The 141566-nt window shown below is 52.0% G+C and overlaps 1 protein-coding gene and 1 long non-coding RNA gene across 4 annotated transcripts; both read left to right on the top strand.

Annotated features, from left to right (window-relative positions):
- The first annotated feature begins 26719 nt into the window (after window positions 1–26719).
- Window positions 26720–86743, top strand: TFCP2L1 (transcription factor CP2 like 1). Of its 3 annotated transcripts, XM_036420993.2 has the most exons (16): window positions 26720–26725; window positions 26917–26997; window positions 30596–30747; window positions 58624–58700; window positions 59215–59320; window positions 59849–59955; window positions 61208–61360; window positions 64069–64179; window positions 64534–64625; window positions 66326–66380; window positions 66487–66580; window positions 68275–68365; window positions 69336–69439; window positions 71676–71818; window positions 83953–84004; window positions 84717–86743. In XM_036420993.2, exons 2-16 carry the CDS (start codon window positions 26936–26938, stop codon window positions 84761–84763), a joined length of 1446 nt encoding a protein of 481 aa, XP_036276886.1. In that variant the 5' UTR covers window positions 26720–26725; window positions 26917–26935; the 3' UTR covers window positions 84764–86743. The 3 variants fall into 3 exon arrangements, with proteins under 3 accessions (XP_036276886.1, XP_036276889.1, XP_036276888.1); XM_036420996.1 differs by lacking the exons at window positions 83953–84004; window positions 84717–86743 and adding an exon at window positions 81959–81985; XM_036420995.1 differs by lacking the exons at window positions 83953–84004; window positions 84717–86743 and adding an exon at window positions 77122–77764.
- A 5867-nt stretch (window positions 86744–92610) lies between these two features.
- LOC123651648 lies at window positions 92611–112122 on the top strand. Its single transcript, XR_006740495.1, has 3 exons — window positions 92611–93150; window positions 96811–96815; window positions 112110–112122. It is a non-coding gene; the product is annotated as an uncharacterized LOC123651648 (long non-coding RNA).
- The last annotated feature ends 29444 nt before the right edge of the window (window positions 112123–141566 follow it).

Raw genomic sequence — 141566 nt, 5'->3', positions numbered from 1 at the left:
GCCAGGCACTCGGCCTCCCTCCTCTCTGGCTCCGTCCTCTCCGAGTGCCGCGTATCTCTGTACCTTAGGCTTTTACAGCTCCTCTGTGCTTCCTTCTGGTTTTCTCCTTGCTTCTCGCTGTAGAATTTCCAGTCAGTCAACTTTCCTGTAGTTCTGGGTAATGTCTGTTTTATATTTTAGTTGTATTTTATTGAAATTGTTGTGTGCGGCTGCGGCTAGGTGTTCACCTGGGCGCAGCCATCTTGGATCTCTCCCAAAAGCAATATTTAGAAATTTGTAGCATTGTATGTATATATTAGAGTAGAAGAAAGATCTAAAATAAAAAATATAAGTTTCCACCTTAGGAAAGTAGCAAAAGAATATAAAATTAAATCCAAAGAAAGGAGGAGAAAAGGAAGAATAAAAATTAGAGGAGAAACTAATGAAATTATAAACAGGAAATCAATAGAGAGAATCAATGAAACCAGAGCTAGTTCTTTGATAAGATCAATAAAACCAATAAGCATCTAGCCAGTTAAACCTCAGGGGAAAAGTGAGAGGACACAAATTACTAATATCAGAAATGAAAGAGGAGATGTGACTATAAATGCTATGGGTAGTAAGAGGATAATAAAGGAGCAGTATGAATAACTTTCTGCCCATAAATTTGATTATCTAGATGAAATGGGCCAATTCTTTGAAAGACACATGTTGCCAAACTCACGCAAGAAATAAAATATTTGAATAGAATCGTCTCTATTAAAGAAATTAAATGAATAATTAATAACCTTCCAAAATAGAAAGCACCAGGCCCAGATGAATTCACTGGTGGATTCTACCAAATATATAAGGAAGAAATTATATCAATTCTCTACAGTCTTTTTCAGAGGATAAAAGCAGAGGGAATTCTAACTCATTCTACAAGACCAGCATTACTCTAAATACCAAAACCAGACAAGGACATTACAAGAAAGAAAACTATAAACCAATATATCTCATAAACATAAATGCAAAAATCCCCAACAATATGTTAGTGAATTGAATCCAATAATGTATAAAAAGAATTATACACCATGAGGAAGTGGAATTTATTCCAAGCATGCAAGGCTGGTTCAATGTTAAAAAAAACAAACAAACAAAAAAATTAATGTAATCCATCACATCAACAGGCTAAAAATATCATATGGTCATATCAATAGGTACAGAAAAGCATTTAACAAAATCCAACACCCATTCATGATTAAAAACTCTCAGTAAATTAGGAATAGAGGAGCACTTCCTAAACTTGACAAAGAATTTCTGCAAAAAACCTGCAGCTAACCTCATATGTAACGTTCAGAAGCTGAAAGCTTTCCCTCTAAGGTCACAGACAAGGCAAGATACCCCTCTCATCATTCCTTTTCAACAACATACTGGAGTTTCTTGCTAATGCAATAAGACAAGAAAAGGGAAATAAGCATATATTGATACATCGTGGCCCTGAGAAATACTCAATACTGAGTGATAGAACAGTCTCTGTGTTCAGTTAGTGCTTTGCATTTAAAACTCATGTCATCCTTCAAAGCCTCAGTGAACCACCCAGTTTAATTATTGTCCCATTTTCTAGAAGAGCAAACTGAGGCACAGAAAGATGAAGTCACTTGTCCAACAACACATAACTAGTACATGACAGAGCCGGGACTGAAACCTAGGTCCTTTATCTCTAAAGCCTAAGGGCTTAATCCCTTAACTGTTTTGTCCTCCCTTTGCCTGATCAAACCCTGCTCATTCATCCTATGGACCTTATCCTGCATGTCCTTGACCCTTTAGGACTCTCTTTCCACCTCTCCACCACCCTGTGAACAAAGCCCTCACCTCTCATTTACCATTGTCAGTTTAGTCTCTTGGGCCCATGTTCCCCAGGAGAACACCTGGGTGTCTCCAGCACTTGGTCCAAGGCCCAGCACATAGTAGGTGCTCAGTGAACATGCTCTGTATCGGGAAAGCTGGATGGATGGAGATGGCACTCCACGAGGTTAAATAGTTCACCCATGGCTGCACAGCAAGGAAGGGGCTGCACTTGGTCTTAGTCTCAAGTCCTCAGAAAGCTGGTCCATGCTGGCCTCCGCGCCCTCTGCTTTTGGGACCCTCATGGACATGTTTTGCAGCAGCCCCTTGCTCCCCCATCCAGGCTGCCGCCTATTGGGAAAGAGGGAATAGACACAGTGTCCTGGCCTCTGATGACAGGCATGCACTAGTGATCTGTTCATGCTCATACTGGGCAGGAACCCGTCTCCCTGTCACGTGCTCCAAGCCTGGCCACGTGAGCTCACTTCGTGGATTTTTGTGTCGTGAATAGCTTGTTAAACAAAGGATGGATCATCGGCTGCTTCTGCAGCTGCTCCCCAGCCTGCACTGTCCTCACCAGCACACTCTGAGAGCCAGGTTGTAACTTCTGGAAAACTCTATTGAGCCCCCCTCCTGCTTCCTGGAGGTGAGATACCCTGTTCTCTAGGATATCACCCCCTCCCTTATGCTTTTTGAACCTGGGTACCCACCTCGCCCCTCCTCGCCCATTTTGGTGGTGTTTCTTCCACCTATTCCCTCAGGAGACCTTGAGTTCCTCCCTGGTAGTGACTGGGTTTCTTCATCTCAGTTTTTATACAACCTGGCAAGCCCATATTGCCAACATGCACTCACTGAAGGATGAACCTCAGTTTTGTTTGTTTGGCCATTGGCATGCCTCGCTGGAAAGCTGACTTAAAAATAGTTCAGGTGGCTTTTGATCTGGCCACCTGCACATAGTTTTACAGACGAAAGTTGGTGCACAGACAAGAATAAAGGCTTGGAGTGAGACCATGTGGAATTCAAAGCCTGGCTCAGCTGCCGTGTGATTTGGGGTTGGCCAACCCACCCCCACCCACCCAGTCTCAGTGTCTTTATGAACTCTGGGAGTTAATCTCAAGAAATAGAGATGTTGTAAGGGCTTAACAAAGAACAATGGAGGGCTCGGCACACGTTGGCCTTTCTCCTCACCTGGGAAAAGGATGGGACTTGTGGGCCCAGTCCTGGGGCACCTCTTGTCAAAAATAATAGATTTTATTAATATACATTTTAATAATTGAATTGTCATCATCTCATTGTCATCTCTGCTTGTCTACCTCCCCTGGTGCCGCCACGGGGTCCAGCCCAGCTGGCAGCTGACTTGAGGGCAGTCAGGAATGAGACCTGCAATCTGGGCCTGGGACTTAGTTTGCTTCACCCTCTTGTGGGCCTGGCAGAGGATAAAGGCATGGGGCGATGGCTGCTGGGTGAAGGAGGGGTGCTGTCGGAAAAGAGAGTGGGTTCCACAGAGGAGTCCTTGGGAAACAATCCCAGGGGCCGGAGCGGGACACACACACACACACACACTCACCAGGTCCTTCACAGAAGTTTCACCAGGCCTCTGCGGGTGGTCTTCAGTTTTCTGGATAAAGCCATCCCCTGACCATCAGAAACCTGGGAGCCAGAGATGAATGGAAATGTTTATATGATGTACAAACCCTCTACCGTTCTAAGGATTATCTTCCTCAGGTGGAACAGGGGACTCCATCTTGAGATCAAGTTCATATGGTATCTCATAGGTTTCGTTCTCAACCACTGCAAAACTATTTCTCAAGAGAACAGTTACTCGCAGAAGAGGGGACGACTTTATTCCAGACTCATTGATTACAGGAGGTGCCCTTGGACCCAAACTCTATCACCTGACTTCCATAAACCCCTGTTTTGACCAGTGCACTCATTAACACCTTTTTTAAAAAAAATTAATTCTTTATTATTGAAAGTATTACATATGTCCCCTGCCTCATTGACCCCTTTTAGCCCACCCCTGCCCCCTGCCCCAGGCCTTCACCACCCTATTGTCTGTGTCTGTGGGTTATGCACAAATACATACAAGTTCTTCGGTTGATCTCTTTCCAACCACCAACCCTCCTCTATCTTCCCTCTGAGATTCCACAGTCTGTTCCATACTTCTATGGCTCTGGACCTATTTTGTTCATCAGTTTACTTTGTTCATTAGATTCCACATACGAGTGAGATCATGTGATACTTGTCTTTCTCTGACGGCCTTCTTTTGCTTAGCATAACACTCTCTAGGTCCCTCCACACTGTCTCGAAAGGTAAGAGAGTCTTTTTCTTCCCCTTCCCCCTGCCTCCCTCCTTCTTACCACTGCAATGTATTCCATGGTGTAAATGTACACAAATTTTTTATCCACTTATCTACTGATGGGCACTTGGGATTTTTATGGTAAATTGTGATACTATGAACATAGGGGTGCATACATTCTTTCTGATTAGTGTCTTGGATTTCTTGGGATATTTCCTAGAAGTGGGATCAGTGGGCCAAATGGGAGTTCCATACTTAATTTTTTGAGGACACTCCATACTGATTTTCAGAGTGGCTGCATTCCCACAGCAATGTACTAGGGCTCCCTTTTCTCCACCTCCTCGCCAGCACTTGTCATTTGATTTGTTGATGATAGCCATTCTTAGAGGTGTGAGGTGATACCTCACTATTGTTTTAATTTGCATCTCTCTGATAATAAGTGACTTTGAGCATTTTTTCATATGTCTCTTGACCATCTGAATGTCCACTTTGGAGAAATGTCTATTTAGTTATTTTGCCCATTTCCCCCCATTTTTTAAAAATTGTTTGAAGGATTACAAATAGTAGTACATATGTCTCCTTTTTTTCCCCCTTGACCTCTCCCCAGCCTCCCCTACCCCCCCCCCCCCACATATGTCTTCACCTCCCCCCATCCTCCCCATGTCTTGTATCCATTGGTTATGTTGATATGCATGCATACAAGTTGATCTCTTACAGCTCCCCCACCCTCAACCTCCCTTGCCTTCCCACTATAGTTTGACAGTCTGTTCAATGGCTTTTTTTAACAATTTTTTTTCCTTTGCCCATTTTTATTGGATTATTTATATTCCTTTTGTTAAGTTGCATGAGTTTCTTATGTATTTTAAATATTAACCTTTTCTCAGATGTATCATTATTATCAAATACATTCTCCCATACAGTGGGCTCCCTTTTTATTTTGTTGATGATTTCTTTTGCTGTGCAGAGCTTTTTATTTTGATTTAGTCCCATTTGCTTAGTTTCTCCTTCTTTTTCTTTTCCTTTTCCCAAGGAGATGTACCTGTAAACATATCGCTAGAAGAGATCTAAGGTTTTGCTGCCTATGGTTTCTTCTAGGATTTTTATGCTTTCATGGCATAGATTTAAGTCTTATCCATTTTGAGTTTATTCTTATGTATGGTGTAAGTTGGTGGTCTAGTTTTATTTTTTTTTTTTTTTGTATGTATCTGTTCAATTTTCCCAACATTATTTACTGAAGAGACTGTCTTGACTCCATTGTATGCTTTTGCCTCCTTTGTCAAATATTAATTGAGTGTAATGGCTTGGGTCGATTTCTGGGGTCTCTGTTCTGTTCCATTGATTTATATGCCTGTTCTTATGTCAGTACCAGGCTGTTTTAATTACGGTAGCTTTGTAGTATAACTTGATATCTGGTATGTGATTCCTTCAACTTTGTTCTTTCTCGAGATTGCTACAGCTATTCCAGGTCATTTTGGTTCCGTATAAATTTGGGGGGTATTTGTTTAAGATCTGTGAAATGTGCTGCTGGTATTTTAATAGGTAGTGCACTGAATCTGTAGATTACTTTGGGTAGAATGGACATTTTAATGATGTTAATCCTACCAATCCATGAACATGGTATATACTTCCACTTGTTTATATCTTTCTCTATCTCTTTTTTCAACATCCTGTAGTTTTTGTTTTGTTTTTTGTTTGTTTGTTTTTTTTTGCAACTGGGAAAACATAAGTTTTGTTTTATACAATTTAGTTTAGTATACAAATTACATTTGGAGGTGGGGAAGGGGGCTGGCCACATGGATTTCTTAGTGTTTATGGCGTTTTTAAGAAATTCTCACCAGAGGATATGTTTATTGGTTTTAGAGAGAGGGGGAAGGAGAGAGAACATCGATTGCTTGCCCCCTGCATGGACCCCAACTGGGGATCGAACCCACAACCTAGATCTGTGCCCTGACCGGGAATCAAACCTGCAACCTTTGGTGTACAGGAGGATGCTCTAACCAACTGCGCCCACTGGCCAGCGCGTGCTCATGGCTCCTGACAGGCTTTCCTCCAGCACAGGGGAGACAACACAACGGATTCCGAGCAAAACTCCCTGCACCCAGTGTCATCACTCATCCCGTCCCGCCCGGCCTGCGTCACAGCAGGCCTGGTGAGTGGCGCCCAGACAGCCTGCTCCCTGGAGAGGGTTCACAGACAGCAGGGACGGCCAGGTGTGGCCTCACAGAGGCTGCGACATGCGAGGAATGCGCACGGGGCCTCGCTCCAGCCCCAGAGAGGCTCCAGGAGGGGGAGTGTGTGGCCACGAGAGATTCTGGTTCCAGATCTTTCTTCTTCACGAGTCTACTAAGCTAGCTTCTGTGGGTTCTGGTTTCTTCATGTGAGTGACAATCAGCCGGCAAGTGCTTTTTACCTCTGAATCAAGACCCTTAAGAAGGAAAAGGCATAAATCAAAGCCCAGATGAAGACAGGGCAGACCTGCAACTGCCCAGAGCAGACGATGGAACCACCTTTACTCTTTATCTCACGGCGCAGTGCTCACGGAGACTCAGGAAGCACCAGCCCTGGCCCTGACAGCAGACCTCAGCACCTTCATTTCCATGGCACACGCAGACTCTCCGGGACATGGCGCCCCCTGCTCGGCATGCTGTAATTGCTCCACAAATATTCTCGAAGGCGAAGAAGAGCCCGCTGGTGACCAGGATGAGCACGAGCGTCAGGTAGAAGACGCCCCGCTGCTGGGCATCCTGTAGTTTTTAAGTACAAGTCCTTTACCTCAGTGGTTAAATTTATTCCCAAGTATCTTGATTTTGTTGTTGTTGTTGTAATGGTAAATGGGATTGTTTGTTTAGTTTCTCTTTTCATAAATTCGTTATTGGTGTATAAAAATGCCATAGATTTCTGGGGGTTAATTTTGTAACCTGCTACATCGTCGAATTCATTTCTTAAATCTAGTAGTTTTTTGGTGTAATCTTAGGTTTTCATCAAGTCATTTGCGAATAATGACAATTTTACTTCCTCCTTTCCAATTTGGATGCCATTTATTTCTTCTTCTTGTCTGTTCACTGTGGCTAGGACTTCCAGTACTACCATGTTTCCCCGAAAATAAAACACCATCTGAAAATAAGACCTATTTACATGTTTCCTTCTGAGTGAAATATAAGGCATCCCCCCGAAAATAAGGCCCCCCTAGGCTCTGTCTCAGAATGAAAATTAATTTACAGTAAACTGGTCACTAGGGCCGCCCTGACTGGGGTCTAACAACCAGTGACGTTACTCGGAGTCCTGACGTCACCGCTGTGTGGAGGCGGAGGGGAGGTCTGAGTGAGCTCTGAGCGCGGGGTGGGAGAGAGGAGGAGACTTTCGCAGATGCCTGTAGAAGAACAGGAGGATTAGAGCAGATGGGACACGGCGAAGGTGGTGAGTGCTGGTCTGTCTCTGGTGACACTACCTGATGCTTGTGGCAGCCCTCATGATGAATGAAGGTTCTCAGTCAGTGGCAGACCCTGCTCCAGCCCAGATCCAGGCCCAAGCAAGCCCAGTGACAGTCCCCAGGCAGGCCCCAGGGGGTAAATGTCTGATAAAGGGGTAGAGGGGATGTCTGGTGAAGGTGTTCAGTGGCACAGGGGTGGGAGGAGGGGGATCACTTAAAATGACACAGGAGGATCAGAGGGGGCAATCAAAATGTCACAGGAGGATCAAAAGGGGTTACTAAAATGGTAATCCCCCTGATTCTCCTGTGCCATTTTGATTCCCCCCTCTGACCCGCCCCTGTGTCATTTTAAGTGATCCCCTCCCCCCACCTTGATACCCTAATTCCTTTTTTTTACCCTTAGAAATGAGCGCAAAAAGAAAAAGCTACTCCGTGGAGTACAAGAAAGGAATCGTGGAAGACTCTTGGGGCCAAATCTTACTGCTTTCTGCAAAGAGAAGATGTTGAATATCCGATTGGTCCGAAGGACAAGGGAAATGCTAAAAAGTGCAAGTGTGGATCAGGTTGGCAACCATTATTTTCCGAGCTGGAAGACCTGATCTGTGAATGGGTTGTCGACAGGAGAGCAAAGGCTTTGGTTGTGAATAGGGCTCAGATTCAAGAATTTGCCCTTGCAATGGCACCACAGTTTGACATAGCCCCCGAAGACTTCAAAGCATCACAACACTGGCTGGATAATTTCCTTCAGCAAAGTAAACTGTCTTTAAGAAGATCTACAACATTGTTTAGGTTGGAAAATACTCAAGTTATTAAGCGAGCACTTGCATTCAAGTCCTTTATTGATAATGTTGACTTCTCTAAATACAATTTTTCCAACATGATTGCTATGGATGAAACTGCAGTGTTTATGGGCCAATCATCTCAAACAACAATTGAACAACGGGGTGCCTCCTTAGTGTACATTCCCTCCACTGCTTACGAAAGTGCACGTGTTTCCTGTATTTTGGCAATTCGTCTGGATGGCATTAAAATCCCACCTTTAATCATTTCTAAGGGCAAGAAGGAAAAGATTGAACATGTTTTGGGCGTTTTTATTCTTGAAAGTGAAAAAGCCTGGGCCACACAAGCGGTTATAAGGAAGTGGGTCGATTTAATGCCCCCGCTTGCTATGCGAGAGAGCCAAAGAGGTCTGCTAGTCTGGGATGCAGCCAGCACTCACCGCGCTAAAGACATGAAGACATTTCTTCACGAAAGAAAAATAGATCAGATAATGATTCCCGCAGGAATGACGGCCTATCTCCAGACTCTTGATATTGCAATAAACAAGCCATTCAAAGACAATCTGCGCATGGAAATTAATGACTACATTGAAAATAGAATGGAGAGAAATCAGGGTGGAAACTTTGTGAAACCTAAACTGCAAGAAGTTGTGACTTGGGTGAAGAATTCATGGGAGAAAATCACTCACAGTTGCATTGCAAATGCACTGCGAGCAGGCTACCTTGACAAGAAGTACTCATTTAAAGACAGTGCTATTGCTAAACATGAGAGATTTGGTCCACTGATTCTGAAAGAAATGGAGTCACAAGAAATTCACCAGGAAATTCAGGAATTGATTGTTATGATGATGTTCCAGAAGATGATGACATGATTGTCATTGAATAAATGAGTAAATTCTTGATACTGTAGGATTCACAGTTTGTCTGGTTTGTGTTGACAACTACCGTACTACCGCACCGTATACAGGTAATAAATTTCCTTTATTTTCATTTAACAATAAATGTGTACCGTATTCTTCTTCATGGAAAAATAAGACATCCCTTGAAAATAAGACCTAGCGCATCTTTGGGAGCAAAAATTAATATAAAACACTGTCTTATTTTTGAGGAAACAGGGTATGTTAAACAAGAGTGGTAAAAGCAGACATCCATGTCTTGCTCCTGTTCTTAGGGGAAATGGTTTTAGCTTTTGCCATTGAATGTGATGTTGGCTTGAGGGTTGTCATCTATGGCCTTTGTGCTGAGATATAATTCCTCTATTCCCACTTTGCTGAGAGTTTTTGTCAAAAATAGATGTTTATTTTGTCAAATGCTTTTTCTTAATCTGTTGATATGATCATGTGTTTTTTTTGTCTTTCAATTTGTTTACGTGATGTATCACATTTATTGATTTATAAATATTGTACCAGTCTTGCATCCCTGGAATAAGTTCTACTTGTCATGGTGTATGATTTTCGTAATACAGTGCTGGATCTGATTTGCTAACATTTCGTAGAGGATTTTAGGATCTATGTTCATCAGGGATATTGGCCTATAATTCTCTTTCTTTGTATTGTCTCTGTCTGGTTTCACACTGGCCTCATAAAAAGAGCTTGGAAGTGTTTCTTCCTCTTGGATTTTTTGGAATACAGGTGTTATTGAGCAGTACAGGTGTTAGTTTTTCTTTGAATGTTTGGTAAACACTTCCTGTGAAACCATCTGGACCAGGGCTTTTGTTTGCTGGGATTTTTTTTATTTTTTTATTTTTTTATTTATTTTTATTTTTTTTTAATATATTTTATTGATTTTACACAGAGAGGAATTGAGAGGGATAGAGAGTTAGAAACGTCGATGAGAGAGAAACACCGACCAGCTGCCTCCTGCACACCCCCCACTGGGGATGTGCCCGCAACCAACGTACATGCCCTTGACCGGAATCGAACCCGGGACCTTTCAGTCCGCAGGCCGACGCTCTATCCACTGAGCCAAACCGATCCCGGCAGGATTTTTTTTATTTTTATTACTACTTCTATTTCATCAGTTGTTATTGATCTATTCAGGTTTTATGATTTTTCCTGATTCAGTTCTGGGAGGATGTATTTTTCTAGGAGTTTGTCCATTTCGTCCAGGTTGTCCAGCTTGTTAGCATATAGTGTTTAATAATATGCTATTTAGCCTCTGTGTTTGAATGTTTTTGAGTGTTTTTTAAAAAAAATATGTTTTATTGATTTTTCACAGAGAGGAAGAGAGAAGGATAGAGAGTTAGAAACATCGATGAGAGAGAATCATCCATCAGCTGACTCTTGCACACCACCCACTGGGGACGTGCCTGCAACCAAGGTACATGCTCTTGTCGGGAATCAAACTTGGGACTTTTCAGTCCTCAGGCTGACGCTCAATCCACTGAGCCAAACCAGTTTCGGCATGTTTTTGAGTGTTTTTATTGCAGTTGATTTCTAATTTCCTTCCATTATGGTTTGAGAAGATGCTTGATATAATTTCAACCTTCTTGAACTTGTAGAAACTTGTTTTGTGTCCTAACATGTGGTCTATCTTTGAGATGTGCACTTGAGAAGAATGCATATTCTGCAGCTTTGGGGTGAAATGTTCTATAAATCAATTAAATCCACCTGATCTAGTGTGTCCTTTAGAGTCACTGTTTCCTTGTTAATTTTTTTCTGGAAGACCTATCCAGTGAAATCATTGGGGTGTTAAAGTTCCCTACTATGACTGTATTGTTGATCTCTCCTTTAAAGTCCTCTAGAAGTTTTTTTTTTTTTTTTTTTAAATATATATAATTGATTTTTTACAGAGAGGTAGAGAGAGGGATTGAGAGTTAGGAACATCGATGAGAGAGAAACATTGATCAGCTGCCTCCTGCACATCCCCTACTGGGGATGTGCCAGTAACCAAGGCAAATGCCCCTGACTGGAATCGAACCTGGGACCCTTCAGTCCGCAGGCAGATGCTCTATCCACTGAGCTGAACCGGCTTCAGTTAGAAGTTTTTAAAAAATATATATTTAGGTGCTCCTGTATTGGGTGCATATCTATTTACAGGGTTATATCCTCTTGTTGGATTTATCTCACTAGTATTACATAGTGACCTTTGTTGTCTCTTATGTTGGCCTTCATTTTGAAGTCTATTTTGTTGGATATAAGTATTGCTAACCCAACTTTTCTCTCATTTCTATTTGCCTGGAAGATTTTTTCCATCCCTCACTCTCATCTTGTATGAGTCTTTTGCTCTGAGGTAAGTCACTTGTAAACAGAATATAATTGGGTCATATTTTTTTATCCATTCAGTTATACTGTCTTTTGATTGGAGCACTTAATCCATGAACATTTAAGGTTATTATTGATAGGTGCTTACTTACTGCCATTTTAATTCTGTATGCCTAGGTTTCTGTCTATATATATTTCTCCTCATTAGAGCAGTCAATTTAGCATTTCCTGCAGTGCTGGTTTGGTGGTAATAAACTCCTTTATCTATTTATCTATCTATCTATCTATTTATTTATTTATTTATTTATTTATTGTCTGGGAAGCTCTTTATTTCACCATCTATTCTGAGTAATAGTCTTGCAGGACATAGTAATCTTGGTGTCAGTGATATCCTTGCTTTTCATTACCTTGAGTACTTCATGCCATTCCCTTCTAGCCTATAGCATTTCTGTAGCCTTATGGGAGCTCCTTTGTAGGTAAAAGTTTGCTTTTCTCTTACTGCCTTTAAGATTCTCTCTTTGTCTTTAATTTTAGACATTTTATTTTTATTTATTTATTTATTTTTAAATATATTTTATTGATTTTTTACAAAGAGGAAGAGAGAGGGATGAGAGTTAGAAACATCGATGAGAGAGAATCATGGGTCAGCTGCCTCTGGCACAGCCCCTACTGGGGATGTGCCCACAACCAAGGTACATGTCCTTGACCGGAATCAAACCTGGGACCTTTCAGTCTGCAGTCTGACATTCTATCCATTGAGCCAAACCGATTTTGGAATAATTTTAGACATTTTAATTATGATGTGTTTGGGCATGGACCTGTTTGGGTTCTTCTTGCTTGGGACTCTCTGTGCCTCCTGAACTTGTGTGACTTTTTCCTTCACCAGGTTAGGAAAGTTTTCTGCCATTATTTCTTCAAACATATTCTCAATCTCTTGCTTCTTCTCTTCCCCTTCTGGCACTCCATTATGTGAATATTATAATGTTTCATGTTGTCCCACAGCTCCTTAAGCTTTCCTCCTATTTTTTAATTGTTTTTTCTTTTTGGTTCTCTGAGTGAGTGATTTTTCTACCCAGTCCTAATCCTATCCTCAGCTTCCCCTACTCTGCTGTGTATTACTTGTAATGTGTTCTTTATTAGTGCTATGTCATTCTTTATTTGTGACTGATAGTTTTTGCATAGTTACTATATATTTTTTTCATGTTGTTAGCATCTTTACTATCATTATTCTGAACTCTATATCAGATCATTTTTTTAAATCCCCATTTCACTTATCTCTTCTTCTGGAGAATTCTCTTGTTCTTTCATTAGGTGTGTTTCTTTCTCTCTCCCCATTTGGACTCCCTGTTGGGGTTTTTGTCCATGTATTAGGTATATCTGCTTTGACTTCCAATTTCAGTGCAGGACAATGTCAGATGCTGTTTCTGACTGGCTGTGAGTACCCTGTTCAGGCCATGAGCAATCCACAACCTGTAGCTCCCTCTGCAGGGGCTGGATGCTTTGGAAAGGACCAAGATGTATACCAGGGTCTGCTTTTCCTAGCCCCAGCCCGGACGAGCTCTGGCAAAACCTCAAAGCCTCCAAAGATCCCCTTCTGCCTGAAGCCTGATTGTTATCAGCCTTGATTAGCCTCAGGCTTTTAACCACAGGGTGGGGCAAGAGTTCTTCGACAGGTTGTGGCAACTGCCTTTCCCCAAGGCCAAAAACAACTGGATATCAAATTCCTGTAAGGAGAAAGATGTCCTCTGCCTCGGGAGGGATGACTCAGTACGGGATTGGGGCGGCTGCCCTTTGAGCTCCAACCCCAGAGCCCCCAACCTTGGACTGTCCTCACACAGCTCCAGTCTACTCTTTGTTTCCTCTGCCAGAGCCCAAGATGAGTGGCTGCATACATAATTTTGTGCACTGGCCCTTTAAGAGGGTGCCTGCTTTTCCAGCAGTCTCTGTCGGTCAGAGAGAAGCCCTGCTGCTTTTCACTGTCAGGAATTATGTGGGCACCGTTCGCAGTTCTGGTGCTCTGAGCTGGGGGGCCCAGCTTGTGGTTTAAACCACAGCGTTCTTAGTGGGAACTCCCCCCCACCTCCCCACAGCGGAGATCTCTCTCCAGACCTTCAGCTGCTGTTGGAGCCTGTCCAGCCCTTTGGTGCCTCTGTTTTTCCTACCAGTCTGTATGCAGTCTCTACTTTCCATCCTTGGTTATCACACTCTCTCTCCAGCTAGTCTTCAGTTGATTTTCAGGGTGGTTTTTCTATATTTTAGTTGTATTTCCAGTTTGGTCCTGGGAGAGTGTCAGTGTAGCTTCCACTTATTCCACCACTTTTTTTTTTTTTTAATCTCTTAGCAACATTTTTTATTTCTGGGAATTGTTACATGCTCAGAGACTATATTCTATGCACAATGACTCTGGTAAATGACCATGAGTACCATTAGGGAAGGCAGAGGGGTAATATGTGTGTGTGTGGGGGGGGGGGAGCAGATGCGGGGGCGGAGGGAGCCCCTAAGTCCATTCTTGAGTGTTCCAGTCCTTTCTGCCTCAGGGGACTCCCTCAGGTGTGGTAACTGTCGGTGAGGATGCTGTACTGTGCTCTCTCAGGTCACACCTCCATTCTCAGTACCTAGCACGTCTCTCCTCAGTTCTGTAGATTGTAGCAGCTCAGTGGGCTGCCCCACAGGTTTAGACCCAGTGACCTCTCCTCAGAGCTGTTGCCCAGTGGCTGCCCTGCACCTGAAAGACATGCTATGTGGTCCCTGCCCCATAGGCCTCTCATCCCACTGGAAACTTAGACCCTTTGTGAAAGGGCAGGGCGGGGCGAGGACGAGCTCCCAACTCCGCCCCGTAGGGCGGAGTTATCCCTAGCCCTCAAAACTCCTGGACGGGGAGAAATTCGCTCTCTTCCGCCATGCTGCCAGCATGAGTGGGAGGAGCCCATTGCTAGCATGGTACAGGCTCTTTTGTTTATTGCATCGGACTCGGCTCCCTGGTGGTCCTTGGGGATCACGAAGTCTGGGCATAACACTTTGCATCACTCCCTTCACCACAGGCTTCTCAGGGACTCGCACAGGCTCACGGATGACTTTCGCACCATCCGGGTGAAAAGGATGTGCTCTGGCCCTCTTAGGGAACCGAGTTGGGGGTGAGTACAGGGTCATATAGCTGACTCCCTCCCACACTCTGTCCCTAAGCACTTTGATTTCTTTTTGTAACTTTTGCTGAGGAATCTCGACATCCTGACTATGTTAACCTAGCCCACTTCTACAAACTCACACTCAACCAGCCCGCTGCTACATTGCATCCAGCCGGCCCACAAAAATTTCCTGAGCACCTCTGCATGCCAGGCACTCTTCTGTGTGCTAGGAATTCAGCAGGGAACAGAATGAAGAAACGTTCTCCCTTCTGAGAGAGTTGGGGAGAGAGCTTAGGAATTAGTAAACAAGTAGGATGCATACATATCAAATAGCAGTAAGGGCTCTGGAGAAAATGAATGAGGGAAGGGGCATAGGAGATGCTGGTTGGGGGTGGGGGTGGGGTTGGTGACCGTGAACTAGGTGGTCAGGGAAGGCCTGTAGGCAGTTGGCATTTCATCAGAGACCGTGAGGAGCGATGGGTGAAGAATGTGGACACTGAGGAAGAGCATCCTGGCAGGGGCAGGAGCGCAGCTGGAGCACTTGAGGAACAGTGGGAAGAGGAGTCCCAGGCGGAGCGAGCTGGGGGAGGATGGAGACCGCACAGGGCAGCATGGGGACAGAGCCTGTAGGGCCGTGTACGTCATGTCAAGGACTCCGTCTCTCATTCTGAGATGAAAGTTGTGGCAGAGCCTGCTGGCTGCTTGCCATTTGCTTTTCCTCTTGGACACCCAGGGCTGGACTACATTTTCACGTGTTCCTTGCTATGCTGTGTGGCCGTGTGAGGGGATTGTTGTCAGTTAAAGTGGTGAAAGTGACTTTGCCAATGAACATCTCCCATGTCCTCCATGTTCCCTCATTTCCCACCTGCTGGCTGACTGTTGACTCCCGGGGGTCTCTGTGAGCACGTGTGAGGGTGGTGAGGCCCCATCTCCATGCTGTGTGTGTGAGGAGTAAACTTCTGCTGTGTGAGGCCACTGAAAGCTCCGGCTGTTTGTTAAACCGTCCGGCCAACCTTCACCACCACAGAGGTCATTGCAGGCTTTGAGTGGAGGAATGGAATGAGCTGACCCATGTTTCCAAAGGCTTCTGGGATGGTGAGGCAGACATGCAGGGAGGCCAGTGTGAACAGGAGCCCAGAGGGAGGCTGTGCTCAGATGTGTAGAAATTGTAACCCTGTGTTTCTGGTGGTGATTCTGGTAAAATGGTGTAGCTCGTATGCAGAATAGTATGGCAGTTCCTTAAAAACGTAAAAAACAGAATTACCATGACACAGCAGTCCTACTTATGGGTTTATTCCAAAAGCAAGATCTTGAAGAGATTTGTACACCTATGTTTATAGCAGCACTATCTATAATAGCCAAGAGGTAGAAGCAATCCAAAGTTCATTGGTGGTGAATGGATGAGCAAAACATGGCATATACACAAATATTATTATTCAGCCTTTAACAGAAGGAAATTCTGGCACAGGCTACACTTTGAGGGCATTATGCTGAATGAAATAAAAAAGACAAATACTATATGATTTCACTTACATGTGATACCTAGAGTAGTCAAACTCAGACAAAAAGGAGAATGGTGGTTGCCACGGGATGAGAAGGAGGAGGAAATGGGGAGTTGTTTAATGGGTTAGAGAGTTTCATTTTTCAGTTAAATACATATCCTATTTAATAAAGAGGGAATATGCTAATTGACCATCACACCCTCACAAAGATGGTGGCACCCACAGTCACAAGATGGTGGTGTCCAGTCCCCTCAGCTCTGCACACCTGCCTCCGGAGTCCCCCAGTCCTCTTGGCCCCCCAGCTGCCCAGGGCCAGCCCAAGGTGCAGGCAAGCCTCGGATGGTGGCTGCCCAGCCTCCCAGGGCCACCTGAGACTCAGGTAACCAAGGTCAGCTGAGGCTTGCACTGCCAGCAGTGGCAGCAGCAGAGGTGTGATGGGGGCATTGCCTTCCCCTAATTGCTGGATCACCTCCTGCCCCTGAGGGCTACCGGACTATGAGAGGGGGCAGGCCTGGCTGAGGGAATTTTCATGCACTGGGCCTCTAGTCTATCAATAATTACTTTAAAGCAAATGGATAAAATACTCCCATCAAAAGATATACAGCAACTGAATGAATAACAAAAACAAGACCCTTACATATGCTGTCTACAAGAGATTCACTTCAGATCAAAAGACACACAGCTTGAGAGTAAAGGGATGGAAAAAGATATTTCATGAAAATGAAAACAAAACAAAAATCTGGAGTAGCAATACTTATACCAAACAAAATAGACTTTAAAACAAAGGCTACAACAAAAGACAAAGATGGACCCAGCAGCTCCACTTCTGGTTATTTATCTGAAGAAACTCAAAATACTATATTGAAAAGACATCCATCCATATGTTCATTGCAGCATTATTTACAACGGCCAAGATACAGAAGCAACTCAAGTGTCCATCAATAAATAAAGAAGTGGTGCATATATGACTTGGCCTTAAAAAATAATGAGATCTTACCATCTAAAACAACATAAATGTACCTAGAGGGTATTATGCTAAGTGAATAAGTCAGGCAGAGGAAGACAAATGCCCAATGACTTCTCTTATACATGGAACCTTAAAAAAACTTCACAAAATAAACAAGCAGAACAGAAGCCAGAGGTCAGGGTTTTCAGGGATGGCTGAAACAGATGAAGTGATTAAGTACAAATTGGTAGTTACAGAATAGTCATGGAAATGTAAAGTACAACACAAAAAATAGTCATTAATATCGTAATAACTATATATAGTGTCAGATGGGTAGTAGGTTTACTGGGATGATCACTTTATAAGTTATATAAATATCTAATTTTGGGGTTATAAACTTGAAATTAATATAATACGTATGTCAACTCTAATTTAAAAATTAAAATTTTAATAAAAAAGAGGAAATTAATAGTTATTGAATTATAAATATGAGTTTTCCCAAAGACAGACATTATTCACTCACCAACTTTATTGAGGAATAATTGACAAATATACTTGTACATATTTATAGGGCAGAATGTGATGATATGGTATGTATTCCATACATATTGTGGAATGGTTAACAAGATCAAGATAATTAATATACTCATTACCTTACCTAGTTAAGGACATTAATTACTATTCAATGACAAATCTTGTTAATACAAAATAAACCCAAATCACTGGTCAGGTAATTCCAAAATTTACCTGAAAATAAAGCAAAGCAATAAACTGAGGGTCTAGTCTGTCTAATATTTCCTGCAGTAACATTATCTACAGAAGCATTTTCCCATTGTTTTTAAAATATATTTTTATTTATTTCAGAGAGTAAGGGAGAGGGAGAGAGAGAAATATCAATGATGAGAGAGAATCATTGATTGGCTTCCCCCTGAATACCCCCTACTGGGGATTGAGTTTGCAACCCTTGAGTTTGCATGTGCCCTTGACCGGAATTGAACTGGGGGCCCTTCAGTTCATAGGCTGAAGCTCTATCCACTGAGCCAAACTGGCCAGGTCTACTTTGCCATTTTGTACTCAGCAATTCCTTCTGCATCTGACTGGAGCTCAAGCATAATGAGACTTAAGGGACTCCAAATGAAAGAGTGTTCTCCATTGCCTGTGGGGTTATCAGTGGACAGCAGGAGACCTACGGTTCCATACCGGTTGCCTTAACATATTCCAAATATGCATTTCAGGATGTGATTTTGTTTTGATGCTGCTTCTCTTGAATATGTAAATATTACAATTAACAGTAATAAATAAAACTCTAACTTTGAGAAGTTGATCCACATTATCTCATCTGAGAGATAGATATTTGTGGTACATAGTGAGGTCAGCTCACCTTGAGGAATTTCCTGATAAGTTTCACTTACTTACATCTCATTGGCCAGAACATAGTCATGTATTATTCTTTCCTTTGAGGGAGCCTGAGAAATGTAGTTCTTTTGAGCTGGGCACAAACTCCTAAGCCTCAACTACATCAGGGTTTTTGTTTGTTTGTGTGTGTGTGTGTGTGTGTGTGTGTGTGTGTGTTTTAACAAAGAAGGAAAGAAATGATAGCTTAGATAAGTAATTCTAGCTAGTTGGAGCAGAAAGGAATTTATCTCCCGCAGAATTGTTAGAAGGGCTGAAGAAGCAAGTCTAGGAAATACTTCCAGAAACGGCACTGCTTAATTGGTCGGCTTAACCTCAGAAACATTTTTTCTGAAGCCATACACGTCAACAAAACAAATGACTTCTGCTCAGTCTGTTTCTTCATTTTACTTCCAAATTAGAGCATTCAGTGAGTGTATCTTATTGGTGGAAATGAGGCCACAGGTTGGCAAGGGAGACTGGGAAATGTAGTTTTAAAAGCTCAGCCTTAAGAAGATGAAAATTGCACAGCCAGAATGGCTCAGTTGGTTGACCTCCATGTACCAGGAGGTCACCAGTTCAATTCCTGGTCAGGACAAATGCCTAGGTTGTGGGCTCAATCTGCAGTAGGTGGTGTGCAGGAAGCAGCTGATCAATTGATGTTTCTGTCTTTCGCCTTTTCCCTTCCTCTCTGAAATAAATAAGAATATTTTTTTTTAAAAGAAGAGAATTACAGTTGTGATGAGCCAGCATATTTCATGATTCCAAGACATGCAATTTTTTTTCACTCCATGTCTCTAAAACCAGAATGCTTTTGACAGCTGGTGATGGCAGTTGGCCTTGTGGCAGTTTGTGATGGGGTTGTCACTGTCGGCATGAAGTTCCCATATAAGGTCAAGAAAGTGTCTTCACTGAAAGGGGGCAGATGAAATATTAGTGACTTAGGATAAAATTCTAGAGCCAACCATGGGGCACTCTGATTATATATGCATCAAGAGAATGTTCCTGATACCCCAAAATACAGCACAGGGTACAGAACCTGCAATGCAGACAACTCTGCGTTCAAAAGAGATCCAGAAGAGACGTACATGAAACATAAAGCATTTCTAGAAATAATTTAACTGATCTATGTTTGCTTATATTTTCCTTTCTAAGTATTCAGAAGAGATATCAATGCCTAAATAAATATAAAACAGATATTTCAATATGATCAAAATGAAATTCTACATGATAAGAAAACACTGTGTTGCTGAAACTGGTTTGGCTCAGTGGACAGAGCATCAGCCTGCAGACTGAAAGTTCCCAGGTTCGATTCCGATCAGGGGCATGTACCTTGGTTGCAGGCACATCCCCAGTAGGGGGTGTGCAAGAGGCAGCTGATCAATGTTTCTCTCTCATCAATATTTCCAACTCTCTATCCCTCTCTCTTCCTCTTTGTAAAAAATCAATAAATTTTTTCATAAAAAGAAAACACTGTGTTATAGTTTCAGTGGCAATGTTATTTCTTATTGGTTTATAAAATAATGGTGCATCTGGGCCATTGGTCAATAAAATAATGGTGTATTTGGGTGTAAGGCCACTTGGGTGTTGGCTTAGAGAGGAGTGGGCTGCACCTGAAATTACCCCCAAGCATCTACATTAAACTAAACTGTAGACACTTCAGGAGCCTGGGAAATCTAATATCAAGGTGCCAGCAGGGTGCATTTAAAAAGAATGACTGCTGGAGGCATCTGAACAGAAAATGGCTATAACAATGGTAGCAGCCAAGGCTCAGGTTGAAAATGGAAGCTCAGGCAGCGTGAGCATCTGTACAATAGCTCATATGACATGGGTGGGGTTGAGCCTCATAGTCTGAGAGGATATTATACCCATAAACTGGAAGACAACAATCAAGACCCAATTATAATAGAAGACCCCAAATAAAACACAAAAGGGAGACTCCTAGAGCATCCAGCCCAGGACTTCAAGGAGACAGCATCAATGGATCCCACAGGACATTCACTACAAAAGGCAATCTACCAAAGACTGGGAGTCATAGCAATTACCGTATATCTAATACAGAGAAACAAACACACAGAGATAACTAAAATGTGGAGAGAAAGAAACAACCCTCAAAAGAAAGAAAAAAGTAATCCCCAGAAAAAGAACTAAATGATATGGAGGTAAGCAATTGATCAGACAAAGAGTTCAGAGTAATGGTTATAAGGATGCTGAAGAAACTTGGTGAGAATTACGAAGAACTTAATAGGAACTATAAGGAACTTAGTGGGAACTACATCAGCATGGAAAGGGATATAGAAATCATAAATAAGAACCAGTAGGAAATGAACACTACTACAATACATCTGACATCAAGAATATACTTGAAGGAATTAAAAGCAGATTTGATGAAGCGGAGGATTGGCAGACAGTGATTTGGAAGAAAATGTGGAAAAAACACTCAATTAGAGCAACACAAAGAAAAAACACTTAAAAAGCATGAGGACAGTTTAAGGAAACTTTGGGACAACATAAAATGAAACATCATCCACATAACAGGGGTACCAGAGGGAGAAGAAAGTGAGCATGGGATAGAGAACTGGTTTGAAGAAATGACAGAAAACTTCCATAACCAAGTCAAACAGGTTCAGAAAGCACAGAGAATTCCAATCAAGATGCACAATAAGAAACCCACTCCAAGACACACCATAATAAAAATGGCAAAGATTAAAGACAAAGAGATTTTTAAAGGCAGCAAGAGAGACAGTCAATTACCCACAAGGGAGCTCCCATAAAGCTGTCAGCTGATCTTTCAACAGAAACACAACAGGCCAGAAACAAATGGCATGAACTATTCAAGTAATGGAAATCAAGGGTTTAAAACTAACACTACTCTATCCAACAAGGCTCTCTTTCAAAATCGAAGGTAAAAAAAGAGCTACCCCTGCTCCCCTAAAAAAAGACCAAAAAATAAAAATAAAAATGCTCAAGCGATAAAGGAGTTTATTACCACCAAATCAATATTGCAAGAAATGCTAAATGTTGTAAGAATGGAAAGGGGATGGAGGATAGAGCCATAAATAAGAAAAGTGGCAATAAAGAAGTGCCTATCAATAATAACCTTAAAGCTAAATGGATTAAATGCTCCAGTCAAAAGACATAGGGTGGCTGAATGAATAAGCAAACATGACCCATATATATGCTGTCTACAATGCTTTTTCTGCATCTGGTTATAATCATGTGATTTTTGTCCTTCATTTTATTTATATGATGTATCATATTTATTGATTTGCAAATATTGTACCAGCCATGCATCCCTAGAACAAGTCTCACTTGGTCATGTGATCTTTGTAATGTATTTTTGGACTTGGTGTGCTGATATTTTGTTGTGGATGTGTAATTGTTGTTGTTAATCCTCACCCGAGGACATTTTTCCATTGATTTTTTAGAGAGAGGGGAAGTGAGAGGGGAAGGCCGAGAGAAACACCGGTAAGAGAGGAACACACATTAATTGTTTGCCTGCTGCAGGTTCCATGACCAGGGCCAGCATTAGGGAGGAGCCTGAAACCAAGGAACGTGAACTTAACTGGAATCAAGCCCAGGACCCTTTGATCCGCAGGCCCGTGCTCTATCCACTGAGCCTATCCCTGGCTAGGGCTGTAGAGGATTTTAACATGTACTTTCATCAGGGATATTGGCCTATAGTTTTCTTTCTTTGTAGTATTTTTATTCAGTTTTGGAGTTAGGAGAATAGTGGCCTTGTAAAAGAAGCTTAAAAGTCTTCCCTCCTCTTAAACTTTTTTGAATAGTTTGAGGAGGATAGGTGTTAGTTCTTTTTTGAATGTTTGGTAAAAATCACCTGTGAATCCATTCAGAGTTTATTACTGCTTTGATTTCATTAGTTAATATCCACCTATTCAGGTTTTCTGATTCTTCCTGATTGAGTTTTGGAAGATCATATGTTTCTAGGAATTTGTCCATTTCATCCAGGTTGCCCAATTGGTTGGCATTATATACATGTTTATACTAGTATTGTATTACAATCCTTTGTATTTCTGTGGTGTCAATTGTTATTTCTTCTCTTCCATTTCTGATTTTATTTGGGTCCTCCTTGTTTCTTGATGAGTCTGGCTAATGATTCATCTATCTTGCTTATCTTTTCAAAGAATCAGCTCTTGATTTCATTGATATTTTATATATATATATATTTTCAGTCTCTGTGTCATTTATTTCCACTGGCAAAGTAGCAAGATACAAAATTAACATCCAAAAAATAATGGCATTTTTATACACCAATAATGAACTCTCAGAAAGAGGAACTAAAAAAAAAAATTCCATTTACCATTGTAACAAAAGAAATAGGATACCTAGTTATGAACTGAACCAAGGTAAAAGACCTGTTCTTGGGAAAGTGTGGGGCATTGAAAAAGAGAAATAGAGGAAGATACAAACAAGTGGATGCATATACTGTGTTCATTGATTGGAAGAATTAGCATCATTAAAATGTCCATACTACCTAAAGCAATCTACAGATTCAATGCAATCTGGTACAATAATTAATTAAAATTTCATCAGCATATTTCACAGACCTGGAACAAATATTCCAAAAATTTATTTGGAACCAAGAAAGGCCCATAATAGCAGCAGCAGTAATCTTGAGAAAGAACAAAGTGGAGGGATCACAATATCAGATATAAAACTATACTACAAAGACATTGTAATCAAAACAGACTGGTTCTGGCACAAGAACAGGCATATAGATCAATGGAACAGAACAGAGACCCCAGAAATTGACCCACACCATTATGGTAAATTAATATTTGACAAAGGAGGCAAGAGTATCCAATGAAGAAAAGATAGTCTCTTCAATAAATGGCATTGGAAAAATTGGACAGGTACATGAAAAAAAAAATGAAACTAGACCACCAACTCACACCATACACAAGAATAAACTCAAAATGGAAAAAAGACTTAAATGTACTACTAAGTCATGAAACCATAAAAATCCTCACATTGCAGGATTTTCACGGACACATCTCCTAGGGTAAGAGGAACAAAGGAAAAAGAAACAGATGGAGTACATCAAGTAAAAAGATTTAGCACAGCAAAAAAACCATCAACAAAATGAAAAGGGAGCCCACTGTATGGGAGAACATATTCGCCAATGATACTGCTGATAAGAGGTTAATTTTCAAAATACTATACAAAGAACTCATACAACTCAAAGCCAGGAAGACAAACAATCCAATTTAAAAATGGGCAGAGCACCTGAATAGACACTTTCCCAAAGAGGACATACAGATGGCCGAGCAACAAATGAGAAAAATGCTCACCATTACTAATCTTCAGAGAAATGCAAATTAAAACGACAATGAGATATCACCTCTCACCGGTCTATCATCAATGGCTACCATCAATAAATCCACAAACAAGTGCTGGGGAGGATGTGGAGAAAAAGGAACCCTCCTGCACTGCTGGTGGGAATCAGACTGGCGCAGCCACTGTGGAGAACAGAATGGAGTTTCCTCAAAAAATTAAACATGGAACTGCCATTTGACCCAATGATCCTACTTCTAGGAATATATCCTAAGAAACCCAAAGCACCAATCAGAAAGAATGTGTGCATCCCTATGTTCATAGCAGCACAGTTTACAATAGCTAAGATCTGGAAACAGCAGATGAGTGAATAAAAAAGCCTTGATACATTTATACCATGGGATACTTTGCAGCTATAAAGAAGGAGGGTCTCTTACCCTTTGAAACAGCATGCTGGGACCTGGAGAATATTAAGCCATTCGAAATAAGCCAGTCAAAGAAACACAAAGGTCACATGATCTCATTCATATGTGGAATCTAACGAACAAGATAAACTGATGAACAAAACAGAGCCAGAGACATGAATACATGGAACAGACTGACTGATCTTGGAGGAAAGGGAGAAGGCAGGGGGGTGGCGGGAAGAGATTAATCAAAGAGCATCTGCATAAGCATGGACACAGGCCATACCATGGGAAAGGCCTGGGTGGGCAGAAGCTGGGCAGAGTGTGGCAAAGGGGTGAAACGGGAGGCATCTGGAATACTGTCAATAATAAAAGTAAATTTAAAAAATAATGATGCATCTTACAGTTAATGGCAAGTTAGTTTTGACCAGTGGTTCTCAACCTTTCTAATGCTGCAACCCTTTAATACAGTTCCTCATGTTGTGGTGACCCCCAACCATAAAGTTATTTTTGTTGCTACTTCCTAACTGTAATTTTGCTACTGTTATGAATTGTAATGCAAATATCTGTGTTTTCTGCTGGTCTTAAGCTCTACAGAAGCGGTTGGCCCAGGCCAGGCCGCGGCTGGGGGTGGAGAACTGTGCCCAGGGGACTGAGCTCAGGGGTCCTGAGTCAGATGGCTCAGCAGTGCGGGCTGGCCCTGCCTCCGCCCAGAATGCTGCATGCGCTGCTTTGGAAACCACCCTCCGTCACTCCATCACTGGGTCTGGGTCAGCGCAACAGGAGGCTCTTCCCAGGAGGAAAGTCCTGCCTGAGTCCCGCAGGGGGATCCAGGGGCAGGGGCGGGGGTGGGGGCGGGTGGGGGGCGGGAGGGGAACATTTCTCTAGGGCCGGTGGACAGGCAGGGACCGTCTCCCCCTCCCGCCCTCTTCCTTCCCTCTGTGCCTCGCACATTTCAGCAGCTGGCATACCCTGTTGAACCTCAGCTTCCCCACCTGCAAATGGGCATTCAAGCCCCACCTCCCATGGCTATTGAGGGTGCCAGCCGGAGCAGGTATTCCAAAAATAACAGCTGGGACGCAAGTTTCTTCCCTCAGGGAATCCAGGTGAGGAAAATAGATGGCTTTCCAGGATTAGACATTGTTGGGGCCCTGCACCCTCTTTCCTCTTAGCCCCCACCAAGCAGCCCTCCTCGTGGTGGGCCCTGGGTGCGGACCCTGGGAACGGGGCGCAGCCTGTCCCGGGAAGGGCCATGGCATCTGGTAGATGTGAGCTGCTGCTGCCCTCAGAGGCCTGGGGCCTCCTCACCTGCCTTTTCCGAAGGGGCGGCATCTTCTCCAGGCAAAGCCCGTGTGCTCGGTGCTGGAGCCGGGCAGAGACTTAGCAATCACTCTGCTAATGAAACATTTCAGGTCCCTGAACGTGGGAATCAAACTGTGACCTCCTGGTTCATTGGACACTCAACCTCTGAGCCACGCAGGCCAGCCGGACAGGGTCAGACTCTTAGCCTTGATCGTGGCTCCCAGAGCAGAGGCAGTCCCCGCAGTGCTGGTGGCTGAGGGCTGGCTGCTCACAGTCCTTCCTTGAAGGGGAACGAGTGGCACTTCTCATTGTCCTCATAGGGCAGAAGAGCAGGGGGTGTGAGAGCTACTCAGGGTATGTGTCATGCAGCTGTGACTGGAGGGAGGGGAGCTGAGAGAACAGAGAGGGGAGTTGGGGGTTCTGGCCCAGGTCTCCATGTGACTTCATTTCCTTTGACTAACACTCAGGCACAGAACTTGGTGCTATGGCTGTCCACACTCCTTCCAGACTGATCTTTACCAAAGGCAAATCAGATATGCTTAAGAGACCCAGAATACAACCCCAGCTCCGGGCAGGGTCTGCTGTGCCCCCAGGGTCTGTCCTGCCGGCCTCTCCCACCTCAGGCCCTAAGCTCTGGCTCTGGTCACCCAGCCCAGCCATGCTAAGGGTCTGCTCTGGGGCCTTGGGGTCGCTGTTGCCTCTTCCTGGAACCACTTTCCCTCCAGATGCTCACAGAGATGATGCGTCCTCAGCTCAAGGCCACCTCCTCCAGGTGACATTCACACACCGGGCCATCCCTTTTCTCACATCCATCCCACAAACACCCAGAAGCACTTACTGCCACGTCCCAACGCACCTTCCTGGCAGCGGAGCTAGCAGGGCGAGCGGGAGTCAGCCCTTGCCTCTGGAGCTTACATCTAGGATAAGGTGACCAGACGTCCCGCGGCGTTTTAAAAAAAGTCCCGATTTTTGGAAAGAAGCTCTTTTAAAACGCCGTGGGACGCGGGACAAATTGAAATCGGAACTGTCCCGCCAAAAGCGGGACGTCTGCTCACCTCATTCTAGGAGGAGATCCGCACACAACTAAAAGGAAAAACCCACGAGTGCAGAGTGTGAAGCGTGAATACCCAGGGCGCGTGGGGCGGGGAGGGGCTGGATCTCGGTGCTGACCTGGTGCTCGGCGCGGCCGCTTCGCCGCGGTGCCCTCGGGGCCGGCGCTGCGCGGAGGAGGCGCGGGAGGCGGTGGGGCTGGGGGAGGCGGTCCAGCGCCGTCTGTCCGCACGCACCGCCCCCTCCAGCCGCCCCGGGCCCGGCACCTTCGCTCGGGAAGGGCGGGCGGGGCGGGCGGGGCGGGCGGGCGGGGAGGTGAGCGCAGCCCCGCCCCCGGCCGCCCATAAAGGCGCGGGCGGCGGCGCCGGAGCGGTCCGGCGGAGCGGGCGGCGCGCTGCAGCCATGCTGTTCTGGCACACGCAGCCCGAGCACTACAACCAGCACGGCGCCGGCGGCTACCTGCGGTGAGGCCGGCGGCGCGGGGGCCGGGGGCGGGCGGGGCGCCGGGACCCGGATCCCCGCGCTCCGCCCTCGCGGACTGAGGACACAGCGCCGAGGCCCCGTGGGGACGGACGGACGGACGGACGGACGCCGGCGGGTCCGGGCGCGCGGTGTCGGGGGCCCGGCTGGCGGAGCCTGGTGCTCTGGTGCCCGGAGTGGGGGGCGCCTCCCCGAACGACCCCGGGCGGGGCGCGGGCCTGCTGGCCTCAGCCCACTCCGGTGCCCCTGCCCGGCTCCTTCCCCCGGCGTCGGAGGGCTGCCCCCGGGAAGCCCAGCCCTGCTCTTTGCCCCGCTCCCCGGCCCCGCTCCGGCCTCCGGGCTCCCCAGGTCCGTGGCCCGGCCGGGGGGTGGGTGTGAGGCGCGCCCCGCACCTCAGCCTCGCGGCGCCGGGGGCTCGGGCGGCCGGGGCCCTCGCTCCGGGGGGTCCTGCGCACCTGCCCCGGAGGCCGCACCCTCCCGCCCTGAGGGAGATCCTCCTCGGCTGGTGCTCTCCGAGGGGAAGCAGCCCTCCAAGGGTGTGCGGGTCCTCCCCGTCCCCGGGAGGCAGGGCCCCGGTGTGCGGGTCCTCCCCGTCCCCGGGAGGCAGGGCCCCGGTGTGCGGAGCCCTCAGTCCCCGGGAGGCAGGGCCCGTCAGCGCCCACCCGGGAGGCTGCTGGCCGCCGGCAGCCCGTGGCCGTCTTCACTCAGCCCGCCCAGCCCGCTCTGGCCGGTCTCTGTGCCACCCCGGCCGCGGTTTGTGAAATGTGCCCGGTTTAAACGCAGACGGCATTCGGTGCGGTGCAGAGGACGTGGGCAGCGAGGCCCAGGGGTCTCAGCCACTGAGCCCCCAAGTGAGAGCCACCGGGAGGGTCTTTTTCTTCTTCTCCTCCAAGAAGTTTCCCTCCAGATTTAGTTGTGAATCTGGTTTCTGACAGACATCTGTCCAGTAGTCCTCCTTGTAGACACCCCCTTCTAGAAGGCGAAGGAACTACAGGGGCTGTGTCTGCGGGGTTTTACCCCTGGGAGAGCAGGCGGCAGGAGCCTGGGTCCCGCAGACCCTGTGGTGTCAGAGCGAAGGGCTCCGGGGACTTGTGTGCCCGCGGATGTTACTCCCCGTCCACTTACAAAATGTTACATTTTTTAAATTACTGCACGTAGCAGCTTCAGGCATAGTTTTGCCTAAGTTAGTTTGTGGCCGTTAAGCGTGTGCCATACCTTAAAAATGATTCTGAAGGTGACCTTGAATGGAGAGTAAGTGTATGTAAATCTTCCCGGATACCTAAAATGTCATCCCATTCAGAAAAATTCCCTTTGCGTGGGAGGTGCCTCTGCCATTGAGATGGAAATTTGTCTTTGGAGTCCCTGAGGTACCTTTTAGGATTTTGGTATGGGGGAGGGGGAAGAGATTGGGGTGAAAGGAGCTATAAAGCCACATTGGTTTCTGGGATCATTTTGGGTCCATAAAGAAGCATTTGGTCCATGCCCCTTTTTAAAGTTTGGTGTTTTTTTTGTAATTCTGAGGATTTTTTTTTTTTTTTTTTGAGAGAATGGAAGGTAGAGAGGGAGGGAGAGAGAGAGAAACATGGATGTGGGAGAGACACTGATTGGTTGCCTCCTGCCCCTACGGTGGCCTGGGATTGACCTGCAACCCAGGTAGTGTCCTTGACGGGGAATTGAACCCGTGACCCTTCAGTGCACAAGCTGACACTCTAATCACTGAGCACATTGGCCATATCCATGCCACTTTTAATTTATTTTTTTTTTTGTTAATCCTCACCGGAGGATATTTTTCCATTGATTTTTTAAGAGAGAGTGGAAGGGAGGGGAAGAGTAAGAGAAATATCGATGTGAGAGAGATACATCCATAGGTTGCCTCCCACACATGGCCCGACCCCGGCCATGGATCAAGCCTGCAACCGAGGTTACACCTAACCCCCTGTGAGCAGGACTGTCAATCAGAATCCTTGATCGGAATCGAACCTGGGACCCTTCAGTCAGGCGGCTGACACTTTGCACTGAGCCAAATGGGCCAGGGCCCTGCCCTTTTTGAAAAATTTCCCTTGGAAGCTGGAGTTTTCACCTCGTAGAAGTTGACCTCAACGAAGGCCAAGGTGAGGAGTGGTGACTATTCCCTCGTTCCCCCCAGCTCTCCAGTGAGGGTCTTGCCTTTTTCCTGGGCTTTTCTGTCTGGCTGCCTCCTCACTGCGGAGCCACAGCGGTTTGACTTTAGGCAGTGGCCTTGACGCCTCCTTTGCCTCCTCTGTTTGGTGTTCTCGTGACTTTTACTCCTGGGCAAATCAGGATGCTGGGCTGGAAACGAGTTGCTGTTGAGTGATGGCTCTTACCCCCGCACCCTCCCCCCACCCCCCCTTTGTGTGTGTTTAGAGGTAGCAGCCCATGGATTATTAATTTAGATGGTTTCGGCGAACATGAAATCATGCGATCCCAGGGGAGCCAGCCTGCGGCTCTTCCTCCGTTCCTAGACACCGCGGGCCGCGGGAAAAGGAGGGGTGCGGGCCGCCCTGCAGGTGCTCCCAGCCCGGCTTTCCTTCTGAGAATTGTTGGACATTGCTGGGTGTGTGCTGGGCTTGTGTTTTAGAGACATGCGTTTATGGTGCCGTGTGAGGAACACACTGTACCGGTGACTGCTGTTTATACAGCGCAGCGGCCGGGAATCTGATTCATAGCCCGGCTCACGGGGGGTTATCAAGATAAGGGCGCTGGCACTTTCCTGGCACCTGTTTTCGTGCTGCTCCTAATGTGGAGCCTTAAACAAGCCTGCCCACAGGTCATTCGTGTCCTCAAGGATTTCTCTTCCACTTGCAAGGGCATTTAGAAATACATCTGGAAACAAGTTCTCCAGGCGTGGGCTGATGGGAAGCGGATTTTGGGGGGGATATGGTGAGGATTTTGGTTCAGAAGTGGAGGAAAAGAATCGCTGAGCATCTTACCATTTCTTGTTTGCATAAGAAAACCGAATTGAAATCAAGGTCCTTTCTTCTTGTTTTGCATTTAGGAGATATTAGCATGACCCTTCACGTAGGCGTTATGGGCCCACTGTCCTTTTTATTTTTGAAGGGTGGGGGGACGTCTCAGCAGTTTCTGTATTTTCAGAGCCCCACGGACAGCATTGTATTATTCTGAGAAGTGGCCAATAAATAGAATAGTTTATTTAAGCAATTAAAATATTTGTTCAGAGTTGTATTCTAAAAGCAAGACTTTATAATGTCTTTCTTGTCTTTCTTATGGGTGGAGGCCAAAAGGCATCTAAGGTTCAGGCTGGTGCTGGGAGTCCCATCGTCACAGAGCAGACTTCTGTCATTTGCAGCGTCAGATGACGTTGCATTGTCCCCTCATTAATGAGGGGACATCTCCTGCGGGTCACGGAGAGAGAGGAGAGGCACCGCAGGGCGGGCTGCTCTCTCAGGAAGGGCTGGCGGTTGGGGCACGGGAAGCTGACCGGCTCCCGGCCGTGTGCTTGGCCGGGCCGCCCCGGAGGACGCGGTCTGGTCCGCTTCTCCCCGCGTGGCCGTCCCTGCCCGCGGCCCCGCTCCTCACCGCCCCCTCCGCTGTGTGTTGCAGGGATGTGCTCGCTCTGCCCATCTTCAAGCAGGAGGAGCCCCAGCTGTCCCCCGAGAACGAGGCGCGCCTGCCGCCCCTGCAGTACGTGCTGTGTGCCGCCACGTCCCCGGCCGTGAAGCTGCACGAAGAGACGCTGACCTACCTCAACCAAGGTGGAGGCGGGCTCGGGCGGGCAGGCGGGGCGGGCCGCCGGCCCGAGGAGGGCGGGGACCAGACAGATTTGGGTTTCTTCATCTGGTCGCAGCGGGAGAGGTGGGGGTCAGGAAGGAGGCTGTGGTATCTGATTGATCCCATTTCCTGCTGTGAGACTCGGTGGAGCCTCTGTGCTTTTATCTGGAAAATGGACACATCAGCTCTGTTGGTCCTCCGGCCAGATAGGGAAACATTCCCAGGGCCGGCCAGCCGGTTGGTGTAATTATTGTTTACTGTGACCTGCTGAGCCTTTTCCTGGACAGAGGCTAAGCCTGGGGGCTGTCTCCATGGTGGTCCGAGCAGCGGCAGGAGACAGACGCCGCGTGGGGCTGATTCCCGGCCGGACAGAGACCTCCGTGGCCACAGGAACGGACGCCTCATGTCCTGAGGGGAACGGCGTGGGCCCTGAGGGAATGGCGTGGGCCCTGAGGGGAACGGCGTGGGCCCTGAGGGAACGGTGTGGCTCTGAAGGGAACGGCGTGGGCCCTGAGGGAACGGCGTGGGCCCTGAGGGGAACGGCGTGGGCCCTGAGGGAATGGCGTGGGCCCTGAGGGAATGGCGTGGGCCCTGAGGGGAACAGGCTCTGAAGGGAACGGCGTGGGCCCTGAGGGGACGGCGTGGGCCCTGAGGGAACGGCGTGGGCCCTGAGGGAACGGCGTGGGCCCTGAGGGGAACGGCGTGGGCCCTGAGGGGAACAGCGTGGGCCCTGAGGGGAACGGCGTGGGCCCTGAGGGGAACAGCGTGGGCCCTGAGGGAATGGCGTGGGCCCTGAGGGAACGGCGTGGCGTGGGCCCTGAGGGGAACGGCGAGGGCCCTGGGGGAACGGCGTGGGCCCTGAGGGGAACGGCGTGGGCCCTGAGGGAACGGCGTGGGCTCTGAGGGGAACGGCGTGGGCCCTGGGGGAACGGCGTGGGCCCTGAGGGAACGGCGTGGGCCCTGAGGGAACGGTGTGGGCTCTGAGGGGAACGAGGGGAACAGCGTGGGCTCTGAGGGGAACGGTGTGGCCCTGAGGGGAACGGTGTGGCCCTGAGGGAACGGCGTGGGCCCTGAGGGAACGGTGTGGCCCTGAGGGAACGGCGTGGGCCCTGAGGGGAACAGGCCCTGAGGGAATGGCGTGGGCCCTGAGGGAACGGCGTGGGCCCTGAGGGAACGGCGTGGCCCTGAGGGAACGGCGTGGGCTCTGAGGGGACAGGCCCTGAGGGGAACGGCGTGGGCCCTGAGGGGAATGGCGTGGGCCCTGAGGGGAACGGTGTGGGCCCTGAGGGAACGGCGTGGGCTCTGAGGGAGCGGCGTGGGCTCTGAGGGGAACGAGGGGAACGGCGTGGGCTCTGAGGGGAATGGTGTGGCCCTGAGGGGAACAGGCCCTGAGGGAATGGCGTGGGCCCTGAGGGAGCGGCGTGGGCTCTGAGGGGAACGAGGGGAACGGCGTGGGCTCTGAGGGGACAGGCCCTGAGGGGAACGGCGTGGGCCCTGAGGGAACGGCGTGGGCCCTGAGGGGAACTGCGTGGCCCTGAGGGAACGGCGTGGGCCCTGAGGGAAATGGTGTGGGCTCGGCAGTTCTCTGTGACTGGAGCTGCCTTTCCTGTTCTCTGAGCTGCCTGTTTCTGCGTGTAAAGCGGGAGGTGTAAGTCTGTGGCGGGTAAAGAGTCAAGTGTGTGGAGGGCGGAGGTGACAGTGGCTTCTCTGTAATGTAAGGCTCCCTTTCCAGGACCCGGATCGGGGTTCTGAGGGTGACATTTGTGTGGTTTCTCTGTGGTTATGTGTGTGTGTTTACTGCATCTTTCCTGGTCACCTAAGTGGGTAATTGCCCCTCAGTTTTACAGGGGGAGAGCAGAGGGGCAGGGGGCACAGTTTCTGGGGTGGCCGGTTGGGGGAGCGTAGGGAAGGGGACACAGTTTCTGGGGTGGCCGGTTGGGGGGAGCGTAGGGGTGGCCGGTTGGGGAGCGTAGGGAAGGGGACACAGTTTCTGGGGTGGCCGGTTGGGGGGAGCGTAGGAAAGGGGACACAGTTTCTGGGGGTGGCCGGTTGGGGGAGCGTAGGGAAGGGGACACAGTGGTTTCTGGGGTGGCCGGTTGGGGGAGCGTAGGGAAGGGAACACAGTTTCTGGGGTGGCTGGTTGGGGGGAGCTGTAGGGGTGGCCAGTGCGGGGGAGCTGTAGGGGTGGCTGATTGGGGGGAGCTGTAGGGCAGGGGCACAGGGACTGGTGTGCTAGCGTGCCTCAGCAGCCGGCTCTCTCTGTGGAACTTGGACTCCTCCTTGGGAAGCCGGCGGGGTGGAAGTCCAACCTCATCCGCGGCTCCCTGACGCTGAACTGGCCGGGACGAGGCAGGATAGCAGGTGTCTCGGCGGAGGCCGTGCTTATTCCTGTGGCCGCAGCGGAGCCCAGGCGGTCCGCACGGGCGCTGGCTCAGGCCTGAGGCTTGTGCTCCTCTGTGCGGTGGCCATTGACGGGGTGGCGAGGCCTCAGAGCTCCTCTGCACCTGCTGGTTTGGGAGGACTCCGCCATGGTCCTCTCTCTCTCACAGAGTCACAGCTCTGTGCCTTCAGCAGCGGCTGCATGTCTGCCGGGATGTAGCCAGAGAAAAGGAGGTGTTACAGAGCACTGCGCAGAGTCACTGCACTGCGCTCCGAGGCGGTTCCCATTCGCAGCCCCCTCCTGTGGTGTGAGGAGGGAGTGGGCAGTACTCGGCCCCTGCCTCCCCACCTCCCCCACTCCTCCCGCCTTCAATCAGTCAACTTTGGACAGTCAGCATACCAGGGTTTTTAAGAGTTTACCCTTTGCTCAGCACGGATAAGGAAAAGGAGAGGGAAAAGAGTTGTCCCATGGTCTTACCATTCTGTGTTAATTTGAAACTAGTGTGTTTACTTTGGCTGTTTTAAGGAACATTTTCCTGATTAAAATAATACATGTTCATTAATTTTTTTTGGATGATTTAGAAAAGTAGAAGGAGGAAAACTGAAAGAAAAATAAAATCAAAATCTCTACTCATACTCAAGAACCACTGCTAACCTTGTTTCTACTTATTCATACAAGCATCTTTGACAGTGATGATCCTGCTGCAGACATGGGTCTCTGTTTTCTTATTTACTCCATTTGTTTCCTGTTTTAAAATCCTTATCCGAGGGTGTGCTTTCATGGATTTGAGAGAGAGACATCACCTGTTGCCTCCCATATGTGCGCAGACCAGGCATCGAACCCTCAACCTGGGTCTGTGTGCCCTGACCTGCAGCCTTTTGGTGCACGGGTGACGCTCCAGCCAGCCAAGTCGCCCTGCGGGGCTGTTCGTGGGATTTCTCATGTCGTCAGACATGCTTTGAGAACTTAAGTTTTGTGCTGGCTGCACAGCACCGTACTTTACGTTGGTTGTTATCCAGTTTCACAATAGGACACAGTTTCCAGTTGTCTTTGTGTGAACTGTTGATTATTTATTTACTTCTAGACACACTTCAGAAGTGGAACTAGGGTTATGGAGTCAGAGGGTCTGAGGAAGGCTGTGACACAGTTACTGTGGTGCCTGCTCAGGAGCCGGTACGCATCTCCACCGGGGCATGGCACTGTCTCCAGGACTGGGCATCGGCATTTCCCGTCTGATTAGTGAGCATAACACTTAACGTCACACTTTGGACATGTGATCTTTTTTATTTCTCCATCTGTTTTGTTCTGTCCTTTGCACTTTTTCCTATCAGGTTGTTTTATCTTAGGGATTGTAAGAAACACCATATATGAAGTCCATCAACCTTATAGCTGCTGTACATTGCAACATTTTCCCTGTTGGTTGCTGGCTGTTGAATTATTTTCTTGTATGATAACTATGTTTATGGTGTGGGTATATGTCATGGTTTCTTAATTTTCTGTGTAGAAATTTATTTTAAAGGGTTATTGTCAACTGTTTGTCTTTTTATTTATTTTATTTATTATTATTATTTTAATATATTTTATTGATTTTGTACAGAGAGGAAGGGAGAGAGATAGAGAGCTAGAAACATCGATGAGAGAGAGTCATCGACCAGCTGCCTCTTGCACACACCCTACTGGGGATATGCCCGCAACCAACGTACATGTCCTTGACCGGAATCAAACCTGGGACCTTTCAGTCCCCAAGCCGACGCTCTATCCATTAAGCCAAACCGGTCTCGGCTGTTTGTCTTTTTAAATGGTTTTTATTTTTATGCTTAGAATGCCCCCAGTTTAGTAGTTTTATAAATTTTATTTAATGGTCTTTAAATTTTAACCTTGCAATTTTTTTTGAAACTTAATAATTTTTCATTTGATGATACTTTGAATTATCCTAATACTAGTGGTCCATTGCAGGGAGATTCCTGCAATCTGCTTTGGTCGCTGCCCTGCCTGCTTTCCTCCTTTCTCTGCCGCCCCGCTTGCTTCTCTGCAGGTTCACTCCCTTTTCAGGCTTGGCTTCTTTCTACGCTGTCTTGATATACAAACTAACCGTCATCTTGGTTAAGTTAATTTGCATATTTGCCCTGATTGCCTAGTGGGCGTGGCTTGTGTAGCGGAGTGATGGTTAATTTGCATATTACTCTATTATTAGGTTACATATAAAAAGCCAGGGGCTGTCACGACCTAAATGTCCAGATGGATGGCTGAATAGCCGGCAGGGGGGTTAGTGAGGGATGACCAAATGACTGAACAGCAGGCTGTATGGAGTGACCAGGCTTGCAGGAGGGCAGCTGGGGGCAACCAGGCTGGTAGGGGACAGTAAGGGGCAACCAGACCGGTGGGAGGGCAGTATAGGGTGACCAGGCCGGCATGGGGGAAAGTTAGGGGCAATAAGGGAGGCAGGCAGGAGCCAGTGGTCCCAGATTGTGAGAGGGATGTTCAAATGCCGGTTTAGGCCTGATCCCTAAACTGGCATTTGGACTTCCCCCAAGGGGTCCCGGATTGGAGAGGGTGCAGGCTGGGCTGAGGGGGTCCTGCCCCCCTGTGCATGAATTTCATGCACTGGGCCTCTAATCTATAATAATAAAAGTAGCCGAAACCAGTTTGGCTCAGTGGATAGAGCGTCAGCCTGCGGACTGAAAGGTCTCGGGTTCGATTCCGGTCAAGGGCATGTACCTTGGTTGTGGGCATATTCCAGGGGGTGTGCAAGAGGCAGCTGGTCGATGATTTTCTCTCATTGATGTTTCTAACTCTCTATCCCTCTCTCTTCTGTTAAAAAAAATTAATAAAACATATTTTAAAAGAATAATAAAAGTATAATATGCTAATTAGACTGGATGTCCTTCCAGACGACCTTCTGGACGAAGCTGGGCCCACAAGGGAACTCCAGGTCCCGGGTGCGGTGGCTGGAGGGAAACCCAGGTCCCGGGTGTCAGAGGGAAGCCGGGGCCAGCAGCTGGGGGAAGGAAAGCCTACTCTAGCATGAATTTAGTCTATAATAATAAAAGCGTAATATGCTAATTAGACCACACATCCTTCTAGATGACATTCTGAACAAACCCAGGGCTCTGAGGGAAGCCCAGGTCCCGGGTGCCAGAGGGAAGCCAGTGTTGGCAGCTGGGGGAAGGAAGGACCACTCTTGAATTATCCTATATAATAAAAGGCTAATATGCAAATAGACCAAAATGGCAAAACTACCAGTCGCTATGATGCGTGATGACCACTAGGAAGCAGATGATCAATGCAGGACCTTCCCCCGAGTGGGCGATTATGGAGTGATGGCGCGGGTCCCGGACCAATTGCATCACACCCATGAGTGCATATCATAGCATGGTCTTCTGGAAGGTTCTGTTGTTCGGTTCGGTCCTTCGGTCGATTTGCATATTATGCTTTTATTATTATAGATTATAAGAGATTCTCTTTTTAAAAATATATTTTATTGATTTTTTATAGAGAGGAAGGGAGAGAGATAGAGAGCTAGAAACGTCGATGAGAGAGAAACATCAACCAGGTGCCTCTTACACACCCCCTACTGGGGATGTGCCCTTGACCGAAATCGAACTTGGGACCTTTCAGTCCGCAGGCTGACGCTCTAGCCACTGAGCCAAACCGGTTTTGGCTATAAGAGATTCTTGTACTAACATTTTCTGCCATTATCACAGCCTCTTAAACATCATTTACTATATCTGTAAGTTGTTTTACTATTTCCGTGTATTATTTCTGACAGAATATTGTCATGACTGTTGGGTGAAAACATACAGTGTGGTTATTTTAGTGCCTATCTCCCGTAATAGAATGAAGCTCTGTGAGGGCTTTTTAACATTACATCCCCAGCATTAAGCTTGAATGTAGGTGCTCTATGCATATTCACAAAATTAGAAATTAGACATGATTTATTCCATTTTATTTCTCTCTCCTTTTGTTGCTGTTCTCATTATGTTGTACTGGACATCTTTTCAACATGCCTTATTCAAAGTAGCCTATACATCTGTATCATGCAACACAGGCATTGCTTCCATTAAATGACAGTTTTAACACAACTTCTCCCGTTACTTGGGAAGTTTGCTATGAGGATTGATGTTTCCTGCATTGGCTCTGCGATGCTGCCCTCTCTCCAGGAGGCCAGCCCATGCCGTCTTTCTTGTAATGTGTGATGTTCTCTGGAAACATGGAAAGGGTGCTGTATCTGTAAATCAAAATGTCATTTCAACGATAGTCCACCAGTGCCCTACCTCGCGAGGCTTGGGCAAGGGGTATTGGATTTCACATTGCCAAGCCCAGCGGCTAATTTTGGAGATGGTGAAAATGGTTTGAAAAACAAATGTGCCCTCCTCCTCTGAAATGGAATCCTGAGGGAAGGGGTGGACAGCTGTTGAATGTGGGTCTAAACACTTAAGAGATCAGCTTCTGCCAGGGACCAAAGGTCACATAGACAGATCTTTCCCAAAGGCTGGCTGGAACCTGAGGGGAGGGATGAAGGGGGTGGTGAGGGCGGGGTCACGGAAAACAAAGGAAAGAGAACCCCAGGCAATCTGTGTAGTACCTTCTGGCATTGAGATATACAACTTTGCAAAGTGGCTTGTTGTGGAGAAAGCTTGTGTATTTTCTACACTTGAATCCTAACACAATCATGAATTTTTGTGGGATTCTTTTTTAAAATATATATATTTTATTGATTTTTTTACAGCGAGGAAGGCAGAGGGATAGAGAGCTAGAAACATCGATGAGAGAGGACCATCGACTAGCTGCCTCCTGCACAGCCCCTACTGGGATATGCCCGCAACCAATGTACACGCCCTTGACCGGAATCGAACTTGGGACCTCTCTGTCCGCAGGTCGACGCTCTGTCCACTGAGCCAAACCGGTTTCGGCATTTTGTAGGATTCTTACTTTCATTTCTTCACGGAAGAAGGCTCCTGTTCATTGGAATGAGTGGTGGTTCAGTGAAAAGAGAGAAAGCCATGTGCAAGGCAGGAACAGGTTGGAGTGGTGGTGGTGCAGCTAAGCGCACTGTCTGTCCAGAGAATCCGAAGTAGTTCAGGACAACTAGGGTTTGGAACACGAGGAAGATTGTGAATGAAATGGACGGGGAGGTAGACCAGATGGCCAAGATCTCCAACTGCGTTGCTGAGGCTGGGCCTTTGGGCAGCCACTTTGGCAAGTTAGTCTCTCAGTTTCCCCACTTCCTCATCTGTAAACCAGAGAGAAAATCCCTGCAAAGAAGGTGCTACTCTGTGTGTAAAATGAGTAAATACTGGACCCTGGGAAGGTGTAGGGCGCATAGTAAGCGTTCACATTAAAGTGGACACGTGGTCACCCCAGTCCTGTTTTGGAAGTTAACCAGGTCATCCAATTGGGACTTGGAAAGGGTTGGTCCTAGAACTCTCGGACAGATTATAAACAAGAAGGCCGCCGAGCTTTCCCTTTTGCACCTCATTCACTTCGACCAGACAACAGCCGGAGGAGATATCCTCTGCAGTGGGTTAAAACACCATCTTTAAAACTGTGATACAGAGCAGTGACTCCTAACCCATGTGAGCTTTTGTGTCAAGGATTCCTTACGTCAGCACCTCGGCTTTATGTGGGGACCACACACCTCTGAGGGGACATAGCACTTTAGAATTTACAAGACACTTTTAATTTTTCACTTCAGTTATCCTCCCAAATGTGTAACGCGTTCCCGTTTACAGACGGCAGGCTGTGAGAGGTGCAGTCAGGGTCCCCTTCCTCCGGGTCCCCTTCCGCTCACACCAGCAAGCCTGGGGGAGGCTGAGCGTGATGTGGCAGTTCTGGAAGGAGGCACCCTCTTCCGGCTACTGTTTTAGGGCTCCTGATGGGCCGGGCCCTGGGCTGGGCACTTCCCTGGGGGGTGCGGCTCTAAGGCTGAGGGAAGGAACTTGGCGGGAGAGGACTGGGTAGGAGTAGAGGGTAGAAAGAGCCTCCTTGAAGAAAAACATAATCAGTTGCCCCTACCCCAGCCCACCCTCAGTCTCTCCACCACAGTGACTGGAGGAGTTGCCAGGCCATCTTCCCCTCTTAGAACCCAGACAGAATGGCAGCCTTTTTAAAATTTTTATTTTATTTATTTATTTTTTTACCAGCTTCTGCTCTGGGGAAATCACTTAATCTCTAGAAGTTTTCATTTATCTGGAATTAGGATGATTTCATTTTGTGTGTTGCCTTGAGAATTAAGTGAATGATGGATGTCTGGCAAATAATAAGCACATAGTTATATATTCTCTCCTCCCCAATTACACCAGGGACTTTGGATTTAAGGAGTGAGGCAAGGGATGAGTTACTTTATCCTTTCTCCACAGCTAAAGTTTTCTCTCCAGATTAATTTTTACCCTGAAGTTTGGGATATAAACTGAGTAAACGAAGTGATCCTTAAACATGTTACCTTTTTAAAAATGCTTTCTCTCTTATTGTTTTCCCCCCCAAAGTATAAAAGTAGCACATTCTTACTGTAAAACAGAACAGCCTAATGCCGGGGTGATATCCAGCATCTAGCAGCGTTCAGGAATCTGGAGAAGGCTCTGCGTGTAAATTAATAAAAAGACTAGAAATATAATATAAATTTGTAATCCATAGGGGAGCCAGAGGAAGCTTAGCTATAGTAGCTAAATTCTTCCCATCTCTGGACCCAGGGCTCTTTTTATTCCCACATTTTCCCCTATAGCAAAGTTTGGTATACAGTGGGCATTGTCAGGTTGGGGAGCTGCCTACAGCTGTTTGGCCAGCAGGAGGCAATAACATGTAGATTAAAATGCCCTCAGCTGTCTGGTAACAGGCAATACTGTCTGCAGATCCTCAGGTTTGGGGAAATGCTTTCGGCCACTCCAGCAGGCAATAACATGTATTCAGCCCTGCTGAATATAGAAGCCCATCAACCTTTTAAGGACTTCTTGCATTTATTATGACATGCTGGAATTAGCCTCCAGCAAAAGCCAAATAGTACATAAATTTGTACCCCAGAAAATTTCTTGTAATCTCACTTCCAACTGCCAGTTTAGGGGTCTAAACCTGTAGTCAGACATCTCTCTCACAATCCGGGATCACTGGCTCCTAACTGCTCACCTGCCTGCCTGCCTGATTGTCCCTAACTCCCCACCCTCCCCACCCTAGCCAGCCTGATCACCCCTAACTGCTTCTGCCTGCTGGCCTGATCACCCCTAACTGTCCCTCCCCTATCCCCCTTCTGGTTGCCCTACACAGCCTGCTGTTCACTTGTTTGGTTGTCCCTCACTCACCCCCCTGCCAGCCCAGTCGCTCCACACAGCCTGTTCAGTTGTCCCTTCAGTTTTTTCAGATGTGACGGTCGCTTAGCCTTTTATATATATAGGTTATTATTATAGATACTGTTTAGCAACTTGCTTTTTTTTTTTTGTCCAACAAAATACCCTCCATCTTTCCACATGGAGGAAACAAACAAGCCAAAGCTGGTCCTTGCTGGTCATGTCAGGAGCTGTGGCCTGCCGGCTGCATCGCTGGTCCTCCTGAGGAGCGGCAGCTTGTTCCACTCTTATAACCAGGCCTGACACTCCGGTGGGCTTCTCTGTGCCCACATCTTTGCGCTTAAGCAGGAGTGAAACATCTAGAGTTAGAATTGCCAGTACAACATTTTGGTAGATGCTGCCATATTGCCCTGTAAAAATATTGTACTGATTTGTGCTTTTATAAATAATACCGTATTTTTCGGACCATAAGACGCACTTTTTTCCCCCCAGAAGTGGGGGGAAAAAGTCCCTGCATCTTATGGTCCAAATATAGCCTACACATATACTTAAAAAAAAAAGTTTTTTTACTTGCCCGGCTCTGTGTGGTCTCTGTGTGCTTGCCCGGCTCTAAAATGGTTCTAAATGCTGCTGTTTACTTTACAGGGTAGATTACATGTGTTTATGACCGTGATGTTGGGTTTTAATGCACATAAAATATTTTAGGACACTATTTGTTTCAGAATCTTTTTTTCTTCATTTCCCTTCTCTAAAAACTGGTGCGTCTTATGGTCCGGAGCGTCTTATGGTCCGAAAAATACGGTAACTATCTGAATAATTGTTTATTTCCTTTTCCCTTATTATCTGTTCCCCATCTCTACCATGCCTGGAGTATAAACTTTTTTTTTAAATCTCCCCCCCCTCCAGGATATGCTTTTTAATTGATTTTTAGAAAGAAAGGGATGGTGGGTGGGAGGAGAAACCTTAATTGGTTGCCTCCTGTACATACCTTGACTCACTATCAAACCTGCAACCTTTTTGGTGTACAGGACATTGTTCTAACCAATGAGAAACCCAGTCAGGGCTGGAATATAACTTCTTGAAGGCAGATACCTTGAGTATCTTGTTCACTGCTAGTCCTAGCACATATGTAACTTTTTTGAATGAGTGAAGAATGTCTGTTTTTCTATACTTTTGCCAACACTCTTTAACCTTTGCTCATTAGTGGGGAAAATATAAAGTATTCCTTTAAAAAAAATATATATTATTGATCTTTTACAGAGAGGAAGGTAGAGGAATAGAAAGTTAGAACCATCGATCAGCTGCCTCCTGCACACTCCCTACTGGGGATGTGCCTGCAACTAAGATACATACCCTTGGCCGGAATCGAACTTGGGACCCTTGAGTCCAAAGGCTGACGCTCTATCCACTGCGCCAAACCAATTAGGGCTAAAGTATTCCTTTTTTGAGTTTATTTCTTCAATTTTGTTTAATATATTTCATGTTTTATTTAGTTATTTCTATTCCTTTTACCTTCCCTGTGATATACCTGTTTTTCAGATGGGATTTTCAACCTTTTCTTAGTTATTTATAAGAGCTCTTCACATGTTTGTGCTAATGTGTTAGAAATGTTTCTGTATTTTCTTGTTTGCTTGCTATTTTACATAATAAGCATTTTTATAAGTTTTCATGTGATCAGGTTTATTGGATTTTTATCTTAAAATTTTTTGTGTTACAGGTCCCATTTAGGAAAGCCTTCTTCACTTTAAGATTTTAATAATATTCACCTGTTTGTTAAAGATTTTTCCTCTTAATTCTTTAATACTACGACATTCATTTTGGTGTGTAAGGAATGAGGTAGGAACCCAACTACATTGCTTTACACATGGTCCCATAACACCTCACTGATGGGAGAGCCTTCAGGTAGCATGATCCTGTGCAGCCGCAGAAGCTCGAGGCCGTCCTTTCCGGCCAGCCTGGGCTGTGAAGCGTTAAGAAGTCTCTCTCCCTGTTGGTGACACTGACTTGGGAGATAGTATTAATCTTTCTTAGAGACCGGGTAGGGGTCAGAGGCAGGAATTGTGGATTTGGATACACCCAGCTCCATGCCGGCGCGCTGTGCTCTCCCCAGTTCCTGGACCCGCAGCCTGTGTGTTTGTGGAATGGACACAGCACCGCCTGAGGCCTTGTCTGGAGAATTACGTGAGACGCTGTGTTGTTTGGTTTGTTTGTGCCATGCAAGGATGTTTTATTTTGGCGACATAAAATCTAGAATTGTTTACTCAGTAAAGAACTTTCTAAACCACATCACGGAGGTTTGCTAAAAGGAAAGCACAGTAAGGGACTGATGCTGTTCCTGGGGCCAGGCCCTCCTCATTAATCTGTGAGATAATAAACTGATAAAGATGCTGACAGTGCAGCCGGCTGCAGCGCCATGGATTGGGTTTCCTGGTTCTTCTGTTGTGTTTTAAAACCAATCAGTGTTTACTGACATGAATCTGAGGTGACTTGTACACACTGCTTATTACATCCAGCTCAGAGAATGTAGAAATGAGTCTCAGTGTTTCAAAGGTCTCTTCCTGGTCATGTCAGATTTCAATTATGTTATTTTAATAGTAGACCAATTGATTCAGCTAACACACAATACTTACAATTCCAGATGGTACAGGGAACTGGGGATGATATGGTCTTAAGAATTATGTTTAAACCCCCTTTGTTCTGGAAATAGTTTGTTAAGAATCATAATTATTAAAACTTGTTGATCTGATGCCATGTGGCCATCGTCCATGTCCTCTTCTCTAACGAAGAGAGGGGCTCTGGTCACTGCAGCGCAGGGTCCGTCAGGGTCCTCACCGCGCGCCTTATCCCGCCCTCCTCTCCCCGTGGGTGGAGTGTTCGAGGCTCCTCTCCGCTCCTGTCCGTGGGCAGGCAGCTGTGGCTTTCCCGAAGCTGACGGTCGTCAAACCGCCCACCGTTCCCATCAGATGTCATTCGGCGTTCTCTGAAATGTCGTTCAGATGGGGACCAAGAGGCTTTTGATGCCTCCAGTGTCCAGATCTGTCCTTCCAGACGAGCCATCACTGCTCCGTGAAATGACATTTTAAAATATATATATATTTTATTGGTTTTCTACAGAGAGGAAAGGAGAGGGATAGAGAGCCAGAAACATTGACCAGCTGCTTCCTGCACATCCCCCCACCGGGGATGTGCCCGCAACCAATGCACATGCCCCTGACCGGAATCGAACCTGAGACCTTTCAGTCCGCAGGCCGATGCTCTATCCACTGTGCCAAACCGGTTTCAGCTGCAATGACATTGTAGAGGAGGCCCTGCTGGCATCCTCATGAGTGCTGCCCACACGGAGTGTGTAACGACGAGGCGTGGCCCCCGCTGTGGGGGCTCGGCCCTGATGGCTTCTGTAGCATCCCGTCTGCTCCCCGACGTGGTAGACTGCAGTCTGGGCGGACAGGCTTTTAAGCTCGCTCACCGTTCTGCAGAGTACCTGGGCTTCTTACTGTTAAAATCATCAAAGCAGCGCCCGCCCTCCAAAAGGTCGGGGAACTCAGGCAGACGCGAGCCTGTGCTGCAATTAGACAGCCTCGTAGGGGCGCTGCACGGGCCGGTCTGTGGCTGCCATGTTGCCCCCCTGCTTCCAGGTGGCACGTGGCGCTGCCTCTTGTGGGGTGCAGCTGGCAGCCTGGAGCCTTGGGAGTGCCCTGCCCCTAAACCAGCAAGTTCTGGCGCCCAGCACAGGCCGTCAGTGGGCTGGAGGACCGGTGCCAGGCTTACGGTCACTGCACAGACAGAAAGGTTATCCTTTGTAGGGTTTGCCTTAGAAAGACAGTATTTAATGCAGGTGTATCAGTGGGCCTTAACAAAGGTTATTTCTCTTCGGCAGTTAAATCTGGCTATTTTCTTGGGGTGCTGGGAGGGGAGGGGAGCAGCAAGAAGGTGAGGGTAGGAAGAGCCACTTGACCCTGTGTAAGTGGATCTGCGTCCGGTTTCCGGGGCTGGTGAATTAGGGCAGAAATACTGCTTAGAAGCCCGTATGCGGATCAGCTGCTCTGAGGGAGGAAGTGGCTACTTTAACACATTTTGCTACGTGTCCAAGTAGCTATTCTGCACACGTATATACTGTGGTGTTACAACCCCTTCATTTCCTAAGAGAAGGGGTCAGACGGCCTGCTGAGGCAGGGCCAGGGTGAGCCCGGGGTGCACAGCTTTGGAGTCTAGCATAAGGTGACCAGTCCCTGCTTTTGGTGGGACAGTCCTGATTTTTAACAATTTGTCCCACGTCCCCCAGTGTTTTAACACAGTCCTGATTTTTGGAAAGATTCTGTGTGATCACCTTACTGTAGCGGCCAGAGGGAGAAGGACAATGCTTCTGCATCTGTGAGCTGCACGTGCCATATAAACGTGTCCCGCACTGGCGGTCTGGGCTGACCCCTGCGCTCAGCACCACCGGCGGCCTGCATCAGCGCTCCTCCTCTCCTCCTCCTCCTCCTTGCCCCGGAGCACGCCCGGAGGGAGAGCCTCGTTTTACGTGTTTGTTCTTCAGGCGATGGACATCTGGGCGTCTGCTCCCCGGCCGTCATGAAGATGTTGCTGTGGGCAGTATGCACTGGTTTCTGTGTGGCCCGGCCTTTCGTTTCTCTGTGTGTATCCGTAGGAGAGCAGTCTCTGGGTCACATGGTCACTCCGTCTCATGTTTTGGGGAGCTGCCGGACAGTTTCTGAAGTGGCGGCAGCACTTTGCACCCCAGTGGTGTGTGGGGTTCCCGGTGGCCCACATCCAGCACTGGGTATCGTCTGTCTTTTGAGGAGGAAGGACGAGTGAAGGCTACCTCTTCGGCTGGCCACGCCGGCCACTGCTGGCAGCACACGGAGCGGGACCCCCAGGCGGGGGACAGCGGGCCTCAGGAGCAAACCGAAGCCTGAGGCCCAGCGGCCGGGAGGACTCTCAGACCCGCTTCTCTGTTCCTGTGGGGGATCACCTTCTGCTCTCTCTTCCCACCAGCTCCCCCGCCTCAGTGGCTCAACACCTGGAGGCCTGGCAGTCTCTTCCCCCCTCCCACTCCACACCCTGGGGAGCAGCTGTTGGCCTGGCTGGGTGGCTGCTCGCCTGGACCCGGCGTGGCCCGAAGCGGGCCCTGTGTAAGCACGGCTGCGCCCACTCTCCCCTTTGTCCTCCCTGGAAGCAGGGTTGTGGTGGAGCCGTTTTTGGGGGTGGCCATAGGCGCCCACGCTCCTGGGAGGCCTGGGGGTGGGGCGGGGGGAGACGGGGAGGAGGCTGTGGTTGTCTCAGGCTAGACTGAGACCTGCCTCCCTGACAGGGCCGGCCCGGGCCAGATGGCTGCCGCTGGGGTAGAGCAACCAGGCTGTCAGGCTCCCACCTCTAAGAGCTGGCCCATCAGGGGCACGTGAGGGCCTCACCCCCAGCACGGACGTGGGTCCAGGGCCGGAGGGAGGTGCCTGAGCGCGCCCAGCCCTGAGCTCACGCAGGGATTTGGTTTCGCATCACGGTCCCTTGTCCCCGAACTCAGGCTTTCCATCCTCCACCTGCGCAGGCGGCACCTGGTCTCATTCCCTCGCCAGCACTCCGTGCTGCCGGCCTTTTCTCATGTGCACACAGAATCCGCACTTCATTTTCCTTGCGTTCACGTAATTCTTCCTGACAGGCGTGAAGCTGAGCATCTTCTCCGGTGTTTACATGCCTTTCTTGTATCCATTGCCTTGTTCTTCTGTGGCCCTGTTGCCTGTTGACCTGTGAGAACCATTGCATTGTGTGGAGATGTAATTCAGAACGGGCCGGTCAGCGGTTTCATAGGCTTTCTTCGTACAGCAGTGTAGCTGGGTACAAGCACAACCTGAAAAACGAGTGAATTTCCTGTGAACCAGCAACAACCACATATAAAATAAAACAGGAAAAGGAGGTACCATTCAAGTACCAACACAAATCAGTGTTTGGAATGCTGACCAATCAGCGGTCCGAGGCCCCTGATCTGGAATCCTGGCAGGGCCCCTGAGCTCTGACCTCGCCATCTGCTGGCCCCCCCGGCTGCTCTCCACAGTCCTGGGTGTGGCTTGGGAACTTGGGCCTTTGGGGGAAGAAAAAGGGAACAATTTTTGAGAGAAAAGTGTCAAATAGTACCATGGCCCTGGCAGGATGTGCTTGGCGGTCAGAGAGTGGCCTGCACACCGCACACAGGGTCGCTGGTTCGATGCCAGTCAAGGGCACACACCTGGTTCAGACCCCAGCCCCTGTCGGGCACGTGTGGGAGAAAACCAGTCGAAGTGTTTCCCTCACATTGATGTTTCTCTCTCTCCCTCCCACTCTCTCCTAAAAACATAGCACTACAGGCAGTCCTCGGGGTACATCGGACTCCATGTTTTGTGGTTACCTCACCATCTCCTATTTATTTATAAAAAAATAGTTCCGTCATTTTGACGTATGTACATAAGTACTTTATGTTTTTATTATTTATTTAGCTTAACTAAAGGTCAGGGATTATCTTTTACATTTTTTTCTTTTTACTGTTTCCCTTCATTACTGCTGTGTCTGTGCTCCATGTGAGTGACGTGGGTGCTTATGGAGGTGGGTTCCGACTTACGGTGAAAATTGCCTATGGTGCACCGTAGGAACGGATCTCCAACAGAACCTGAGGACCTGTATACCTCTTACCCAGCTTCCCGTCATGCTGACCTGTCACTGTGCAGCCATCGAAGCCAGCAGGCACTGCGGCAGCTGTGAAGTTCGCTGCGGTCTCCATTGGACGGTTACCGTCCCCTCTGCTGCCCGGCTCCCATGCAGGACCCCGTGGCCCTGCATGGCCATGATCCGTGGTCTCGGTCTGACAGTCCCTTGGCCCTGCTTGTCTCCTGTGACTTCACTTTCAGCCGCACCTGGCTGGGTGTGCACGGGCCCCGTTTGGGTCTCCCTGGTGTTCCAGTGACGAGAGGGAGGCTGGCACTCCTGGCCAGGGCGCCTCGGCAGTGCCGCCGCCTGTGGTACAGCGTGCCAGGGGCTGATGCTCAGCTGTCTGCCGCTGGTGGCTGTGACCTTGATGATTTCGGAGTGTCTGCGGGTTTCTCTGCTGAACAGTCACCGTTTTCCCTTTGTAGTTAATGAACATCTTGAGGGAGACACCGGAAGACAGACTGGTGTCTCCATTAGCCTTAAACTTGCACCCACTGTTTGTGCCATCCACTGGGGCGTCTGCTTCCCTCTGCTTCCTCCATTTGGCAGTTGGAACGCTACTGCAAGGAAGAGCTTTCTCTTCACCATCAGTTTACGTATGTATGCTATCATGTAGACCCGGGGGCGTTTATTTTACTCTGTGGGCCAAATCCAACACTGTCCTCTCGTCGGCCGCTCACCCCGCGGCCGCTGTGGCCGTGGGGCTCCCTGAGCCGGCTGCTGCGTCTTCCGCCTGCCTCACCTGTCTTCTTCCCGAGCGTTTCTCCATCTGACTTACGAGAGGCGTAACACACAAGGGGCATGTGTATCCCCTGCCCCAGATGTTCCTCTGACGTGTCTTCCGTGTGTGACCAACTCCTCTACTTCTGTGCGTCCAAACACAGGCTGGCCATCTGCCAGGTATTGATTGGCGATCACTGAGTGCCAGGCAGAGGCTGGGCCTGCCACCTCTGTGAGAGGGGGTAAGCGTCTCACCCACGGGCCCCGGCAGGAAGCCCTCAGGACTGGGGTGTGGCTGAGCTTTTCTCCCTGAAGCGCGCCTGTGTGGGATGCTCTGTCCACACACTTGCGTGGCACTGCACATATGCAGGTGAGACCCTCTGAAGTGACCCTCTCGTCACTGGAACACCAGACAAACGCCACGTGCTGGCCAGCGCGTAGCACTATGCTCCCTGCCATCAGAACAGGGCTGCTGGCGCCCAGCCCTGCTTTCTCCGCGGTAGTGATGGCCTCCATCATGCTTTATGTGGCGTTAATTACCCACAGCGGTAACTGCTGGAGAGTAAACAGCCTGTAAGCCTTGGCTGGCCAGGGCAATTGCCTCCTGTTCTTGGGAACATTGTGATCTGGGCAGGAGGCCCTGCCCTGGGTTCCGCTTGCTGGGCAGAGCCACTCCGCGGGAGAGCCCGGTGGGCACGGCCAGGGGAGGCAGGTCGGGGGGTGCAAGGGGGGACACGGGTGGGCCTGCTGGCTGTGCCTGCGTCATAGCAGCGGTGTGGGCTGCCCCCACTCAGGCCGGAGGAACTTACCTAGTCACGTAGCCCAGAAGACCTCCCCCTCGTCACCCCCTTCCTCTGCCCCCAAGCCCCTTCCGGTTGAGGGCTGAGTCATCCCGGCCTGGGGGCATGTCCTAGTTTGGCTTCCTCCTGGCTGTGACCTTGGGTGGCCTTGGGCGCAGGGCTGGAGTGCAGCGGCCTGGGCATGGGCAGGCAGGGCTCAGTGCAGGGGGAGCGTGTAAGGCTTGTTGTTTGAAAGTGGCAGCGTGACTGGCACTTACTGAGGGCTTGTCACAGGCCAGGCCGAGCACATTGCTTCATCCAATCCTCACAGCTGCCGGCGAGGAACATTGTGTGGGTCCGAGCCTGAGCTGCAGAGAAGTTCCTGAACTTGCTGGGATGTAGAGGGTCTGGCTCAACTCTGTCTGACCTGACGTCACATCCTCTTGCCCTGGCCCAGGCCCCAGGCTGTGCTGTCTTCACTGCCACCTTGGGCACAGCGCTCCTGCCTGGGCCTCGGTTTCCTCCCCTCTGAAATGGGCTCAGTCAGACTCTACTTGCGGGTTCTCAGGGTGTCTCCCAGAGAGAGGCTGGGTTGAGGACCTCTCTCTCTGTCTGACTTCAGGTGCATGTGTTTGGTGTTTTATTTATGAAATGCATACTGTTTTCCCCAAGTGCCCACCTATATGATGGGCTCCAGGTACCCGCCTGGCACTGGAATGAAAATGCCAGCCATTGTCCCTGTGGACACCGGTTACATGCTTGGAGTGGGATGAGCACCCGCCCTCCCCCCTTTTTTAAATTCATATGTAATATATTCCTAGTTTTTAAAAAGTTGATGCTGAAAATGTACATAATTTAAAAGGGAAGTATTTTTTAAAAATTATTTTATTTTATTTTATTGATTTTTTACAGAGAGAAAGGGAGAGGGAGAGAGAGTTAAAAATGTCGATGAGAGAGAAACATTGACCAGCTGCCTCTTGCACACCCCCTACTGGGGATGTGCCCGCAACCAATGTACATGCCCTTGATCGGAATCTAACCTGGGACCTTTCAGTCTGCAGACCGATGCTCTACTACTGAACCAAACCGGTTTCAGCGGAAATATTCTTCTTTATCCACCATCAGACTCACAAATATAAGGGCATGTGTATAACATCCTAGCTAATAAAAGAGTAATATGCAACTTGACTGTCACTCCAACACAAGATGGCTGTCCCCATGTGGTTAAAGATCCTGCTCCCATGTGGACACAAGATATCGATAGATGGCCAGCAGGGGAGGGCAGTTGGAGGGACCAGGCCTGCAAGGGAGGGCAGTTAGAGGGACCAGGCCTGCAGGGGAGGGCAGTTGGGGGGACCAGGCCTGCAGGGAGGGCAGTTAGGGACAATCAGCCTGGCAGGGGAGCAGTTAGGCATCAATCACACTGGTAGGGGAGTGGTTAGGGAGTGATCAGGCTGCAGGCAGAAGCAGTTAGGGACAATCAGGAAGGCAGGCTGGCAGGCAGAAGCAGTTAGGAGCAATCAGGAAGGCAGGCAGGCAAGCAGTTGGGAGCCAGCAGTCCTGGATTGTGCGAGGGATATCCAACAGCCTGTTTAGGCCAGGATCGGGCCTAAACGGGCATTTGGACATCCTTTGAGGGGTCCCAGATTAAAGAGGGTGCAGGCTGGGCTGAGGGACACATACCCCGTTCATGAATTTCATGCACCAGGCCTCCAGTTTAAAATAAAAGTACAATCATACTGAGTACATAATATTCAGCACTTTTTTGATGGCATAGTTTGGTCTCAGGCTGTTTGTGTTCGCAGTGTTGAGAATATTGTCAAAATGCCCAGTGGGCTGTGACGCACTGTCTCCCACTCCAGCAGGTGTGAGGGCCACGCCCATCTTTTGTCCTGGAGGGCGGGCGTGAGGCTGGTGTGGCACTGTCTGCATTTGGCACGCCTGTGACCGTTAGGAGGTGGAGCATCTTTTCACACTCTGCTTGTTTGGTTGAGTTCCAGCTCTGCTGCTTGCTTTAGGAAATTTATGTCAAATCCTGCCGCCATGAGTTATAGGTCTGTCACATGCCAGTACTGTGAGGAGCTGGTGTGTGTGTGCCAATTGGTTCAGGTAAACTGGTAAGTCGACCCCGAGAGCTTCCAGCCTGGCTGGGGAGCTACAGCATAGCCGTCATGCAAGATAGCCGAGGGGGAAAGTTGCAAAGTGCACAAAGACGTTGAGAGGAAGCTGGAACATCCTATAAAAATGCAAATAAAGTTTTATTGGAACACAGCCAGGCCCATTCACTCACATACTGTCTGTGGCTGCTTCCTGGTTTCTATGGTGGAGTTCAGTAGTTGTGACAGAGCTATGGCCCACAAGGTTGAAAATAGTTACTGTCCGGCCGGCTTTTACAGGGAGACTTTGCTGATGCCGGGCCAGATGTTATGCGTTGTGGTTTCGTGAAAGAAGGAGGAAGCAAAGGTGTGCTGAGCCCTACCTGGGCCAGGCACAGTGTGGCGTGCAGTACGTGTGAGGTTCCTTTCATTTTCCTTGGAAACCTTTTCTCTTCCATCCCTTAGACTCATTCTCCTGCCCGTTTCTGTGTGTGGTGGAGGTAAGGAAGGGGAGGAGTGGATGCTGAGCTCCGGCCTGGGGCTGGGGGAGAGGGGACTCCCCAGCCCTTGCAAATCTTCAGGGCCCTTTGATCTGGATCCAAGCCATTCTTCCGGGGAGGAGCCCCCTCTGCCCGCGGGCTGAGGATGGAGTGCTGAGCTGGGTGGGGCAGGGCTCCGTGCATTGCTGGTGGGGGTGGGGAGGGGTGGAAGATCGTGTGGCCGGCACTCCTCTACCTTCTGGTGCTCCAGGCCTGCCCCCTCTGGGCTGGCTGGTGGCTATGGAGGACAGTTTGCATCACCTGGTGCCAACCCCTTCTCCTTCCCTGCTTTAAAGGACCTTGAAAGCTTTGAGGCTGTGAAAAGGCCCTCATAGCTGCTCGCCCTGCACCGTCCATCAGTGCCCTCACTCAGGGCGCATGCAGGTCCAGCCAGAGAGGCCGTGTGCCAGCATGCAGGGCTGGACGCACCTTCAGTCCTCCCACCACCTCTGTGTTTAAGTACCGACACTGCCCACTTTTTGGGGGCGTGGAAGCTAATGCTCACAAATGGGGTGGGCATTAGCTTCCAGTAGCCAATAGCAAGTGGTGGGTCCACATGTGAGCCCAGGCTCCACCTCTGGGTGCTGACCAGGTTCCCAAGGTAATTTTAGGGTTCGTAGAAGAACATCGATTGTTGCATATCTATATAATTTTTACAATTCTGTTTGTGGTATATTTTTTAATGTATCATTTTCATGTTTTTATGTTTCTTTTTTTGATATATACTTTTTATTGATTCAGAGAGGAAGGGAGAGGGAGAGAGATAGAAATACCAATGATGAGAGAGAATCATGGAATGGCTGCCTCCGGCATGTCCCCTACTGGGGATTGAGGCGGAAACCCGGGCATGTGCCCTGATGAGGAATCAAATCCCGGGACCCTCCAGTCCACAGATCCACTGAGCCAAGCTGGTTAGGGCTGTAGTACATGATTTTGATGTTGTATTTGTAGGGATGATATACACTTAAAAAATTAAGTTTGGAAAGTGAGTTGATAGATAAAATAGGCCCTTTATGTTGCAGACTGTTTCTAATTTCATTGTCAGAATTGTGAGGTGGTGTGTGACTGAGTGGGGCAGCCAGTCACCCTGCACCCTGTGGGGGCATTGGGTTTCACCTAGCATGTCCCTGGCACAGAGGGTAGCGGCGGGTGTACAAGGGCCGCTGAACAGAAAGCAGTGCAGAGCAAGGACCTGCCCAGCATCCTTCCCCACTCCATGGTTGGGTGTGATGGAAATATTTTAATTTTAGATCGATTGAATGCTACAGAGAATAAGAGAACAAATAATCATGCTCAACACAGTTTTTCCAACCTTGCCAAATTTGCTTCTGATTTTTACTTTTTTCTCATTTGCTGCCTTCCCTCTTCCCCAGAAGCAAAACCAATTTGTGAAGGTGGTGTTGGTTTGAAATTGAGTGCACATTCGTAAATTTTTACTCTTTGCACAGTCAGCCCTAAAAATAAATAGTATTGTTTTGCATGTCTTCAAACTTTATACAAGTTATTTATATGTATATCATCCTGTAGCTTTTTTGCTTAATATTATGTTTCTGAGATTTTTCCATGTTGTTTACTGAAAGTGCCATTTGTGCCAAAACCGGTTTGGCTCAGTGGTAGAGCGTTGGTCTGCGGACTGAAAGGTCCAGGGTTCGATTCCGGTCAGGGGCATGTACCTTGGTTGCGGGCATATCCCCAGTAGGGAGTGTGCAAGAGGCAGCTGGTCGATATTTCTCTCTCATCGACGTTTCTAGCTCTCTATCTCTCTCCCTTCCTCTCTGTAAAAAAATCAATAAAATATATTTAAAAAGAAAAGAAAAGAAAGAAAGTGCCATTTGCTATTCCATTCCAAGTTAAATAATAGAATTAACATCTCTCTTTTCTTATTGTGCATCTGTAGGTTATTGACAGTTTCCCCTGTGATGAGCATTTTTGCCCGCACAGCAAGTTCTGCGTTAGGATATGCCTGTAGAACTGGAATGAATTTATTATATGGTGTGAGGTAGGGATTTTTCCATATGGATAACCAGTCATCCTGCACCTCCGAAAAGCTGTCTTTTTTCACTGTCATAGGTCAAGTTTCCAAGTATCTGAAAATGCATTTGTGAATTCTTCCCCTGCTCCATTGATCTGTTTATCTCCATGGGGAAAAAAAAATGACATGGCTTTGGTACTGTAACCTTCAGAATCATATAAAAGGTTTAGGAACCTGTGTTTCTCAGAGATGAGTTTTTCAGAAGGAAAAGAATATCAAACCTTATGCCACAGTGTAGTTACATATCCGCATACACTTCTTGGTTCAGAGAACTAAGACCACGGAGCATAAGGATTTGAGCCTTAAGGGAAGAGGGAAAGGTTTAGGTGTATGAACAAGGGTCATGCAATAAAGTGAATATCAGAAAATTCAGGAGGAATGAAATAGATAGACTCTGTGAATATTTGAAGCAAGAAGACACTGTGAGGAGTAGTTTGGCTAGGGTTTAGTCCTTGGAGCCAGAGAGACCCAGGTTTGATCTTCAGCAAGGTACTCTGGATCATAATTTCTTCATCTATAAAATGGGGTCGCCCTGCCTGGGTAGCTCAGTTGGTTGGAGTTTGTCCTGGTACATCAAAAGGTTGGGGGTTCAATTTCCGGTCAGGGCACATACCTAGGTTGTGCGTTAGATTCCCCCCTCCCCCTGGTCGGGGCATCTATGGGAGGCAACCCATTGATGCTTCTCACATCAATGTTTCTCTCTCTCCCTCCCTCCCTTCCTCCCTCCCTCCCTCCCTCCCTCCCTCCCTCCCTCCCTCCCTCCCTCCCTCTCCATAATCATTAAAATAAAACAAACATATCCTTGGGTGAGGATTAAAAAGAAGGTATCAACAATGGATTTTCCTGATGGATTGTTGAAAGGACTAAAGGAAATAATGCACATAAGTGGCCTAGCAGTGACCCAGGCGTAGCTGAACACAAGTACTAATTAGTAGTTATTTGTTACCTTATTTCCTTGATTCTAAGACCACCTTCATCTTTCTTTCCCCACATTTTGCAATTCTGAAATTAGAACAGGCTTTCCTGTGATTTCCTGCAGTGATTTCCTTTTGCTCTCAGATCACTGTTTAGATCACTGTTTAGATCAGTGATCTAAGAGCAGAAAACGCAGTGTTTTATGGCAGGAAGGTGGAGTCAGTGTGCTCTAAGGTCATCCTGGGACTCATCCTAAAGGAAGAAGGAAGGAGGGAAACAGCATCTTAACTTGGGGTGGTGAGGGTAGGGGTGCTTTTAATGTCACAGATGCTGCGGGCGGTAGAGCGGGATAGATGGTGATGGAAGGAGACTTGAGCTGGGTGGTGTATTATAGAATTGTACACCTGAAACCTATATGATTTTATTATTATTATTTTATTTTATTTTATTTTTTTAATGTATTTTATTGATTTTTTACAGAGAGGAAGGGAGAGAGATAGAGAGCTAGAAACATCAATGAGAGAAACATCGACCAGCTGCCTCTTGCACACCCCCTACCAGGGATGTGCCTGCAACCAAGGTACATGCCCTTGACCGAAATCGAACCTGGGACCTTTCAGTCTGAAGACCGACACTCTACCACTGAGCCAAACCGGCTTTGGCTGAAACCTATATGATTTTAATAACCATTGCCAGACCAATAAATTCAATAAGAAAAGAAGATGCTGTAGACATTTGCTGAGAAGTAACTTCCAGAAAGGAGAAGTTGACAATCATGTAGAACTACCCATGTCCTCGGACCAGCAAATGACACCCCTTGTAGGATGTGGCAAAGAGTGCAGTAGATTCTGGAAACATTTATTTTCTGCTCCTGCCTCTGTCACTGACTGGCTGTGGGAGCTTGTCCAAGTATAACCTCTCTTAGCCTCTGCTTGCTTTTACCACTGGGCTCTTCCCACACACTCCATCCTGTATTCTGAGGGTCAGGTGACTTAATACCTAGCAGACTTTACCACTGGATCAGCACCCAGTGGGCGGAAGCTGCCCTTACTGTGTCCCTAGACACACCTCTCCCCTCGCACCTCCTTGCTACAGTGCTGAGGTCTCATTCATTCTTCCCTTCAACTATCCCCCTCCTGCCCACTCTTCAATGTCTGCCTCTAACGTTATCTCCTCCTCAAACCTTCCCACCACCCCTCCCCATTCTGGGTGAGTGTTGCCTGCCTCTTAGAGGATTTTTCTAATTTTGCCTTGTAGTAGTGCTTTTCCTGTGCAGTTCAATGTATCCCAGCAAATTGCTAACCTTTTGAGGGCAGGAGTGTGTCTTGCTTTTGCAAACCCTGCAGTTCAACACAGTAGTATAGCAAAGAATAAGAAGTCATGGTCAAGCTTTTGCTGAGTACTGACTATTCGTCACACAGGACAGTCAGTGGTGAGCTAAACAGCCTGTGCCTTCACTTCCTGGCCCCACCCATGCCCCAGGGAGACCCCGCCAAGCAGAGGAATGCCTGTGCACTTGAAGTTGACTGATATTTCCCCTTGCACACCAGCTGGAGGATGGCCAAGAGTTTGGGGTTCGCAAACAGCTGTCTTCTGGATGGTGCTCTGCTGAGGGGAGCGGGGCTCTGTGGGGCAGGCTGGGGAGGGAAGCTGAGCGCTGCCCTGTTAGGGGCCCGAGTCAGGAGGTGCCATGTGCTGGGAGGGGCTCGAGAGTGCAAGCAAGAGGAAGGGATGAGTAGGGATGATCTGGGGGAAGCACACAGGTCAGGGCTCTGCTGATGGAGGAGGAGGAGGTGTGGCCTGGGCCTGGGTCAGGGCTCTGCTGGTGGAGGGGGAGGCTCTGACCGGGCCTAAAGCCCCACCTTAGAACTGCTCTGTATGGAACAGCAGGTGCCTCCTGCTGGGCATGAGCTAAGGGGGCTGCAGTGTGGTCAGTATTCACTGAGCCGTGGGCCCCTGTCCGCCCAGGTAATGAGCACTTGGCACTGGGCCTCATGCCAGCGTTGCACTCCTGGGCACAGGACACTGGGAACCAGGTGCCGTGTGACAGGCTCCGTGTTATGTTGCCTCAGAGGAGTGTTGGCTCAGGAGCCTGGGAATGTGTGTTAAAAATCCCACTTTTTCAGGAAGTTAGAAGTTAGAAGTGTTGGTTACATCTGCAAGACCTTCCTGTGAGTTGCGACTTCTGAACTGGCATGTGGGCAGGACAAGAGTTTGGGGTTCGAGGGCTTCCCTCTGGCATGATGCCCTGTGCGGGCCGTCGCATGTTCCTCTAGTGTCTGCCGGGCCCGTAAGACAGGCTGGGAAAGCTGGTGGAGGGGCCCACTTCTCAAGAAGAAGGTTTGCCGATGGCTGTTTCTGAGCTGCGGGAGCTGGGGCCACTGTGTCCACCACCAGCTCTGTGTCCGAGGCGTCGCACCGGGTTCAGCACGTAGTTGTAGTCAGCAAATGTTTGGAACGAGTGACTTAATTTTGTATTTTTGTCCATTCTGTTCATTGTCTCTGTGTGAGTGGGTATGTTAGTTTCCTGTGGCCCCTTCAACAAGGCCCTGCAAGCATGTTAGCTCAGAGCGATGGAGGGTGAGTCTCCGGCAGGTCTGGAGGCTGGACGCTGGGAATCGGCCGGGCCCAGCTCCCTGGGGCCTCAGGGCCCGGTCTGTTCTCTGCCTCCTGTCCTGTGGGGCTCCGGGAGGTGTGGCTCCTCCTCCCTCCCTCTCTGTGTGTTAGGACACCTGTCCCTGTGCTCTGGACACAGGACACAACAGGCCGAGTGCCTCATCTCATGCTTCTTAGCTTGCTTGCATCTGCAGGGACTCTGTTTCCAGATTAGGTAACCCTCAGGTCCTGGGGATGAGGGTGCAGACTTATTGGGGGGGCACCATTCAGTCCACTATCAGGGGTCTTAGTGTCTTTCTAATCAGTTCTCGTTTAGCTATTTTAAAGACTGTTAGCGGCTGGGATTGTGTGTCCTAGCTTTTGTTTGATATATATATATATATATATATATATATATATATATATATATATATATATATATTTTTTTTTTTTTTTTTTTTACTACAGCTAGATTTCACTCCCCTCCTGATTTTAGGTTCAGAGAGTCCCCCACTGACGGTCCGATAAGTAGTCATTCACGTCACAATAAAACCTTAGGAAATTAACATTTAAATCCTGTGGTAACTTGTTTTGATATCTGCTGTGAGGTGAGGGTCTGCACTTAGAAAAAATAGCCAGTCTTAACAGGCACACACACACACACACACAGAGAAGAGAGAGGAAACCTGCAAACCCGGGCGGTCTGAGCCAGGGCTGGGCTTCGTTAACTTGGTGCCACAGCCGGTTCCTGGTGCCACCACAGGCACACTGCGGGTACCAGGGCCTTTCTGTTCTATTTTGGCAATTTCTTGTAGATGATCATTATTTTAAAAAAACCTTTTTTAAACAGTGAATCAGATTTACCAATACCAACTATTAAATAATCTATTCTGTTATTTGCAAAGCTTTATTAAGCTGTGGTAGATGCGAGGGTGTGTAGCGTTGTGGTTAAACTTACTTAACGTGGGCAAAGTGACCTCGTTTGGTGTGTGGCCTTCCCACCTGAGAATGCTGGGGCTTTGTTTAGGCTGCACTCAATCTGCGAACAACGCGTGTGCGGTGGGTCATAGACACTTGCACGTTTTCGCTGTTACTGTAGATCACATGTGTTAAACACAAGGCCCGCGGGCCAAATCCGTCCCGCCAGGCCTTGCAATGTGGCCCGCACCGCGCTGTCATCACTGCACTCCGCTGCGTTTCCATCACAATGACAGTTTATGACTGTTCAGTAAACCATTCGGCCCGCGATTTAGGCTGGATTTTAGATTTTGGCCCCTTCTCTGATTGAGTTCGACACCCCTACTGTAGATGAACCTTCCTTCCTTTTTCACTCTCAGCAGCTTGTGCTGGCTCGGTGGCACCGAGCAGAATGCCCGCACCCTTTTCCATCTGTGAGATTCTTTAACTCGGAGGAGCTCTCACTGCACCTGGACAATGATTAACAGGCGTTCTCTTCGGTGTTACACCTGCTCTCCCGAGGGGCGGGCGGCTGTTTACTCCCACATGGATTTCCGCAGCTGATCTCTGTCACAGTGTGTGTGGGGGGCATTCTTTGTAAAGAAATACACAGTTACATTCCATCGCTGTGATGCCCACTGCATCGGGTTGGATTCTGTTTCTGTGAGAATTGTAGAGGTGCTGCCTCTCCAGGGCCATGTGGTGTGTTACCCGGGGTGCCCTTGGCCCAGCCAGGTGGCAGACAGACGGGCTGTCCGTCCAGGGGGCACCGGAGCTGACGCTGGGCTTTCCCGGCCATGAGCCGGGGTGGCGCTGAGTCGGTCGGGAGGCCACTAGCTGTGAGCCCACATTGAGAACACTCAGAAACGGGGAGTGTCCTCTGCACTTCCTCCAGGTCAGTCTTACGAAATCCGGCTGCTGGAGAATCGGAAGCTGGGAGACTTCCAGGATCTGAACACAAAGTACGTCAAGGTAAGTCTGTGGGGTGCTCTCCCTCCCTGAGGGTGGGTGGGGTCACAGCGCTGGGCGTGCTGTGGTGGTCAGGGGTGGCATGGGGTTGGGAAAAGCCCCAGAGGGAGAGTGGCTCCTGTCTCCCCCCACTGACCCCCACCCCGGCGCTCTCCCAGGGACTAGGACGGGCCACAGCCGAGAGCCGGAGTGGCGCGGGCTGAGGACAGGCTCTGGGCTCCGGGCTGGCCACTCACTGAGCTTTTCTGAGCTTCTGTGTGCTCATGTGCACAGAAGGACTGACAAGTAGCTGTGTGTGTAAAGCATTCTGTAGTCACGGACACAGGGCAGGCAGCAGACTTCTCGCTGCCGCTCGTGTTGCTGGGGTTCTGTGGGGGGAGTTGGGGCGCCCCGGGCGGAAGGCTCCAGGAGGAGCAGCCTGGAGGGTGGGGTTCCCTGGCTCAGAAGGCGGCAGGTGGGCTCCTCTGGGTCCCTCTTGGCGCTCACACTCAGCTCCTCCCCCCTGCTTTCCCGCCAGAGCATCATCCGTGTGGTTTTCCATGACCGCCGGCTGCAGTACACGGAGCACCAGCAGCTGGAGGGCTGGCGGTGGAGCCGGCCCGGGGACCGGATCCTGGACCTCGGTGAGCACGTTGGGGTTCTTCCTGGATGCCACCTGGGTGGGCGGGGCCTCTTAGGGCACTGTCCTGTGTGACACCCTGTGGGAGCTGGCAGAGCCACCAGGCCTGCTGCCAGGGAGCCCCAGGGCAGCTTTGAGGAGGATCCCGCACTAAAGGGTTTTGGTGAGTGATACAGGGCAGGCTGGCGTCACAGGTGGCCGTGGAGATGGAATATTGGGGGTCAGGCAGTGGTCTGTATCCTTCATCCACAGCCTTTGGGCCAGACGGGTTTTGGAATTCAGACGCTGGGATGCATCGGAAATGCCTCCAGCAGGCAGTCGAGCACAGTCCTTTCAGCAGCAAAATAACACGACTGTTCACGCAAATTGGCATTAAGACTAACAGCTTCATGGCAATCCAAGCCAGGCCTTCTGCCAGAGGAGCTTTGCACGGCCTGATCGTTTGGCATCTCCGTGTGGTCAGAGTGGGGCTTGCGATGGTCCCGCCTTCAGCGTCGGGCGAGGCTGACAGTTGCACTTTGTGTGTGCGCAGATGTCCCACTGTCTGTTGGTATCTTGGACCCCAGGGCCAGCCCGACCCAGCTGAACACAGTCGAGTTTTTGTGGGACCCTTCGAAGAGAGCCTCCGCGTTCATTCAGGTACGCGGGGGGAGAGGGGCGGTGCCCGCTGGGGGGTACAGGAGGGGGGCTGCCCGCTGGGGGTACAGGAGGGGGGCTGCCCGCTGGGGGTACAGGAGGGGGGCTGTCCACTGGGGGGTACAGGAGGGGGCTGCCCGCTGGGGGTACAGGAGGGGGGCTGCCTGCTGGGGGTACATGAGGGGGGCTGTCCACCGGGTGGTACGAAGGAGGGGGGCTGCCTGCTGGGGGACACATGAGGGGGGCTGTCCACCGGGTGGTACGAAGGAGGGGGGCTGCCCTGTGGGGGCGTCCATGTTGAGTTTCTTACACCAGCCCCTGCAGGCCTGCTGGGCCCTGCCCTCTGCTGGGGCCGGGGCTGCAGGGATGCAGTGTAGAGTGCCCATAACCAGAGCTTGTTGGCCTCGGGGCTGGGAAAAGGATGGGAAAGTTTTAGAATCCTGTGTGCAGTTTGCTTATGAATATGTAAGCTTTTTATAAAATACAGTCTTTCCTAGCATCAATATTTTGAGGTAAAAAACAGTCCTTTAATAGTTTCTGTTATCAAGTTAATTTCTTAACGGTCAAGCCCTGTGCATGGGTCCAACCTCATGGTCAGCACAGCAGCAGGCGGAGCTGGCTAAGAGCGTGGCCGCATGCGTGCTGAGCTGCCCATGTGGCTCTCCCTCCCGGCCGGGCCCTTTGTGAGCCTATTTTCATCAGAGAATGAATATAAAGCCATCACCACAGTGCCCAGTTCCTAACAATGGCTCAGTAGAAGTTAATGATCCTTTTCCCATAATTATAATATTCTTGTACTTTAAAGTTATTACCTTATTATTGTTATCATAATATGCATTGTGCTAATTGAAACAAACAGCATTATAACAATAAATACATACCAGGTGCCCTCTGTGTAGTAAGTCCTTGCAGAAGTACAGAGAAGGTTCTGGCCTTCTGGTCACCTTTGGGCCTGGATGCCAGGCCATATAGGCTAAGCTGTGGCCCCCCTACTCCCCTGCTGCCTGTAACATTTGCCAAGGGAGGTGAGGGGTGAGAGTGAGGGGAGAGGGGGTTCCTGGGGTCGGCAGGCCTGGAGCAATGGCCAGGACTTAGCTGGTCAGGGGACAAAGGTGGGAGGCGTATCCTTGTGGACAGGGCGGTGGAGAGACCACCTGCCCGGTGGCATGGACAGCGCTGGGGGGAGGGGAGGCTGAGGGTGTCACCCGGCCAGGCAGGATGGGCCCTCCCCAGCAGCCCTGCGTTCCCCTCCCAGGTGCACTGCATCAGCACGGAGTTCACCCCGAGGAAGCACGGGGGCGAGAAGGGGGTGCCGTTCCGGGTGCAGATCGACACGTTCAAGCAGAACGAGAATGGGGAGTACGCCGAGCACCTGCACTCCGCCAGCTGCCAGATCAAGGTGTTCAAGGTAGGGACGGCCTCGCCACACCCTCTGTGTCCGTGCCCGCAGGACGCCTGCTGCCTCCGACGCTGACAGCGACGCCAGATGTTCGCGCAGTGTCACGGGAGGCCCAGCGGGAGCCCCCACTGGGCTCCTGCCTCTGCCCGCGCCCTGGGACGGGCCCCGCGCCGGGCCCGCCTCTCAGCTTCCAGCATCGCATGTGTCTGCGCTCATTGCCACTTCACGGGAATGAGTGCATTTGCACATTTAAAAATGTGTGTTTCCTTCCGAGGAAACACTTGGACTTGCCCTCAAGTGTTGAGGGCAAGACTTGCCTCTCTCTGTAGCGCCTCCCGCAGAGCCCGTGCACGGTGGGCGCGTGGCAGTGACCTGGAGAGCGTCTGCGCCCATCTCAGCGCCGGTCCCAGGACCAGGGGGCGAGCAGGGCAGGGCTGGTGGGTCTGCTCGTGCGTGGCCACTGCTGGGCCTGCTGCCTGCGGCTGTGGGCAGTGCTGCCGCTGGGGAGGGAGGCAGAGGGCAGGAGTTGGGTGTGTTTCCTGCCAGAGTGGCAGCAGCCTTCGTACACTGCTTAGAGTCCTGAAGCCTCCGAACCGTCTCCAAAGGAAGCGGAGCTTCTCCACCTGTTTGTCTTGCCTTGCTGTAACCAATTACCTCATACTTAGTGGTTGAAAGGTCACAATGTATTGTCCTCCTGAGCTGCAGCTCCGAGTCTGACCTGGGCCTCCCTGGCCTGGTCTGGGCTGGGCTGTCAGCAGGCGCGTGCCTCCCAGGCGCTGGGGGAATCCTCGTGGCCTTTTGCAGTCTCTCGGGCCTCTGCATTGCTGGGCTCAGGGCCCCTCCCTCCGTCTTCAGAGCCAGTGGGAGGGGCCTCTCTGACCTGCTCCCCTCCCAGGGCCCTGTGGTCACACTGGGGGATGCAGGATCATCTGTTTTAGCCTCACACGGTGACTAGTCTTGATTCCATGTAAGCTTGCCCCCTTCGACATCCTCACAGGCCCTGGGCGTGGGGCTGGCTCTTTACCCTCCATGGTACAGTGGGTGCTATTGCTCTGGTCTTACTGTGTGCTCCAGGATCTCGGGATGTGGGCCACCATGGACGTCTCCACCGGGCGCCGCTGGTGGTCTTTCCCTGTGCCCCAGCCACATTCCTCCCAGACACCGCGTCCCCGCAGAGCGGGCCCCTCCTCCTGCAGGGTGTCCAGTGAAGCCGCTGCTTGTACTGTGTGCCTGGCTCGGACCATGCTGGGTAGTAAGAGAAGAACCGGGGGGTGTGCACCATGGAGCACCCGGTCCTGCCATGGCCCCCACCAGCTCCCATTTCTGCACCTTGAGGCGGAAGCTCAGCAGTGAGGGCCCTCCCTCCCACCGGGCCCCTTGACTGCACACCAGGTGTTTGGGGAACTGGGCCAGCCCTGCTGCTGCCGTGTCTGAGCGACCCAAGAAAGGCTTGGCACCTCCTGCCCGCGGGGACACAGCACCCATGTCCATGCCTCTCACAGAGGCAGTTCTAACAGGTGTTTGCACATGCCAGGCAGAGTCCAGCCAACCTGTCCGTCACCCTCCACCCTGGTCGCCCCAGTCCCGGGAAGCAGGGCTTCTGGAGGCTGCCCTGGGGCTCTGTGCGGGCATCAAGGCCTTCGCAAGGGAAGACGGGGCCCCTCCGACCAGCAGCGCCCTGTGGTGTCACCGGGCTGAGTGTGTCCCACACGCAGGCACAGCCTGGCTCTGTGTCTCCCGGGCATCTTCCCAGGAGCAGGGCCTGGAGGCGGAGCAGGTGATGGGGGCTTGGCGGCAACACACCTGCTCTCCCACTGAGCCCTGGACCTGTCCTTCTGCTCCCACATGACCCCCTGCAAACCCGCCTCTGTGCAGCGTAGGCATTGCTCTGAGCACTCTTTCCTAAAATCCCAAAGCTTTGCCTGAGGGGGGAGCCCGGACGATGAAAATCCTTGAAGACGCCATTGAACTGGAGAGTGAATTTTGCTCACTGATTGCCCACTGTGTGTGGCCTGCTGTGTGCACGGTGCTGCTCAATCCTGGGGCTGCACTCACCAACCCCACGACATGAGAGCCCTGTGGTTCCTTCAGCGGCCTGCTGGGGCCGCTAGTCGGTGCATCCCTGGCTCTCACATCTGAATTGTGACCTGGTCAGCACTTGGTTCCTCTCCTTTACGTGAGGGGAGTGATCGTACCTGTGAGGTCGGGACACCTCAAATCCCTCAAGCTCATAGGACCCAGACAGGCTGTCAGGGAAGAGACCGCATGTGGCAGGAGACTGGTGTTGGGGGCCCGGAGGCCTTCATGACGTGTCTGGGAGCTCACAGCCTGTAAGCATGGGCCAAACCCCGACTGGCAACCCCCAGCTCTCTTCCTCCCCCCCACGGCTAAACCAGGGAGTGCATCGGGATTGCCATGGCTCTCGGGGTACCTCTCTGTAAGCAGTGGCCGCTGGTGAAGATCTTTCCCGGCATTGCCCCCTCTCCGCCCCCAGAAGCCCCGTGCAGGACCTGGCAGCTGAGTTCCCTGTGGGGGGAGGGCTCCAGGCAGGGGCATTTGCGCTTGGTGTCTGGGAAGTGAGCGATGCCGTCTGGTCCGTCCACAGATCCTGCCTGGGCTCTTGCAGGCTTCGTGGCCGCCGCCCAGCCCTGGGTTCTCCACCCATCGCCATCCCTGCCGGCTTTGGGCTGATCGGACCCTGTGCTCTGCCTTTGTAGCCGAAGGGTGCGGACCGGAAACAAAAGACGGATCGGGAGAAGATGGAGAAGAGGACCGCCCAGGAGAAGGAGAAGTACCAGCCGTCCTATGAGACCACCATCCTCACCGAGGTGGGCGGCAGGCTGCTGCCAGCAGGGCTGGCGCTGCGGGCTGGTCTGGGGGGAGGGAGGTTCACTGCTTTGAGAGCCCCGATGGTGGGGGTGTGCGCTGGTTTGGAGCTGTGCCCCGTGGCAGGAAGGCGTGGTAGAAACAGTTGTCTGTATTCCAGCCTTGGTGTGGGAGGAGCGGCCTGGCCCGGCGCACGTGGCCACAGGGTGAACGCAGTGGGTTGGAGGGCCTGTGGATCCGTCCGTTTACTTCAGTGGATGCCGGCTCGGTGCATCCCGAGGCGCCGGGCCCGCCCCCGGCAGGTCTGGCTCCTCCTGGGCCTGCCATAGTCACCGCTGCCTGTGCTCTCCCCGCAGTGCTCTCCGTGGCCCGACGTGGCCTACCAGGTGAACAGCGCCCCGTCCCCAAGCTACAACGGCTCTCCAAACAGCTTCGGCCTCGGCGAAGGGTATGTGTAACTCCCCGACTCCCCCCGACCCTGGCGGGATGACGGGCGTGGTCCTTTCCTGCCGTCCTCTTCACGTCGCCTGTCCTGTGGCCTGGCCTCCGTGTGGGTGTCGGGTGGCTGGTGGGTGTTGCGTTCACCACGTGGTTAGCACTTGCCCAGCTCTTGGTGCTCGGACAGTTTCTCTGAACGCTGCCTGGTGGGCGGCAGCCCAGCACCTCCCTGAGTCTGAGGAATAAGGGCCCCTCCTCCAGTGCAGGCCGGGGCGGGCCGCTGGGTGCTGGCGCAGTGTCGGGAGGTGGCCCGTGGCTGCAAGGCCTCCTGGGTCTGCAGCCTGTGCACATTCACTGGTGCTGGCAGCTCGGGGGCCTCTTCCTGGTTTGGGGGCTTATCCCTCGGTAGAGGCCTCCCTGCTGGTCATCCAGCCCCGCTGACTCCCAGCCCGTCCCAGGCCACGCGGCACCAGGCCCACAACCGCCTGTGGTGCCTCTGCGTGTCCTGCTTGTGGAGGTGGGAGGGGGCCAGGAAAACGCTGGCGGGTTTATCTGTGAGTGTGCAGGCTCCTTGAAGCCTGTGTTGGCACACAGAGAGCTTGGCTGCCAGGAACATAGCCATGCACTGATTGGCTGGTGGGGAGCCCTCCTGAGAGGCGGTGACGGAAGGCGGAAGGCGGAAGGTGTGTGTATTCAGGCGGCCTAGCTCAGATCTATTCCATCAGGGGCACGTCCTCTGCCCCCCTCAGGCTGGGCTCTTCCGTGGAGGAGGAAGAGCTGCCCGCAGGCCAGTGGAATGTATGCCCAGTGCCTGGTGCTCCTCGGCCCCGAGGGGCGCTGTGCAGGGACAGCTCAGGACCACCTGCGGGGCGGCGCTTTGTGCTTGTGGGGAAAGATGTGATGTGAAAGTGTCCGCTGTGGCATCTTGTGTGTCGTTCAGTGACATGAAGTGAATTCGGTCGTGCCGTCACCGCTGTCCAGGGGGAAGGGTCATTGAAACACGTCTTTCTCTCAGTGTGTGCCCCAGGAGCTCGGTCTGTGCTCTTGAGTGAGCCCCCGAGGAAGGTCAGGGGTCAGGCCTCCCCGGGGGAAAAGCCACGAGAATGTGCTCTTCGTGGACAATGCCCAACTGGGGTGCGTGTCCGCTGCCCATGGTCCCCGAGCCTTCCTCTGCCCTCTCCCATCGCCACAGAACACAGTGTGCTGCCCCTTGTCTGGCGCTCTGCCTGGCACCGAGTCACCGGACGCCGCCTGGGCCTCCACCCCCGCTCCGCCTGGGCTTGGGGCTGGGAACTCCGAGTGGGAGGGAATTCTGACCAGACGAGCCCAGAGCCTGGGTGGAGTGGCCTGGGCAGAGCGGCCATTGCTGGCCGGGAGAGTGTGGCTCCTCTGCCCACACCAAAGAGTTGATTAAGGATTTGGAGGAGTTGGACAGGCTCCTGCCCTCATTCCTCTGACTCGTGATTCTCAAGCCTCTGTGCCCTGGCCAGTGTGGCTCAGTGATTGAGCCTCAACCCCGGGAGGTCACCTGTTCAATTCCTGGTCAGGGCACATGCCGGTTGTGGGCTTAGTCTCCAGCAGGGGACGTGCAGGAGGCAGCTGATCAAAAATATGAAAAATAAATAAAAACAGCCTCGGAGCTGAGGGGGGAGGAGAGCAGGCAGGGGAGAACCCCAGGCCTTGTGCTCACACCTGTCGCTTCCTTTGCAGCAACAGCTCACCGACCCACTCCCACCCGCTGGAGACCCTGCCCGTGGGCAGTGACGTAAGTGTGTGCGGCCCTGCCCGGCCTGTCCCTGCAGCCCCGTGGTGTCCTGGCCCCTTGGCCCGTCCCTGGGCCGCCATGTCAGCTCCCCTCCCCTCCCCCGCAGCACCTGCTCCCGTCCGCCTCCATCCAGGACGCCCAGCAGTGGCTGCACCGCCACAGGTTCTCGCAGTTCTGCCGGCTCTTCGCCAGCTTCTCAGGTGAGCGGCTCTGGACACGTGGGGACCTTGAAACAGGGACCTTGGATAGGCGTAGCAAGGGCAGTTACCATCCTGGACGTGCCCTCAGGTGGGGGCTGTGGTTTGTCCTGGGGACCCGGAGCGGTGGGCCACGCACTCACACGTGCTGACCTGGGCCAAGTACCCCACGTCGTCGGGGTCCTGCCCTGAGGGCAGGTAACCTGGCACCTCATGGGCATCCCTTCACCAGCCGGCGGCTCCTGTCCGCCTGGGTTGGCCCTGAGCCACGCAGGCCGGTGCACATGCGATAAGCCTCCCGGCAGCTCTCCCACCGAATGCTGCTTGTCACTGTGCCCAGGCCACGCCTGGAAGGTGGGCAAAGCCCCAGTGAGAAGGGAAAGCTGTTATAGCTCCTTAAAGGGTGTTGGAAGCCTCACTGATGATTCATCAGGCGGAAGCCGGAGCTAGGAGCTATGGGTGTGAGGATAAACGAGTGTGAGCCTCTACCAAGCAGAGTGAGTCCAGAGGGACAGGGACAGGGTCCAGAGGGACAGGGTCAGGAGCAGGGTCAGTCCAGAGGGACAGGGACAGGGTCAGGATGGGGAGGGGGGTGTGTGAGGAGGACCTGACAGGGACCCTGCCCACAGTGAGTCAGTGTGGATACATAAACCAGGCATTTCAGAGTGGTGTGACCATCTGGGATGGAAGGCTCAGAGGAGGGACCTGGCCTGGCCTGGTCTGCATGGGGTCCAGGGAGGGCTGCTGTGGTCTTGAGTAGAGTGGTCAGCATAGGCCTTGCTGAGAAGGTGTCTTGAGTAAAGGCTGAAACGCGGCAAGAGGGCGAGCCACGTGGGTCCTGGGGAGGGGGTGGGCGACCTTTCCAGGCAGAGGAAAGTGCCAAGACTGCCAGGAGACATCTGCCAGGTGTGGCCCTGTAGCGGGATCCAGGGAGTGAGGCTGAGTGGATGGGGGAGAGGAGGGAGAGAGGTGCTGAGGGCCCTGTTGGGACACTGGAAGGATTTCAAGTTTCTTCAAAAATATATGTTTTTATTGGTTTTAGAGAGTGAATAAGGGAGGGAGAGAGAGAGAAAAAAACATCAATTGGACTGACCCAACCAGGTCAGTCCAGAGGGACAGGGTCAGGAGCAGGGTCAGTCCAAGGGATAGGAACAGTGGAAAGGGAGCTATTGTGCCTACAGAATTGTACCCAAAACATCATATTAACTGTAAGAAGTCAGGATAGCAGTTCCCGGGGCCGGGGTAGTGCTGGCGAGAGGGCTGTGGGGTACTAGGCGCGCTCTGGCCCGTGTGTGTGCTGGCCGCATGGTGCATGCGGAATGGCTGCAGCCACGAACACATATTCTGCCTGCAGACGAGTGTACGTGGAATCCATATCCCATCCCCTTAGAGGTACACATGCATTGTATGCCGAGAATACAGAGGACTGAGGGGGAAGGAGGGCTCGCAGGCACAGCTTCTGTAAACGCCTGTCCTACATGACATACGATGTCATGTAGCTTCTGACATCTTTGGGGCTGTGACCTGATGCTGTTTGGCTCTTTGCTGCTTCTCTCTCATGGAACGTCTGGTGCCGTGAGGATGCGGCTGGCTCCCTGTCCCCTGTCCCCTGCCCTCTGCCCCGGGGCAGGGTCTGCGGGATTTGGGGGCGGAGCCTTTCTGTGTCCCGTAACGGGCAGCCCCACTTGCCTGCCTAGGCGCTGACTTGCTGAAGATGTCTCGAGATGACCTGGTGCAGATCTGTGGCCCTGCAGATGGGATCCGGCTCTTCAACGCCATCAAAGGCAGGTGGGTGTCATGTCCAGCTGGAGGCAGGTGGTGCCGACAGGGCCTTGGGGCAAGTGTAGGAGGAGATGCGGTGGAGGGTGAGGGGCATGGGCTGCCCATGCAGGGAGCAGGAGTGAAGGCTGACCTGGCTGCAGGTCCCCTCATCCTGGTCTGCCGGGAGGCGTGGCCTAAGTCCTCAGGTGCCTGCGAGGTGGGGGTTCAGGCTGCTTCCTCCTGGGAAGACCATGGCTGGGCAGGCTGCCTCCTCCTGGGGGGACCGTGGCTGGGCAGGCTGCCTCCTCCTGGGGGGACCGTGGCTGGGCAGGCTGCCTCCTCCTGGGGGGACCGTGGCTGGGCAGGCTGCTCAGCCTGGGAGTGGTTTTCGGGAGGACGAGCAAGGCTGTGTCCGGGAGGGCTGCCTGCCGTGACAGCAGCGTTCTGGCACATGGTTCGGGGCAGCAGCCCTGGCCGTGCGTGGAGCGCTTGATCTGAGGCAGCGCGGCGGACAGACGGAGTTTTAAGCTGCAACTAAGGAATTTAAATGCCAGGTAGTAGAGTGAGAGCCTGGGTTTGAACCCAGGTCTGCCCCTTGGGAGTTTTGCAACTGGGTGAAGGCCCTCGCCCCCTGTGAGCCTGTTTCCTCGTCAATAGGATGGGAATGGCGGTCCTTGCTCCCTGGTAGGCGGTGTGAGCATGGAACACGATATGCCGTAACGTTCTAGAATGGTCCTGGTGCAGTCAGCCGAGGACGTGTTTGCTCACGTGACCCTGCGAAATGCCTCCTCCGGGAAGCTCATGTTCTGGGCAGAGCCCCTCCGCAGGTCGGCCTGGCTGGGATTCGGCCCCACCCCCACCACGGAAGGCACCCCACAAGCTTCCTCCTTTCTCCCCGACTCCTTCCCGCAGCTGTGTCATCCTCTGTTCTGGAACAATCTGCAACAACAGAGCTTGGTCTTCCACACCTGCTATTCATTTCCTTTCTTCCTGCCAGGAACGTGAGGCCGAAGATGACCATCTATGTCTGCCAGGAGGTGGAGCAGAGCCGGGCACCCCTGCAGCAGAAGCGGGACGGAGGCGGGGACAGCGGGCTGTGTGGTGAGTTGTGAGTCCGTGACCCGCCCCCCCCCCCCGCCCCCAGGCCGGTTCCAGGGGATGCAGGCAGGGACACGGTCTGTGTGTGAGCTGTGAGCCCTCCTCAGGGCTGGTGCCAGGGTGGCAACAGAACGGAAGAAACACCAGGGCTTTTCACCAAGAATGTGTCCCTGACCCCCTCACTTCGGTGTCTGCAGGATAAGTTTCGCTGAACCTCATCCTGGGATTGAAGTGCTTAAGGTGGACGGCATCCCCAGATCCCCCTGGCCCGGCTCCTTACTGCACACCCGGGACACGGGCCCAGCGGGTGGGTGTGTCCCCCAAGGCCAGAGGTCCTTGTGGTAGGACTGGGAGCTGGGCCTCTGGCTCCTGGATGGGTGACACATGGCTCGGTGGCTGGGGTCCCAGGAGCATGTCACCGTGTGATCCCGGCCGGAGGGCGTGGTTGCTGCCTGAGGGCTTAGGAGCGGGCTGAGGGGCACAGGACTGCTTGGGTGGGAGTTTGAGGCAGTGTGAGAGAGGACACAGCTTTGAGGTCAGCTCTCCTTGAGTACCAGTCCTGGCCATGCCGTGTCCTTGGGCAGGTACCCTGTGCGTCAGCTTCCACGTGTGTAAAAGGAACAGCGCCCTGGCCCTGTGGCGTGTGAGGTCCAGGGAGTTGAGCACAGAGTTCCCTGATGGCAGCTGAGTGCAAGCCGCCCTGGAGAAGGTGCCTTGTCTGCAGGAGCCCTGCTTGCTCTGCAGCACCAGCGGGGACAGTGCTGCAGGCCCGGCCGAGAGCGCTGCGGGCCCCGCGGGGGGGGGAGAGGGGGGGGGAGGAGAGCGTGCTGCAGCCCCAGAGGGACTCTACTGCAGGCCCTGACTGAAGGGCTGCCCACATGGTGGCTTACCCGCTTCTCAGGAGGAGCGGTTGCTAACGTTTCACTGTGGGGACAGAGGCACAGGGGACTGGCCCAAGGTGACAGCATTGTAAGTGGCAGAGCCAGATCAAACACTTGGACCCTGGCGCTGGCTTCTGAGCCCTCAGTGAGGCCTCCATACTCTGGTGAAGGCCCCGGTGCCCCCTGCTCTCGGCCTGGTCGACCTGCAAAGCACAGAGCCAGTGCCACGTGCCACACAGGGGAGGGGGCGGCCAGGTTGGCACATGGGAGGGGGTGGCCAGGGCCGCACACAGGAGGGTTCTGCCTGGTCCGCACAGGGTGTTCCACACACGGTGTGTGATTTAACTGGGGGTGGCCTTGCACTGCAGGTGCTGGCAGGACCCGCAAGGCTCCTGGAGGAGTGGGGACTGTTCCATTGTGCAGGGACCACATTGCCCGACGAAACCTCATAGTGGGGCAGCCTGTTTGAGTTGTGGATGGTGAATCTGTCATGTGGCTGGAACCTTGTGGCCTCTACACCCACTTCAAAAGTCACACTGTGTGTATGTACATGTGTGCATGCATTTATACATATGTATGTGTGCACTTTCACATGCATGTTGTATGCGCATGTACATATGTGTGCCTGTGCATGTTTTTAAAGTTAGGCCTCTGATCAGATGTGTTGGATGTGAGGGTTCCTTAGTCGAGGGAGGAGTTGGGAGCTGCTGGTTGAATCCGGCTGTTGTATCGATAGTTTGAGGAACTCGAGGCCTGAAGAATTAACTCACCAGGTCTCCATGGGGCCTGGCTGGCTTGGGTTTGGTGCCGCCCCAGCCTCAGGCCACTGACTTTCTGACTGGCTGGTGGCGCTCCAAGTGCCCCTTCTCCCGCTGGGGCCACAGTGCCCACATGCACTGCTACTGACTGTGGAGAAGGGTGAGGACAAGACCCTCTCTGCTGCCCGGTAGCAGTTGTCTAAATCTCTCGGCCACCCAATAGCATCAGCGACCCCTTAGCGCAAAGGAAGGAAGGGCCCAGGGCCCCCTCCCGGTCCCGCAGTGAGCACCCTGGAAGCTGGTTTAGCTGCAGATGCTGCAGCCCTCCTTCCTCCAGCCTCCACCCCATGGATGTCAGCGGGCCTGGGGTGGATCCAGGGCTTCCGCCCTTACTTGAGTCCCCCAAGAGACTGAAAACCGCAGCCGGCACACGTGAGAGGGGCCAACGGCATGCCCACTGCAACCCAGCCCCATTGACCCCCATGAGCACCCCCAGGAGCAAGTGACTGCTTTCCCGGGTGGGGCAGGGCGGGTGGGGTATACGAGCTTGGTAAAAAGCAGGCGCTTGCTCTATGGAAGCATCTGTTCCTGCCTCCTCAGTGTACCACGCCATCTTCTTGGAAGAGCTGACCACCTTGGAGTTGATTGAGAAGATCGCCAACCTGTACAGCATCTCCCCACAGCACATCCACCGAGTCTACCGGCAGGGGCCCACGGGCATCCACGTGGTAGTCAGCAACGAGGTGAGCTTGCTGCCTGCCCTGCCTGGTGAGCTGCATCCTGTGTGGTCTGGGGGTGACTTTAGCCCAAAGACTGCCAACGGGTTTCACCAGCATGCCACAGCTGCGGTGGCCGCCGGGATGCTGGGAGGGAGAGAGCTCTGAAGCCATGACTGGGTCTGAATAGCTTTCGAGAATCCACTCCATTACCTCACCTTGGCCAGGTCTGCAGGAACTGGAGCACAGACGGCAGCCCTGCTTTCAGAGTCCTTGCAGGGAAGTCGGGAGGCGTTGGGAGAAGGGTGCTCAGCCAGGGCAGGCGGCAGGGCCAGTGAGAAGTGACAGGGTGGGGGCTGGTGATGGGAAGGATGTGGATCAGTATGGAGGACCCTCTGCTGAATAGGGAAGGTGCCACAGCCTTCCTGGGCCGGTCACAAGCAGCCCCTGGCAGGGGCACAGGGCTGATTCCACAGGCTGAGGAGGGCTGCTCACCGCGCTTGCTAACACATCGGCGGTCTGCGATTAAGCCTCTTCTGACCTGACCTTCCCTCTTAATACTAATGGTAAGGGGAGCCAGCACTATCGAGTGCTGACTGTCCCCACTGCTGTCCCAAGTGCACTTGCAATGACTCATTTCATTATTTTTTATTTAAAAAAATCTTTATTGCTGAGAGTATTACAGATGTCCCCCTTTTCTCCCCTCATTGTCCCCCTCCACCCGGTTCCCACCCCACCCCACCCCAGGCCTTTACTACCCTGTTGTCTATGTCTATAGGTAATCCATATATGCTTATATGTTCTTTAGTTAATCTCTCCCCTCCATCTCTCCTCTGAGATTTGTTGGTCTATTCCATGTTTCTATTTTATTCATTAGCTTCTTTGTTCATTTATTTTCATTTTTAGATTCAATTGTTGATAGATATATATTTATTGCCACTTTAATTTTCATATATTTTAAAAGAATTTTTTTTTAAATTGGTATCAGAGAGGAAGGGAGAGGGAGAGAGAGAGAAACATCAATGATGAGAGAGAATCATTCATTGGTTGCCTTCTGCAACCAGTGGGGATCAAACCTGCAACCTGGGTATGTGCCCTGACTGGGAATTGAACCATGACCTCCTGGTTCAGAGGTCAACACTTAATCACTGAGCCATCCCTGTTTGTTTATATATTTTATCTTTCTTCTCCTCCTTTTCCTTCTTATTCTTCAAGAAGGAAACCAGTATTCATTTCATGTAATACTGGTTTGGTGGTGATGAACTCATTTAGCTTTTTCTTGTCTGTGAAGCTCTTTATCTGACCTTCAATTCTAAATTGAGCTTTGCTAGGCAGAGTAATCTTGGTTGTAGGTCCTTGTTTTTCATCACTTTGAATATTTCTTGCTACTCTCTTCTGGCCTGCAGTTTCTGTTGAGAAATCAGCTGACAGTCATGTGGGCATTCCTGTGTAGATAACTGACTGCTTTCTCTTGCTGCTTTTAAGATTGTCTCTTTTTCTTTAACTTTTGGCATTTTAATTATTATATGTCTTGGTGTGGGCTTTTTTGGGTTCCTCTTGTTTGGGACTCACTGTGCTTTCTGAACTTGTAAGTCTATTTCTTTCACCAGGTAGGGGAAGTTTTTCTGTTATTATTTCTTCAGAAGATTTTCAATATCTTGCTCTCTCTCTTCTCTTTCTGGCACCCCATAATGTTAAAGTTGTCCCAGAGGCTCCTTACACCATTTTCATATTTTTGGATTCTTTCTTTATTTTTTGCTCTTCTAATTGGGTGTTTTTTGCTTTTTCATATTCCAATTTGTTGATTTGATTCTCCACATTCTCTGTTCTACTGTTGACTCCTGTAAATTATTCTTTATTTCAGTTAGTGTATGCTTAATTTCTGACTGGTCCTTTTTCATGTCTTTGAAGTTCTCACCTACATTCTTTGAAATTCTTAGGAAGTGCCTTGAAGCTCTCATTAAGATGCTTGAGTATCCTTACAACCATATCTAGTAGTTTGTTTGCTTCCACTTCATTTAGTTCTGTTTCTGGAGATTTTTTCTGTGTTTTTTTTTTTTCATTTGTGACATGTTTCTTTGTCTCCACATTTTGGCTGCTTTCCTGTGTTTGTTCTTTGTATTTTGGTAGAGCTGCTGTGTCTCCTGGAGTTGGTAGAATGACCTTGTGGAGTAGGTGTCCTGTAGGCCCCAGGTGCTCAGCCTCCCCAGTTACTTGGGCACTGTAGGTGTGCCCCTGTGTGGGCTGTGTACACTGTCTTGTTGTAGTTGAGCCTTGATTGCTGTTGGTGTCACTGAGAAGAATTGACCCCCAGGCCAATTGGCTGTGAGGACCAGTGGCAACTACGGTGGAAGAGCTACAGTGCAGGAGATACCCCTGTGGATTAGGACTTGCTTCAGTGAATCTTTGGTGCTCTCAGAATCTTCCTCTTGAATATGTCACTCATGGATGTGTAGAGCTAAAATCTGGCATGGTCTGAAGCTGTCCACCTGGTGCATGGCTCTGGAGCCTCCTGGGAGGTGCAAAGTGGGCCACTGCCTGTGCCCTTCCTGGGGCCACTGGACAGGAGCTACAGATTGATCTGCAGATGGCTGCTACTTGTGTTGGGCTTGGAAGTGCCCAGGGGAGGCCAAGCTGTGAAGCAAGGCAGGCTGCTGCTAGTGCCAGGCCTGGGGCCCCTTATCAAGAGGTATGGGGTGCACTGACAACAGCTGTTACTTGTTTGAGAGATTTTAGGAAAGTCTAAATAAAGCCTGAGCTAGGACAGGCTGTTTATATGAAAAACCTGCTGCAAGCAGTTTGGGTCGGGCTGCAAATTGGGTGAGGGAATCACCAGGGTGAAGCAAACAATGTGAGCCATGTTGATTGAAACTCAGATATGCTGCCTGCCAGTCAGCTCTGTAACTGGGGGGTGGGAAGAGTGAGGGGAGGGATGCAGGGGGAGTGGGGAACGGGGAGGTCTCAGCATAGGAACAATGACCCCTGTGAGCATTCCTGGCTAAAAGAAAGCTGCCTGATATTAGACAATCCAGTTCCTTCCTCCCTGGGAATGAGTCTGAATAAGTCTGTGTGTTGGGCCTTTAAGAGGAACTGCGTGGGTCTCCAGCAGGCTCTATGAATAACTCATAGTCTACCTATGATGAATTATCCCATCTCACAGGAAACTGAGACACAGAGAGGCAAGTGCCCAGGTTGCACAGCTGGTGAGGGCTGGAGCCAGGGGCAGGGTTGGGGGGATACCTGGTAGTCGAGCTGTAGAGCCTGAGCACTGAGCCAGTAGGCTATCCAACCTCTCTTGAATTGACCCTTTAAAAAAAATAGGCTGATGGGAGCGGGCCTGGAACCGTGATCCCCCTGCTCAGCCCCTGCAGACCCTGAGCCAGCTGTGGGAACTGTGAAAGCCTATGTAGAGGATTTTAGGGGAAATGGCACAGGAGTAGTTGCTGGGGACATAGAGAAAATGTGGCGTTTGGAATTGGACTGGTGTCCCTGACCTGGAACTGGCTCCTAGTAGCTGAGCAACCTTGGGCAAATTTATTTAACCTCTTTGAACTTCAGTTTCCACATCTGTAAAACGGGGATAATTATACCTATTAAGCAGGTAAGGATAAAATGAGAAAACTGTGTTAGGTACCAGGAGATGCTAAATAAGCAGTGGATGTTGTTGCTGACAGTGCTAGGCACTTGTTATTTTGGGGAGCAAGTGATGGACAGATCTTTATCATAAATTTGATGATGTATAAAATGTAAGGCTTTTAATGGTCTGTATATTTATTGCAAAAATTATAATTATCTACACTAATAAAAGAGAAACATGCAAATTAAATACCACTCTGCTATGCCCACAAGCTGCGACCACAAGCCAATCAGGAGCGAGTATGCAAATTAACCCAACCAAGATGGCTGCTGGCCACAGAGCTGAAGCAAGCAGGAGGCTTGGGTTGCCTCCACAATGGAGGAAGCCAAGTTTCCCACACACCCTGGCTGGCCCTGATCTCCATTCAAGGCTACAAAGTTTCAATTATAGAAGATAAATAAATCCTAACAAAATGGCCGCTGCCACAGAGCTGGAGCAAGCAGGAGGCTTGGGTTTCCCCCAGCAATGGAGGAAGTCAAGCTTCCCACCCACCCGGGCCTCCATTCAAGGCTACAAAGTTTCAATTATAGAAGATAAATAAATCCTAGATGCTTGCTTCCAGCCTGCCCTGGCCTTCGCTCAAGGAGGCGCTGAAAGAAAAAATAAAAGAAAGGGTTGGGACCTTGGGTCTCCGAGGGTTGGCCAGGCCAGGATGGGACTGCAGGGGCAGTTAGGGATAAGCAGACCAACAGGGGGGCCAGCTGGAGGTGAGCAGGCCGTCCGTGGGGGTCAGTTGGCAGTGAGCAGACAGTGGGGGGGGGGGGGCAGTTTAGGATGAGCAGGCCAGCAGGGGGCCAGTTGGGGGTGAGAAGGCTGGCAGCAGGCATTTGGAGGCAAGCAGGCCGGCAAGCAGAGTGGTTAGGAGCAATCGTCAGGCAGGCTGGAGCCAGCAGTCACGGATTGTGAGAGGGATATCTGACTACCGGGTTAGGCCCGATCCCTGTAAACCGGCAGTAGGACTTCCTTTGAGGGGTCCCAGATTGTAGAGGGTGCAGGCCGGGCTGAGGAACACCCCCCCCCCCACCATGCACAAATTTCAGGCACCGGGCCACTAGTTAGTAATAATCTTATACTTCAGAGCCTGTGAGGTGAGGTGAGGTGGTGTTCGTTCCTTTTTATTTAAAAAGCAAGTCACATACGAAACTGGTTTGGCTCAATGGATAGAGCGTTGGTTTGCAAACTGAAAGGTCCCAGGTTCGATTCCGGTCAAGGGCATGTACATTGGTTGCGGGCACATCCTCAGTAGGGGGTGTGCAGGAGGCAGCTGGTTGATGTTTCTCGCTCATCAATGTTTTTAGCTCTCTATCCCTCTCCCTTCCTCTATTAAAAAAAAAAAAATCAATATATTTTAAATAAATAAATAAATAAATAAAATAAGATAAAATAAAATAAAAAGCAAGTCACAGAGTAAGCCACCAGGCAGCATGGAGCAGCGGAAGGCAGGTGTGAAAGGCCCTGGCTTCCCCACCTTCTTCCTGGAGGAGTGTGCTGTAAGTGTGATGAGGTGCTGCCAGGCAGTCCTATGCTAGTGGAGTGTGTATCTGAGTGTGTATGTGCCAGTTTCTCAAAAGTGCAGCCCACATGCAGCTGTACATCCCTCAGCACTTTGCTACTTGCATCACGAGGTCAGAATTCCTTCCATGTCATTATGTCCAAATCTAATGCAGTTATTTTTTTTTGCCCCATTTCACAGATAAAGAAAATGAAGCCCAGAGTCTCTGGCCTGAGAACTTAACTTTGGACTAGCCAGGAAGGTCACACTGCCCTGAGCAGTGGGTTGTTGTGGTGGCATGGAAAACTTGTTACTTTGCAATTCAGAACGAATTTCTTCTGTGAAGACAAAAGCCAAGAATGTATGGAACCCTGGCAATGCCACTGGTCCCTGAAGGAAGGTCCTTCCCCAGCTTGCCCTGTACCCCCAAGAGTAGGCAGTGAAGCAGAGAACAGAACTCAAATGCCACCTCAGCTAAGTAGGGCATTCTTATTCCCTGCAGTCTCCTTGCCTCTTAACCCCAAGTCAATTGGAAACCTCTGGCTCTTAATTGTCCGGAGCAGTGCAGGAGCCTGGCCAGCCGCTGCGCGGCCCCTGGGGTGCAAGGGCAGTTAATTAAGTGAGGGAGTTACTGATTAAGCCCGTGTGGGCTCTGCCTCGGGCTTTGCATGCCCAAGTGGGCGGCCGCCAAGGGACCTCGCGGGAGCAGGCCAGCAGTACAGAATAAATGTGCTTCACACGTCATTAGGCCCTGCAGGGTGGGGCTGGGGTCTACGGGTGGGTGGGTTTGCAGGATTCGGGGCAGTAATCCAGACAGGCAATAAAATGTGGTTGCATTTTTTAAGTTGGAAAGGCTTCTGCTGTCGTATTAGCTAGGGTGTGAGTGTGGTGTGTATGTGCATGTATGTGTGTGTATTTTTAGAATTCTTTCCATTTACATAGTGGAATACAGCACACGTATGCCAGGAGTGTATGAAGCTTATGTGCAGTTTCAAGAATAATCGAAGTGCCCAGTACCTGCTCTGAGGTTAATAACACAACAGAGTGTTATGTTAGGAGCCTCTTGGTGAGCTCATTTTAGAATCCTCTCCACCTCCGCCTGCCAGTCTGAATTTTATATTCATCATTCTCTTGTTCCTCCTCAATGTACTGTTGAACTTTGCCTATTTATTGATTGATTGATTTTTATTTTTTAAATATGTTTTATTGATTTTTCACAAAGAGGAAGGGAGAGGGATAAAGAGCTAGAAACATCGATGAGAGAGATACATCAACCAGCTGCCTCCTGCACACACTCCACTGGGGATGTGCCCACAACCAATGTACATGCCCTTGACCAGAATTGAACCTGGGACCTTTCAGTCTGCAGGCCAATGTTCTATCCACTGAGCCAAACTGGTTTCGGCTGAATTTTGCCTATTTAAACATTTCATGTAAGTGGAATAGTAGCGTGTGGCATCTGTGACTTCCTTTTTCCCACTTGATGTCGTTGAGGTGTGCAGCTGGTGGCCGCTGGCACTGCGGGCAGCGTGGGGCCGATTGGGGCGTGGGTGCCACGTTGAATGTCCTCGGTGCCTGTGTGTGCGCACAGTTCTCCAGGGCATCTGTCTAGAAGACAGACGTGCCAGGGTTATGTTCACAGGCCCATGGACAGTTCTGCAAAGCACGTGCACACCGCCACACCCAGCAGTTGTGATGCCAGCTTCTGTCACCCTACATCCTGGTTATATTTTTATCATCAAAACAGCCCTATTTTACAGATAGGACATGAGACTGGGAGAAACTTGTCCAAAATTACAAGGTAGCTTATCAAAATGGGAACTCCTGAGAGGTGGCTGGTGAGGAGTCTTCAGTACCTGCCCATTGTAAGATGCAGGGGGTGGCACTCTGTTCAGACAGGGGTGGGCAAAGGTAGGCTTACAGCTGTTCGTATTGTCCATGTAAGAAACGTCCAAACCTGTAAGATTTTTTAATGAGTTTATTTGAGCCAAACTGACCATTGATGGGAAGCAAAAATCTCAACAGTTTGAGAAAAGGGCAGTTTTGCACATGATTTTATTATATTTTTTATGGTGTTGTCTCCCTCCCTGCCCCCCTATCTTTTAAAAAAATACACTTTATTTTTTTAGAGCAGTTTTAGGTTTATCGAAAAATTATGCAGAAAGTACAGAGAGTTCCCATTTCCACTTCCCCCCAACACATGCACAACTTCTGTCATTAGTGTGGCACATTTGTTATAATTGATGAGGCAATATTGGTATAATCGTTAACTGAAGTCCCTAGTTTACATTAGATTTCACTCTTGCTGCTGTACAGTTCTGTAGATTTTGACAAATGCATGATGTCATGTGTCCACCATTATCCTCATGTATAATCACTTCATTGCTCCCAAAAGTGCCCTGTGTTCTACCTCTTTATCCCTCTTCCCCTCTCCTCATCCCTTGAAACTCTGTCAATTATTGATAATTTTACTGTCTAGATAGTTTTGCCTTTTTCAGAACGTCATATGGTTGTTTAGCATCATATAATAAGCAGCCTTTTCAGACTGGCTTCTGACACTTAACAGTGGGCATTTAAGGTTCCTTTGTGTCTTTTCATGGCTTGATAGTTTATTTCTTCTTATTGTAGAATCGGAGGCCTGGTGCATGAAATCTGTGACCTCACGGGGGTCCCTCATCCTGGCCTGTGCCCTCTCGCAGTTCGGAAGCCCTCGGGGTGTGAGAGGCTCCTGCCACCCACACTGCACTCTTCTGGCTGAGTGCCACTCCCCCTGTGGGCACACACTGACCACCAGGGGGCAGCGCCTGCTTTGAGCATCTGCCCCCTTGGTGGTCAGTGTGCATCATAGTAACTGGTTATTCCACTGTTGGGTCGATTTGCATATTAGCCTTTTGTTATATAGGCTATAACTGTGGCTATACCACAGTTTGTTTATACATGTACTTATCAGGACATCTTGTGTGCTTCCTGTTTTTGTTTTGAAGTCTTTATTGTTGAGAGTATATATTTTTCCCCTCAGTGCCTCCCTCCACCCAGTTTTTACCCTGCCCCAGGCCTTCACCACCCTATTGTCTGTGCCATAGGTAATGCATATATGCATTGAACATTTTTGGTTACTCTCTTCACATCCCTTTGTCCCCTTCCTTCTGAAATTTGTCAGTCTCTTCCATGTTTTCATGCCTCTGGCTCTATTTTATTCACGAGTTTATTTTGTTCATTAAGTTTCTTGTTTATTTATTTTGATTTAGATTCAGTTGTTGATATGTATTTATTGCCACTTTATTGTTCATATTTTTTATCTCTTCTCCTTCTTCCTTCTTCTTTCTTCTTTTCTCTTTCTTCTTTTTTCTGTCTTCCTCTTCTAAAGAATACCCATTAACATTTCATGTAATACTGATTTGGTGTTGATGAACATCGTTAGCTTTTTCTTGTCTGTGAAACTCTTTATCTGACCTTCAATTCTGAATGATAGCTTTTCTGGGTAGAGTAATCTTGGTTGTAGGTCCTTGCTGTTCATCACTTTGAATATTTCTTGCCACTCCCTTCTGGCCTGCATAGTTTCTGTTGAGAAATCAGCTGACAGTTGTATGGGCACTCCCTTGTAGGTAACTAATTGCTTTTCTCTTGCTGCTTTTAAGATTCTCTATTTTTAACCTTGGCATTTTAATTATGATGTGTCTTGGTGTTGGCCTCTTTGGGTTCCTCTTGTTTGGTACTCACTGTGCTTCCTGAACTTGTAAGTCTATTTCCTTTACCAGGTAGGGGAAGTTTTCTGTCATTATTTCTTCAAATACGTTTTCAGTATCTTGCTTTATCTCTTCTTCTGGCACTCCCATTATGCTAATGGTGTTATGCTTGACATTGTCCCAGAAGCTCCTTATACTAGTTTCATATTTTTTGATTCTTTATTCTTTTTGCTTTTACAATTGGGTGTTTTCTCCTTCCTCATATTCCATATCGTTGATTTGATTTTCAGAATTCTCTACTACTGCATCCCTGGAAATTATTCTTTATTTCAATTAGTCTATGCTGAATTTCTTCCTGGTCCTTTTTCATGTCTTTGAAATTCTCAGTAAGTCCCTCGATACTCTCATTAAGATCCTTGAACAACCTTATAATCATTGTTGTGAACTCTGTATCCAATGGTTTGCTCACTTCCATTTCTTTCATTTGTGACATGTTTCTTTGTTCCCCATTTTGGCTGCTTCTCTGTGTTTGCTTCTATGTATTGGGAAGAGCTGCTATGTCTCCTGGAATTGGTAGAGTGACCTTGTGAAGTAGGTGTTCTGTAGACTCAACCTCCTCAGTCATCTCAGGTGGGCACTCTAGGTGTGCCCTTGTGTGGGCTGTGTACACTGTCTTGTTGTAGTTGATCTTTGATTGCTGTTGGTGTCACTGAGAGTACTTGACCCTCCTTTTCCCCCCAGCCAATTGGCTGTAAGAACCAGTGGCAGCTACAGTGGGAGAGCTGCTGTGCAAGAGACACCCCTATGAGCGAGACTTGCTTCACTGGGGCTTTGGTTCACATTGAGTCTTCTCCTTGAGTGTGTCACTTGTGGATGTGTAGAGTTGTGATCTGGTATGGTCTGAAGCTGTCCACTTGGTGCACTGGCTCTGGGGCCTTCCAGCCACTGGGACAGGAGCTGCAGAGAGATCTGCAGATGGTTGCTACTTGTGTTGGGCTTCAAAGTGACCAAGTGCACCTATCTGTGAAGCATGTTCTCTTATTGATGTCAGCTGCTTCTTGTTTAAGAGATTTTAGGAAAGTCTGAAACCTGAACCTGGACAGGCCATTCATGTGGAAAAGACTATGTAAACAGCTTCAGTGGGGCTGCAAATTGGATGGGTCTTAGGGAATCATCAGGATGGAGCAAACAGTGTGAGCCAAGCTGATGGCTGTCAGTCAGCTCTGGGATAGGGGAGGTCCCAGCACAGGTACCCCCGTGAGTGTCCCTATCTGGGAGAAAGTCACCCCCAGGTTCTTGCCCCGATGCTAGACAATCCAGTTCCTTTCCTAATGTCTCACATTCCTTTCAAGCCGCCACTCTAGTGTTGGAGCCCAGAGGGATGGATTTTTGGGAAGCCCATATGCTGGCCCTTTAAGAGGAACTCCTTGGCACTACAACCACCTTCATGTCACTTAGCCACAATCTCTGCTGATTTTTACAGCCTGAAGTTATGGGAACTGCTCTTCCCAGCACTGGAACTCTGGGCGGAGGGCTGGTGTGTGGCGGGAACCCCTTGCTCCTCACAGGAGGCCTCCACAGCTATGTTATCTCTTCCAATTAAAAAAAAAAACAACGTTACATGTGGGTGTTGAACCAGACCTTTCTGTGCCTCTGTGCCTCCACCCCTCCTCTCAGTCTCAATGTACTTTCCTCTTTACTTCTCTAGTTGTAGGACTGCTGGTCAGCTAGCTTTCAGGCTGTTCTGAATGATGGCTTTCTGTATTTTTAAAAATATATATATTTTATTGATTTTTTACAGAGAGGAAGGGAGAGAGATAGAGAGCTAGAAACGTCAACGAGAGAGAAACATTGACCAGCTGCCTCTTGCACAACCCCCACCGGGGATGTGCCCACAACCAAAGTACATGCCCCTGACAGGAATCGAACCTGGGACCCTTCAGTCCGCAGACCGACACTCTACCCCTGAGCCAAACCAGTTTCGGCGGCTTTCTGTATTTTAATTGTGATTTTGATGTGGTTGTGGGAGGTGGCGAGTGCTGGCCTTTACCTACACTGCCATCATGGTCCTCCTCTGCACCTCATTTTAAACATGACAGTCAAAGGAGAAGGTGTAAGGGGTTCACATGAAGTTCATTGGTGATTGATTAGGGAGGCAGGAGAAGGCAAAGCAGAGAAATCTCTGGGATTGGGTGAAAAGTGAAAAGAATAGACACTTCTTTTACATTGGTGGGTATAGGGTAGTTAACAGCCAAACCTAACACAATAACAATGACCGTGAGGGGATCTATGGTCTGCTCTGGGGAGGCTGTGCTCTGAGGTCCCGGAGAAAAGGAAATCACTCTGACATTCCAAAGGCACGTTATCAGGTATGTTATCCCAGATGCAAAACCAGACAGCAGACGGCTCAGTGAAGGTGAGACTGACCTTTGTCGGGGAGAAATGCCCGCCGAGGGCTTGCCACCCGCCAGGACCTCCTGCCGTTGGGAGTGTTCATTTCAGACCATGCTCTGCGGTGACTTCAGGTCTGAGTGTGTGAGGCCGCCAGCAGGCCTCCCTCAGCCTGTCAGGCTAGCAGGTGGCTCCTTTTTCATTCACATTATGGAAAAAGACATGCAGGTTATGATTATTACAGTAGCTTTATTAACTATTAGAAGCTGGTGCATGATTGGGGCCGGGGAGGTATGCAGGGTGGGGGGCAGGCTCCAGGACGTGTCCAGCCTGCCTTACTCAGTCCCGATCAGCCGGACCTCAACATCAAGCTAACCTACCGGTCAGAGTACCGGTGTCAGTGCATGTCATAGCGAGCAGTTGAGCATCCTTAGCATGTCATTAGCATATTCCGCTTTGACTGGATGGCCAGATGACTGGACTCTTAGCATATTAGGCTTTTATTATATAGGACTAGAGGGCCGATGCATGAAAATTAGTGCAAGAGTAGGCCTTCCTTCCCCCTTCTGGCCCTGCTTCATCGGGAAAGATTGTCTACAAGATGTTTGGTCTCATTAGCATATTACTCTTTATTATTATAGATGTGTTTCACGTACTCAAAACTGTAAACCTACTGCTTGTTTCCCACTCCTGTAACTTGAACTCACAATCAGAACCTGCTAATTACCCAGGATTTTAAAGCATGCTATTTTTTTAATTTTTTATTTTTATCTTTTGTTACTATATATGTACAGGCTCATGTATTGTATCTGTGATGGGGACTGGAAGACCCAGTAACTGGGAAAAGCAAAACAAAAGCGAACAGAAACGTAGTCCAGGCTCTGGGCTCCTACCCCTGGGGCTTTCTTACGTGAGCCCATGGTTGAAGGGACATGGTCTCGCTCTTGCCTTTCAGATGGTGCAGAATTTCCAGGATGAATCCTGTTTTGTCCTCAGCACCTTAAAAGGTAAAGCCCCTGCCAGCTGTTTTGCTGAGTTGAAGTATGATGGCTGCACCCCCAGGGTAACATGCTGAGAGAGGGGGTGCCTGCACACACTCCCCTCCAGGGGATGTTCCTGGAACGTCCTGGGGGAGGAGAAGCACGGACTCCCCGTGAAGCCTGGCCTGGTGGGTGCGGGTCAGTGAGGCTGGCCCAGAGTCACTTCTGAAAGGGAAGTCCTGGCCAGGCGGTGTCTTCTCCACAGACTCAGTGTCAGGTGCACAGAAGATGCGTTTGAGTTTTTGTGAACCACAGGCTCTAGGAAAAGTGAGCATGGGGTACAGCAGCTGGGCCTGGTGGGTTGGGGCCCTGGGCGGGCGGGTGTGTGTGGGGGGTATGAAGGGCCCTCCTGAGGAAGGAGCATGGAACTCATGGGCCAGGAGAAGGAAGGCAGTGAGAGTGTGGGGTCGGTCAGAATGATGCTGCACTGACGGGCCTGGGCCATTCACCTGAGGAGCTGTGTGAGCAGAGCATCCTGGGATGTGGGTGTTTTGGTCCTTGGGCCCAGAGCTGAGGTAGGAAGGCCCGATGCAGACAGAAGGGAAGGCATGTGTGGGCATATCTGCTTTGGTCTCGCCAACATTCAATAGGGCTTCCATGGTGCCCTATTCTGTGCCTCCCCCATGCCCCGGCGCCATGCCTTTCTCCCTGAAGAATGCCCGGTGTTTCCCTCTTGCAGCGGAAAGCAGTGATGGCTACCACATCATCCTGAAGTGTGGCCTCTGAGCAGCACAACGGCAGCTGCCTCCACCGCCCAGCCCCGTGGACCCCCTTGGATGTAGGAATTGCACCATCGGAAGCTGCTGCTCCCTGACCAGCTGTGGCTAGAAGGGACCTTGCCGGTCTATGGAAGCCGCACACCGGCAGCCAGCAGACCTCTGCAAGCAGATCCCCCGGCTCCTCTCTCCCTGCTCCTGGCCGCCAGCTTCTGAGTGGTTCCTTGGTCCTCCCCACACCCGCCTCTCTAAAGAGGCCGACAGCGGTGAGGGGGCATCTGGTCGGAATGCCTCGCTCTCCTAGTTGGAGGCCAGTTCCTGGGCTGTCTTGGTGCCAGTGTGTTTGTTCCTTCGACCTCCCCCTGCCTCCAGACAAAGCTCTGCCCAACCTTCGCCTTCCTCTCTGGTAACTGGCTCCGGGGCCAGGACTGCCTTGATGGGGGCGGTTTGCCACCATCATCTGTCTTCGTGCTGATTTCCGTTCTCGATGACCCTGGTGAGCAGCTGTCTGTCCTGTTCCCGGGTGGGTTGATGGGAGTGGGGTTTATTCCATGCCTCCTTCTTTCACTTCACCTTGTTTCTGAGGATCTGCTACTTCAAAGCCCAGCGGTGGGCTCTCCTCTGCGTAGCTGTGGTGGACACCACGTACGCGTGTGGGACCTGCCACGCAGACCTAGGCCTGGGAGGTGGGGAGTGGGCAGAAAGGCTGTTTTAGGCTCACTCTCATCCCTTTTATACTCATAAAAGGGATGAGAACAAAATAACTCCTCTTGAGTTCCTTTGGTGTAGTTTTATTCCTGTAGTCATGGGTAAGGAGGGAGGACTAGGAAGTCATCCCATTGTGTGATCCAATGACCTTGACTGTCACGATGCCTAGCCCTCTTGGTGCCTCACCAAATCCCATTTAGAGAAGACTCAGCTACCTGCTGCCAAGCCTGCCAAGTTCCCTAAGGATCCGATGTTGTCCGTGAGGCCCGCCAGGAAGTGTGGATCTGTTTTCATTTGCAGGGGATGTGGTTGGAGCGTTTCCCCCGAGTTTCTGTGCTTGGATCACCTTTCTTAGTGGTATAGGAGGGAATTCAATATCAGTACCTGGTACATAAGGAATTCCTCTTTGTCTTGCCTCTGTTTCCTGGGAAACAGGAATTAATACTGGCCCAAGGCTTCCACTCTCTGCTCATTTAGGTTCATCTGCCAAAGCATGGTGAGCCTGTTCCAACTGAGCAGGGATTTGCCGCTTCTGAAGTAGAGCTTTTGGGATGTAGTGTTAGGGTCCGAGCGGGTCAGAACTCGGGGAGCCTGGTTACAGATGGGGAAACTGAAGCCCAGATAACATCCGTTTGATATCACAGTGACAGGGTGATGACATTCGTTTATCAGACAAACCAGGGCGCTTCGTAGAGTGAGTGGGATGTCATAATGATTATGTTGGGATATCAGGGTGGTACTCCCACAGCGTAAAGACAGATTCCTGGTTCCTATTCCTTTTTTGGGGGGAAGAAGGAGCCAATAACAGCTTTACTGAGATATAGTTCACTTACCATCCAGTTTACCCACTTCGAGTGTACAACTAAATGGTTTTTGGTAAGTTCACAGAATGACCATCAATTGTAGAACATTTTCATCCCCCACCCTGTACCCTTTAGCAATCACTTTCCCACTTTTCTCCTGCCTCCCTGGTCCTGGGCAACCCCGAGTCTACTTTTGACATAGCTTCCCTGTTTGGGGCGTTTTATACATGGATGGAATCAGACAATATGTGGTCTTTTGTGACTAGCGTCTTCAACTTAGCATAATGCTCTCTAGGGTCATCCCTATTGAACGTGTATCAGTACGTCAGTCCTTTTTATAGCTGAGTCATAGTTCATTCAATGGATAGACTACCTTTTGTTTGTCCATTTATCACTTGATGGACGTTTGAGTTGTTTCTACTTTTGGGCTATTATGAAAAATGCTGCTATAAACATTCTTCTATTACAACTTTTATGTACATACACGTCTTTATTTTTCTTGGGAGTACACATCGGAGTTGAGTTGCTGGGTGATGAGTCACTATGTTTAGCTTTCTGAGTAACTGCTGGACTGCTCTCCAGAGCAGCTCAGCGCTTTCCCATCGGCAGCGGGCGAGGGTTCTGCTTTCTCCACACTTGCTGTCGTCTGACTTTTTGATGAGAGCATCCTAGTGGGTGTGAACTGATCTCATTGTGGTTTTGATTTCACTTCCCTGATGGCTAATGATGTTGAGCGTTTTTTTTTTTTTTGTTTTTGTTTTTTTTTTCATGTACTTATTGGCTATTTGTATATCTTCTTTGGAGAATTGTTTATCCTTAGCTCATTTTTAATTGACTTGTTTGTCTTTTTGTTATTGAGTTATATGAGTTCTTTCCATATTCTAGGTACAGGTCCTTTATCAGATATATCATTTGGAAAAATTCTCTCCCATCCTGTGGGTTGTCTTCACTTTCTTGTTCTTTCAGTTTGATGAAATGCAATACTACCCATTTTTTCTTTTAAAAAAAATTGATTTGAGAGAGAGAGAGAAACATTGATTTGTTGTTCCACTTATTTATGCGTTTATTGGTTGTTTCTTGTATGTGCCCTGATCGGGGTCTGAACCTGCAGCCTTGGCATATCAGGACAACGCTCTAACAGCTGAACTACCCGGCCAGGGCCTGCCCATTTGTTATTTTATTGTTTGTGTTATTTTATTGTCAAATTTAAGAAACCATTGCCTAGTCCAAGGTCAAGAAGATTTATGTTTATATTTTCTTCTAAGAAGTCTTATAGTTTAGCTTTCACATGATCTTTGATTCATTTTGAGCTAGTTTTTGTGCAGGTATACCTAGTTTTAGTGCACTTCACAGATGTTACATTTTTTACAAATTGAAGGCAAGACCCTCCACCAGCAAATCTCTTAGGACTTGCTTTATTGTGATGCCAGCATTATTGCAGTACCTCCGAGGAATGCCTACGGACGGTGTGGGGTAGGAGTCTAACTTTGTTCTTTTGCATGTGGCTGTCCATTTGTCCCAGCACCAGATGTAGAAAAGACTTCTAGAATTCCCGGGAATTCATTGCCATGTCAACCTTGCTAAAGGCCTGATAGCACCTGATTTTTTTTTTTTTTTTTTTTTTAAGGATATGAGGTTGTCATTGGAAAGCTCACCGTTTCTCTTTTACAACTGGCTTTTGTTCTCTTTCTGCTGTCTCCTCTTTACCTGTCTCAACAACACTGGGCCATGTCACTCTGATGTTCTGCAATCTTTCTTGGAGCACGTTGTTCTCACATTACACACTGTTCCCCGGGGAAGGTCAATGCCTGTCTTTCTTGTTGTTGAGGAAACTGAGTCACATAGAAGTGGAATAACTTGCCTAAGTTACACGGAACCAGACTAAACCTTTGGTCTTCTGACGTCCAGCCATTCAAGGTGGCGCCAGCCACTGCCTAAGTGGTGTTCTGACCCAGGCCACGCGATGGCAGGCTAAATTTTAACCCTAAAGGATGGCAGGCTACTGTTTTTATCTCTGAATTCCAAAGGAGGCTTAATAAAGATCTGTTACCTTAAGTTTGCTGTTAGTAGAATCTTTCATTATCGGAAATGCCCACTGCTGTCTGTTCTCCTAATGGTTATAGTTAAATCTTGTGGCTTACAAACAAGTGGAAAATAAGAAATACCAAAAAGAAAACACATGGTGATTTGGCATCAGACGTTTTAGTCGCCTAATTCAGCAGCTTGTCCCTTCCATCAGTCAGATGAGCTAAAGCTGTCGGTTCTATTGTTTTTATTTTATTAAGTAAAATGCTTGGGCGCTCTGTCCTGTGAGCTCCGAGTCCAGCCTGGGCCCCCGGGCGGAGCCTCCAGGGCCCCACGTGTCCCAGGCAGAGGCTCCTGCTCGGCAGGGGCAGGTTTTAATTTAATTTAATTTAATTTAATTATTTTATTGTTTAAAGTATTACAAATAGTATATGTATGTCTCCTTTTCCCCCCATTGATCTTCCCCCAGCCTCCCTACCCCCACCCCGGCACATGCCCTCAGACCCTCCCCCACAGCGTCTTGCTTTGCTTATTTGCATGCGTACAAGTCCTTCGTAAAGGTGACCCTCCAGGGAGATAAGATTCGTGCGCTCCGGCCACTAACTTGAACCTGGACCCCAGACCGTGCTCTTGATTCTTGGGCCGTGGTTTCTTAGGGCCGAGCAAGTCCCTGTTTGTGAGGCTGTTTCCCAGGCTGCACCTTAAAGGCGCAGAGGCGTTGGGAGGGGAGCGCAGGGTTTGCTGAGGGGAGGGGCTTTGTGCCCTTGGGAAAGGCAGGAGGTGGGGAACCTGAAGTCCAGGCTTGGGCTCCTACACAGAGGGCCGACATTGCCCTGCTGACTCGCCAGGCGGTCCCTGGGGAAGAGCTGTCACTCTAGGATTGGGGCTTCACTGGGGGAGATTGGAGCTGGCTGAGTGTGTGTCACAGTGTCCAGTCAGGTGGCTTCAGGGCCGGCCTGTCACCTAAGGTCAGAAAATCATTAACGAGCTGGTGGGAAACATGCTGCTGTCAGTGGAGCAGAGGGCGGAAGAACGAGTCTCCGAGGAGGTGACGAGAGGGGAAGGGTGAGGTGGAGAGAGGTGGAAAGGACAGGGGACCACCTCAGGGATCCTAGGCCCCAAGACAGCCCCCCTCACCTTCTATGAGTCTCTTTGCCTCTCTGGGTCTCTCTGTGCACCCCTTAAAACGAGGGCTCAGTCACGTGGTGACGGGAGGCGCAGTGGGCCTTTCCCGATTTCCCTCCCTCAGAGTCGCACCGTGAGCAGGTGGTGGGAGGGCAATGGTTTCTTAAATTTGGAGGCATAGGTCCCTGTTGTGCCTCTGAGAATCAGGGTGGCTTACAGGTGGGCTGAACCCTCCAGCACATAAAGCAGCCCGAGCAGGACCGGATTGGCTGCTCAGCAGCTCCAGTCCAGGGTTCTGCAGGCAGCGCATCGCTCTCCCTGCTCTGAGTGGGGCGTGAGTGACCCTCGGCTTGGCTGCTGGTGGCTGCCATCCCCTTTATGTCCAGGTGGCATTCCTGGTTTGGCTGAAGCTGGGTAAGGTAAAGTTGCCTGACCTGGGGAGTCCACACCCCAGTCCAGCTTTCCTGGGGAGGGGGCAGTGCCGTGAAAGGGCCCAACAGCAAGGCCCTGTGTCCACACGGCTGCCCATGTCCGTGTTCTCCCGGTTTCCTGCTCTGGGTGTGGAGAGTCAGGTCCTGGCAGCTGCTGCTTTACATCCTTTCTGACCACCTCCAGCCCCGTCCCTTACCCGGTGCCCAGAGGGCAGGGGGCCTCTGAGACGACCCTGGCCTGGAGATGTGGGTGTTGCCGCGATGCCCTCGGGGGCGGGGGCAGTGAAGTGCTGGTGAGGTCCCCCCCGGGGTGCCCAGGCCCCTGGGTGAGGCGGGCGCCAGGAGGAGGAAGGCAGTAGCTCTGAGTGTGGCTCTCCTGCCAGTGACTCGGGGCTGGGCCTGCCCCCACCTATGCCATGTGGAGGCCTCGAGGGGTGCCCCCAGGAGCAGCTCCGAGGTGCATTGGCTGCTCAGTGAGGGTGCCGACGGCGTGAGCAGGAGGGGTCACTGCCTGACCATCCTGCCGTTCTGCAGTCAAACGGGGCCGTGGGAGCCCCTCCTCCGAAGGGGCCGTGGGAGCCCCCAAAGGGGCCGTGGGAGCCCCTCCTCCGAAGGGGCCGTGGGAGCCCCCAAAGGGGCCGTGGGAGCCCCTCTCCGAAGGGGCTGTGGGAGCCCCCAAAGGGGCCGTGGGAGCCCCTCTCCGAAGGGGCTGTGGGAGCTGTCCTCACCCTTCGTCCTCGGAGCCCAGGGGCTGGGCTGCAGGGAGCCTCCTGGGACCAAGAAGCCTTTTGTGGTGGAAAAGCTTTCAAACCTTCATCCAGGAGGAAACAGCCTCACTCACCACAGCACAGCACTGACCCGGAGCCCCCCTTCAGGAGGTCGGTCCCGGGCGCCCACTCTTCAGGAGCTGGCCTGCTGCGCCCCAACCCAAGGAGTGAGCTACTGGAGGATCCGGAGCTCTCTTCAAGCCCAATTAAGTGAAATATTATCTTGCACCCGTTCAAAAATTCCATTCTTCTCATTGGTAGACTTCTATTACACAAAGTATTCCATTATTAAATTTGAATTCCATTTAAAAAATGTGGAATTCACTTTCTTTTATGCTGACCTAATATTTTTTTGTTTTACGTAATTTTTTAAAAATATATATTTTATTGATTTTTTACAGAGAGGAAGGGAGAGGGATAGAGAGTTAGAAACGTCGATGATTCTCTCTCACACCTCTTGCACACTTCCTGCTGGGGATGTGCCCGCAACCAAGGTACATGCCCTTGACCGGAATTGAACCCGGGACCCTTCAGTCTGCAGGCAGACACTCTATCCACTGAGCCAAACCGTAATTTTTTACGTAATTTTTTAATAGTTCTTTATTGTTGAAAGTATTACGTATGTCCCCTTATTCCCCCATTGGCCCCCTCAGCCCACCTGCCCCCTCTGCCCGGGCCTTCACCACCCTATTGTCTGTCTATGGGCTATGCATATATTATGCTGACATAATATTGATATGTTTCTTGGCCCTTAAAGCTGAAAATATTAACCGTCTAATCCTTTACAGAAAAAATTTGCTAACCACTGAGCTAGACTTTCATTACTGTCTATCCCCACTGGATTATTTTAAAGAAAATCCAGAAATTAGGACTTTCCTTAAACAACAAAAAGCACTTTGTTTTAATCTCTGAAGCGAGAGAAGCATTCAGCTGAGTGGCCTCGGGACTCCCTGCGTGGGGTGCACTGCTGTGGCCGCGAGGCCTCGCCCGCGTGGGTCCCAGCCCTTTCCCCCCTCTGCCTGCAGGCTGGCCGGTCCTGCAGGCCTGGCCTGTCTTTGCATCCCAGTCCAAGTGCCAGCGGGGGTGGGAGGCCTGGATGGGAAGGGTTCTGTGCTGGTGTTAGCCATTCGCCAGGCACGCTGGGTGGTGCCTCCTGACTGAGGGCTCTGGAACCTCCCTGTTCACGGAGCAGCAGCCGCCCTTCACTTCCAGCTGGCATCTTGGGGACCATGGACCTCTGGCTTCCCCGGAACCATGATGCCTCCTCACACGTCCCGCTGTTCCTCCCACAAAGGGAACCACTGGTGGCGGCGGCCTCCTGGTGACAGAGAGGGGCTGCTTCCCATCTGCCCTCACCCTCCTGAAGGGGCTCCTGGACCGGTTCCCGCTCTGCCCTTGGGGAAGCTGGAGGAGCCAAATGCCAGCCTCACCGGCGACTCCCACGAGCTGCTGTCCCACTCTCGGCTGGGCGATGCCCTGGGCGCTCCTCCCCTCTTGGCAGCTGGCACCCACAGCAGGAGCAGCGGCGGAGCTGACGGCTCTGTGGCTGGGTTCTGTGCTGGTGCTTTCGCCATCCTTTCGCTTGGTCCTCCCCGCAGAGCTGGAGGCCCAGGGGAGGTTTTCCAGGGTAGGAGATCAAGAGAGAAAGAGAGGAGCCCAGGCTCCTGCAGCTGCTGGTGGCCGCCAGGAGGAGCAGCTGGAGTCAGATCCTGCACCCAGAGGGTGTGCCTGGGCCTGGGGCTCCTGGTGGGGAGACCCCTGGTGAGGGACGCAGGGCTTGTTCAGGCGGAGGAGAAGGGGTTGTTTTGCGCCCTCCCCTGGCTGGATAAACACGTTTACAGAAAAAGTTTGCTAACCACTGAGCTAGACTTTCATTACTGTCTATCCCCACTGGATTATTTTAAAGAAAATCCAGAAATTAGGACTTTTCTTAAACAATAAAAAGTACTTTGTTTTAATCTCTGAAGCGAGAGAAGCATTCAGCCGAGTGGCCTCGGCTGTGTTCTCTGATGTCCTGTATTTAAAGTGATGTCTTTCTTAAGATGCAACCGCCCACTTTTTCCAGGGGGGTGACTTTCCTAAAGGTGGTGGGAGTCTCTTGGGGTGGAGGCCCTGGGAGGGCCGGGCGGGAGTGGTGGTCGTGGAGAGAGGTGGCATCAAGACAAGTTGTCACATGGCCGTGTTGCTTTTGTGCCTGGAATACAGCCCGTGTCGCCTGTCACTGTCCCATCGTGCGGTGAGAAGCCCGAATGTGGGGTCTGTGCTCGGTCAGAGCACTAATAAAATCATTTGTAAGAAACTGGCTCAAATCTCCTGACCTCAGGTTTTTTATTTAAATTTAAAAAAAGTTAAATACATACAGTGTGCTGTTTACCATCGTGGCCATTTGTAGGCATGTCAAGTTCATGCACATTGTCCACCACCACCATCCATCCTCAGAACTCACCTTCCCACCGGAGCCCTGTCCCCATGCAGCCCTAACGCTCCCTCGCGCAGCCCCAGCCGCCACCCACTGTCCTGTGAGTGTGGCATCACAGCGTTTGTCCTTCCGTGACGCCTCTCACTTAGCGTAACGTCTTCAGGGTCACCCGTGCTGATGCACATGTCAGACTGTCCTCGCTTTTCCAAGGCTGACCGATACTCCATTATCTCTACACTACATTCCATCAATTCGCTCACCAACACTTGGGTTGCTTCTTCTCTTGGCTTCTGTGAATGATGCTGCTGTGAGCGTGGTCCACAAATCTCTGTGGGGTCTCTGCCTTCTCTTGGGTGTACAACCCAGAGCGGGGAGGGGTTGCTGGGTCAGATGCTGTTCCCACAGCGGCTGCCCCGTTCACATTCCCACCAGTGCACAAGTGTTCGGTTTCTCCGCCTCCTTGCCAAGACTCGGTCTGGCTGGCTGTCTCTCCGATGGTGGCCATTCTTAGGGGAGTCCTCCGGTCTTGGAAGCTTGGTCCTGGGTTGAACCCGTGGTGGGCACATGGGCAGTGCCGCACCCCTGGCCTTGTCCTCCTGTAAGGCAGAGGCTGCAGTCTCACCAGCCGCCCGCGGCCTCCCTAACCCCGGTGTGTTCTCCTGGGGACGGTGGGCCTCGGCTCTGCTCAGGAACCTCCTCCCAGACCATACTTTCCCCAAGTGTCTGTCCCCAGGGCTCCCGCCATGTTTTCCCGTCCTCACGAGCCTGAGGGATCCCCTTCCACAGTACTCTGGAGAAGTCCCCTCCGCTCACCGTGGGCCCATGAGAGGAGCAGAGGGAGTGCACAGGGCGAGGCACCAGGGCTTAGGTTGGAATCCTGGCCCCAATGGGTTTAGAGCGAACTAACCTCCCACCGCAGTCTTCTCTCCTGTGAGGTGGAGTGCCATCTGCCTTGCTACTGTGAGGCTGCCAAGGCAGTGTGCGTGTGCAGCGGGAGCTTGGCTGGGCTCTGAGGGCAGAGTGTGTGTGCAGCGGAAGCTTGGCTGGGCTCTGAGGGCAGTGTGTGTGCAGCGGGAGCTTGGCTGGGCTCTGAGGGCAGAGTGTGTGTGCAGCGGGAGCTTGGCTGGGCTCTGAGGGCAGAGTGTGTGTGTGTGTGCAGGGGTGAGGTTGGCTGGGCTCTGAAGGGAGCGTGTGTGTGTAGGGGTGAGCTTAGCTGGGCTCTGAGGGCACTGTGTGTGCAGCAGCAACGAGCTTGGCAACAACTTTGCCTCATGTGTCCTTTAGGATTGGGCCTAAATAGGCAGTCGGACATCCCTCGAGAGATGCAGGTCCTGTCCTGCCAAGCTGACTTATTGGCCCAGCAGCAAGTGGTGCCTGCCCTGCAGTTTGACCACACTGACACAGCGTCTCAGACCATGGCAGGCAGGAGGTTTGCATTTGCCCTCTAGGGCAGTGGGAAACAGCATTGGAGGTCCTTAAGCTAAAAAGGGACAAGACGGCACTGGGTCCAAAAGGGAGCTGGTTGAGGCCCCAGAGCCGTGCTGCCTCTGCCGCCTTCCCCAGGGGCTGGGCTGCTGGCTGCCCACCCCCTGTGCGGCCTCTGCCCAGAGGGACCTCTCGGCCCAAAGGTGCACCCAGAGCACAGGGCCTGGTGGGCAGGCCCCCAGCAGGGCCCGAGCAGTCTCAGTCCCCGGAGGGCTGCCCGGTGAGCCCCGGAGGCAGGCACGGCCACTGCGCAAGGTAAGCCGGCAGGATGCTCCCGGCAGGAAGTCCACACGATGCCCCATCAGGCAGTGGGGTGGGTGGCCTCACACTGCACCCGGACCTCCTCAAGGGCTTGTTCAAGAGTTTCTGACTCAGTAGGTCTGAGCTGGGGACTGAGCATTTATATTTCTAGAAAGTTCCAGCAGGTGCTGATGCCGCGGGTGTAGGGCCGCACTTGGAGAACCCGGGGCTAGAGGGTGCCTGTGCCTTGTCCACACTCCGGCTCCCATTCGGCGCCTGGCCCAGGCGCTTCCCTCCTGTGCCTCACCCACCGCTCGCCATGCCTGTGCCAGGATGCTGTGCCTCACGGGTAGCGGGGCCCTGCGGGCAGCAAGCCAGGGCCGAGCCGTCGGCGCCCGGGGTGTGGGTCACACGAGGGGTAGCCTGGTAGCCCTGCCAAGAGCCACCGTCCGGCCTCGGCGCCCCGAGGAGCGGGCCACAGCTGTGGGAACTCCCTTTTCCTCCTCTAGGGGGAGCTGTTTACGGCCCCTGGGGAGACGAGGGGCTTCCTGGGAGCAGGCGTGGGGGCCACCGCTGTCCCCCTCACTGCCAGCCCGGCAGCCACACTGGGCACTCCTCCCAAGTGGGGGCGGAGCTGTCTGGCCTCATCCTGCAGGCTGGGAGGGTGTCAGACAAGATGGCCCCTGGGAGCTAACTCACAAGGACCCAACCTCTGCAGCCCATGGATCAGCTGAGGGCCCGCAGTCAGGAGGGAGGAGAGGAGTGTGGGCTGGCCTCCCTCTGAGTGCAGCCACTAGAGACCTGGTTCCGTGTCCTTCCCTGGCGGAGCGGAGTGACCCCCCAAGGCCTGCCCCCCCCCCCCCCGCCCTTGCTTTGGGAAACAGATGCTGGGGCTCCCGTGCCCAGGCACAGACGGGCACAGGCACCGAGACTCCGTTTCAAGAGGGTTCTTGGGTCTGCCAGGGGCAGCACCAGGCCCAGACAGCCCCCGCCCAAGCCCCAGGTGAACACAATGTCCCAGGAAGGCTGTGCCCTCCCTCAGCAAACCCCCCCCCCCCCCCCAAGGCTGGGAGGAGCTTCAGAGCTCTGCTGGGTTGACCATTAACCTGCCTTGATCAGCCATCAATATTTAAACTCAATTACAAGGGGAAGGAGTTCTCTGGAGAGAGGTCATTGGGCAGGAGGAGCCATTGGAATGCCTGGTCCTCTGAAAGGCGGAGATGGAGGGGGAGTAGGGGCTGGCCCAACATGTCAGAGTGAGAGGAGAACAGAGACCAGCCAACTTCCTCCCTCCCTCCCTTCCTCCCTGCCTCCTTCCTTCTGTGGACCCAGCTCTTTCTTGCCTCCAGCAAATCACAGAGCCTGTCAGCCCTGTGCGTAAGCTGAACTGTCTGTCTGTCTGTCTGTCTGCCTCTCGAACTGGGCAGAGCTGGAGAATGGAGGCTGGTCCGTCTGATCACTGACACTCTGAGTGCAGCCCATGGCCCCAGAAGCTCCCAGGAGTGTTTGTTGAGTGAATAAGCGACAGCAACATGGTGGTTAGCAGATGAGGGGCTGGGAGCCGAAGGTCCTCAGGAAAGAACCCATTCGGGCGGCACCCAGCTGGTGTGCCTTAATGGGTGAGTTATTAGCTTCCAGCACCAAGAAGGGCTGCAGGGGGCGGGTGAATCGGAGTTCCCACCGGAGTGGGGATTGGGAGAAACGACTTAGCATGGGGGAGGGCCTGGGACGGCTCCCTGTGCCCGGCCTGTCAGGTACCCACAATGTGCCTTCCTAAGAGGCCCAGAATATTCTACCATGAAATATTCCACCAAGAGGAGTGTTTTGTTTTGAACTCTTATCTGCCTGAAAGCAGAGCCTCCCAGAACTCAGTCATTAAGGCTCAGCCCTGTGGTTTCACAACCAGGGGGATGGACTCCGGTCACCAGTCATCAAGAAGGGACATCAGGACAAGAAGTCGCGAACAAACATCTCTGTCTGCTCCCCGAGGGGCTGCTGGTCTCCCCTAAGCGTCCTGTTTTGCAGGCCGCTTCCCCCTCCTCCCCCGTTAAGAGGGCGCGTACTGTGAAGCCCCCAGTCCGGACCCCCTCCCCCGGAGCCGCACTGCTCTTGAGCTGCCTCGCACAGGTGACTAAAGCTGTCTTTCCTCCTGCGGGGCTGCTGGCAGGTTAGCTCTCTGGCCCTGGCAGTGAGCACAGTTAGAGGAAGACGTTTCCTCCCCGCGTTCACAGTCTCACCCGGGGCGTGAGGCGCAGTGGAAGCCGGCGTTGGGCTCCTCATTGCCCATCGGAGGCCGAGGCGGAGGCTCAGGGGCTGGGCGGCCTGTTCCAGGCACAGCTGGCCGTGGGGCAGAGCTGGGCATCTGCCCGGGGTCTGCCAGCTCCCACGACTGCCATGGACTCCAAGGACCGTGCCCTGGTGCTCTGAGCGGGGGAGGGGAGAAGGGGCGACAGCAGGGCAAATCTATCAGCAACGGATTTCCTGTAACCCACCTATGTCTCCCCCTTTGGTTGTAATGTACAAAAATAGGTAAAAAACAAACAAACAAACAAACTGCCATTCTCTGGAGCATTATCCCAATCTGTTGACATTCTGCTTCCTGGCAATTGTCAACAATTTGGCTCAAATAAACTCACAAAAATTCTTTACAGGTTTGAATGTTTTTATGTTAATACTTTCACAGAGGATCAAGAAAATGTTATATTGTAAATCAGAAGATGCCTTAATCAATAAGCCAAATTTACTTAGAGTCCTTTTCATTTCACTAGCGCTAACAGGCCCAGGGGAACTCTTGCTTCTCAAAATCTGGGGTTCAATTTGGTGGAAGTCTTTCCTATTTATATGTTTTTCAGCTCTGCTTTCCAAATTTGGAACAAGACTTCTGAGAACGTTCTGTGTGCTGGGATAGGGCCATGAGGCCATATCTCAAGGCCTGGCCTGGCGCCAGCACTGAGAACTCTGTCTGGGGCATAGTTTATGGCCTCTCTGGAATGGGAGGAGTCTTATTTTCCCCTATTATTTAAGCAAGCAAACATTTACAGAAGCCAGAATAGCAGGTTTGAAATTTTAAACAGCAGTTTTTACCCACGATGGAGGTTACTATTCTTCAAAAAGTCATAGATAATGGAAAGAAGGAAACATTTTCACAGAGAATCGAGGACTATTGCAAGATAAGGGGAGAGAAAGAAGGGGCACTACTTTGGCCTTTGAAACTGATACTTTGTAACAAAATAACCAATGAGGAAAGCACGGGGGTCCTAGATTAATGAAAGGACCAATTAGAAGGGGTCAGGTTCAAACAGCTGCAGCATATGTAACCGGACACAGAGGGACACGAGGCAGGATTTTCTCTTTTTCCCGTTAGAGAAAGTGAGCGAGCAGGCTTTCCCCTTCTGGGGGCCCCTCCCCAGGGGGTCCCCTTTGGGAACACCTCTGCCCAGATGGAGTTTGTATATGCTTTCAATAAACTTCTACATTTTTATTAAAGAAAAGTTAATCCACAAATTTCTTCTTCATCTTTGTCAGATAAGAGCCCACGAGAAGAAATCTGTACCCTGAACCCACGTTTCAGTTGGGAAATGCAGTAGGCGCAGCATTTGCTGCCACCATAACATTTACTAAATAAAATTTAAAAACCCACCAGGTGAATGGAAAAAGAAGTGGCCAGCCTACATGCTGCCAGCCTGGGCCGGGCTCTGTCTGGGGTCTGCAGACACCAGTGCTCCGGGCAGCCCTGCCTAAGCCCCGTCATAACCCTGTTTTAGGACGCTGGAGGCAGAGGCCAGGGGGGTGCATCAACTTGCCCACGACAGGATTTGAGCCTAGATGTTCTGCTCAGGACTGTGCACTAAATCACTACTCAAACCTCTCTTAATAGAGACACAGGTAAAAAGAAAAAGGGGCGGAGGTCAAAAGTGGGCTAATATTAGGGCCCCTCAGTGCAGGTAGTGGGGAGACACCAGAGTTAAGAGAATGACTGTAGCCCCTCCTCCAGACCCCTCCAATGGCTGCCATGGCCTCTCGCACCCGAATGTGCCCTGGTGCCTTTAAGAAAGAAAGGGCACTGTTGTTGGAAAGACAAGCTCAGCTCAGGTTCCCAGTGCCCCCAGTGGGGTGTTTGTGTACAAAACAGGCAGGGCCTGGGGTGGCAGGCTGGGCGAGGCTGTTTCAGTCCGGAGTCTCTGGCCCGAAGGTGGGGGAGGAGCCGTGGGGGGCACTGCTCCAGTGGGACCTGGCAGGGGCAGGGACCAGGCTCCAGCTGGAGCCCGTAACACAGTCCTGGAGCCGACCCTGCAAGAACCCTGGGCATCGCCCTGCCAGGCATCCCCAAAATGCTTGGTTTAAGAGAGCAATACGCCCTGCTGGTTTGGCTCAGTTGGATAGAGTGTCGGTCTTCACATTGAAGGGTTCCAGGTTTGATTCCAGTCAAGGGCACATGCCCAAGTTGCGGGCTCGATCCCCAGGTTGGGGCATGCAGGAGGCAACCAATGATTCTCTGTCAGCATTGTTGTTTCTCTCTCCCTCTCCCTGTCTGAAATCAGTAAAGATAGATATAATAAATAAATAAATAAATACAGGGAGCAAGACTTGGCAGTGCACAGCCAGGGCCCCGCTGAGGGACCGGGTGGTGTGGGAGGAGCCCACGGAGTTTGAGAGGACTCTAAGGACACCCAGGACTGTGAGGGCAGGGGGCGGGCTGCAGGGCATGACAACGCTGAGCTCCTCTCAGTGCTTTTGCTGGGGAAACGGGGGCCCCCAGAAAAGAAGCAACATGGGAGACCCTGGTGACCGGGGCCCAACCAGGCTGAGAGGGACCTGGTGCCCACGTCCTCAGCAAGGCTCTGCCTCAAGCCTAGGCCCTTCCCTCTCCAGCGTCGGGGGGGCCGCGCCTGGAGGGGCTGCTGAGGGGCTGCACTGGCCGGGGGTGGAGGTGGTGCTGGACCGGGTGGCTGCCTTCCAGATCCAGGGGTGCTGAAAGGAGCTGGGGTGGCAGAGACAGTGGGTCCGGCCATTGGCCATCACAGGGGCCCCTAGGTGACGGGTGCTCCTGCCCAGGGGATGGCGGCTGACACACGTGGATATGGCTGTGTGCTCCCCTCCCCCTCTCCCCCCTCTCAGCCCCATTGAGGGGTGATAGGACCCTTGGGGTTGGGAGAGTACTCACCGAGGCACACACTGTGGCCAGGCTGAGGCTCGGTGAACATGGCCACTGTACCCCACATTCTCTTCGTTCCCCAAGGAAAACCCCAGGCTTGAGAACGCTGACTCGCCTGTGTGAAGATGCTGGCTCCGGCTCCACCTGAAATTGTATGCCGACACCATGAATGTGCGCTTCTGGCTACACAGTCAGCTTCCACCTTTCCCACCACCTCCCCATGGGGACCGCCTGCGCTCCGGGCCGTGGCCTGATTAGCTGTGCGCTGCCAGTGAGCGAGGCGGCAGGTAGAAACGCTGCCCCCGAGGTTCGAGCTCACCGTCCGGGGCCCGTGTGGCTTGTCTCCCGTTTAAGGAAAGTTACCTCTTCTCCAGCCCATCCCCTTTGGGGTCCGAGAGGGACATTAGGGACCGAGTGTGAATGTCATTCCCCTAAGTCAGGAACATCTTCATCCATGGGCAAGACTGAGGAGGTAGAAGCAGCTAGGAGCCAGGGACAGCTAGCTCTCAGCTGCTGCGGTGGGGACATAAAAGGGAAACGCAGCTGAACCGCCCGCGCAGGTGTGAGCGGGACCAGTCCGCCAGCCACACGCTGTCCTATGTAAAACCTCAAGAACAAAGGGCCCCGGTCACAGGCTGGACACACAGGGAGGGGGAAGTGAGGGGGAACCCTGGAGTTTAAAATGTTGGATGTTGCTAGGACCAAATTTTTCCAACAAACCCATGGGAAGTTAGCTGGGCACACATTAGCCCCTAGACAAAGAAGCTTCCGTGGCTACCCACCTGGGTCCCCGCCCTGCAGCAGGGGGCTTTTCTGTAAGAAAACTTTGCTTTCACTCATCTCTTTGTCCATGAACTCTTCCTCTGAGTTTTGAGAGACAACAAACTTGGACCTGAACAGAAAATTGGTATCTTTGGAGGTTCCACCGATATTCTTCTACAGAGTGGTAAGTGAAATGGACATTTCACTTTGCTCTTTTGCTTTATGCTGGAGGCCTAATACCGGACCCTGTCTGCCAATTAAAAGCAACCAGCTCTCAACTGCGGACTTAGACTTGGGGGACGGGTTTCCCGGGAGATGACCAGTCTAATCACTCCTCATCCAGGAGAATGCTGGGCCGGGTGTGAACCTGTTTTCCTCTTCCTCTGTCTACCCTCATCTTGTCTGAAAGCGGGAGGCGGGGGGGTCCGCGTTCCCTGGACCCGGACCGGCTCAGCTGATCCGGTGACGCTGGAGCCCCTCCTGCAGGTGCCTGGCTGTGCACGAGCAGCAGGTTCCCTCCTCTGGACTCACCTCGGGCCCAGCCCCATTAGACCCTGAAGAAAAAGCACCTGACCTGTTTAACTCAGGTTTGGCCACAAGGCAAGCTAGCAGACGGAGAGTCATGGCCCAGAGGGAAGAATTAGTTATAATACCATCGTACAATGAGGTCTTTTTCGTAGAGGGAAGGAAAGTGTCAGAAGTTCCTTTCTTCATTTTAAGAGATGATCGGATTCTGTGCCGACAAGGCAGACTTAGCCCCTCCTTTGGGAGCTTTAACGGAGGGGGGGGCCTCTGAGGCGCACCCCTTCACAGAGAAGGAGCAGATCTAAGTTCTCCACAGGCTGCCCTGAGTTTCTAGTCCTCTCGGTCTAGAATAGGGGTGTCAAACTCAATCAGAGAAGGGGCCAAAATCTAAAATCCAGCCTAAATCGCGGGCCGAATGGTTTGCTGAACAGTCATAAACTGTCATTGTGAGGGAAACGCAGCGGAGTGCAGTGATGACAGCACGGTGCGGGCCACATTGCAAGGCCTGGCGGGACGGATTTGGCCCGCGGGCCTTGTGTTTGACACATGTGGTCTAGAAGGAAATCTACCCCTGAGGCAAGCAAGGCAGGAGTAGACTGGGCCCTCTCCCCTCAGTCCCTCCAGGTCACGGAAGGAGGTGAATTTGGACCCATTCAGATGGCCTGGGGAACCCTGACTGTCCAGGGCAAGGCAATCAGTTTCCTCCTCGCCTTGGGAGCCACCTTCTCCATCCTCTTCTCCCACGCAGCCGCCTGCCTCCCATAGTGACCAGAGGCGCATCTGGGAAGCCCGTCACTGGGCAATGTCACAGCCTTTCAGTTGTGACTGGGACCACGCGTTTTCTCTTTCTCATCATGCCAGAAAGCCTGACTCTACTAGAGCGAGACATCTTGGCCCACTTGGGCACTGCCCTCCGTGTGGTGCCAGAACGAGCTCTCTGCCTCCCCCTGGTGGAGACCACGATTGACGCAGAGGTATGGGCCACCCAAGGGAGAGTTGGCAGGGCAGTTGGGTCGGCCAGCCCGGATGCACCTCAGGGATTCAGCCTCCTTCCCACATCAGAAACAGCACCCCACCCTCGTAACTCCAAGAAGGGTTTAACGAGGTCAGGTAACACTCTCTCCAAGATCTTTAGAAACGTCCTCTGTATGGTAAATCCTCTCTACCTGGCTCCGTTCCGCAGAGTGTAACAGGCCCATTGTACGTATCCCCCCTGACCTCCCTACCTACCAGGTGTGGCAGATGGGCGTCCCTGTGGACACTGGGTTCCAGTCCTCTGAGGAAGCTCCTTATTTTGTTCTCCCGAGAGAACGGAGAGGGCTGTGCACAACAGTAGCTGCTGTCCCGCCTGAGACATTCCATAGCAGCTCAGAGAGGGCTTCATCAGGCAGCTTGGCCACTTTGGGATCTTTTCTTGAACAGCCATTAGCAACCCATCCAAGGAGAGAGAGAAGCATAGTAGCCTCACCCAGGGTTGGAGGAGTGGGACTGGGGAGGATGCTCCAGAGGCAGGGTATCGGTCACCCCATCCCACCAGGTCTCTGGTTCACTGGAATCCCCTGCTGGAGAGGTCTATTCCCAACCTCACCATCGGAGTCCACCGTCCTGGAAGGCCACGCACGGCGGGGGCAATAGAGGCTCAGCAAGAATCACTAAACTCTCTGGGGTCCCCGGTCCTTCAGAATCTACCGGCCCCAGACAGTCTGGCAGCAGAAGTAGGAGGGGCATGTGCCCCGAACAAGGAAACCTGCTCCATGTGGATCAGCACATCCTCACAAGTAGAGGAAAATCTTACTCTCATAAAAAAGAACATCAGGCCCAGTGACCAGCGGAAGCATGGGCAGGACAGGGCCCGCTGGCTGCTGCCCTTCTTATTTCAGTTCAAGAACTTCTGTGGTCAGGCTTTTCCCCTTTTTGTCTCCACCTACTACTGCCTTTGGACCTCGCCTTTTTAAGCATAAGCAAACTTATGCCTTTACTCATAAGTTTTGTTTCTACCAGGAAGAGGCAATCAAGCTACAGACGGTCATGGAAATAGAATCCCGAATGGCAGCTCCCACCTTCCAGGCCCCGATCACCCACCTCCGAGAGAGCCCTAATGATTGTTGCCATCAACGACTCCCCTTTTCAGCCGGAAGTACGTAGTCAGAGTGGGTTGTGGTCCCTTTTCCCCAACAGCAGTTAGGGACTCCTAACTGGGGGGGGGGGATTTAGAAGCAGCTAAGGCAGTTAGGGACAGGATTGGGGAGGGGGGAAGAAATATTAAAAGGAAGTGCTTCCCTTTCCGCCCTGAGGGGCCTTAAAGAGCCTGCTCTGTGAGAAGGCACCGAGCTGTGTGTCAGCGTTGTGCCCTCTTCAGCATGTGGTGTGTGGGTTCCATTTGCAAAGGAAAGACCCTCCAGAGGGATACCAGGTGGAGGGGCAGGAGGGGCAGGTTCTGAGGGTCCGGAGACCCTCTTTAGGCACCGCCTTTCCAGCAGATTCTCCTAAGGGTCAGGGCTCAGCTCCTAGTGCCCTGCAGACACTCCCCCCACCCCCCCCCATCGCCACCTCCTCTCCACTCATCACGCAGGGGGGGTTGGTTCTCTCTCGCCCTCCCCATCCACGCCTCAGGCTGAAAGCTGCACAGAAAGGCGAGGCCTCACAGTGGGGGGAGCAGAGCCCCTTACCCTCCCCGCCCCCCGCCGAGGCCAAAGGGCGCCCTCAGTTAGGGGCTGGCTTACGCGTGCCAGTGGATTCGCGGTTTGAGGAACGCCTGCCTGAGCTGCTTCCGGGAGAGTACATCTGGCTGTGATACCGCAAAGGCTCCCTAGATGTTCTTTGTTTGTAAATTTAGATTTGGATTTGGGGGGGCCTGGGTTCCCCAGGAAGCAGACTCTGGCCAGTGGTTAGTGTGCAGGACATTTTATAGAATGCTCTGAAGGTCAATAGGAGGGGAGCGCAGGGGGCAGGGGCGGGTGGAGGAGCTGGGCTGCCCGCTGCCTGAGATGGCCTCACCGCCCCCCCCGCAGGGGGCTCGCAGCTGGACCCCGGCTCAGAGTTGCCTGCACATGGCTGAGGCGGCCAGACCGTTAGCCCCTGCTGGTCAGCGGCCGAGGCTGCCACCTCAGGGGGCTGTGGCCTTGAAGGAGGCAATCCTTGCAGGCACTCTCCGGCAGCCAGGGGGGCAGCCCTCCATCCATGAGGGGAAGGGACTCCGGGTGCTGTCAGCACCACAGCTCATCACATGAGGCTGTTACAAAGGAAAGAAGGGAACTGCTGTTTCTGAGGGCCTACTGTGTTTTAGGCCCCCACTAGGTGCTTTCTCCCCCTGCTCTTAAGAAAACCCTCTTCAGCCCTAACCGGTGTGGCTCAGTGGATAGAGCGTCAGCCTATGAACTGAAGGGTCCCAGGTTCTATTCCGGTCAAGGGCATGTATCTTGGTTGCGGGCACATCCCCAGTAGGGGGTGTGCAGGAGGCAGCTGAACAATGTTTCTCTCTCATCAATGTTTCTAACTCTCTCTCCCTCTCCTTTCCAATCTGTAAAAAATCAATAAAACATGCTTAAAAAAAAGAAAACCCTCTTCATGGCTTTGCACAGTGGATTCTTCTACCCATTTTCCAGATGAGAAGAGAAGAGAAGAGAAGAGAAGAGAAGAGAAGAGAAGAAGGAAAGTCATCAGGGGGTGCCGGCAGCACATGAGTGCTAGGCTCCGGGACTCTCAGCCCCTGTCCTAGCAGACTGAGCACCTGGCAGTGGGCGCCGCCTCCCTGGCTGTGGATGTCCAGGCGCTGGCCCCAGAGTGGAGACACATCTGGATGCGGGTTGGAGTGGGCGCCCTCCTGGCCCCGCACTCCCTGTCTGAGGGGGACACACCGCTGAAAGGAAGGGGGGCAGGAGCATGGGGGTGCGGGAGGGGCTGGGGCTGGAAGGGGCCAGCACACCAGCCTCTAGGATTGGGTGCTTTTTGGAAATGAGGCTTGAGGTTATTGGGTTTTAAAACATATTTCTTCTCCCTAATTTTCTGCATTTTAAAAAAAAGGAATTATTTCAAACTTAGAGGAAAGTTGCAAAAATAGTACAAAGAATTTCTAATATTCTTCACTCAATTTCCTTAAAATGTTAACATTTTACCACACTTTCTTCCTCTCTTCTTCATATCTGCCTACCTACTTATCTATCTGCCTCTCAATAATCTTTTCCTTAGTGTTTCAGAGGAAGTTGCAGAGGGGACGTCTTTTCGCCTCCTGAGACTGCAGTGAGCATTTCACCTCCTGACTGCAGAGGCCCTGAGGCCAGGGCGTCTGTCCCTCGGGATGTGGTCGGCATAGGGCCCTGGGAGCGGTGGCAGCTGGGGCTGTGTGTGTGACACCGGGAGGCAGCGCACACCTGACTAGGGGACAGCCAGCCGATCCATCCAACAGGCCCGGGGCTAAGTGAGGGCTGGACTTGACCCAGAAAGCAAAGGGGCAGCAGGCGGCTAAGAGCTGCGCGTGCCCCTTTGCCCGTCGCCCCTGGGCCCTGCCGGTGGCCAGGTGTGGAGCCAGGGATCGCAGGCGGCCCAGGGCCCTTCATCCGCGGGGGCACGGGCTTGCCCTGCTCAGGAAGAAGTTCAGCAGGAACAGAATGTGCTCGAGGAGCCCAGGGCACAGGGAGTGGAGGGCAGGACGGAAAAAAGAGTGCCTGGCACCAGCGCAGGCTGTTTTGTAACCGGTGACAACGCCTCCTGGTGAGTCACCACCTTCTCAGGGGCCTGCTCTTCCCGTGGCCACCGCCAGCCACTGGCTGTCCCCATCTCCGGGCGCGTGTGGGCTGAGCACACGGACCTTGGAGCTCTTCAGAACCAGGCCCAAACCCCTTGGCTGCTGTGTGACTCGGCACGGTCTGTGACCGACCCCGCTGAGCCTCAGCTGCACTCCTAGAGCGGGAGCAGCAGCCACCTGCAGGCTGCGGTGGGAGTGCAGGGGGCAGGCGGATGTTTTGCACGGAACAGGCTCCCGTGAAAGCCGACATTTCCAGGGCTCCCAGGACTGTAAGGCGGGCCCTCGCTTGCCGTGAGTACCTTGAGAGCAGGTCTGCGGCGGAGTCACCTGGACACTGTTGCGAGGGCACATGGCACTTAGTAGGTGTTCGGTTGATGTTTGTGGAAGCCACGAGAGAGAGGCACCCATGAGACAGCACCTAGTGTGTGCAGGTCCTTGGGAAGTCTGAGCCATCTTGCCTGAGGCCTTCAGGACGTCCACAGGTGAGACCCACAGCCTCTGCTCGGAGGCAGGTGAGCTGGTCATGAGCCCACTGTGCCAGGCCGATGGGTGCTCAGGCAGGTGGGGCTGTGCCAGCTCCCTCCTGTGTTCCCTCGGGGGAGAAGACCCTGCACGTGCAGATATTGGGGCCGAGGAGGGGAGAGGTGGGAGCGAAGCCTGGGCACCAATTTGGGTGCCGAAGGAGCTGGTAGACAGGACCGCAGAGGCCGGCCATGCTGGACATGTGTGCCCGGATGTGGGGCCTCGGGGAGAATGTGGGCATGCTGCCGGGAGGGCTTGGGCTGCAGCCTCAATCCTGCAGGTGCCTTTCCCTCCCCCTCCTCCCCCATAACCCCACACCTGGCGTCCTCCTGGGCCCGCTCTCCACCTGCCTCTCGGCTGCCCCAGGCGCTGGGAAGGTGTTGCAAACTGCTCTGTGATGTTCCGAAGCCAAACCATGTCCCTGGACCGCGGCCCAGCCCCGGGGCTTGGCATCAGCGGCGATGTCCCTGGAAGACACTTTGCCTTTGAGGCTTCAGAGTTTTGAGGGCTTAGGTTTGGGGCCCAGCCAGCGACACCTCCACCTGACCGGCCCTGGGAGGTGCCTGCCAGGACCAAGGTGGTCAGAGGCCTCGGCCTGGGCTCCCACCAGGCTGGCAGCCTGAGGTGCTCCTGTGACGATGGCAGAGACTGTGAGCAGGTAATGGGCAGACAGCCTGCGCGCCACCACTCCCCGTGGGGCCCGGGCTGTCGGCGTCCTCCGGCCTCAGTGTTCCCATCTGTGAAGCGGGTAGTGCCTGGAGGTAATGAGCTCCCACAGGCAGACTGCTCAGAGCGGCCCCGCTGGGGTGAGTGCAGAACACCCGGTGAGAAGCAGCTGCCCCCTCTTGCCTGCCCTGCAGCCCTCTGTGATCAGGCGCCCCACGCAGCATCACCCCTGCACTCCCCCACCTCCACGGCGGCCACCAGTCAGGCCAACCCTACCCCCCACTTCCCTCACCTCTCAGTTCAGTCACCCTCTTCCAGGCAGCCCTCCGTATGGCACCTCGACATGCTAACCTCACCAGCGCCTGTGGTGAAGGAGCTGGGACCGAGAGGGGCGGTGGGCCCAGGGTCAGGGTGGATGGACACTGGGACCGAGAGGGGCGGTGAGCCCAGGGTGAGGGTGGATGGACACTGGGACCGAGAGGGGCGGTGAGCCCAGGGTCAGGGTGGATGGATACTGGGACCGAGAGGGGCGGTGAGCCCAGGGTCAGGGCGGGTGGACACTGGGACCGAAAGGGGCGGTGAGCCTAGGGTCAGGGTGGATGGACAGCTGGGGCGGAGAGGGGCGGTGAGCCTAGGGTCAGGGTGGATGGACAGCTGGGGCGGAGAGGGGCGGTGAGCCCAGTGTGAGGGTGGGTGGACAGCTGGGACCCGGATTCAGGTTTGGCCAGCTCCAAAGCGGGTGCTCTTCCCTCTCAGCACCCTACTTCTACTATCGGGGTTCAGGGGCACACCGGCAGGGCCACCGGAGCCCTGCATTGGGACGGGCTCAGTCCCTGGCTGCCAGGAGCATATCCATGACCGCCCTGGGCACCGGCTGCAGGCAAAGCCCCAGGGCAGGGCCAGTGCTGCCCAGAAGTAATCGCACGGCCCCGTGGCCATCCCCTGTCCTCTCTACTGGAACATCGTGGGGCTTTGAGGGGCAGCGGCCATCTTGTCCCGGTGAGTTCCTCTGAAGCCGGGCGTCTTCTTACCTGTGGCACCTGAAGGAGAAGGTTCCTGTCCGGCCACCCGCAGGGGCTGCCACAAAGGCAAACGCCTGCAGTGCCCGGCCAGCGATGCTGGTGAAGGGGGGTTCGGTCCGTGCAGCTGGACCTCTGCACCCCACGGCCCTCTGGGGGAGCACTGCGCAGCCCATCCGCCCCGCTCCACAGGGGGGCGCTCCGAGCAAGCCAGAGCGGGAGGAGGTGTCAATCACAGTCCCAGAGTGTGTCCTTCAGGTCCCGCCTGCTCATTGGAAGCTCATGCGTCGCCCGCGGTTACACATGTGTGCTCCCTGAGACAGACCTCCCAGGCCTGTGCGCTCACCCCGGGAACCTAGCTAGTGCAGTGCCTGCGGAGTGAGTGAGGGCGACCCCTGGCCTCCCATGGGCACTGGGGTCCTGGGGGCAAGTCCCATGCACTCCAGCCCTGAGGGCCCAGGGCAGGGCCTGGTGCCTGCAGGAGGTCAAGTGCGGGTGAGGACCATCGGCTGGGGGCCGAGGAGGGAGCCGACAGTCAGGCTTATCAGGCGGGGAGCAGCACCTTGGGGGCCAGAGGGGCAGCTGCTCCCAAACAATTTAACTGGCCCAGGTGCCCGGGGGCACTCAGCCGGGTCGGAGGTGCTGGGGGGATGTGTCTCCTAGAACCCGCGTCCACACAGGCCCGGCCTGCGTCAGGGCTGCTTGAGGGTCTTCACTGGAGCTGCTCTTTGAATCTGCTTTGCCGTTGCCAGCCTTGCCCTGGGGTCTCCAAGTCCAGCATAGTTCCTCATCCCACGAGGGCTCCGTGTGGATAAAGACGAGGGTTCAGATCGAACCCGGCTCGGGTCCAGGTTCAGGTCAAGGTCAGGTCTAGCATCCTGGCTCAGGTTAAGGTTTAGATTCAGGCGAATAGCAGAGCCAGGCTGGCCAGCCATGGAGCTTTGGTTCATGGTCCGTCTCCTGGGATGTGGAGCTTGGAGTCAGAGTTGCACAGGACAGAGCAGCTCTGAGGTGGTCCTCTCTGACCCCCAACCTGCCGCCCCGCCGCTCTGCCCCTGGGCACTTACTGCAGCGGTGCTGTGACGCTGTGACTGCTCCCAGGTGTGTCTAGTCTGTTCTGCAGTCGCACCAGCTTCCTGTGAGCGGGCCCTAGGCTTGCACTGAGGGCTGCTCCTTTGGGTGCATAGGAGGCGGTGGCAAATGCTGACTTCATGAATAAAGGGAATACATCAGCTCCCCAAGGACAAAGGTCTCCTTCTGGTGGGAATCTCTCCATTCAGTTACACCTAATGTTTTTCAAAGTTTTAATTGATTGTGGAGGAGGCTAGGAAATTTGGGATTTTGTTGTTGTTGTAGCTTACAGATATCCATCCTTCATCCATCCATTCACTCATCCATTCACTCATCCATCCATCCACTCATCCATCCATCCATCCATCCATCCATCCATCCATCCATCCATCCACTCATCCATTCACTCATCCACTCATCCATTCACTCATCCATTCATCCACTCATCCATCCATCCATCCACTCATCCATCCATCCATCCATCCATCCATCCATCCACTCATCCATCCATCCATCTATCCATCCATTAATCCATCCACTCATCCATCCATCCATCCATCCACTCACCCATTCACTCATCCATCCATCCATCCATTCATCCATCCATCCATCCATCTCATAAATACTTTTTGACTGTGTGTGAGACTTTGCCGAATATACAGATGAAGGAGACATTGAGACTGTTTTCAAGGGGCTAAACCAATAGATGGAATTAGAACACGAGCAGCTGATGGGAGGGCCCCAAGGTCTGTGGGGTTGGGGAAAGACTCCCCGTCCAGCCTGGGGGCCTGCGAGGTTTCCTGAGGAGGAAGCCCGAGTCCTGAAAGTTGAGCAGGTGGTCCTCTGTCCACGAAGAGAAGAGCATCCCAGTGAGAAGAAACGGGCTGAGCCGAGGTTCCTGGCAGGAAAGCAGGGGCGGCCTTTGGGGCAGTCTGAGGAGTGGGCGAGGCGGGCAAGGAGGCCATGGGGTTGCTGGGAAGACAGAGGTCTTGGAGGACTTTGTTCTGAAAGCCTGGGAGCCACAAAAGGATCAACCCAATGTGAATTATGTTCTGGAATCAGCACCCTGAGACCTGTCAGGGTGGGAGGGCTTGGGTTTGGCTCTCCTGTGGAAAGAGGGTGCCCCAGGGGACACAGTAGATAGGGGCTCCACCCCAAAGCCCCACAGGATGTGTGGTTCTCAGAGTGCGGAGCGGCGGATCGGGCGGATGGGGTGGGAGGGAGGGCACAGTGTTGGGGCCAACTGTGGAGGCTGAGCAGGACTGCAGCATCTTGGGCGCCTGCCTGGTCAGTGGCTCTAGGGGTGGTGCTGGGCAAACCTGCAGCTTCAGCAGGAGCCCTGCTGGGGTGACCAGCGCACACCGGCCTCCTCTGGAGTAGCCGCAGTCCCTGCTTCTCCTTGACTGCAGCCTGTCCCCCTCCCAGCCCTGTCTGGACCTGCAGAGCAGCCACAGAGGAATGGGGATGCTGTCAGGGCCCATCAGAGCCGGTCCCCAGGGCCACGTGACACCAGGTTGGAAGCTGGATGGGGTGTGTGTGGGGGGGCACAGTGGAGGCACTGGGGCAGCTCTCTGGCTTCTCACGCTGCTGCCTGGGGAAGGGCCTCCACACCCACCCCTTTGTTCAGGCGGGTGCGGAGGGAAACCGAGGGCAGGGAGTGACAAGAGAAGCCTGAGGCTGGGTCTGGGCTTCTCCCTCGTTTGGAAGGAGGGGCACATTGTACGTGCATGACTTCAGCCAGGAAGCTGAGGCGTGTTGATCTTAGCGCCCACAGAACCTTGGCTGGCCCTGGGCTCGCTCGCAGGTGTGCGCTGGGTCCTGGGGCTGGTGGAGGAGGTGACGAGCCTGGAGAGCGTGTGGGACTCAGTGATGTGCTTCCTCTGCCATGAGGCCCACCAGTCAGCTCTGTAGATCCTCCTGAGGGACAGACAGCTGGACACCCAGGCTCTGCTCCCAGCACTGCCTCTCAGGAAGGAATGGAGGGTCAGCGAGAATCCGAGACCCTGCCAGTGACCCTGCCAGCAACGAAGGCAGGGGTGCAAACCGGGCAAGGTCCAGCCTTGGCATTGCTCTTTGAAGGAATCCTTTTCCTGTGTCACAGCAGAGGGGCGGAGAAGTCCTCACACCTGTTGTCTTGACCCGGGTGCAGCCAGGCAGAGCCTGGGACCTTAGGGGCGAGCCCAGGGCAGGGGATGCAGCAGGAAAGACAGCCCCTGAAGCCGGGGAGATTGGTGGCAGGCCCTGGCCAGCTCTGCGGAATCGCCCAAACTCAGCCTGGAGGAGGGGGAGGAGAATTTATCCTTTGCTCCTGACACCGCCCTTTCAGGTCTCGACCTGTGGCCCCCAGGCCAGGTGTGCTGGATGGGCAGGGACACGGAGCTGGTCCCGCAGAGGCAGAGGCAGCTGGAGCAGGAGGCAGGTGAGGTCCATAGGGCCTGATGTGGTGCCAAGTGGCTGGACATACAGCTGGGGACACTGAGTCAGAGAGGGGAGGTGAAAGGTTGTGCACTGGTGGCTGAACCAGGACTTGCTTGAGGTCACCTGACTCTCAGACCCCTGAGGTGGTAGCAGTGGTGAAAAGCCCTGAACGTATGTGTAGAGTCTGTGAGTGCACACACGCGTGTGAGCGTGTGTTGGAGAGGGTCTGAGTGATATGTGGATGACCAGAAAATGGAGCATGAACACAGAACTCTCTAGAAAGTTCTCAAGTGTGTGTGCCTTCGTATAAAGAAGGAAACCCCCTCACCCTCATCTCCAGCCGAGTGTCCAGGTCCCTGTCTTCGCCTTAACACCAGCCCTGTGCCCAGCTGGTGCAGCACTGGTCACTCCCAGGAGGAGAGGGGCCGGCGGGACCGCCCTGCCCTGGGCTGTGGGCCTCGGGCAGCCCAGGGCCCAGGTGGAGCCGAGGTAATGAGTCACTGGGCTTTGGCATACAAATCACACCCACCCCAAACCCCAGACCAAACCGCCTCCGGTGTCTGCCAGGCACAGTTGCCAGAGTAATCAATGCCCTTTGTTTTCCTAGACGAATGTTCCCTCTGCACTTTCCACCACTTTGTTCCCGAGAAGGGCTCAGTGAGGGCTCTCAGCACGTGGACCCACACAGCCTCATGGCATCCCTTCCCCAGACTGCCCCACCCCACAGCAGGGTCACAGGGACAAGGCAGCTACTGGCTGGATCGGGGCGGAGAGCTGACCTTGGCCCGGGCAGGCTCCAGTCCTTGAAAGCTTGCTGATCTTGGCCTTGGCTTCCTCAACTACTTGAGGGGAATCAGAGTTGGCAGGAAGGATATAAAAATTCCTGGGAAAACCACCAGCAGGAGTGAAATGCAGTGTTTCTGATTCTCAGGCCCTGGGGGAGCATCAGGCGAGGGCAAGGTGTGTGGGCATCACGGGTGCCTCGCCTGGGTTCCCCGCCTGGGTTCCCACTGGCTTCCCGGATCTGGCGTCTGCCTCAGTTTCCTCATCTGTGAGGTGAGCCAGTAAAGCTAACCTGCAGGCCTAGCTCTCAGCACAGTGGCCGGGGCAATCGTGACGTTGATGCAGTGCGGGCACTGGTGGCTCTCGGAAGCCCACCTGCAGGGCAGCTGAGCAGGTTTCTGTCCTTAAAGGGCAAGGTCAAGACCTCCTCTTCCACGAAGCCCTCTTGAGTTCTTCCCGCCCTCATTGCTAAAGGCTAAGTGCCCTGGATGCGTTATCTCATTTAATCTTTACAGAACTTTAGGAGGTAGGTGTTATTCTAAACCTAGTTTTATAAGTGGAATTTGGGGCTTAGAGACTTGCCCAGGGTCATGGAGCAAGTAAAGGAGATAGGATTTGAACCCAGGTTCGTCTGATTCCCAAAATAACCTGGAGGAGGGACAGAGCACTTAAGTTGGCTAGAGAAGTTAAGGAAGGCTTCTTGGAAGCAGTATTACTTGAATTAAAATATTTTTAACCCAACGTTTTAATGGCCATTTTCAAACAACCATAGAAGTAAACAATAATAGGAATGGAATCTATAAATAATGAAGCAGTGATGCCTGGTGGAGTCTGGGATTGCAGGCCATGTGGTGCCATGAGGCACCCACAGGTAGCAGGTCTTGCAGAGGGTAAAGTGTGGGCAAGGGCAGTGATGGAATCCCGTGGGAGCTGAGCTATTTAAGATGGAAGGTGGTTCTTGGCTGCCTTTGGATTTCCATCTCCCTGATGCAGGGCAAGAAGAAAACACCTTTTCGCGGCAGGTGAGGGACTTGGTGTTTTGGGTTTCCCAGCGGAAGGTAGAAATGGCTGTTTTCAGTTTGGCACAGTGGGCTCAAGAGCGAGGACTGGAATCTCTCAGCGCTGCCAGTTCTAGGCAAGAGACGAGAATAGGAGTCATTCCTCTAGTCTCAGTGCAGACAAAGCCAGAGGATTTCACAGGAGTGGGGCCGGCAACAGGACTGGCTCCTGGGCAAGCACGTTCCTTCCTGGCATGTATATGCAACAGAGGTGGCTAGTGCTTGGATTTAACACATGCTTTACGGCTGGTTATAGTTTCTGACAAGGGACATGTCCATGTGTCACAGCTACCCGAGGAGCAAAGAGGAAGTTCCCTGCAGTGTCCCCAACAGCAGAAGGTGTCCCTGTGCCAGGCCACGGTCAGCAGCACCAGGGGCCTGGACTAGGGACAAGTTTGCAATGCCCAGACTACTTGTCTTTCATTCATTTACCACTTATTTGTTCTCCTCATCACTTATGGGTTATGATCCTTTCTTGGCTCTCGTCATTCAGGTCAACCCAGACGAAGAGAAAGGAGGAGTGGCCAAGAGGGGAAGCTCTCTATCACACCTTCACTTCCTTGCCAGCTTGACCTTCTCAGGCCAGGCTTTCGCTATTGGTATACAGGGAACGCAGAGGACAAAGCATGGCTGAGCCCACCTCGGGTGACCCCCAAGTTCTAGGACACATGGTGAAATCACTCCTGCCTCCTGTGGGTTAGATGGAGAGGAAACTTGTCAGGTGTGTGGGCACTCCACTTTCCAGCCAGATGTCCTCAGAAGTTACTTAGTGTGGACGGCCTTCCCTCTCCTGAGCCTGTCGAGTGAGGATGAATCTGCCCTGCCTCAGTACCGGTGCCCGCCAGACCTGTGGGGAGCATGCTGACGGCCTCACAGCAACCACCCGAGGTCAGCACAGTCAGTCACTTCCATTCTTTGAAGACAAACCTGGAACCTAGACAGAAACTTGTTTCTGCTCACAGGGCTTGGTAGTGGTCTAACTGGATTTGAATCTAGTTAGTCTGATTTCAGACTGGGTTTTTAAACACTTAACGTTACTTTCAGGTCATAGGGTTATTTTGAAAAGGGGTAATCAAATTGATGTAAAACACTTGGTGTAGTGCTTCTCACCTCCTAGGTGATTTGCATATGTACACTGCGAACCTTATCCTATCTAATAAAGAGGGAATATGCTAATTGACCCTCACACAGTCACAAAGATGGTGATGCCTGCAGCCAATAAGGAGGGAATATGCTAATTGACTGCCCCGTCCTCAAAGATGGCAGTGCCCACAGCTACAAGATGGTGGCACCCAGTCACCTCAGCCCTGCCAGGGTGCCTGCCTCTGGAGTCCCCGAGTCCCCCACACCCTCAGCCTCCCAGGGCCGGCCCGAGGCACAGGCAAGCCTTGGATGGCAGCTTCCCAACTACCCAGGGCTGTCTGAGGCTTGTGCTGCCAGTAGTGGCAGCAGCAGAGATGTGCCTTCCTCTGATCACCAGGTCACCTCCCGCCCCTGAGGGCTCCTGGACTGTGAGAGGAGGCAGGCCAGTCTGAGGAACTCCCCTCCAGTCTCTAGTTGGCCTATAAAATTGTATAGATTTCAGGTGTACATTTCTACAGTACATCTGTGTAGTATAATATATACCCCGTTTCCCCAAAAATAAGACAGTGTCTTATATTAATTTTTGCTCCCAAAGATGTGCTAGGTCTTATTTTCAGGGGATGTCTTATTTTTTCCATGAAGAAGAATACGGTACACATTTATTGTTAAATGGAAATAAAGGAAATTTATTGTACTACCTGTATACGGTACGGTAGTATGGTAGTTGTCAACACAAACCAGACAAACTGTGAATCCTACAGTATCAAGAATTTACTCATTTATTCAATGACAATTATGTCATCATCTTCTAGAACATCATCATAACAATCCAATTCCTGAATTTCCTGGTGAATTTCTTAAGACTCCATTTCTTTCAGAATCAGTGGACCAAATCTCTCATGTTTAGCAATAGCATTCTGAGACAGAGCCTAGGGGGGCCTTATTTTCAGGGGATGCCTTATATTTCACTCAGAAGGAAACCTGTAAGTAGATCTTATTTTCGGAGGATGTCTTATTTTCGGGGAAACATGGTAGTGTGTTCACCACCCCAAGTCAAGTACCCCTCCTCTACTTTTATCTGGCCTCCCTTTTCCTTTGCTTCTGCTGCTCCTATCCTGTTTAGTTTGTATCCACTCTTATCTATTTTTTCTCCATGTAGATCTTTGTTTTAGAAAAGGCCTGTGATTTGTTAAATTTTATGGGTGTACAAGCCCATGCTGCCCCAGCACCATCAGTGCTACTGAATCATGGTCCCATTGCATCTGCCTTCACATATGGTCTTCCAAAGCCTTTGCAGTGTGATTGCTCTTCTTAGATTGGCCCACAGTGCTCCCAGCTAGTTTCTTCTGGGGACCTTGGGTTAGCCTGCCCTAGTGCGCATCGGAAGCCCAGCTGGCTCCCTGTGCGTTCCTCTGCACAGATGGGGGCACACTGCAGTCCTTGGACCTGTCAGTGAGTTGTTCACTGGGGAGATTCTTGGGGAGACCTTACCATGTAGTTTTATTGTAGATGTTGTCTATGGGTCTTTAATTTTGTCTTAGTTGCTCTATTTATATCGAATGATTTGGGAAGAATAAAAACATCACTACCGTCTTCTAGAAGTTACAGTGTGCATTTACTTCTTTTTGCATAATTCAGCTAGAGATGTTTTCTATTGCTCACAAGTAAGAATGTCGCCCATTTCCAAGGTTAACGTGGGTGGACGTAGACGTTTTCATTAACTGGAAGGACAAAAGGAGGACATGGCTCCCACATAAAGTGGTTAGAAGAGTGTGATTTCAGCGCACATCACAGAGAGCAGAGCATCTGACCACTGGAGGTCACCATCCTGCCCTCTCTGCTCGGTCAGCCCTTGGGCTCAGCATTGCATCTGCTCTGGGCACCAGGGTTTGAACAGATGCTCACTTGTGAAGTGTGTGTAGGAGGGAGAGGCATGTCGAAACCATGCTACCCAAGTAATAATTGAGGAACTGACAAGAACATAACTGGGAGAAGAGAAGGTTTAGGAGCAATATGACCATCGTCTTCAGATACTTGGTAGTGAGATAAAAGGAGCAGACATGTCTGTGTGATCCCAAAAGATATAGCTTTTCTCAGGAGCAAACATGATAGGGAGGTGGACGTTCAGCTCTGCTCAGAGGAGAACATTTTCTTTCGGAGGCTGTGCACAGCTTGGTGGGTACACAGAAAGGCTGGTGCGACCGCTATGGTGTTACAGGAACCGCTTCTAGAGTCTCTTGGCAACTCTCAGATGAGCTTTGGGCTTTTTCCAGCTCTAATTGCCTGTAAAACTACTTGTTAAGCTGGAAACGTATGCCTTTACATTGCAGTAGGGATTACTGGAGCTTAAGGTTGTTCTGGGATTATGGTAAACGAAGCGACAGACCTTATTCTCAAGTAAGTAATAATTTTGTTGATAAGGTTTGACTGGTGAATCCATGGAATAATAAACAAATAAAGGAGTTAACAGCTATAATTTCCCGAGTGCTGCTGTATGCCAGACACTGTCTACAAACATTCCCACATAATCCTCACAGCAGCCGGTGAGACGAGCGCTGCGGTTGGCATTCCCGCTTCACAGGTGCGGCTCTGAGAGATGGAGGGAGCTGTCCAAGGACCTGCAGCTCGTGAGTGGCAGAGCTGGGGTCACACACAGCTTTACTCCTCCCCAAACGCGCGTTCGTAAACACCGCAGCAGGACATAAATGTTCGGGTTCTGGATGTAAGTTGGCACCATATGACTCTAAGAGCCCCCGAGGCAAGGACCGGGCTAGCACGAATGGGAGACTTACATGGCGGGCACCGTGTGGACACCATCTGATCTCACCCTCAGAAAACGTCAGAAGCACCTTTCCCTGCCTGAAATGTCTCCAGGAGGTGGAACCACACCTCACTAGTTTCACAAGGAGAAATTAATATAAAAAGGGTTAACCAACTTATCAAGTTGTTAACTAGGTAACTGAGGAGGCAAAGAAGAAAATGAACTTACTGTGGAGGTGATAACGCTGCCCTAAGGCTGGGGCAGGAGAGGAAAGGGGAGAGCCATTAACATGTGGGTGTCTGGAGCAGCCTGAGGAGGGAGTCTCGGACTTCTGGGACGCAGGAGGGGCAGCGGGAGGAGGCTGGCTCTGTGGGAGCTGGGACCGAGCGGAGGGGTGAAGCCGGGTCCCTGGGGGATGCTTACAGGGACCCCGCAGCCAGTGGGGAGACGCAAGCCCTGTCTTCCCCCTCCAGTTCTGCAGCTCCTCTGGCGCCCCCTATTGGCTGAACCTAATGTAGAGCCAGCGGGTGATGCAGGGAGGTGGCTGCGGCTCAGCCCCAGCATCAGGAGGCAGAGGAGGGCAGGTGGCGTCTGGCCTTGAGGAAATGGAGGCTCAGAGCTGAAGACAGCTGCCTCGTCTCAGGATGGTGAACGACACCTCCCCCAGCCACCAGCCTGTGCTTGCCTTGCTGCTTTGTGACCGCGTCGCCCATTTCCAAGGTGACTTTGGGCTGATCTAACCTGTCACTCCCCTGCCCTGGGCAGGAGTTCTCACCGCCGTGGCTGCACAGCCAGACGCCACCTGGAGCCCTGCCACTCCGGAGCCTGAGGGCTCTGTGCCCCCACCTCTGGAATCTCCCATCGCCCTAGCCTGGCCCGGGGCCTGGGGCCTGGCAGGCCAGCCTGGCCACGGACTGCAAGCATCTGTCTTGATGCTGAGAATAGAGACAGCTCCCCCAAGCGTCACCTGCCCCTCAGGAGCCTCGGCCACTATTGTGGGAAGTCCCCATGCATTTCCTAGAAAACAGTCCGGGGGGGTCCCACATGCCGGCCGTGCTCTGAGGGAAGGAGCACTTCCCCATGGGCAAGACCCGCTCTGGGGGTGGGCTTGTGGAGGCAGGAGCCCATGGCTGTCCATCCATTCATTCACGCAATTCCTCCAACCCCCCCCCCCTGACACACACCCCAAAATGAAACAAACACCCCCACGTTTACTGAGTGCACACTGCGTGCAGGCCCGTGCTTGCCCTGGAGACGCAGTGGCTGTGAAGGAGGACTTCCCTGCCCTTAGGGACGTATGGTCCAGTGCAGGAGCCAGACCAAAGCTGAGGAGGGGGCTTCCCGGTGGCAGTGGCAACGGGGCTCATGGGTGGAGGATGAGCATGCCGGTGGGCAGCTGGCAGGAGGACTTTGCTCCTAAGTGGGTTCTCCTTTGGCTGCAGCCTTTGTTTCACAGGGTGGACACCACCCAAGCTAAAGCCCCACGTTCAGAGCATGCAGGAACCCCAGTTCTTGGGCTGATAGCAGTGAGCCATGGCTGCTTGTAGTTTGCTTCCTTGGAAACATAGGTGGGGGATCCCAGGAGGAGCAGATGACTTTAAAACAATGTATGACACCGGAGATCCCCTCCTCCCTAATCTGTGCTTCTTTGCAATTCCACAAAGTGACCAGTTGGGATTTTTTCAGACTACGTTTATCATGTCATTCTTTTACTCAAGAAGAAGCTCTCACATACGTCATAATTTAATCAATAAAGAAATTTAGAGAAAAAAAGGAGGAAGCTTTGTGGTGATTTTGTTTCTAGCCAAGATGAAAAAACAAAAACAAGATTTACTGACTCACCTAAAACAAAGTCAGGTAAAATATTTACAACAGCTTTAAAGACAATGGATATCAGGTAACAAAGGTCAGTGATCTCTGATGAATGGGAACAAATGAGGAAAGCCCTACAGATGTGCCTGTTTCCTGCATGAAGAGGATTCCCAGGTCATGAGGCAGAGAGGGGGTCCCAAGGAAGTACTGGGAGACTCCCCGAGCCGACCTGGAGAGCCCAGGGAGATGGAGGCAGCAGGAGTTCCTAGGACAGAGTGCCAGAGAGGAGCCGCGGCCCAGGAAGAGAACCCGGAGGTGTGCAGGGGTCTGCCTGCGGATGCAGCAGAGACTGCGTGCTGAGGAAGCCGTCCAGCCTCGGGGAAAGGTCACAGCACTCAGCGTGCACAGAGGTCACAGTAGTGCCTGCTCCCATCAGGCAAAACTTCACAGTTCACAGCACATGGTGAACTCAGAAGGGAATGCCTCTGTCTATGGAATAATCAGCTTAAGATTTAGCATGGCTCCATGTAAAAAAGTCATAAAAGCAAGACTTTAAAAAATCAAACTGTTCCCAAGTAACTAAGGAACATCTCAGAACAAATTTCAAGAATATTTACAGAAATTCTATTGATAAAATATCCAGCACCCAACAAGATAAATATAAACACTGTCTAACATCCAATAAAAGATTACCAGGCATTTAAAGGAGCAAAAAATACAACTCATGATAAGGAGAAATATTAATGAACTGAAATCAATCTACCTCTTTAGTTCTGAAAAACCAATTACCCAAATACTAGCATCAGCAGACAAGCATGTTTAGACTGTCATTATTATTGTCTTCATATGTTAAAGCAGCTAACAGATGTAGAAGATATAAAAAACCCAAACTGAGCTTTTAGAATAAAACTGCAGTTTTTAGGTTAAAACATACAGTGAATGGGATCAGCAACAGGTTAGACATCATAGGAAAAAAATTAATAAACTTGGAGATATAGCAATTAAAACTATACAAAATGAAACAGGAAGAAAAAATAAAACAATGAAATGAACATCTGTGATCTATGGGACAACTTTAGGTAGTATAATTAAAATTTCTAAAGGAGAGAAGAGAATGAAGGAAATATTTGAACAAACAATGGCCAGATATTTTTCAAATTTGATTTAAAATATAAGCACACCAAACCAAAAACAACACTAAACCCCAAGCACAAGAAATATAAATAAAACCACACTAAAACATATCATAATCAAATTGATTAAAATCTCCAATAAATATAAATCTGTAAAGAAGCCAGGGAAAGAACTTACTTTATATACGAACAGGAATAAAACTGGTAAATTTCTCTTCAGAAAAAATGCAAATAAACAGCAGAACAAAATATTTAAAATACCAAGAAGCCAAAACAAAACAAAAATAACCAAACACCAAAACAACCCCCTCAAATTTAGAATTCTATACCCAGCTAAAATATCTTTAAAATTTAATCAAAATAAATAATTTTTTCACACGTACAAAAGCTGGGGGGAAAAAATACTAGCAGACCTGCACATGAAATATTAAAATTCTTTATGCAGAAGAAAAATGATACCAATTGGAAATATGAAACCACACAAGAGAATGAAAAGTATCAGAAATGTTAATTACATGGATAAATATGTAAGATATTTGTCTTATTATTTAAATGTCTTTAAAAGATAAATAAATAACAATAAAATATTAATAAATAAAAATAATAATAGTGTATTGTGGAGGTTAAACATATGTATAAGTAAAATGTATGACAACAATAGCACAGTCTGTAAATGTACTATTACATGTACTATTACTAGAGGCCCGGTGCATGAAATTTGTGCACGGCCTGCACTCTCTTCAAGCCAGGACCCCTCAAGGGATGTCCTACTGCCACAGGGATTGGATCTAAACCTGCAGTTGGACATCCCTCTCACAATCCAAGACCACTAGCTCCTAATCACTTGCTTGCCTACTGGCTTGATCGCTCCTAACTGCCTCTGCCTGCTGGCTTGATCACTCCCTAACTGCTCTCCCCTGCTGGCCTGATTGTCCCTAACTGCTCTCCCCTGCTGGCTTGATTGTCCCCAACTGCCTCTGCCTTGGCCCTGCCATCTTGGCTTTGTCCAGAAGGAAGTCTGGAAGACATCTGGTCTAATTAGCTTATTACCCTTTTATTAGTATAGATAATGTTCTTCACTGTATGTAAAGTAGTATGATATCACTTAAAGCTAGGTTGTCCTAATATTTAAAAATAAATACTTTAGCCCATTTGGGTGGCTTAGTTGTTGAGTGTTGACCCATAAATTAGAAAGTCACAGTTCAATTCCCAGTCAGGGCACATGCCTGGGTTGCAGCTTGATCCCCCATAGGGTGTTTATGCAGGAGGCAGCCAGTGAGTGATTCTCTCTCATCATTGATCTTTCTATTAAACCCAAGGTGAAGGTGCCAGGGTCACTGTGCTGGGGTCACATGCGGCCCTGTCTGCCTGTGTCTGGGCTGCCCGCTGTGTGAGAAAAAGCCAGCCCACTCAGGGAGCCCCCAGCTGGGTTCCTGCTCCACACAGCAGAGCTCAGTGCCCATGTGCCAGGCCCAGGCCTGAGCTGGCAGCTGACCCATCAGGTCACTAGTGCTCACTAGTGACCCATCAGGTCAGTAGTCCTCATGGCCCATCTGATCAGCGAGGGAACCGAGGCTCAGAGAGGCCCCTTGCAATGCTTCAGGTCACAAGAGCTGGAGTCGGGCGTTGAACACAGAGCTGTCCGATTCCAGATGCTGCCCAGCCCACCCCACACTGTGGCCGTCAGTAGCAGCCCCAGCCCAGGTGACTGTGGGTGTGAGTCCCCGGGCCACTGGGCAGTTATGTGGCCGGGGAAGCTGTTTGGTGCCAGGGCTCAGCCTCCACCTCTGAGCCTGCTTCCTAGCGGGCAGAGCGGCTGCAGCCGCCTAGCTTCATGGCAGGCGCTGCTGGGCTGAGGACACTTTAAAGTGCCCAATCCTCCCGACTCTCCCCTGGGCCCCTCTGAGGAGGGTCACCTCCTCTCTTTTCCGACGAGGACACTGAGGCTCTGACAGTGAAATGGGAGTGAGAACAGGACCTGCCTCACCACAATGGTTATTGGATTCAACGAGAGAACACATGGTCCCTCCGCTCGGTCCCTCCGCTCGGTGAGCGCTCAGTGGAGCTGGTGCTGCCTGTGACCGTTTCCCAGTTTTCACTGCCACGTCTGATGCTGCCTCCACCTCCTCAGGGCGTTTCCAGGGTGAAGCTGCTGCCACTTGCAGGGGGCGGCCCTTGGCCATGGTCAGCCTCTGCGTGGCTTCACTGAGACGAGTTCGCAATGCTGAAGGCTGGCCGGGCCAGGCCAGGATCCAGCCATCAAAGCTCTCTCCACCCGGGGCGGGTATGGTGCCCACCACAGCCATTAGCCCTGGGAGGCTGAAGGCTGTCCCCTTGCACGGAGGCCTCACTCACAGATGCTCGGGAACATTCTAGTAAAGAGTCTTCTGTCCAGTCCCCACTGCTGGGCACTCCTGATTCACGGAGAAATTCCACCTGTGGGCCTGTCCTCGCCCCTTCCCTGCTGTGTCTGCTGGGGCGGCCAAAGGCAGGCCCTGGCTGGCAGGTCACCTTTCTTGGGGGCAGGGTAGGAGGGAGGCCAAGACACACCAACAAGCACACGTGCACCCCACATTCACTGTGAGGGTTCAGGGCCCCACCTTAACTCTCTGTGGGTCCCCGGTACCTGGCACAATGCTTGGCACACAGTAGGGCATTTTTACATGTGCTCTAGGTGAGCAGATGGATGGACAAATGGATACAAGAATAGATGAGCGTGTTCATCCATGCATTGTTGAGCCTGTTACTGCGCACTTACTGCACGCAGGCTGTGCTCCAGGCTCCACCAGGAAGTGGGGGGCAAGACTGCAGCGCCTGCTCACCATGGCTGCCAGTCCAGCTGGTGGGCGGGTGAGCAGAGGGCGGGAGGGGCTCGGGCGCCACCTCCAGGCCCCGGGGAAAACCCTGCTCCTCCAGGGACAGAGCAGGCCCCTCGGCAGGGAGAGGCAGGGGACGCTCACACTGCTTCCTGGTGATGACAAGTCCCCTGCTCTCCAGGTGAAGGCACCAGCGCTGGGAGGCCCTCCAGCGGGAGGAGACGGCGGGCCTGAGCCTCTCTGCTGTGTGCAGAGGCTGAGCCGGCAGTGGCGGTGCAGGGATGGAGGCCGGCCGCTCCCTGGGGAAGGGAGGACAGCGTGAGCCTTGGGCAATGTGTTCACCAAAGGCCTGGGGGTGGGGGAGGGCATTTCAGGCTGGAACGCCTGGTCCCGGTGCAGGTGGGCGGGCGGGCGGTGCTAGGCAGGCACCCACAGTGCCCTCAGGGTGCTGCCGCAGCCACCGGGTGGTGGCCTGGCCTGGCCGCACACAGGTGAGAGGCTCGGGGAGGGCGTGTGCTGCCGAGCCCAGCACGCTGACGAGGCAGAGCGGGCAGACCGTGTTCTGACACCAGGAACCACAGAGACCAAACCAAACAAGGACAATCCAAAGCAGTGTTCAGCCCACCAGGCAGTGCAGCGGAAACACAGACCTTACCTGCCGGTCACGCGGAGTCTTGTAGGCAAAACAAGTGGCCATGTGACCTCACCTTCCCCATGCACCAGATGGTCCCACCCGGCCAGCTCCCTCCCGCTCCTCCCCCAACCCCAGCCGGCCCACCACACCCAAGGCCCAGGGAACAAACTGCTGGGGAAAACCCTCGCCCTCCGTGTTCCTGAAGCTGAAAGTCAAGTTGCCAAAACAAACTTGTATTGTCTTCCTTCATTTTTTCCGTGTTTTAGTAATAACAGCCTGAGAATGAGGCCATTGTGCTCCGGGCCTGCCCCACTGCCTGGGCGGGAGCGGGCTCTGCAGGAGGCCAAGTGGCTGTCCCATGGGGCCCATCTCCTGGGGTCCCTCCTGGACCAGCCCCTCCCTGTACCCCTCACTCCCCCACTAAGGCGTCCACCTGGTCTCTCATTCTCTGCTAACAGAGCAGGCCAGCTGTCCCGGCACTGCTGCTGTGGCTCCAACCGCGTCAGACAGTGGCCTTTATAGAGACAGGCACATTCCCCACTGTTCCAGCCCTGGAGTTTGGGTCCCGGGGCAGAGCTAGGGAACGTTCAGAGAGCAGGTTCTGAGCCTTAAAGCTCCACAGGTGCCGCTGCCTGGCGGGTCCCCCACTGCTCCTCCCTCTTCCCCAGCAGGTGGGGCCCGTGTCCGTACTGGGAAGTCCCTGGCAGGACTGTCTGGCCAGTCCCACTGCCTTCCTTGCTCATGGCGGCTCGGCAGTCGCTAGCAATCTCACCCTTCCCTCCATCCTGGGGGAGCGGGAGCTGGTACACATAGGCGCTCTGTGGTGTCGCAGACATGAGAAAGGAACCCCTGAGCCACCCCCCCCCCTACCTCTGCCTCCCTGGTGCTTTGCTGTGGACGGAAAGGAGCCACCTGCTAGCCTGACAGGCTGAGGGAGGCCTGCTGGCAGCCTCACACACTCAGACCTGAAGTCACCGCAGAGCATGGTCTGAAATGAACACTCCCAACGGCAGGAGGTCCTGGCGGGTGGCAAGCCCTCGGCGGGCATTTCTCCCGGACAAAGGCCAGTCTCACCTTCACTGAGCCGTCTGCTGTCTGGGTTTGCATCTGGGATAACATACCTGATAACGTGCCTTTGGAATGTCAGAGTGATTTCCTTTTCTCTGGGCCTCAGAGCACAGCCTTCCCAGAGCAGACCACAGATCCCCTCACTGCCATTGCTATTGAGTTAGTTGGTGACTGTTAGCCATCCTGTACCCACTGACATAAAAAAGTATGAGCTTACCATTTTACTCTTTATTGAATCCCAGAGTTTTCTCTGCTTTGCTTTCTCATACCTCCCTGTTCTATCATGGATTTCATGCAGCCCCGGGCCTCCTCCTGTGACTGGAGTGGAACAACAGGCAAAACTGCCTTCTCCAGAGCGCTGCCTCACCCTGCTGAGAGTTTGCTTCCCGGGAACAAGCTCACACCTCCCGAAGGTTCGGGCCTTTTCTGTGAGGACAGCTCTGGGCATCTTGCACACAGCCTGAGGCTTCCTGGGTGCCGGGGTGTGTGTGTGTGTGTGTGTGTGTGTGTGTACCGAGGGCGGATCACACACCTCGGGGCTGTGCACACGCAGTGACCGCTGAGCCCCAGCTCTGGCAGCCCCCGGGGGTAGCACTGTCACCTCTGCGGGCACAGGCGTTCTAGGAGGTGAGGTGGGCAGGTGCCCCAGGGCTCCGCTGCCAGGAGCAGTGTGATAACAGAAGGGGTCGCCTGTGTTTGCTGTCTGAAAGGCCACACCCACTGAGACCTGCTGGGCAGGTGCCCTGTGCCAGGCCCTGTGGTGCGGGCGGTAGGTGGTGTGGCTGGCTGTCCCCATTCTATAGAGGAGAGAGCTGAGCCTCAGTAAGCGGCTGGGCGGGACCTGTGCCAGGGTGAGCTCTCACATGCTGGACCTTCCAAGTCCCAAAGCTGCCTATGCCCTTCGCCCACCGTCAGCTCACCCTGGGGAGGCAGGGGAGGGTGTCCGCGGCCCCACAGTCCCAGCCCACACACAGGCACACATGCCCACACACATGTGAACCCACATGTGCACGCATGCACACATGCACACACGCACACACACACATGCCCAGGAGGTAAGGGCCTTTATGGAAGCTCTCACACAGGCAAAAGCTGGTGCTATCTGGCGGGCAGGGAAGGCCACTGTCCTGGTTATGACTGCCCGTCTGTAGCTGGGAAGAGTCAGGAGGGTCCCAGGTGGGCAGATGGTCCAGCAGGCGGCCATCCAGATGCCTCTGGAGGGGGAGGCTCAGCTGCCATGGGGCCTCAGGGGCCGCTGGGCTCTGCAAACAGGAGGCCCAGCCCAGGCCGGCTTGGCTGGAAACTGCTGACCTCCTGGAACTGGTTGCTCAACTCTGACCTCTGAAGGGCAGGAGGGCAGGCACAGGGCTCGGAATGCGCTGGCTGAGGGCAGGAGGCAGAGGCAGCCTGGAGAGGTCCAGATGCCCCAGGATGCAACAGCCCCTACCTGTGGGCACACTTGGCTGTGATTGTCACCCTCCCACCATTCCCAGGACCTCAGTCACCAAGCCCACTGTCCCCCAACCTCTTGCAGCAAGTGGCAAGGGTTCAGTTCTAGCCAGCGCCACCCGGAGGCCCTTTCCAGAGTGATGGGAACCGTGTTCGTCTGCGCCTCCCGTGCAAAGTGGCTGCGGAGACTGGGAATGCAGCTGGTGTGAGTGAGGAACTGAACTTTAAACTCACTGTAATTCAACTGCCGTGGAAACGCCACATGAGGTACTGGTGGCCACATGGGAGGGCGCAGTGCTAGACAGCGGCAGCGAGACAGAGGGCCTGAGTGCTGGCAGAGAGGGGGCCAGGCCCAGCTCACCCACGCAATGGCTGTGATCCACTCATGCCAGCAGGACCCCCACAGCAGCCAGCACCACTGTGTGAGCGCCAGGCCGCACCTGTGCACAGCGGTACAGACTTGAGTCCTGGCCTGCGGGCAGGTGCATTTCCTCCCCTGTAACCCCGGGAAGTGCTGTGACTCAGGGCAGGGACCCTTGCCAGTGCCCCCGGTGCCAGGCAGCAGGTTAGCTGTGAGAAGGAGTATCAACGCTGAACAAACGTGTGGCTGCCTCCCCAGCTCACAGAGGCACCACGGGGACAACTTTGGGGGTGCTCAGCCAATGGCCTCATATCTTGGGCCTGAAATGAGGTGCAGGGACTGGCCAGGGATTTCTCAGGGGAAGGGGCTCAGCTCCTTTATCTTATCAGAGAACATTCCTCTGGACTCTCAAAGCAAATCCTCAAGAAAAATGTTAATGAACTTCAATCAAAATTCCTTCTCAGGCTTGTCAGTCTGGGCAGCTGCATCTGGGCCACAGAAAAGCCTTTGGATCTGAGCAGCCGGTTCCTGCAGGGCCTGGGGGCCTGGGGCACAGGACTGAGCAGAGGCAGGTCAGGGAGAGCGTGTCCACTGGGACCTGAGCCAGACTTCCTCCCCCCGAGCCACCTGCGCTTCGTCTGTGTGAGCTCTGGCTGTCCGTGCCTGTGAAGCCGCTGGTCGCCTGCTCTATCTCGGTGCCTCCGGCCAAACCGCACAGCAAGAATGTTTTCTATGGTCTGAACTCTACAGAGGAAGGCATTCCAGCTCAAAGTGGGATGCAACCTGCCCAGACACAGTCACCGTGCTGGGTCACTCCCAGGTCTGCTGGACTCCCAGCCCCGGTCAGCACCACTTCCGGCGGCCTGGCCACCACAGCCTGACGTTCCCCAGGGTCAGTGACCGAGACAGGCACCTGTCCAGACACAAGACACAGCATCAGAACCTAAGACCTTTTTTTTTTTTTTTTTTTTTTTTTAAGGAACACAATAGAACCTTCTCATCCAAATGCACGCTGCCCTCCTCCTAGGCTCCCCTCCAGGGAGGTGGGGCAGTGCCATGGGCCTTCTTTGGGGGTGAACTTCTGCATCTGTTTCTAGCCTGTTCCATCCTCACCACACTGCGTTAGTGACAGGCCAGTATTGCCCACACTGATCCACCCTGGCTGGGTGAGTTTACTGAATTACATTTTGGTGGGATGCCAGCTATTCAAAGGAGCTCCAGAGCTCTCTGTTCTGGGAATATTACCCGGACATCGTCCCCTCCCCTAGTGAGACCCTCCTTATTCGAAACAGCAAGTGACATTGCCTGCAGATATCAAATCCAGGAAAGCCGTGCTCTGGGCAGTCCCCTTGTTTGTCTCTCATGGGATCTGAGCACCGTGAGGCTGACCGTTTCCCTCTTTGCTTTGTGCCGGAAGCCAATTCCAGCTTCAAATCTGAAAAGGATGCATTAAATGATTGCTTGCTGCCAGACAGCTCAGGGCATCTTAATCTACATGTTATTGCCTCCTGCTGGCCAAACACCTGAACAGCCTGAGGTAATTCTCCAATCTGACAATGGATTCTGTACCTAACCCTTTGATGTGTATATCTCCACCTTGCCTTAAGACAATTGTGTCAATAAAAAGCAAGGGGTCCTGAGACCAGGAGAACTTGGTTTCTTCAGCCAAGTTCTTGACTTTGTACTCTTATTTATGTTTCCCTGGTTTCTGATTTGTTTTCTAATTCGTGCTTTTAAATTATACAAATAGTTCTTTTCTTTCACACTAACCTGACAAGCTCAGGGAAGGCCTGTGTGGCAGTCTTGCAAACTCAGAGACCTAAAATAACCACAAAAGATGGTTTGAAAATTAAATATCTAACTACAAACAGGTTATAGTGGGTAGTCATATCCCAGATATTTCACCTGACAAAGATCAGTTTGGATCTCTTTACTGAGCCCATCTGCCTTCCTGCCTCTAAGGTAACATATCTGTGAGATGTCTGGGTAACTTGTAACTTCATTTTTACCTCGGACCCCTCAGGGCACAATAAATGGCCTCCAAACATTCCCTCATTGTTATTGTTATAAAGGTAATTGTCAACTGTTAATTACGTTAGAGTATCCTGTATCCATCTCTGTAAAAGACGCTCATGGCCATCATTTCACCTTTTACCCTATCCCAGAGGTTTCCCTGCTTTGCTCTGTCCCACCTTCCTAATCTATCACCAATGAATTCCATGTAACTCACCTACGTCCCTTTCCTTTGATTGCAATGTATAAATATAGAAATGTAAACCGCCATTCTCCAGAGCATTATCTCAATCCATTGAGGTTCTGCTTCCCAGCATATGTTGACAGTTGGGCTCAAATAAACTCACAAAAATTCTTTACAGGTTTCAATGTGTTTTTTTTTTTTTTTTTTTTTTTTTTTTTTTTTTTTTTTTGTTAACATGAGAAAACTGGTTCCATCAGCCTCCATTTGTTGACTTATTTGCTCAATCAGCTCAATTTGTTACTCACCTGGCCACTCCAGCTATCTCTGCTGCCAGTGCCTCTGTCCCAGGTCCCTGCACCCAGGCCAGTGCTGCACAGCGCCTTCCCCCTCCTCTGCTTCCGCAGGCATCTCCATGCTGGGAGGGGAAGCAAGGGGAAGACAGAAGAGAACAGAACAACATGAAGGGGAACTTCCTTTTTTAAAAGCAATTTTAGGATGAGTTTTCTGTCACAGGAGAATCCCTCAGATCGGACACTGCTGGGTTAGTAACTGGATCATTTGGAAAAGATGGTTCAGGTAGAAACCCATAAAACATGTTTCTGGAACTACAGTGTGTGTGTGTGTGCATATATTCCTAAAGCCCTTTCTTTTCCTTTCCCAATGTAAGAGTGAACCACCGATCTTTTCTGTCAAAGAAAGGAGCTCGCCACCATCTTAGGTCCCGCCATTTTGGTATAACCTTCTGATTCTTCAGGGGGCCACCATCTTAGGTTCTGCAATCTTGGTATGACCTTCAGGCTCTCAGGGGGGCTGCCCTCTTAGGTTCTGCCTTACCTTCCCCTTCCTCTGAATTAGCCAATGGAGCAATGGGGAACCTGAGCTCTGAACCCTGGCCAGTCAGGTCAGAGTCCTGAGTGAGGGGCAGGGCAGATCCCGTGACAAGAAATAAAACCTGAACAGACTTCCCATTCGGTGTGCTTTTACCCATGATTTCCAGCTGGCAGGGTACCCTTCTGCACAGAAGTAAATTTGCCTTGCCCACCCAGTTTCGAGTGTTTGTCTCATTCTGGCCACATTGTGGAGAGCGTTTCTAATACCCAACACAGATACACCACTACTTTCCAACACTTTGATGGAAGGCCTTCTCTTCAATATGGGCCTTCTCTCCTACCCAAACTGTTATATTACAAATCAGCAAGCTGGACAAGACGCCTTGATGAGCCAATTAGTTAGGAGTCATCTTTATTGTGCACATGTTCAGAGCAGATTACCTCTGTCAAATTCTGAACAAACACAGGAAGGAATATTTCCTTTTTATGTCCTTCTAGTTCTTTGCATAAGTTTAAAAAATTTGGTTTTATGTCTTTCTAGTTCTTTGTAGACAGCTTGTAACCTTGAGTATATATCATATCTAGCAAACACCTGTCATATCTATACAGACACCTGTAACCTTGAGTATCATATCTATACAAGCATCTGGCATCAATATCAGTGTATCAGTCCCTTATGTTAGATAGCTAGCTTGCAAGGTCAGACAATTAAGTTTGTCTTTTCTATTTAAGCAAAAGAACAAAGTTATTTTATGGTCTAAAAATAACAGAGTTGACCTACCGAATAAGAGACTGTCTAGAGTGACAGAGTAGTTCAAGCAGCAGTTTTCCAAAGGAGGGATTACTATGGTTCAAAACCACACCTAGAGAGCATGTCCACAACATGCAGTTCCCTCTCCTCTCATGACCCTCACAGATGTCCACAGAGCTCTTTGAATCTGGACTTTTACAAGGCCCCAGCTCTGCTTTATACAATGCCTTGGCCTGTAACGGATGGAACAGCAATTGTGTTCATTAAAATGAGTTCACTGGGTCTCTCAGAGGTATTTAACTGAATTAGTAACGCTTTCTTTTTAAGCTATTTCACTGATCTAGATGCTTTTTGATTAAAGTTATATACTTACAACAATAACTACAACAGACACACACAGGTTTGGGACTGGACACAACTGCTTGGCAAACATACAGCCCAGCTAGGTAGGAGCCGAAGTGCCTGCTGCTGGGGAGCAGCCCAGGACGCTTCTGTAAGGGTCCAAGAGCAAACACTTTCAGCCTCAGGCCACAAATAGATGAGCCTGGCTGTCTTCTAAGAAAACTTCGTCCACACTGCCGGGGCTGGTCCAGTTTGGCCTGCGGGCCAGTTTGCTGACTCCTGACTAGCCTATCAGCTGTGAGCGGTCAGGGCACAGTGGGCATGATTGGGCAGGGATGGGGATGGAGAGGCTGGTGGCTAGGACAGAAGTTAGAGGACGTTAGTGCCTTGTACCCAAGCTTCCTATCGGACATGGCCTCCCGCTGCAGGGCGTGCAGACCTTCCTCCTCCCAAAGTAGAGTCCCCTCTGAGGCACTTTCTGGAGGACAGGGCACATTCATTACATTTTAAGAAAACCTTTTAATAGAAAATTTCAAGCACACAGAAACTAGAGAGAATAGGAATGAACCCGGTGGAACCACCACTCCGCGGCAGCAGTGGGTAAACTTGGCTAAGTCTCACCTGCAGGCAGAGTGGAGCCTCCCTGCTCCCTGAGACCTCCGCCAGGCTGGGCTCTGTCCTGGGAGGGCAGCCAGGGGGCCCCGGAGCGGCCCTCGCTGCGGGAGGGGCTGAGACCCGGCAGTCAGGGCCTGGCCCTCGACCTCAGGGTCTCCTGAGCTGTGTGCTCAGCCTCTTCGGGAAGGGCTGTTGTCTGTCTTCGATGGCTCTCTTAGTGAGGGATCAAAATCTAATTGTTCTGTCCCTCAGTAAGACAGTTCATCAACTCCCTTTCCTACAATGCTTTTCTGTCTTTCTCCTCTTCCTCTCTGTGCACATAAGGCACAGGTACGCCCCGGCCCCCACAAAAGTTTCTGCAGAGGCACCAAGGGCAGCGGTCCAGAGGCCCCTCTGCGAGGCGACGGCCGCCCAGGCCCAGCTCTCCCACTGCACTGTGGGCGCCACTCAGCTCCCTGCCTGTTTCCTCACTGGGAAATGGTGATGACAATCCGATCGGCCTCACGGGACTTTGAGAGGAATGGAGGCGTCGGGTAATAAAGGTGAAGAGCTTAGAACAGGCGCCGGCAGATAGTAAATACTTAATAAGATTTTTAAATTGAGATAATGATACAGAAAGACTACATTGGCAGCTTGTAGTAAAAACATCTGTAGAAAGTGGGCTGTGGTTGGACGAGGTCTGGCCCTGGACAAACTCCTGATTAGCGGTTTCGTTATTTCGTTGGAAACTGGGAATCTCTCTGTAGCAAGAAGTTTCCACTCCACTGCGGGCCTCCGTGGGCTTGGTTTTAATTAACCAGCTGCTTACAGGTCAGACATGGTGGTGGGCAGTAGCTCCCCTCAGCGCCCCAGCCAGGCACACTCGCTCCCTGAGCAGGCCACCAGCTCTAACTGCAGGCCGCGCTCTGGCCCAGGCGGGCGGCCAGCCCTGCGGTTCAGCAGGCTGTTGGCTGGACAGCTCCTGGCCCGCGTGGCCCAGGCCTGGGAAGGGGAGGGCGACACATCTTCCCAGAAAGGCGCTGGGGGGACACTCCGTCAAGCTGCCCTTTCACCCACGTTTCTCTCTCCCCCAGAATCAGAGTCAGTGTGCAGCCCGTCCTGAATCCGCGGGGTCTCCCCGAGCCTCTGCCGATGAGCCCCTCTGCCGTGAGGGACGCACCGCTTCAGCTCTCACTCAGGAAACAAGGACAGTGCCTACCACATGTCAGGACCCGACTACATATGGCAAATGGAGTAGAAGGTCACATGGCAGGGATGACAAGAGCTAGACTTCTGCCTTCTCTGCCAACCAGGGCATGAGCACAGGGTAAGCTTGTAGGCCCAGCTTCCTCGAGGGACTGGCATCTGTGAGGTCCACGCCGGCTCAGAGAGCAGAGCACGCAGAGTGGGGGACCCGCCTCTCACCCGCCCCCAGCCACCTGGTGTGTCTCTGACACCCCATTGCCATCCACCAGCCCCTGCGTGCTCTCTCAGTACATCATCTCCATACACGGCTCCCAAGTCCCAGGGGCTGTGCAGGGAGACAGCTGGCAGAGCTCACTGCACCCTGTGCAGTGGTCATGGCGACCAGGCCCACAGACAGAGCCTCCAGGCTCACCCCAGGCTCTGGGAGAGACTTTGGTGTGGGGCTCAGCCTTCCCTGAACAAGGTCAGCTCGGCACGGGACTGAGAGGGTCAGCCCAGCTCAGTGGTCGGCAAACTGCGGCTCGAGAGCCACATGCGGCTCTTTGGCCCCTTGAGTGTGGTTCTTCCACAAAACACCACTCCTGGGCGAGTTTATTTTGAAGACATGGCATTAGAAGAAGTTCAAGTTTTAAAAATTTGGTTCTCAAAAGAAATTTCAGCTTAATAATAACCCACAACCTTTGGACCAACTTTCAAAAGAAATTTCAATCTTTGTACTGTTGATATTTGGCTCTGTTGACTAAGGAGTTTGCCGACCACTGGCCCAGCTGAACCTGGGAGGATCGCCTTGAAGGAAAAACACATGCTCACCCAGCACCCCGGAGCTGGCTCTCCTCACATCACCCGGGGTCAGTGACCAGGTCCCTGTGCTGGGCTCAAGATTCGGAAAGGCCAGCCATCGGCTGCAGCTTGCTGAGAGCCCAGCAGCCACCTCTCTCTCCCGAGGTTTGTGCCGTAAAACCCACCTGGATCTTCTCAGTTTCACCCTTACCATTGCGCTCTCCAGCCAGGCAGTGACAGCTCGTTAAGCAAGCAAGCTCCACACTTGCATTTGGGCTCATTCGTTGCCATCCCAGCGCACAGACCCCTCTTTGCCTCACCCTTTCTGCGCCAGAGAGCAGTATCCAGCAATTGTAAGCCATGTGCACTGGGTTTGAGTTCAACAGCATGACCTTGGACTAGTTACATAAACCTTTCAAAGCCTCGGTTTCTTTATCTATAAAATGGGAACAGTTGTGGTGTTCTCCTGCGTGGTGATTATGATAAACAAAACAGATAACTCATGCAAAGTAACTTGCAAAACGGATCAATACTTGCTTATTAGTATTTGTACTTATTCCTTCTCTTGCACCCATCCAAGTAGCAAAGGAAATAGAACAGCTTAAGTTATGCTTTTGGTAGTCTATATTTGTAGAATGATCTATTTTTAAGTTACACATTAATTCAAGTCTCCATTAAGTAGCTCAGTGCCTTGGGCAGCAGATTACTTATAAAGGGTATAATATTCAGTGCCTCCCTGGCTGTGCAGTCAGACACCATTAATGGCCCATGACTTAGAATCGGGAGGAAGGTAAACACCCCCCCACACTCCCTGAACCCCCACAGGCATGCTCATACCTTGAGTGATGGCAGAGCCTAGCTCTGGGGCTATGTGCTATCTTACATTGACTCATGGAAAAAGAAAATCGAGATGAAAGAGGAAGAAGGCAGAAGTTTTCTTTCAGCAAATGAAGCAAAAGAACATATTCCAAGTGCCGATTAGTGGGTTCGCTGCCACTGAACCCTAATCACCCCCAAAGCGTCGCCTCGGGGCCCCTTTGCAAGTCCTGCTAACCCTCACAGATAGCTGGCTGAGTCTTCCCCTTGGCATGGGAATTAGTGAGTTTGCCATGGCTCCTTTAGTCACGTGAGTAGTTTTGGTAGAAAGGAGATCACAGTGACTTATAACCTTCAGTGGGAAGTGCAGGCCTTCCTGTTTTCGGTGTGTGCCTGTGCGCGTTTGCGATGGGCCAGGGCAGTAGAAGGGACGAGGAGAGGCAGTCAGTGCTGTGGGAACTCTCCAGCCGGCCAGAGCCTCTTCCCGACGAGGCCAGCAGAGGGCGTGCACTCGGCTCCTCTTATCTGCCTGGCCCTTCCTGTCAGCCTCACCTGCAGATGAAAAGGAGGCCACTTGGCTGATCACCCACACCCACCTCCTCTCCTGGGCTCTCTCAGCCTCCCTCCCAGCCTCTCCATTGATGAGGTGGCCCTGCGAGCCAGCCACCCGCCACGGCCCGTCTCCTGGCTGGACATGGGGAGTCCTGGTCACAGCACCTCCCGGGCTACGGGCACCCTGCGGCCCAGTGCTCTGGACACGAGCCCCAGCCCAGCCCAGGGGCCCCTAGGAGGGGTCACAAGTGCCCGAGAGCCCCCTCACGAGGACCTACGTTCAGGCGACACCACATCAGATCGTGGGGCCACGCATAACTCCTGGGGTGAGGGCAGGTCCTCAACAAGGCGGGAGGAGCGCCCCCACCCCTCGGCGGGCCCGGCGCTCTGGGCTTCCCGGGAGCTGGTGTCTGTGACAGAGCATGTGCTCTGAGCAGCTCATGGCCCCTTGCACCAGGCCCACTCGGGCAGGTGAAGGGAGGTGGCCGTGTGTGGACTCCGGCGTGGACTGCGGAGGTGGCCAGAGGGAGGCCCGAGAGCATTAGCCAGCCTCCCCGCGCATGGGCAGAGTTCGCAGCCATTCGCCCGGTCAGAGACAGGCTCAGAGCCTCACCCGCCTCCTCCGGTTCTCGCTCCAAGCTGCCCCATGAGCTGAGGTCCAGGGGCGACTCCAGCGGCCCCTCAATGTCCCCAGCCTCCCCTCCCCGGGTGTAGCCCGACAATTTCCCCTTTCACCCCCAAAATGACCCTCCCCCAAGTCAGGCAGGACCAGCCGGTGGGCCCTCCAACTGCATGGCTACACCAGCCTGGGCCTGGCTTTCATGCCCCATCACACCCACCTTCCTAGAGCCACAAGGGCACGGGCAGAGCGTCCCCCGCCCAGTGGCCTCTGCTGTCCGCCGTCCCTTCTCCAGCGACAACGCTGAAGGCCAACTGGGAAGCCAGCTCAGCTCAGGTCTGAGATGCCGCAGATACTCTGCACTGCCACCTGCTGGCAGCTGGTCCCTCGGAAAGAGGGCTGAGGTCCTCCAGGCCCAGCAGCAGCCGGCTGTGCAGCGCTCACCTACCCACCGTGCTTCTCCTGCCCGACCTGGCCAGCCCCTCCTCCCCCTCGGGATGAGACTGACCCACGCATGTCCCTTCCTTCTCACCATCAAATCCGTCCCAGGAGCCATGGTTTTGTTTAAAATAACATGCTGCCGAAACCGGTTTGGCTCAATGGAAAGAGCGTCGTCGGCCTGCGGACTGAAAGGTCCTGGGTTCGATTCCGGTCAAGGGCATGTACCTTGGTTGCAGGCACATCCCCAGTAGGGGGTGTGCAAGAGGCAGCTGATCGATGTTTCTCTCTCATCGATATTTCTAACTCTCTATCCCTCTCTCTTCCTCTCTGTAAAAAAATAAATAAAATATATATTAAAATAACATGCTAAAACACATGTGTCAAACACAAGGCCCGCGTGCCAAATCCGTCCCGCCAGGCCTTACAATGTGGCCTGCACCACGCTGTCATCACTGCACTCCGCTGCGTTTCCATCACAATGACAGTTTATGACTGTTCAGTAAACCATTCGGCCCGCGATTTAGGCTGGATTTTAGATTTTGGCCCCTTCTCTGATTGACTTTGACACCCCTATGCTAAAAGAACACATTGAGGCATTATGATTGATACTGGTTTTAATTGTTCTCTGTCCCTTCCCCAGGCCTTTGGAGAAAAAGTTTAAATTGGGATCTAAGTGGAACAACATGTACCCCAAAGAAAGGATGACAAAGGCGGTTTCTCTGTGGAAGTGTTTGAATATGAAAAGTCAGCACCCCCTGACCTCAGGCTCACACCTCTGGCGCCCATCGCCTTGGGATCCAGGAAGTATCAGCATGGAGACCTGGCCATACACACAGAGACCCAGGCAGGCATGGTGCGCGGTCTGCCGGCGGGGAACAGCTGACTGGATACGAAGTCTCCTCCCAAAAGGCTTAGGATGAGAAGGGAAGTGTGTTAAACTCTGAGAGGTGAGCCTCGCACTTCCCCTTCTAATCCTAAGCCTTTTGGGAGGAGACTCCGTTAAGCCTCTTTTTCTAAGAAGCCCGGGTGCCTTTAGTTTTGATGTGAAGAACCACTGACCTGATTTCTCCTTGACTCTGCCCCCAGGATGCCTGGATGATGTCCTCCCGGAACGAATTTCCACGCCTCCTGCTGATGCTCCCGTCTTCTGGTACCTTCCATTTTTTAATAGAAAGCTGTTTGTGCTATTTTCACCCTGCAGTGTGACTCAGCTCTTCCCTCCATTTATTTTAATTGTGCAAAATACACACAGCATAGAATTTACCATCCGCATCCCCTTTAAGTGTACAGCTCAGTGATATTAAATGCATTTATAATGTGCAGCCGTCCCCGCTTCCTTCTGCATCACTCTTCCCTGCTAACGCCGAAGCTCTGGCATTAACCACTAACCCCCCCCCCCCCCCCCCCCCCCCCCCCCCGTGCTACTGCTGTGTCTACGCTGGGCCTATCCCAGGGCCTCATGTAAGTGGGATCATACAAGCCGTGTCCTTGTGACAGGCTTTTCTCTCTCATGTCCTCCAGGGTCATCCTTGTTGTAGCCTGTCCTCCTTCTGAAGGCCGAACGATGCTCCTGTGTGTGGCCCCATGTGCTGTCCTCTCCGCGGCTGCTGGCTCCCAGGCTGTGCCTCCCTGTGCTGTTGTGACGCTGCTGTAAACACGGTGCACCCACACCTCTTCTGGCCCTGCTCTCAGTCCTTCTGGGTTTGTGCTCAGAAGTGGAGTTGCTGGATCAGATGATAAATTCTATTGGTAATTTGGGGGGTACCATCACAATGTCCCCCACAGTGACCGTGCCGTCTTACATGTCCACCGCAGGCACAGGGTCCGCTCTCCACAGCCGCGCTGACTCTTGTTACTTTCCGTGCTTGCTTTCTGACAGCGGCCGCCCTAACGTGTGAGGAGGCCCCTCCCGGGCTCCGACAAGCGTTTCTCCAAGGATGAGTGCCTGAGCATCTTTCTGTGCTCACTGTGCACAGCGTCTTTGCAGAATGTCACATCTTTGCCCATTTTTACGCAGGTTGTTTTTTGTGTACGGTTGTTGTTGATTTTTATGAGTTTTCTGTGTGTGCAGCACACTGCTCCTTTGTCAGATGTGTGATCTGCAGATATTTCTCACACCCCGGGGGCTATCTTCTGTTCCTCAGGCACCGTCCTTTCCTGCAAAAGACATTCTGATGTCCATGAAGCTGGGTTTGCTTGCTTTTTTCTTTTTAGACTGCCTCCTTGACCAGGGTCCCACATCTCATCCTTGCTCCCACGCCCCCTGGGGCAGGCACTATGCCCCATCTCCCTGCTCCCCAGTAAGTGAAGTGCTGTGTCCCGAGGCCACACCTGGCGGAAGGCAGTGGGGTGTGCCCAGCTCTGGCTGATTCCCGAGTCTGTGCCGTCCCAGGTCCCCAGGGGCTGCTGTGCCCGGATAGGGGAAGCAGGGGGTGGGCACTGCCACCAGGGTCTGGGGCTGAAAGAGCATGGGGTGCCCTGTGCACAGGCCTGGGGTTCACACAGCCCCGGGGTGACCCCTCCGGCCTTAGAGGCGGCTGCTGCCTGCTGTGTGACTGTGAGCACGGCGATTAAGCTTGTCTTCCTGCATCTCAGTCTATCAATCTGTAAGGGGGACACCGCATCTCGAGTATGGGGGAGAGGTGACCAGCACAGGCCCCAGAGCAGGCCCCTAAGTGGTGGTGGCAGTCACACCAGGACGGAAGCCCCTTTCCCTTCGCTGTCCCTCCTCCCTCATGTCCCTCTCTTCCGTTTGCCACGCCCTGTCCCTGTGCCCTGGCTCACAGCACCTTCCACTGCTCCCACTCCCCTCCCTGCCTCTCCCCTCGAGGCCCCTGGTCAGCCCCAGCCCAGCCCCAGGTGGAAGCCACTTTTAACAGAAACTGGGACCCACCGGGGAATTCTTCGGGGCCTCCGAAAGAAATTCCCTCTGTGCCAGTCATTGTCTTATTTCCCGGGGAGGGGAGGCAGCAGCTATGGCCTAGTCTTGTCCCAGCCCCTGCACAGGAGGCTTGGCCTTGGCTTGAGGACAAGGTGAAGGCAGAGGTAGGCGCCCACCATGGTGGTCCCGCAGGGCCGTGGCGAGCGGTCCCCCCAGGGCCATCCCTGCCAGCGGCCGCACAGCCAACGGCTGAGGTGCAGTCAGCAGAGCTCAGGCTGCTTGGCTTTATTTTCCTGGGGATCTCACTGGTGCTGCGAGGTGGCTCTGGGTGGGGGGAGTAGGAAAGGGGGGAAGGATACACATAGTTGCACTAAACTATGGAAAAAGGACTGCATTTCGGAAAGATGAAGGTCCTTGACCTAGACCACGGGGCAGAGAGCCCCCTATAATGAGGAGCTCCGGTCCTGGAAGTGGACAGACCGGGGTTCAAGGCCCAGCTGTGTCAGTTACTGACTGAGCGCCCCGGGGACCGTGTTCTTTATTCTGAGCCTCCCACACCCTCCTCACAGGCCTGCGGGTGCGGGAGCACACCACCAGTGAGTGAAACCGTCGGCGAGATAGCCTCTCGCATCCTCCCCTAGTTTCTGGACAATTGTGCGCGTATCAGAGAGCCATGATTTCTTCCTGGGCGTAAGAATACTGCACACCATATGAAAAAAACTGTTTTCCACTGAAAAACGATTTTAAAAGCATTTGCAATACATGCAGATGGACAAGTTCTTAAAACGGATTCCCCCCAAAATACTCTCACGTAACATCGCTGGGCTGTGCACCCTCTCGCTCATCGCCTCCTGGGAAGGCCGGCGTTTTCCTCACCGCGTGGAGCCAGCTCAGTGCTGGGAGGACCCCTCGCCGGAGGAGGCCGCGCCGGCGCGGGCTGTGGCCACCAGGAGAAGGGGTGAGGCACCAGCACCCCCTCCCCTCCCCCGTCTGTCTGCTGGTCGGCCTGCGTGCGCCATCTTTTGACAAGTCTGTTTTGGGCCATGACCAAGTGCTGAGGCGGCAGCAGCTCCCGGTGGCTCCGCTGCCCGAGGGTCATAGCTCAGCTCTCTGCCTGCTTCCCGGGACCGAGAGCCCCACTCATCACCTGGCGAAGTGACTTCCTTTCCCGGAGGAGTGAACGTGCATCTCACACTTCACAGGGCAGAATTTCATCATCCGCCTTCTGGCTCCAGAGCCCTGTGAGACAGCCTTCCCGCCGGGCCAGGGCCCTGGGAGGCCTGGGGCGCCAGGAGAGCAGGTCCTTCTGACAGGGCTCTGCCTGCAGCGGGGATGGGAGCCGGTGGTGCAGGAAGCAGGAGGCTGGGAACTGTGCTGAGGGGCGGGCGGGCAGCCCAGGGGTCCCCAGGCTCCCCCTCACCCCCTCAGCACACTGGAGGGAGCTGGGCTCTGAGGCAGGCACGTGGGTTTGAACCTTGAACCTCAATGGTTGGGTGACTTTGGGCAAGTGGATTAACCTCTGCTTTCGGTATGACAATGTGGGGTGTTGAAAGCATTAACCGAGTTAACACATTGGACACAGGAAGCACTTAATGACTGCTACCTTTCCCAGACAAATGCTGCCTCCCAGGCCCTGCTCCTCCATCCCCCCCGAAAACCAGGACTCCTTCCGAGGAGCCGTCTGACCACGGCCCACCCACTGCCTCCCAAGCCTTGTCCCCTCGGCGTGGCCCCGCCTCCCTCCAGCGGCACCGGCGGCCTCTCCTCCCCACCTGACAGGCGGGGCTCCACAAGCCAGCTGCTCTGCACCATGACCAGGCAGTCTCCTCTCTGACCCACACCCCTGCTCTGCTGTTGCCTCTCCCGGGGGGACGTGTCCTTTGACATGTCCCCAGGGCCACCCCTTTTCCCACCAGCCGGAGCCTGGTGGACCCGTCACCGCCCAGAGCCCTGATTGCAGGTCCTGGCTCCTCTCCTGGCCGGCAAACTCTCCGGAAACGGGACCAAGGCTGGCCTTTCCCTGCTGTTTGGGGGGTGGTGGCCCAGGTCTTCCCAGGAGAGACGCTTGGGAAGTGGCACTCGTCACAGGAGCCACACCTGGGGCCACAGGCTTTGACCTCTGAGCTCATACACACCCTTGCGGGCAGTCCTAAACCAGGCGAAGCCGTAGGCAGTGTCTTCAGGACCACTTTCCAATTCGGCAGGTGCATGGCGCCTGCCCTCATGGCAGGGCGTGTGGGGTTGCGGTCAGCCATGCCCTTGCCATGCACAGCCGTGAAAATGCCGTTTTCCTGGTTCAACGATGTGAGCTGCGCAGCCGCTCCGCACCAGGTGCTGCTCCGTGCGGGAGTCTCAGCAGCACGCCAGACGGACACACTGCCCGCCGCTGAGGGGCGTGACCCGCCGCTGAGGGGCGTGACCCGCTCTGCTCCTGTCCTCCCAGGCACAGACCTAGGCCTGCTCTGCGGGAGGCCCGGGCTGCAGAGGGAAGAGGAGACTGGGAGGCCTGGGATATTCTGATCCTCAACCCTGACTCGCTGGCTGTAATGTGGAGGAAGGTACAGTAGGTGGCGGCATTGGGCCACACTCAGCTTTCCATTATTGCCTCTCTTCATTCCTAAACCCCACCTTCATTTTCAGAGCCTCAGATTTTCCAAGATCCCCCAGATTATCTGAGACTCCAGACCCCCAACTCTCAGACACCTCTAGGTCCCAGATCCAAGAATCCCAGTCTTCCCAGGCCCTCACTTCCCCGATTCTGGACCCCTCCGTGCCCTCCAAATCCCCAGGTGCTGGAGTCCCTGATCTCAAATCTTCCATGTGCCTCAGACCCTCAAGCCTCTGACCTCAGGCAGCCCAGGCTCCATAACCTCCAAACTCCTCACACCCTCAGACCCAGGTTCCCAGCATCTGGAAACCCCAATCCTCAGACCCTTAAAAACTCCCCAGCTTCAGACCCTT

This window comes from Pipistrellus kuhlii, unplaced genomic scaffold (assembly GCF_014108245.1).
Source record: "Pipistrellus kuhlii isolate mPipKuh1 unplaced genomic scaffold, mPipKuh1.p scaffold_m20_p_7, whole genome shotgun sequence".
NCBI lineage: Eukaryota > Metazoa > Chordata > Mammalia > Chiroptera > Vespertilionidae > Pipistrellus > Pipistrellus kuhlii.
This window is presented reverse-complemented; position numbering and strand designations above follow the sequence as displayed.

Excerpts from the sequence above, each read along its gene's own strand:
- TFCP2L1 (XM_036420993.2), top strand. The coding sequence starts at position 26,936 with ATGCTGTTCTGGCACACGCAGCCCGAGCACTACAACCAGCACGGCGCC. Across the intron at positions 64,626-66,325 it reads AGCTTCGGCCTCGGCGAAGG|CAACAGCTCACCGACCCACT; the intron begins GTATGTGTAACT and ends CTTCCTTTGCAG. Across the intron at positions 68,366-69,335 it reads TTCAACGCCATCAAAGGCAG|GAACGTGAGGCCGAAGATGA; the intron begins GTGGGTGTCATG and ends TCTTCCTGCCAG.